A 144,179-nucleotide genomic window follows, 5' to 3' on the forward strand; every position below is an offset into this window, starting at 1 on the left:
TTATTGTTGCACCAGATCAATCTTTCAAATTCCTTTCCTTCTGAAGACTAGCACACACACGTCTAATAGATAGTATTTCTCTCCCTTTGTCATTTTTTCTGAAGAATTAACATATTTAAGCATCTGATTTTGTGGAATGTGAATGTGTATATATCTCAACACATGCCTCCACCTCCTTTTTCTTGACACATTTTTTTCTCCAGAAACACTAAGGTGTGTTCCAGCCCTGAGGATACACTTTTTTCATCTTCATATTTTTCAGGTCTCTTCAGTAATTCAATTGAAAACTGTTTTGTACTAGATGACTTATAAAAATAGCAACACTCCTCTATTATATATTATTCATTTAAGTATCACCAGTAAATTTATTTTCAATCTCTAGAGCAAATTCTAGTAATTCTTTCCATGCTGATCACACAATAGGTTCTTTGGGCATTATTTTAACCTTTCTATCCCACCAAAAAGCCCTAGTAGTGGCTTTTCATGGTATTTTATATCAAATCACAGGACTATGAACCCACAATGATAATATGTAGAATATGTTTCAGAAAATATTTTCCCAAGAGAATATAATCAGCAAATACCTGATATTATTTAGTGTCACAGGAAAAAATATTGCTGTCATGTAATTAAATGGCTATTTGACATATATAGGTATGCATTACGTATTAGTGTGTTTATATACACCTTACTTTTCCTGAATTGAATTTATGTGTACCATGACAAAATAATAAGCTTTTCTCACTTGTTTACTTTTTGCTCTGGGAAGAAAGTTTACAAAATTCTAATTATGGATTCATTTGACCAGTTTTAGATCATTGAAACATTCCATCAAAAAAACAGTAGCATTGTATACCTGAAACCTATGTAACTTCACTCCCCATTGTCACTCCAATAAACTAAAACAAATAAACAAACAAATAAACAAAAAAAACCAGTAGCAGTCTATGGGGTGTAAAAACATTTTTTTTTTCTTCCAGATTTCTAAGTTCTTATGACTGGGCTCAAATTAATCAAATTAACATGAGGCAGATTAATAGAAGAAAATGGCAAAGCTTATTACAGACATTCCATAATAATATGAGACCCAAGGATACATTAGGCCGTTGAGGTTTAGATGACATTTTGGACTAAGGAAAAGGGGTCAAGAATCTAGGATTTCAAAAGAAAAGTAGGTAATTCACAAGTAGATGAGCAAGAGCAAACGTGGTCAACAAATGCTTAGTGGACCACCCAGAAAAAAAACAGGATACACAGGGAAGCCCAACAAACAGCATTTGCTAGGTTTCTCCTTGTCTGCCACACTTAATTCATATATGCTAAGGTAAATATGCTAAGGTTTCCTTCCTGAAGAAGGTTTCTGTTTGTTTGTTTTTTTAATCTAAGTTACCTTTAGACAGGTAAAGGAGGAGAGTCAATGTTTCTTTCCGAGTCTTTTGTTTCTTAAAAATAACCAGCTTAAAATAAATATCCCAAAAGGCATATTTTGGAATGGCAAACTCTGGTCTTCCTCTAGTGCAATTCTCATTTTCTAATTTTTCTTTGGAATTCTACTTGGTACTTTAAGCTTTGTTTTAACTGGAGGTAAGAAATGTAAAGGTTAAAGGGAGACAGAAAACCTAATGCTTTAAAGTTCACTTATCATTTATCGAACGTAAGTTTTCAGGGGAAGAGAGTTCACTGAATCCTTCTCAGTCCTTCCTATTGTTTGATATCTTGACACCCAATTAACTGAGGCTTCAGGAATTTAGCTCAACTCCAAAGTGAACAAAAATAAAACTTATTATTTTTTACTGTACCTGAGACACTGTCCTATAAAGGTCTATTTTATAACATCATACTTATGCATTTTAAAATCTCAATTTTATTACTTTTGTGGAAATGATATGTCTAAATTAATGTCATCTAGTAATACTCATAGTAGCTTTAAGATAAAAGCAAAGTACAGGTTTCCCCCACTATGTGAAAGTAGAGCATTTGAAGGAGTTCAAAGTGTTGCCACAGTGAAGCTACCTTTTGGGATATTGATTTTAAGCTGGTTATTAAGAAACAAAAGACTCAGAAGGGAACTTTCACCTTACCCCCTTTCCTGTTCAAGAGATACAGATAGAAAAACCTGCTTCAGGAAGGAAATTTTAGGATGTTCACCTTAACTTAACTTGATTAAGTATGGTCAATAGGAGTGCTTCATACAGGGGCCTATTAGCTAGATACCCTCTGTGTCCCATTGTTTCTGAGTTGCCTGGTAAGAACTTGCCTGTTACGACCATTGTCCATTCTCATTTCTGAAATCTAATACCCCAACCTCCCCCTTTTGCCTTTGTCCTAAATGTCATATATACCTAATGTTGCCTCAGTGTCTAATTTTCACACATATGTGAATTCCCCAAGTGTGTGTATTAAAATTTGATTTTCTCCTGCTAATCTACTTCTGTTAACTTGGTTATTAGACTAGCAAGAAGAACTTAGAAAGTTGGAGGAAAAGTATTAATTTTTTTAGTCCCCACGTGGTCCTGTGAAACCATTTATAAGCTGAAATGGCATAAAGTGAAGAAGCAATTACCATTAACTTAATTGGAAGATTTTTTTGAGCATTCCCAGATCAAAAAAATAATCTACCGCATCATACCAGATATCGCTAATTGCATTCAAAGTTACATTAAGCGTAACACCCTTACCAGCTCTCTTAGACTTTTCTGATACCTTAGGACACATCTTGCTAATGAATGCACAGATTAAATCGAGATGAACCACAGATGCTTATAGACACCGTGTAAAACTGTGGCAGCTTGATGCTAGGATTCTGATTGTAGTTCCCAGTGAAGGAGATCAGTGGTGTCACTGCTCTGAATGCCCATTGCCTCTAGAACAGCTCGCTGCAAAACAAACGCTGAACACTGTTTTCAGTTTTTGCCCTGTTTTCATAAAGCAAAAATACTGTTCGGATTCCTTTCGGTTAGCGGAAACAGGTACTGATGTAGGTATTTCGTAAAAGAGACGTGGTGTAACACAAACTTTCAAAAAGCAAGGAATATCTGTATTTGGCATAGAGGCCACTCTAGACAGACAACTGGTATGAGAAAGTTGAATTACTAAAATTTCTAGTGCCATGAGCCTCAAGACCTATTTAATTTCTATGAGAAATAAATATTTCCTGGAAATTCAGTGTCTTGAAATAATTCATGCCTTCAAAGCCATTAAGAATGGGTAATCTCAGGTGAAGTAACAGATTCAGGGGCCACAATGTCAGTTTTTAAAGTGCAATTAAATTAAGAGTCATATATGTTGAGCAAAATTACTGGGTGATCAGTTGTAACGTTTATGTTAACAGATTTTATTTGCTTTGGATTTTCACATGTTTCCTGTGCACAGTGCCAGGATTTTTTTTTTTTTTCCTATTCTCCTATAAAATCTGCTGGCCCCATCACAGACATACCATTTTGAGTAGATTTGCAGCCATATTTTCAGTTGACATACGTGGGACATGACCCAAGGTAATAAATGGTTTATATATAGATATAGTTTTTTTTTAATTTCCAGTATTTAGTGACTTTTAATTTTTATATTTTTATTTTTTAGAACTGGAAGCTTTCTTGTGCCAGGAAATGATAGCCACTAGACTTGGATCTCTGTGCCAGTTCTATGCAGTTACTACTCCCCGAGACTAAATATATCAACACAGATTCTGCACATTACTGTGGTATTTTTAGTACCCTCTGATCCTTCCTGGGTCCCAGAAAACAAATCCAACCACAATTCTAGAACACAAACTAATTTATGTAGTGAATCCAAAGATAATTTGATCACCAGGGACAGTAGGCAATTAACAGCAACGTTTTTTTTTTTTCTCTCCAGTTGCTAAGAAACTCATACCAAATTTGAATTTGAATCATCATTACAAGAGTATTGACACATATAGTTGAAGTTTTGAATATAAAGTTTTGAGTTGGAATGTTTACTTTACAAAGAAGAACACTAGGACAAAAAATTAAACACACAGATATTTGGTGGAAGTTATATTAAATTTGTATTAAAGAAATATAGCATAGTGTTGGTCCTATTAAAAATGAAAGCATTTTAGCAGATGAAAATAGTTTCCTGATAAACTAATTTTTCTAGTAACATAGTCTGAGATCAGCAAATATAATTTTCAAAATTTTGCTGTTTTCCATAGTTTTATTTTCTATAAGCTAATTCAGAAGCTAATTACTATTTTTATAACTAAATATCTGAACACAACCTACATAGATCCTTCATTTAAAATTGAATGAAAAAAGCACTCTGATACTGAAATTAGTTATTGGTACAAAGAGTGAAAAAAATTGCTAAAACATTTTAAAAAGTTAATATTTAACTTTGATGGTTATATTTAAAAGTTGGCAAACTTACATATTAAAATAAAGACCTCAAAATTTTAATTACATTTAATCTGTAAATATTTAATTTTTTATCTGTCAGTATTCCAAGTAATAAAGATATATTTATTTATACTAAAGAAATCTAAATATAATATTTAACAAGTAAGATACTGTTCAAGAGAAAACCACAGGACCAAAATGGCTTCACTCATGCTAAAAGCCCACAATACCAAACCTAGATTTGTGGCAGTCACAAGTTTCGTGTGCTCGGTACATCAAATATTTAATATTCAATGGATTGGAGTTTAGAATAAGGAAAGTTTTATTTATCAAGGCAGTACTGTCCAGAGAAGATGGAAATTTTCTACATTTTCTCAAATCCCTGTTTAGGGCACCTTCGAGCCCAAGAGTCTTTTATCACAAGAGGAGAAAGGAAGGGTGGGGAAAGGGGCAGGAGCCAAGGGAGAACAGGAAATCTCCAAATCTCTTTGCTCACAGTTGGTCAGAACAGAAGTTCCTGTAAATCTTTGATAAACAGTCATTGCTTTACATATATTGCCCACTTCATCAGCAAAGACCCATGACTGAAAGGCTGTTATGAAGAACATTCAAGTCTCTGGCTGGACTCTTCCAGTCAATTAGCATATCTATAGCAGAAGCTGTTAGCCTAGAGGCCAAGGGAGAAATGCAGGCTAGAATTAAGGTAGAGAGGAGCATTTCACCCTGTTACAAATTTAATACCTGATCTAATTGCAGTTTTAGTCTCTCCCAGAGATGGAATATTTAATCAACCAATCTGGAATTTTCTGGTCAACACCTATAAGATAATCTATCATGTGCACCCTTTCCATCCCCAAAGAAAGAAGATGCCATCTGAATGATAAAAACCTTTGCAGTTTGTTTCTCAACAATAATTATCAAGAAAGTCCAGTTCAAGTAATGCAAGAGTCACAAATATCCATTTCAGAATTGTGCATCTCTCTTAACTCTGTCAGAAAGTGGGATTTTACTGTCTGATTCTCCGTATCTTTGAAGGCCACCTATGACTACTGTCTTGGAAATGCTGTAACACTGGGTATATAACTTCTCTTTCTTCTTTTCTACCCCTGCTCTACTATGCAGATATTTCAACCTAAGTTTGGCCTGTTGCCCCTTGGTCTTACCCCTCAACATTTATCACTTATTTGACATCGAGCATTGAAGCAGTGCAAAATTTGCTACCTCTAAATGTCTCTTTAGTTTAGGATTATTTTAGACCGATTATGTCTAAGAAATCTCAGACATAGGAAAAGCTCTAAAAATTGAATAGAAGTTACCCTGTTGTAAAAGACATTTACCTTTAAGAGTATAAGGGAAATTTCCATTTGTCAGGGTGTCTCCCTTTCTGTAACAGGAAGATAAGGGTGACTAAACCTCTAGAACTCTTATCAATGGATAAGGCATTGATTTAAAGCTGCATAACAACCTTACCGTTATCCTCATAGCCTTCCCTAACTGGCTTCCCACCCTCAAATATCTTTTTGTCTTTAGCTGAAGATGATAATTAAGGTGGTAGCTTGGGGCCATTTCAAGGAGTTATTCAGTTTTCCTGGTTATCTCTCATGTATGTAAAAGCTATACATGTTATTAAACTTTTACTTGTTTTGTCCTGTTAATCTTTTGTTATTGGGTGGGGGGTGGAGAGAAAGGTGTCTTAGCCAAGAGACTAAATAAGTAGAGGGAAAATTATTTTTCCTCCCTGAGAATATCCTTCAGGGAGGATAGTTCTCCCAACACCTTCATTGTTCAGAGTTAAAAAGAAGCTTCCTTTGTAGGACTTTGTAAACTTGATTGAGCTATTACCAAAAACACATATGTCGATTAAAATACAAACATGTGAAATCTAGGAAATACTATGAATAATAAATAATCCCACAGAATCAACCGAGTCGCATGTGTTAAATTTTACTTGCCATTCACAAAAAAAAACTGCCCATCAGTTTCTTGTTGATCCAACAAAGCCTATCTCAATAAAGAAACTGATAAAGAGAAAAAGGGAAAAATAGGATTTACCTATCTTGAACAAAATCCTACCTTTTACACAATGACAACATTATTTAGTTTTTTGAGGTACACTGAAAGAGCGCACATGCTACATATGGAAAATGTCATATTGAAAGGCAGATGCTTAGTGAAATAATCATTTTTCCTAAAGACAATTGAAAACACCTCTCGGAGGCAATTTAGCTTATATCAAAGTGCCCCCTTGAGGAGAAAAACATGATTACATGACAAAAGTATAACCCAAGTGCCTAATAGTTTAATTGAATTATCAAAAGAACATCTGAAATGGTCAGATGTGTATAGAACTATTATATACCTCTTTTTTTATAAAACAATAAATTAGTTGCGTGCCTTCTCTCCTAATTACTCTCTGCTAAAAGAAAAGCATTCTGCAAGAACAGTGACTAAATCTAAGGAACAGGAATTTTTGTCCATATCTCATTGTTTAAGAAATAACATTTGTTATCATGGAAGAAATATTACTTTCTATCACTTTGATACAGGCCAAACGAAAGGGCTTCTCATTATAGAAACTCTAAGTTTTCTTTTCCTTACTGTTTTGGATCCCTAGCCCCTGGTTGTAATCATTTTTTAAATAAGTTTCTTAATCATAAATAATAGATTGGCTTTAACCTGTATCACAGAAATCTCCTACCTCCTCCTTTAGATAATTACCCTAAAGCTTGTGACTAATGTCTGTTGACTATGGTCATTGCAGCACAGCATTCTTTCTAGGCCTAGCTCCCAGCTGAACAATATCTGAATGACCAGTTAAACCAGAAGAAAGGCCAGGCTCCACGAGGCTGAACAATTTTTCATCAAGCAGTCACCCTGTGTCAATGGCTTTGAATCCTGCTTGTTGGGCCAACACTCTTAACTCTATTAACTAAAATCTGTTTCTCCTCATCTAGGGGCTGTGGGGATATGTGATGCCCCACCAAGACTTCCACTATATCCCGACCACAGAGGTCAACATGGTCCCCCAGGTGGATCTCTAGACCCCTTCCCTGCATCTAAGATCAGATAGTGTGAGAGTCCTGTGAATCCCCGATAGGTAGGGACAACGGCCACATTCAGCAGGAAACAGATACAGAAGACATCTCCTGTCCCTCAACTTCCCATCTCCCATTGAGACTTATGAGGGTCACGTCTCTCAAGAGGGACATAAGGCAGACAGTTAGAGACAGGAATTGGGTCTCCGGCATACGTCAGGTAACATTCCTGCATGTCCAACATAGTTTACGGAAAATTACCACCCAAAAGACCTCCCCTCTCCGCCCAAACTTGTCCTTGTTTGCCATAACCATTAGCCATTATCAGTCACAGGTATTAATCAAGCAGCCCCACAATTAGAGAGGAGTAGCCCATTCTAGAGGAGAAGGAAATAAAACCTCCAAGTCCTCACCAGTCAGCACCTTTTGAGCCACTCTGCTGTTCAGGCGCACTCCTATCTCTTTGGAGTGTACTTTCGCTTCTAATAAACTGCTCTTTCACCACTATATTTCTGTGTCTCATACAATTCTTTGCTCGAGATGCCAAGAACTTGCACACCGTGCCAAGAAGGGCCTGCTCCCTGGTAACAACTTCATTTGATTTCTGACAAAAAAGACTTTCCTGTGGTTTTATTCTATTTCATGCTCTCAGGCTTTGCCAAGGCACCAGTTGGGTGTGAAAGAGGTTGGGGTCCCTTGTTCCTCAGTTCACACAGATTATTGCGGAATCTACAGATTTTCAATCCAGTGGCTCCTTCTGATCAGATGGCTCTCTTGTGGCTGCCACAAAGTTTTGGTGCATGCACATCTCAGTGGGTATTAGATAACTGACTGCTAAGATGTTCTGTGAAGCGGTGCTTCACAGTGGTTTTGTTGCTTCTACAGCACCCTGCCAAAACAGGTCTCTCTTCTTGGCCCTTTCCTGGAGTTTAAGGAAATATCTTTATTCTTCTACAAAAAAAAAAAAAAAAAATTCTACCTTTTTGTTTCTTCGCCTGAAAACTCCCTTCTCCTAAGATTTCAATCTTTAAAAATGAATACAAAGACATCTGCAAGCTCCTTTTTTTTTCCATTTTGCTAACATTTTTCTATTGTAACAATGAGCATAAAACCTTCCACTAGCATAAAGAAAAAGAAATAAAAGGGAAAATTGCAAGGAAGAAACACATGTTATTTTCTCAAAATAACATTCTGCCATTTCAAACAGAGATTAGGATCCTCAGAGTACTAATAAATATGGAGATACAACCAATTGTGATTATATAGGCAACTAGATAACTCATGTCAAACATAAATTTTCTATGAAATTCAGAGAAGTATTATATCTTTGTTTTTAAAAGATTTAAATGAACTTTACACCTTTGGAGTTTTGTTTAGATCAAAATGCAAATACGATCATTTTATTTGATTAAACAGTAATTGTCAAATTGGTTTTAATCTAATGATAGTTTAGGTTTGCAAATGTAAATTGTTAAAGAATAAGAAACTAACTATGAGGAGGTAGTGTGTTAGCAAGAACAGACTTGCGAGCTATGTGGGAAAAGAACCAACAATAAATCAAGGGAAAAAACATAATTTTAGAAAATCTTAACACCAGAACTGGAAAGAATATCATTTGAAAAGTTAAATGAAGCTTAAAGAGATTTTTGCTCTAGGGTAAGATACAGACCTAGTGACAGCTTCTAAATAGAAGAACTATAAGAGCTATTAAAAATACTGAAATTATCTTTCTGAAAGCAATAGTACTTGATTGAGGGCTAGGCTCTGTATACACAAGGGAAATCTATATGATGCTTACAAAGAATGACTAACATGGTATTGAGAACAGAACCATGATGGTAGAGGTCAAAGACTCCTAGAGTATGCAGGGTCCAGACTAGCCAGTATGAAGAGTCTGTGTTAACACTTCTTTTGAGACCCCAGCATCCAGTTAAGACAGGAATGTTCCATCCTGAAAATAAGGACCACATACTAGAGTAAGGTTTACCCTAGTCTGGCCACGTATTGATTTTTCCCTCAAACGCCATTAAGACTTTTATAACATTACTTCCCATCGAGGGGTTCTTTTCCAGTCCACCAAAGTCCTATTTTCAGACTTTCTTGCCAGTTAGTTCATTTACTATGCTCAAGAAATGATAAAAATCATACCATATTAATATTGTTATTATCTTATGTATTTGATGAACAAACAATACCAATCTTAACTCTACTTATTTAGCAGATTTATTATTTTTATTTTCAGTCAAATTATAACAATGAATGTATTGTAATACGGCTGTTTTCAGGTTGAGAGACTACCATCCTCTCTGGAGCCACTATCCTTAAAACTCAAATATTTCCATCAGCTGATAACTGAGTATAGGTCCCATTCAGCTATGGATTTAAGAAACTCCTGAAGGAAATCTACTGACTCAATGGCATAGCAATCACCTATTTGTGTCTGCAATGGATACTTTCAATGGTCCTCCTGTCATATATTCTTAAACATGTCATTTCACTTAATAAGAAAACTCTCCTGCACATATTCTTCCCAGTTGGAATGATTTTTCTGACATAAACCAAGAAGCTTGGACACTTCAGCTCTAACAATAATTTTAGGACTTTCTTAATAGAATCAGTTGCAACTAATGCCCAATAATAGACCAAAAATTGTATTTCAAAAACTGTGCTATCTTGAAGCTGTGTTAAGCATCTTTCTTCTCCAGAATAACCAAAAGCTGCTATTGGTTGGCTGTCTTGAGCTTTTCCTAAGGGCTCCCTCTAGTCAACATGAATATGATGCAGAAACACTTCCAATGCATTTGAAGGTGGCAAATCAGAAGCACCCAGAAAGTTCCATTGTGCTATAGCTTTTTAGGACTCTGAGTCTTCTGTTCCTCCGAGCTGAATGCAAATTTAGTTTTTATTTCCTAGGAAGTTTGTAAATAGGGTTAATAAACATCACCAGATGTGGTCTGTGATTTCTCCAAAAACAAAACAATTCAATTAATCTTTGAACTTCTCACTTTGCTTTTTGAACTGACAATTACTATAACTTATTTTGGGGTTTCTGAGGGACATCTCTTTATCTCTAAGTTGTGCATAAGAATTTCGCCATTTTCCTAGACCCTGTCATTAATTCGGGTTATGCCTACATCTTGTGTGATCAAATGACTGAGGCATATTTGCATTTTAAGTTTAAATTTTTCTTTAGAGTGAAATATCCATATTATATCATCAATAGAAAATAACAGTACTTTCTAAATCAATCAAATTTAAATCTGTTTTCACCAAATGTTGACAATAAACAGAATAATTTAAATATCCTTGTGGGATAATAATACAGAGTATTGAAGTCCATCCTACATGAATACAAACTGACCCAACCAGCCAAAGCTTCCTTCCAAGACAGAAATTGAAAAGACAATAGTACCCAAACTGATTAGAGAAAGCTAATGTCTTTCGTACCATGTTTCCCCGAAAATAAGACCAGGTCTTACATTAATTTTTGCTCCTAAAGACGCATTACGGCTTATGTTCAGCGGTTGTCATCCTGAAAAACCATGCTAGGGCTTATTTTCCGGTTAGGTCTTATTTTCGGGGAAACATGGTATGTCTCACAGCTTGAATTGTTAATACCATATCAGGCATGATTAGTGGTATTGAGGAGGTGCAGGCATTACTTTATTAAGACATCAATTTACAATTTGCCTCTAGGATCCATCAGGTTTTTTTTTTTTCCACAAATCATACTGAACTATACAAATGGAATTTGTGAATACAAATATACCTGCATCTTATAGATTCTTAATTAAAATCAAGATTTCCTGGTTCCCCCAGATAGCTGATGTTATAAATTGAGGATTTGATTGGACTTAGGTAATTCTAGATGTTCCCATCAAGCATGTGTGATTAAAACCAGAGTAAATTTGCACATTTTCCCCCAATGATATAAGAAGTATGGGAAGAATCCCTTACCTACACACAACATTCATTCCAATAATACATTCACATAGAAGCAACAACCATACACTGCTTTTATTATAAATTCATGCTGTGAGTCATTCTTTACTTGCAAAACTTCTACAGTTGTTTTTATCAAATCCTGCTAATTTAGCAAATTTAGATATAATCATATATCATATATCAGGATTCAACAAGCCCTCCAGCCATTTTACTTTTAAGCCACAAGAGATACACTACATGTGTCCTCTGCTCTGGGTAGTGCCGAGACGCATTGGCCCTTCCATTACGCAGACTTGTCATCCTCTCCTTTACCTCAAACTATTTGAATTGAAACTAGTTCTGAAGGGACTGCAGATTTATCTTTTGTATAATCAGAATTTTTAAGCCTCTAAGGCTGGCATAAATTAAATGACTGTAAGTTTTCTTTTACAGTTGGAGAAGTTGGTGGACATCCAGACCTCTTAACCTCTTACAGTAATCTATTAGAACTTTAGTAGCAACTCCATCTCTCTCTCTTTCCATGACATGTTTAATCAACCACCTGTATATTTCTATTTAGTTTAAATGTATTTTTACCCATTTTATCCTTTCTCTTTTTTTTTTCTGAATAATTCAATTTTTTCCCCTTATCCAGTCCCATTTAGGATAGTTTGGCATCCTTTTGTATCCTCGCCGCCACCCACCCAACACACACACCACACAAAAGCCAATTGGTATAAAGTTTCATCTATGCAAGATGAATTAATTTGGGATATCTGCTCTAGAGCATAGGGCTTATAGTCAATAGCATATTGTACCCAGTACTATATTGCATACCTTAAAAATTTGTTAAGAGGCTAGATCTCATGTTAATTGTTCTTTCTACATCACATACACATAAACACACACAAAATGATGCTTTTGGAGGTAATGCATATGTTTATTACATTGATTGTAGTGATGGTTTCATGGGTGTATGCATATGCCCTGGCCCATAAAATTGTAAATATTAAATATGGGCAGTTTTGGTCATCAAGTATACCTCAATAAAGCTATCTTAGAAAAGAAAATGTCAGAAAAGCGTTTTCTCAATGTTCTTCTATATTCTATGTTTACATACATTTTATGATATCTAAAAAGTACAATGTTTTCTTGCATTTTACTTAATATGTTCAGAATTTCAGCTGGATTATGGATTAAATAGGTGTGAGAATGTAACGATCGTTTACAATACAGTTTTTAAATGGGAAAATATGTTCTGAGTGTCGAACAATTGATCTACGAATATTTTTTGATACATAAACCTATATTGGGGGTTACTTTCACTTCTTAATTGACCTATGGAATTCTAGGTTGCAAGAGCACCTGAAAAACTGATGTCACATGATAAAGGTATAAACTTGATAAATGACAAGTGATACCAAAATAAACAACTTAATAAAGTCACATAAGGAGCTGGTGCCAATTTTATCACAGCATGGCTGTAAAAAAGACATGGATGACAAGAAATGTTAGCACTGTCATGTAACCAGTTCTATGTTGCTTGCAGTCACAGGGTTTCAGTAGCCTTGTAAAGAATATTGTTTATTGAACATCTAAGGATGGGGTTGTGCAATTTTCCATTTTAGAATATGTACTTCTACTTTTCCTATGTACTTCTAATCATACTACAGCCAAACTTGTTGAGGATGTCATAACCTAGCTATAACTTTCAAAAATCATCTGCTACTCTTCACTTTTCTTATTCATCAAGTAACCAAATTCTTGTAATTCTGTATCAGAAATTCTCTTAGTTCTCATACTCCCCTTTTTACCTCCACTGCCAGGGCTGTTTTCAGACCATGTTTTCAAGACAAGTAAACTACACTGCTGCTATCATCAACACAGCCTTATTTTGCATTTCCTATTTTTGTTTTAATCTATTTCTAGAATTCTCCTGCTAAAATACAGATTATTCTATATTACTCTCTTCTCAATCATACATGTTTGAATTTTACCTTTTTAATCCCTTTGAATTATTCTCCTTGCGCTGTACTTTCCTGCAGAAGGTCTTAAGTGTAAGCCTTTGTTTTCTTGGATGTGTTATTATTTGTATATAAATATAAATATATTTATTTAAGGGACTAATAAAAGCACTTTGTTTTCCTATCTCATTGATTTTTGGCAACAAAGTACACACAAAGCAAGAGTTTTGTATCTATAAAATGGACAGAATTTAAACATACTAAAATGTCGTGGCTTCTTAGGCTTAATTGGTATTTTAAGTCATGTAGAATAGTACAGAATATATGTGGATAGAAAACTACAGTTGTCCCCTTTATCCACAGGGTATACATTCCAAGACCCCCAGTGGATGTCTAACACCTCAAATAGTACCAAGTAGTACCAACACTTCAAATAGTATATATATATGTTTTTTTTCCTATCAATCCGTATCTATCTATCTATCTATCTATCTATCTATCTATCTATCTATCTATTTATCTATCTTTTTCACTTAAAGGAAGTGCTTTACATCTTCTCATTGGCATATGCAAATTGTCAGCTCACTACTCTTGTACTTTTGCACCATTAAGTGAAACAAGGGTTATTGAACACAAGTACTGTGATACCACGCAGTCACTCTAATAAACCAGAGGGCTACTAAGTGACTAACAGGTGGGGAGCATATGCCGAGTGGAGACATTGGACACAGAGATGATTCACTTCCTAGCTGGAATGGAGCTAGAAGGCACGATGTTTCATCATGCTATTAGAATGGCATGCAATTTAAAAGTTATAAATTGTTTATTTCTAGAACTTTCCACTTATTATTTTCAGACCATTGATTGACCATGGATAACTGAAACCATGGGAAAAGGGAGACAACAGTACAGGCAAAACTCCAGGTGAACATCAGCAGATCTTGAGCAGATATTGCCATTATGTCCATTTAGCCCTTGAACATGTAACTTCTGCTCTTTCAGAAATGCACTACTCATAAAAATAATGTGTTTGGAACCAACCATACTAAAGAATAAGATAATTTATTTTTCTGCAAAGAGAAAAGAAAATCTTAAACAATTGTTTTCATATTTATTTATTTATTTATTTTCATATTGTGGGAGGAAAAACCAGCTATATCAGAAACCCCATAATTATTTACATACATCATATACTGACTTGATGTATGTAAAGCACATGTTTATTGTAATAAAAAACAAAAACAAGCTACTGACCTTTTGGAAGAGAAATTGGTTGCCATACCATTTGTAACTTACTTTCAATTCACCCAGGTCCTGACCCTCAACAAAATATCTAAAATACTAGCACAGCTGACCTTAGAACTAGTTCCAGCTTGTGGAAGAAATTGCATGCTGATTGACATGGAGAGAATAATTCCTAACTTTGTTTTCTTTATTTTGCAATAAAAAATATAGGGAAGAAAAAGGGCATTCATCACCATATAATAACAACTGCATACAAATCGCATGGCCAAAGAATTATTTCATTAATATGTGCCCTTAAGGCATCTGTACGTTTCGAATGACAAATGTGAATTTATATAAAACTCACTGTTGCAATATTTCTGCACTTATATTAAAAATCAACCTAACTCCACTCTTCCTAAACAAGTAGTTACATGTTCCAGTTAAAAATTAACATAATGAAATTATTTCATAAAATCATACAGTTTGCATATATTTTTGATGACACATTGCAGAAAAATAGTGTTGTTGCAACATGCAAAAAAAGCAAAAACGTATCACAAATACATTTTAATTAGCCTCACAGTAGAAAGTCAACAATATACAGATAAAGTCCAGCATTTAAAAATCAGAAGTATGAGTTTAAGTCAAAGATCAATTCATTGACATGTTTTGAGTATCAGTTAGTTGACTCATTTGTAAAGCAGAGCTCAGAGTTAATAAACTATGATCAAAGGTGATGATATAAATGAAAAACTTAAGGCAGTTTCAGCACCAGACAGGTCTGCCTTCAAATCCCGGCTTCAGCATTTACTAACTTCATGACTTTAGAAAAAATTTATTTATTAAAAATCAAATCTGTTAAATAACTATTCTCAGGACATGTCCATGTTACGGAGTCATTGTAAGAATTAAAGTAGTGCATGAAAGGCATAATAAGAAGTACATAAAAGGTAATATTTATCAGTATTCCTCATCTGAGAAGCATTCATTCTCTTTCCCTTCCCGATACAAAATGCTTATAATAACAACACCGTTGCTCTAAAGTTGTGAAGACAAAATGAGACCATATGTACAGAAGTATTTTAGAAAACATACAGTAACATGCATATTTAGATTTCTTTTTTCATAATTTCTAGTTTCAAATTATTTCAGTGACCTATGGACAAAAACTCAAAAGTTTTACATAGACATAGTCCTAATTTACCTAATTCAATGTTTCAAAATATTTTCTATGTAAAAAGCACCTTTTTAGAAAATGGAAGATATACTTGCTTGAATAGGCTAATTTCTGTGCTCATATTTTAAACTTTTTATACAACTTTACCTCAAAACACAATCCTTGAACAGCTGTGTCCATGGGCTCTTGTGCAATTTCAGAAATATCTTAAAAGTTAAGTTCCAGTCTCAATAGTTTAAGACTAAATTGAATAATAAAAACATGTTTTACTTTATATTATCTTCTTTCTTTGCTACCGTAACAATTAAGAGGGCTGGGAATAGATTATATGCTGCAACAACCAAACAGGTACATTTTAGCTATTTTTGATGATGTCATTGAGGCAGCCATGGCTACCCTATACGTGAGCAAACTAAATCTACGTGCTAAATCTTAAGGACTGTTTCTTATAACTACAAAGCATAACACAGTCTTTCTTATTTGTCTTGCATGACATTATTACATAAATCACTAGAAGTACAGTAATAGGTCCACAAGAATAGCTATAATCTTTTTTCCATAGCTTCAGAGGTGCCAAAATAATTTGACATTTCCACAAAGAATCCTAATCAATATGTTCAGAGAATGGGCTTCTACATGACATAATTTTCCAGCCGATTAAGCTTAATTTTAAGAGCTTATCTTTATTTTAAAAAACGACATTTAAAGCTTTCCCAAGTATAATATGTTACCCTTATCTACCTACACATAGGGGATGAATATGTTCGTGAGTAAGTCTTATCTTACTCACATAGAGTTTCATTAAAACAATCATTATAATGGATGGCAAAAGAGCAAAGGCCTCAAGGGCAAGTAAACTCTTTGAAATATGTTGAAAATATTCATCTTTTGCCTTTCCATGAAATGACCTTTTCTGTGTGGTTTGATATTTGTAATTATTCTTTTTCATTCACAGTTAAACTATCCTTATGTAGGGGGTGAGCTTCTAAAGAGCAAGACAGTCTCCTTAATCATCATAGATCTCCCCTTCCCCACCCAAGGACATTATATTTGATCCCTCCGCCACCAGCAGTTACCTAGTTCTTCCTAATCCATTTGTCTTTTTTAATATTGATAAGCTTCTGTGAGCTGGGAAACTGTCTTATCAAACTTGCAAGAACTTTGTGCAAAATTAGACTAGGATCTAAGACAGTGTCTGAGACATTTTTCTTAGCACTTGGACCTCCTGACCTCAGTACTGACATCCACATTCCTAGAAGCCTTCTGGATAATTGAGGTTGCCACATTAATGAGTGCATTTGTGTTCAGGCAGTTTGAGTCATATGGGTTAGTTGCATAGTTTAGAAGTTACAGACAGTTTGGAAATGAAAAACACTGTACTGGCTGCCTGAGTTTTGAAATATTATCTTGGAAAGCTAGTTTAAATAAAGCAATAAATAATCCAGATAAGACTAGGATTTTTTTATTCCGATAACATTGCATATCTCCATTTATCAAATACTTCCACAACTATTTAATTTTGCCATGATCTGTAATGGAGCACAGTGCTCCTTATGACATTTTAAAACATATAACCAAAGAAGGATAGGTTTTTATAGCTTTTCATAGCTTTTCATACAGTTTAACACTACCAGGTAAAAGCTAATAGATTCATATAGAAGAATCCTTGGAAATCGATTGCCCCTGTTCCCTAATTAGACATAAGATATAATACACCATAGGAGAACATGACAGCTGCCTTTGTTTTCTCACTGTTCAGAGTAAGACACGTATAACATTATTGATCATCATATGGATTTAGACCAGTATTAATTTTCAATGCTGAAACAACCAGAATATTTCCTGCTTAGATAAAGTTTTAGCATATAACAGTTACATATTATACTAGAAGATAAAGTAGGATGCAGTATATAACATGCATGTATTTATATAGAGGGTGCCAAAAAATGTATACACATTTAAGAAAGGAAAAAACTCTGTAATAAAATTGTACTGTGTTTCTCCGAAAATACAGATCAGGTCTTATATTAAGATTTGCTCCAAAAGACACATTAGGGCTTATGTTCAGGGGATGTCATCCTGAAAAATCATGCTAGGGATTATTTTTGGGTTAGGTCTTATTTTCGGGGAAACACGGTAATACAACGAATGACGCTAGCATTCATTTGATTAATGCAGTCTTTTCAGTGAACGTCATACTACACATTGCTACCGTAATTCAATTCAACTTTGAAAAGTAATAATACATAGATAACATCTTTTAAAATGTGTACATTTTTGGCACCCCTAGTGCCAAAAAATGGATGCATATATGTGCATATATAGATCTGACTTCATAAGAAGCAATCTACATGTTTTATAAGTAACATTATTCAGTCACATGATACCCTTGAAGGTGTGTTCTTTTCTACCTGAGTCAATTTTTCAAACTTTTTTTCTATGACAATTATTCCAAGCACCTGCAGCTTCAGCATCCCTGTTAAGACTAAATTGGCATACAGGCATATTTAAAATGTATCAGCAATTTCTTTTATGCCTGCTGAGAGGATTAATTCACAAATTCTATAAGAACAAAGCACTAAATTCTGTAGTTGCTGCTAGTACCAAAGCTTTGCCACTGCTAAAGAAAAGAGATCAGAGGTGTCTGGGAATGTTTAGGTAATAGCAAGTGCAATGGCTCCCCCTGCTCTTTCTGGAAGGACAGTTCATATTCCTTCCAGAAATTCACTCAAGTGCTGATCCATATGATCCTAGGAGACTGGGGTTTTTGTTAGTTCCTAAATTATACATTGAGTTGAGGTTTACAATTTTCTTTACAAAATCAAGGGACTATGACTGCAACATCGAGAGTAACATAAGAGAGAACACTATTAGAAACACAAACTGAGAGGAAGACAGCATTATTAAGGACTTTGTCTGACTATTCTAAATCTGTTTATAGAGAAATTGGAGCACCACGGGCCTAGTGTGATAACACTTCCTTTAGTTCACCCTACTCCAGAAGGCTAAAGGTTTTCTCTATTTCTAAGAAGGAGACAGAGGCAAATATTAATTCAAGATATGCAAACAGCTAAAATATACATCTATATGAAACCCTTGCACATTTATACTAGAGAAAGATATTTTAGAATAGTTACAGTAGCACGTTCATAATAACCAAAAACTAGAAACATATCAAATATCCATCAAGAACAAAATTGATAAATTAATTTGGTAGATTTATGTAATGATAATACAGTAAAAATGAATGAAGTGCAGCTATATACAACAAGATGGATAAATCTGTAACAAAAATATGAAAGGCAAAAGGTATGTGAAGATAACTACACGCAATGACATATATATGTTTATTATTTATAAAATATATATAATGTATACGTCATATATATGGCACACAATTATGGATAGTAGTCACGTGGCTACCTCTGGCTAGGAAGCAGGGTTAAGTGACAGAAAGAATCACATAAGAAGAAATGTTATTGGTAATTTAAACACACACATACACAAATGTAAATACGAACACTCAGGCATTCATAGGTCAATTTAAATACTGTTTCACGAAACAAAATCTGATTAATCTAATTACAAACACCTGTATTTATAAGAAAATAATCTACTAACACCAACCAGTTTGTAAGTTTTTTAATCAGTTCTTCAATATTTACTAAGTCCATTTCTCTTTTCCAAAATTTTCTTAATAGTTTATTTTGACTTACAGTTAAGCAATTTGTTACTGGAGTATTTTATTTCAAACTTGAATAAAATTGATGTTTTTCTATTTTAATGAGTCAAGAAACACACCAAACGAAAACACCTGAGTTTATAGTAAGTGGTTATTTGAAGTTGCTTTTTACTTTCATTTTTTCTTTTTTCTCCCCCTTCTCTTCACCAGTAAATACACACACACACGCACACACACACACACACACACACACACACACACATACATACTAGCAGAATATAAAAGTTTCAGATGAAATGTAAAAATATGGGACATCCACCTTGCTGATTTTTTAATATTGTCTGGTGTTTTACCCTGTACATTTTTTTTAAAACTTTTATTTATTTATTTAAGTGTGTTTTTCCAGGACCCATGAGCTCCAAGGCAAGTACATAATTGTTTCAATCTAGTTGTGGAAGGTGCAGCTCACAGCGGCCCATGTGGGGATGGAAACGACAACCTTGTTGTTAAGAGCACTCTAACCAACTGAGCTATCCAGCCGCCCTTCTATTCTTTCTACTAGTTTTACTTAATTTTGATTGATAGGAGATTTAACTATAACATAGGGAGCATACATGGCATAGAACTTTGCTTAGTATCAAGTGGTTATTTTTGTTTTGCCTAGTCTCACCTTGCATTCCCACTACTATGATTGAGAATTTCCTTTACGACATCTTTACATTGAGATAAATCTCTTGCTTCTGAATTTCATTCTCCCGAGGATTAGGTCACTAATCCTTGCTGCTTCTCCTCTCCATTATCAGAACACCTTCAGCACCTCTACATTAAATTTCTCCATCCATTTATTCCAATAAATGGTTTGTGCACTGCCAATTATGTTATCCCTGATTTCATTCTTTTAAAAGTATCTCGGAATCATGTTATTTCTGGCATCTTTCTAGTGTAACAGTTTCTTTTAGGATACTTTTGCTTTTGCTCTCTTTGCTTCTGTCCCTATCTCCCGCCATAGTACCGGGACACCCATTATAGCTTCTTTTTCAGTGTGTTTGGTAGCAAAACCACCAGAAACTTACTCTGTTGTGTATGTATGTACATACGAAGTCTGACAATTAAGTTCACAAACTCATCCTAGAAAAAGTGCTACAAACCTCATTGCTGAATATCACTATGGTCACCTTCGTAGTAATCCCCTTGGGAAGCTATGTACTGAGGCCAGCACCTAGTCCACCCTTCAAAGCAATTTTGGAACTCTTTTTCTGGAATGGCCATCAGAGCTGTCATTGTATTACCCTTGATGCCCTGGATGTCATCAAAATGTCTTCCTTTCAATATTTAATTTATCTTTGGGTGAAAAATGAAGTCATTGGGGGCCAGATGAGGTGAGCAGGGAGGGTATTTCAATACAGTTATTTGTTTGCTGGATAAAAATTCCCTCATAGACAGTGAGATGGTGCATTTTCGTGATGCAAGAGGCATGAATTGTTGGCAAAAAGTCCAGGTTGTTTTTATCTAACTTTTTCATGCAGCCTTTTCAGCACTTCCAAATAGTAAACTTGGTTAACTGTTTGTCCAGTTGGCACAAATTTATGATGAATAATCCCTCTGATATCAAAAAAGGTAAGCAACAAGTTTGAGAACTTATCACACCTCATATATTATACAAAATCAATGAAAACACGATTAGTACATCATTTAAATAATGGTTTAAGGAAACAGAATAAGAAGTACAAGGAAACACATCACCACATTATTTCATTAAAAAAACTGGATCATATTTGGTATGAATCACTTAATATTACCATGCAAAAGAGTTTATTTTCTTAAATGTACCAGAAATTATTGTAAAGATAAAGAATAAATGTAAAAAAATTAAAAGAATATTGTTTTACACCAAAAAAATAATTTTAAGCCAAATTTATATTTGTTTCCAATATTGTATTCTCTTTTATATTCTCTTAAATATTTAAATAAATTCTACAGATAAATATAAAATTTACATAAATACAAGTATATACAAGTATAACTAACAAAAGGGAAAATGGTCATTGTTATTCATCACAAAAGTATTATTTTTTTATATTCTCCTATCCTCATAAAACCTCACTGCATTTTCTATGTGTCATTTACAAAACTATATAGTCAACCTTTAAATCATTAAACCCTATTCAAATTAAGTATTTAAATGGTATTTGTATTGCTATAATTTAATTACCTAGTTTAATTTTTTTGAAGTCTAAAAGAAAGTGTAATTTCCATTAATACTTTTAATCTTATTCTGTTATAAGGACCTGTAATATTTCATTATTATATCATAGCTTACTTTTATGTCATGCTGTATTGATTGTTCTGACTATGTCTTTTCTTAAATTTAGTGACTTTTGAAAGCAATTGGTAAAGTCTGTCATTTCTATAATCCATTTGCCATTTTTAATCTTTTATTTTGAGGCTAATATGCTGATATTCTCCCTGAGTAAACTACTGGGTGATGAGAAGCATAAGAATTCATTTGTAATTATGGCAGTTTGTCTTCTACATTGCTGAAATAGTTACATAAGAAAGTGTTTTATGATCAAGAAGAATTTACAGTAAAGATAAAACTAAAGGAAAAGTAATGTTTTTATTAACTGTTTTGGGTTCTGTAAAAATAACTATAAAGGGAAATATTAGAAAATAAAGGTAAATGAAATCATCCATAATATTAATATATTTGTAATTAAATAAGAATATTAATACTGTGCTATTTTACATAAGAAAATGAAGAAGGAATACATTCTTTATGTATGCCTCTATTTAGGGTGACTAGGTACAGGAATGCAGATGTAATAGCCAAAATTGTTGAAATAAATAAATATAATTTTGAGAGCCTTTCCAAGTTATTTCCTCCATGCCTTTAATATTGGATCATCACCCATCTCTCCATCTTTTCCCTTCCTTTTGACTTCCCGACATCTCTAGGATATTATACTACATTTTAAATTACTAATGTGGAGATAACAGGCAATGGGAAGACATAACATTTCCTAAAAAACACTTTAAATCTTAGTAAGGTTAACTGGATCAGACCTTCTCACCACCCAATGAAAAATACAACATCACATTTTTTTTCTATCAAAATTGTCCAGCAGTACAATGTAAAACACAATGACTAGAGTTAACATTACTGTATGTTATATAAGAAAAACGTTAAGAAAGTATATATCCTTCTGGACTGCAAAGTTACATTTGAGAAATCAGACGATAGTCTTATGGGAGCTCTCTTGTAAGTAATTGACTACCTTTCTCTTTCTGCTGTTAAGATTCTCTCTTTGTCTTTAACCCTTGGCATTTTAATTACGATGTGTCTTGGTGTGGTCCCCTTTGAGTTCATCTTGTTTGGACTCTCTGCACATCCTGGGCTTGTATGTCTATTTCCTTTGCCAGGATAGGGAAGTTTTTAGTCATTATTTCTTCAGATAATATTTTCAATCCCTTGTTCTCTCTGTTTTCCTTCTGGCACCCCATAATGTGAATGTTGGTATGACTGATGTTGTCCCAGAGGACCCTTAAAATATCCTCATTTTGTTTTATTCTTTTTTTCTTTTTTTTCTTTTTGCTATTCTGACTGTGTGTTTTCTGCTACCTTGTCTTCCAAATCATTGATTTGATCCTCTGCTTAATCTAATTTGCTGTTGATCCATTTAATGTATTCTTCATTTTAGTTATTGTATTCTTCATTTCTGATTGGTTCCTTTTTATGTTTTTTATCTCTATTTTTTATGTTTAGTATATCTTTGTTGAAATTCTCACTGAGATCACCTATTATTTTATTAAGTTTGTTGAGCATCCTTACAATCAGTGTTTTGAACTCAGCATCTGGTAGATTGCTTGCCTCCATTTTGTTTAGTTCTTTTTCTGATTTTTTGTCCTGTTCTTTCATTTGCAACATATTTCTTTGTCTCCTTTTTGTGGCTCCCTGTGTTTGTTTCTATGTATTAGGGAGGGCTGCTATGTCTCCCAATCTTTGCAGTATGGCCTTTTGTAGAATGTGTCTATGGGGCTCAGTAGCACAATCTTCCTGTTTACCTGAGTTGGGAGCTCCAGCTATATCCCTTATGTGGGTTGTATGTGATCTCCTGTTGTAGTTGAGGCTTGATTGCTGTTGGCAGTGGGATTCACTCTCAGGCTGACTGGCTGTGAAGAGCTGTGACTACAAAAGACAAGCTGACCTCATGAAGCAGGATTCATTTAGCAGGGCTCTAGTGCCTGCCAAATCCATCGTTTGGGTGTGTCATTTATGGCAGTAATTGGGTAGTGCTCTGGTATTGTCTAAAGCTGCTTACCAGGTAAGTTGGTTCCGGGGCCTCTTGGGACGGGCTTTGGTGCAGGACAAGGTCAGTTACTGCCTATGTCTAGCCAGGTGCCACCTGGTAGGAGCTACAAGTGATGTGCAATTGGTAGCTGCCTGTGCTGGGCTTGGAGGGACCTGGGAGTGGTTGGCATGAAATATTCAAAGTGATAAAAAGCAAGGGCCTACAATGAAGATTTCTCTACCCAGTAAAGCTGTCATTTAGAATGGAAAAATAGATAAACATTCAAGACAAAAAAAAAAAAAAAAGGTGAAGGAGTTCATCCCCACATAACCAGTACTACAAGAGATGTGGAAGAACAAAAACTTATTTAAGAAGAAAAACAATAAAAAATATGATTAAGATAATATCACAAAGAAAAAAATTCTCATGGACAAAGACAAACACATAACAAAAGCAGTGAAACAAACAAACCTAAAGCTAATACAAAGGTTACAAGGCAAAAGTAGGAAGATCTTTTATAATTACTCAGTAAATTAAGGGATACATACAAATACACACACACACAAACACACACGCAAACACACACACACACACAAAGAAAAAATAATGATAAAAACATAAACGTGAAGGCAGTGAATAAATGTGATAGTGATTACAGAAAGTGTTCTAACTTAAGTGGTCATCAACTTAAAACAGACTGCTATAAACATAGCTTGGTATATATGAAGCACATGATAATCACAAACTAAAAATGTACAACAGATATACAAGAAATAAAGAGAAAGGAATCCAAATACAACTCTACGGAAAATCAACAACATATAAAAGAAGAAAGCAAGAGTATAAGAAAGGAACGGAAAAGTACTACAAAAACAATCTGGAACAATTAATAAAATGGCAATAACTGCATACTTAGCAACAATTATTTTAAATGTAAATGGATTAAATTCACCAATCAAAAGATGAATGGCTAAAGATGCTATACATGTATACAATGGAATATTACTTGGCCATAAGAAAGAATGAAGTCTTATCATTTGTGACAACACAAATGAACCTAGAGGGTATTGTGCTGAGAGAGTTAGGTAGGGCAAAAAAAGACAAATACCATATGATTTCTCTTATAGGAGGAATTTATAAAACAAAATAAATGAAGAAGCAAGACAGAAACATTCCCGTATACATAGCGAACAAACTGATGGTTGCCAGATAGGAGGGGCCTTGTGAGGCTGTGTGAAAAAGGTGAAGGCATTAAGAGGTATGCGTTGGCATTTACAATATAGTAATGGGGATGTAAAGTACAATTTAGGAAATAAAGTCAATAACATTGTATTAACTATACATGGTGTCAGGTGGGGGCCAGACTTAGTGGGGATCACTTTGTAATTCATATAAATGTCTAACTATTATACTTTATACCTGAAACTAATATAATATCAAATGTCAAATGTAATTGAAAAATTAAAAAAAATAATTTAAAAATAATTTAAAAAGAGAGAGTAGATCCTAAGCATTCTTATCACAAGGAAATTTTTTTTTCTTTTCCTTTTTCCTGTAGCTATATGAGATGATGGGTGTTAATTAAACTTATGTAATAATTTCATGATAATTGAAAGTCAAATCATTATGCTGTACACCCTAAATTTATACAGTGTCGATTGTATCTCTATAAAACTTATAAAATTATACAAAATTAAAAAAATTGCACCTCCCAAAAGAAATTATCTAGAGAAATCTTACTTCGTGTTAGTAAACACAGGAATTTGTGTAGGTTTCAATCAGTGAGGAAATTGCTTTTTTTTGGATTTTTTCCCAAAATTTTATTAAGGTTTTCTTTGATGTTAGTAAATATAGATGCATGGTATTTATATTATTTAAAAAGTTAAGCACATAAGTAAAACATGATGCTGTGCATTAGCTATGAAATGAGTGTATTTAAGTTTATAAGGTGAATATACTAAATATCATTAAATTTTCAGTGCTTTCCCTTTGTCTTAATTAGTTCAAATACAACTTATATAATTATTACAGAGTTTAGAGAAGACTGAGTAATAACAGATATAGACTATTCTAGATGTACAAACACTCGATATTGTAGAGATATTAGTTCTCTTCATATCAATCAATGTGTAGAGAGGTAAATGGACTTCCTTTTATAGAGTTGACTTATCAATAATAATGAATTTATTGCCTACATGTAAAAAAGGTAGTTACTGGATATAATTTGTTACTCATGAGAGAGTGATAAGAAGAAAGCTGGAAAAACACACACATACTTTTTTCTCTTTCATCCTCAGCTTGCTGTATGAAACGTTTAAGAGCTGCTCATAAAACCTCAGGAATAAGTAAGCATGTGTTTGGGCTTCTTTCTAATCATATTTACATTCCATTGCAATATGCCGCAGTGAATCTTACCTTAAACTACTGTTGCACAGCTTAAAAGAACTTTATACATGGAAGAGGATACTGCATATTTAGTTGGTAGGAAGCCAGGTGTTCAGTCAGAAACAATAAAACTGAACGAAACACATTATTTGCCTAGAGGACAGGCTTGCTTTTCAGTCTCTTAAGAATTAACCCACAGAAATATCTCTGGCTTCTTGGATAGAAGGTATCGGGCCAAATATTTGTAACATCAGATCATACTTTACAACGGTTAACTTTAAAAAAATGAATAAATTGATTTAATTTGCTCCAAACCTATGAAACACTTTTGAAACCAAGAAATCAATCCAGACCATTTTCTAGGTGAAAACTGATCACATTCATTAATTCAGCCATTATATGCATTAAGTGTCCAACACTGTTCTATGTACTAGAATATAGTAGTCAATTAAAGAGTTAAAATAATGTCTATTGTCCTAAAGCTTATATTCTAGACAGTGGAGTCAAGAAAACAAAAACAACAAAAGAGTAACACAAATGATATATTAAATTATGATAAGCTCTGTGAAGGTAGATAAAGCAAAGGATAATGGACATCAGGGGTAGAAAGAGGGTGCTATAGCTAGATTGCTAGAGAAAATCCATGTTTAAGTACTATCACAGAAGGAGAAGAGAAAAGAAACCAGGGGTTGCTCAGGGACAGTTTAGGCAAATGAACTAGTAAATACAAGTGATGGAAGCATCCATAGTGTATTCAAAGAAGTAAAGGGAGGCCAGAATGTTGGGGAAAACTAACTGACATAGAGAATTAACAGACGATGTGTGGGAGGTAATGTGGGAGGCAGGATGCGTACGGCTCTGGAGGCCACTGCAAACGTTTTAGCCTTTCCACTCACTGAGTGATATGCAGTCACTGGATGTTTTAAGAGGTAAAGCAACATGATTAAACTTCTGTTTTGAAAGGATTACTCTGGATGATTTATTGAGATAAAATTATGGAGGAGAGAACACATAGGAACGGATAAAAACAGGGAGAGACCAGTTAGGAATCTGTTGCAAGTGGTTAAGACCAAGGTGGAAGCTGTGGATATATTGTGAGGTCATCAGATTCGAGTTATGTTTAGAGTTGCCAGTGAGTGTGGGGTGTGATAAAAGAGAGGAGTGAAGGTTTGGGAATTATGTAACATGAAGATGTGAATTACCAGCAACTGAAATGGCAAATACAGGGAGGGGCAGATGTGAGAGAAGAAGCTGAGTTTAGTTTTGAACATGTGCATTGTGAAATGCCTATTAGAAGTTCAAGTGGGAAATGTAGATTAGACAATTTGATATGTGAGTCTGGGTTTTCAGAAAGACCCCAGAACAGAGATGTAAGCTTGGATAGAATAAGTTTACAAATAGTATTTAAAACATGTCAGCGTTATTCTCTTAAGTACAAATAAATAGATGCCGCAGATAAACAAACATCAAATTTTAGAAACTCAGTATATCACAGTCACCTCTAAAGGTATGTGTTGATCTCCTTATAGGATAATGTCCAAAATTTACCAGTTATTAAATGTTTAGCACACAACTGTGTTTTTTTGTGTGCCTTCTTTAATCATTGTGCCAAAATTTGAACCAGGAGGAATCACAATAACTAGAAGTAATAGGAAATTTGGACAATTTTGGGGGAGCTATTAATGTGTCCTAAGTATCAAAAGGTTTTCATAAAATAAAAACATGATCTTATCTCTGAATACAACATATTCACTTCAGCAGCAATTTTTATAAAGCTATTAACATATGCGTATAAATAGCTCATTCATTGCTATATATTCTACTTGGTCAATGTTGAATTTTTAATATTGATTATATTGTCTACAAGGTTGACTATAGATAAATGAACAAAATGTTTTGAAATAGGTGGGATGTTACTCTTCAACGTTATTAGAATAAGAGTACTGGGTGTATAATAAATGCTGAACAATTACTAACTGATCAATTGGTAATGAAATGTAAAATAATTATCTAACACAGAACAACATTCAAGTGTCAGATTATGAGAATTCCAGATGAATTAAGATGTATTTAATAAAGATATGGAATGTAAACTGATCAGATTTGTAACTAGAAGTACTGATTACACTGATTGAATAACACAAAAACATGTGGACATTGATATGGGAAATTACGAACACATTATTTGCAGTTTGAATACCTAAAGTCTTGAATTCATCAACAAGGTTTCTAACATATAAGTAATGGAAAAGTGAACAGTGAAGAGTGGATTGAGTTTTAGTATAGACAATTATTCATTCACATATATACTTAATATGCTGTATATTTCAGTGCATTTAAAAATTAGATTATCAATTACTTGTCTTTTGTAGCTGAGAAATAAAATGTCTCAATATTCTTATTAAATATCAAATATAATATGCTATTTCCAGTAATATTTAACACCATTTTAGATAATTTATTTATATTTACCTCATAAAGCCAGTATTGCCTCTTAAATGTTGAGACTTGATGTGCATTGTAAATCTCATATTGTCAAAATAGAAAATTTTAAATAATATTTTATAAATTTAAAGATCTATAAATCGTAACGGTGAAATTTCTATTTGTTGACACTAGGTGGTGGTAGAACACTTTATAAAAGATTGAGCACAGTAAATCAACAAGAACCTCATGGATGAATACAAATAAAATAGGAACAAAATGCCTAGTGAGTAAATGTCTATTAATTTTGAATTCAGTATTATGTTTTTGGAGGCAGTTCTTGCTGAACTGATTACTAATTTCTAGAAGGATAACTCCTTAGGTTTAAAATAAATTTCAATACTAATCGTAGCTCATGAACATTAAATCCCTTTTTTCTCCTCCTACCAGAGTCACTTACTAGAATGTTTTATCAAGTTTTATTTTAAATGCAAGATTTTGAAACATCTGATAATAATAAATTTATATTTTTGTGATATTATATCACAAAAGAAACATTAATTAGGGTGATCTACAGATTCACAATGCAGAAAGATATATCTTTATGCTGTGATAAGAGCATAACTTTTTTTACAAGATACATCATAATAAAATAAAAAAAAATACTGAATCAGTACGAAGTATTTGACCACACAGTAACATGCCCGGAAAATAATAGCCATCTTATTTTTAAAATGTGATCAACAAAATATTTTAATAAACATTTTGAACTGTAGGTATCTAAGGAAAAAAAAAAATCTCCTACAACTTTCTTATTATGTCCACCTATAGAGATTAAACACCTAGTCGAATATTGCCGAATTAGAGGTCTTGTCAAGTGTTCTTTCAAATACACTATTTCTGATGTATTTTCAGTTCACTTGTCTTCATTCTATGAGCTATCTTTTGATATCCAGCCATTTTAATTGTTCAGGGAAATAAACAAAATAGCCAACATATGATATCACTGGATATGTGTATTGCCATTCACATTAGAATATTATAAGTACACATCTAACACAAATGCTACAATTGTCTCCAAGGTACAGCCACTGTTCTGTAATCTTCATGTCTATGGGTCTGAGATATACCACTCACTGACAAAAACCACATGGCAGTACAGGGTACTTGATGCTAATTAGTGCCTCTTTATTTTAAATACAAGCATATATTGTGAAAATTAGTGGTGCAATATTGTGGTCAGAAAAAGAAAACTAATATTGAATAATTAAATTAACATATCCAAAGTATAAGTAGGAATGTATACTTGGTACCTCAGATTGATTCACTGCAAAGTCAGGAATAAATTTCTAATGAGTATTTTATTTGATTATCACTGTTAGTACTACTTTACATTAATCATATCACATAGACTTTCCTGCAATGCTCCTTCTTTTTCTAGAATCAATCGTTTTTCTAAATGCAATACCTGGAACACTGGAGCTGAGAAATTTTCCATTGATATGAGTTTTGTTGCCAAAGCTATGAAAACTCTTCATACTATACCCTCTCATGTTCTTACCACACGATTTTTTTGACTCACAATATATATCAGGAAATCAAAGGGTACCTTTAAGAAACCTGTCGATTTTTAAAATTTTTTATTTAATTTTTTTTTCAGTTCATAATACAAGATCTGACAATTACTTTGGCAAACTCATTCTAGAAAAAGTGCTACATACCTTGTTGCTGAATATCACTATGGTCACCTTCAAAGTACTCCCCTTGGGAAGCTATGCACTGACTCCAGCACCTAATCCACCCTTCAGAGCAATTTTGGAACTCTTTTTCTGGAATGATCATCAGAGCTGGAATGTCATCAAAATGTCTTCCTTTCAATATTTCCTTTATCTTTGGGTAAAGAAAGAAGTCACTGGGGGCCAGATCAGGTGAGTAGGGAGGGTGTTCCAATATAGTTAATTGCTTACTAGCTAAAAATTCCCTCACAGACAGTGCCGTGTGAGCTGGTGCATTGTCATGGTGCAAGAGCCATGAATTGTTGTCAAAAAGTTCAAATTGTCTACTTTTTCACGTAGGCTTTTCAGCACTTTCAAATAGTAAACTTACTAACTTGTTTGTCCAATTGGTAGAAAGTCATAATGAAAAATCCCTCTGATATCAAAACTGGTTAGCAACAAATTCACGAATGTAATTGTCAGCCCTCGCACAATTACTTTTCATAGTTCACATTTATGTAAATAATACTCTAATTTTTGTCTCAACACTCAGCCTGTTAAGTTTTCCTCAATCTAATTTGTAGCATCTCTACATTCCCAGCACTAATTTATGAACATTTAACTCCTTAATTACCTGCTGAGTTTTTCTTTAATTTAGTCACTATCAAAATGTTCTTGGTAGATGAGGGTAAAGGGGATCAAATATATGGTGATGGAAAGAGAACTGACTCTGGGTGGTGAACACACAATGCGAGATATAGATGATGTATTACAGAATTGTACACCTGAAATTTATATAACTTTACTAACAATTGCCACCCCAATAAACTTTAATTTTAAAAAAATGTTTTTGGTGTCCCATTTTTTCCACATTTCTTCACTATCTCAAGATACGAATTTCAATTGTATACATGAAAACAAAATCTTAATCATGAGTATAGTCCATATCTAAAATGATTTTGATGTTATGTGATTTAAATATAGCAAAGAGAACTTAACATAAGCATATGAATAGGTGGAATTGCCTAAGGTCAGGAAATATTTATCCCTCAAAAATTCAGCCCTCTAACAAAGCACAGCATAAAATACGTTTTCTTTAGCAATAGATTTTTCCTCATACTTTAATCTTGGTTCTGCCAATAAAACTCCCTCAATATGTGCACATATAATACCCACGCAGTCACTTCATACACTTTAAACAACAAATCAGGACGATAGAAGGAATTATAATCTGAAATCAATTGTCATAGCAAATTCATCATGGCCTTATTATTTATATCATATTTACTTCCAGAAATCAGTTTAGGCAAATTCCAACACAATTCACATATTCAATGCAACTGTTAAAAGATAAAGAACTGTAAAGATAGAGTTAATTACCTAAGCTTAACATAGATAAGTAGTTACTAATTTAATTTAGTACTTTATTTTTTAAAAAAGAGTGGAGACAAAAATTTATTTTGTTTCATCTTTTATGTATGTGGAGTGAGGTTTTGAAGAGAATTTATAACATAAGTCTTCATTTTCTAGGTCTAAAGCGTCTTAATTGGCAATACATTTAACAATATTCTTATACCAAGTAGGAAAACTCTCCTTAGCATGTAGAAAATTTCATTCTAACTATACACAAAACCTTTCTAAAAGTTTTTCAGATCACTAAGGATCAAATTCCTTCAGCATTCAGCACCTCTGCAGGAGTTAATGGGAATGTTATTTTAAGACTCTCCTAAGAGTTACAGTATCTCTTTATGCCAAACTCAAATTATTCTTTGGCAGTTTAATTCTGCTACAAATCTTTTATTTTTCTCATCTACTTTTTTCCTAGTTAGCATCATGTGCCAGTAACCACACCCAAAGCTCTTTTTTTAGTTACAGATTTAAGATATGATTTATTTTGTTGCTTATTTTGCCCCATGGCTTTCCCTCAACTAAATCTGGCCCACTGGAACCTACCTGGAGCAAATGGGTTGTGTGTGAAGGCAACATCCTTCATCTGATGTTTACTTTGAGACCAAGTCACATACTTCAATTTAGGAATCTCACTGGAGCTTTCCTATTTTTACCCCTATTTATTTTTTTGGGGGGTTGAGAAAAGCAGTTGGCATTTAAAACTCTGAAAAGTTTAAAATTTAAGAACTTTCTTTATTCGTTTTTACTTCTGCTCATAAATGGACCAATTATTTTCTGATCTCATGTTCTGGTACTAAATTGTCAAAGGAAGTCTCCAGGAGCCAATGACTAGGGACACAGGCTAAATAAGTTTATGTTGTAATTTCCAAGTTTTTGCAGGTATCAATTTTACCAGGATTTTGTGATTACATAAATGGATCACCACGTTCCCAGCATCTATAATAAGTTTCTTTACCACTCATAGTGCCCACTGAAAGCTTTTGTTTTCTAATTGTTAAATAAAAAAATTCAACATAATGAAAGCTATTTCTTAGTCAAATAATATTCCAATACAAGTAAACATAGGAGAAGAAACTGTTTTCCAGAGAGTTACTCAGAAATTTGGGCTTTACTCATGTAATATTTCTGCCAATAAAGTTTTTCACTGTGTTGATCATATATACACATATATGTATATATACATATGTACATATATGGATATGCATATATGTATATATACATATGTACATATATGTATATCCATATATGTACATATATATACACACATATTTATAAAATGATTATAAATTGACCCTTTGACCCAGAAAAATCACTTCTAGAAATCTGTCCTCAAAAATAAACTGGCACACAGATTTCTGGTCAAGATGGCACAGTAGGTAAATGCTGTGTATACTTTCTCTGATGACCGCATCAAAATTTCAACTGAACTACCAAACAACCATCATAGAGAATTGCTTAAAAATTTTGCTGAACTGAAGTGCTATAACTAAGGACACGCAGAAGAAGCCACTTTGAGACTGGTAGAGGAGCAGAGATGTGGAACAGGCTGGTGCCACACCTGCATGTGACCATTAAAAATTGGGAGGGATACCTCGGATGCAGAGGTCCTCCCCAGAGAAGAGAGGAGTCCCAGTCCAGGGTTCCAGTGCTGGGGAGAGAGGTGCCCATAATTTCTGGCTGTGAAAACCAGAGAGATTGTGGCTGAGTGAGACGGAGGGTGGCTGGAGTCCCTGGCAGTCCTCTTAAAAGGACTGTTCATGGACTTACCAACAGAATCCCTGGCTCTGAGTTCCAGCGCTGCAGCAGCAGCTGGAGAGGCAGCATGGACATATGGTGGGGGAACTGAGTGGCCTGGATTCAGGATAGGGGCTAAAGGGGCAGATTTCTCCTGGACGGAAAAGCTGGCAGAAGCCAGCATTTCTTTGTTGAGCTTCCCCCTTGTCTGCATGCAGATGCAGGTGGCTGCCATATTTGGGTCTCTATCAAGCTGGTTAAAGCCACTCATTAGACACATGGCTTTGTCTAACTTTTGGGCATACCCAAGCCACTTCTAGTGGCTTTTTTGTATAAACTACCTGTTTTGGCTCATGCTGCAGACTTGCCTAGGGTCTCTCAAAGGTTCATGGAACCCAGACAAATAGCATCTGGCTTGAGCATATCACGTAACTGTGGCTGAGCAGCCCTAAGCCTGGCACCAGCAGCAGCTGGCCTTGGTTCGAGGCTCGTCTTCTCAAGGCACTTCCAAGCACAGCATGCTCAGTGGCTACCTGTGGATCTCTTTTTGGCTCCTGCCAAGTGGCCTTGGGTGGGGATGGGCTGCAGCTGAACTTGACCTGCAGCGGGTCCCTTCCCAGGTGGTCTTGGGGCTGGTGGCCTCAGTGACCAACTTCAAAATAAACTGGAGCATCACACAGCCACCACCAAGGATGAAACACCCAAAGGACAGATTGGGCAGGCACCAGAGTCCTGCTGAGGCAGATACTGCACCATGGGATCAGCCACCACCACAATTCCTCCACTGTAGTCATGACCAGTCCTCACAATCAGTGGCCTGGGGGCCAATTCCTCTTATTGATGTGCAAACAGCAACCAAGGCACAACTATAAGAGGAGGGTACACACAACCCATACAACAGACACACCTGGAATGCATGGCTCAAGTGACCAGAAAGAATGTGCCACCGAGACCCGTAGCACACCTACTATATAAGGCCACTCTACTGAGACTGGGAAGCATAGCAGCCCTATCTAGTATATAAAAACAAACAGGGAGGCAGCCAAAGTGGGAAGACAAAGAAACATGTCCCAATAAAAGAACGGAACAAAGCTACAAAAAAAAAAACAAAAGAAAAAAAGAAACTAAACAAAATGGAGACAAGCAATCTACCAAAGGCAGAGTTCAAAACACTGGTTATAAGGCTGCTCACTGATCTCAGGGAGAACTTCAACAAAGAGATAAGAAACATAATAATGGAGAAAAAAAAAAAAAAAGTCAGAAATAAAGAGTACAATAAGAGAAATGAAGAATACATTACAAGGAATCAACAGATTAGATAAAGCAGAGGATCAAGTCAGTCATTTAGAAGATAAGGTAGCAGAAAACATGCAACCAGAACAGCAAAAAGAAAAAAGAATCCAAAAAGTTGAGGAGAGTTTAAGGATCCTCTGGGACAACATCAAGCTTACTAACGTTTGCATCATAGGGGTAACAGAAGGAGAAACGAGAGAACAAGGAACTGAAAACCTATTTGAAGAAATAATGATAGAAAACTTTCCTAACCTAGGGAAGGAAATAGACATACAAGTTCAGGAAGTGCAGAGTCCAAACCAAGTAGAACCCAAAGAGGCCAACACCAAGACACATCATAATTAAAATGCCAAAAGTTAAAGACAAATCTTAACAACAGTGGGAGAAAAGCAGTTATTTACCTACCAGGGATTTCCCATAGACTGGTAGCTGATTTCTCAACAGAAACTTCACAGGCCAGAAGGGATTAGCACAAAATATTCAACCTGATGAAAAGCAAGGAGCTACAAACAAGATTACCCAGCAAGGCTATCATTTAGAATCAAAGGACAGATAAAGAGCTTCCCAGACAAGAAAAAGCTAAAGGAAGTCATCACCACCAAACCAGTATTACAAGGAATCTTAGAGGCACTTCTTGAAGATGAAAAAAATATGTATAAATATATGAATAATTAAATGGCAATAACTACATACCTATCAACAATTACTTTCCATGTAAATGGATTAAATGCTCCAATCAAAAGGTATGGGAGCTGAATGGATAAGAAAACAAGACCCTTACATATGCTGCCTACAAAAGACTCGCTTCAGATCAAAAGATACACACAGACTGCAAGTTATCATTAATCTGAAAATATGACATATATTTTTGAAAATCAGAAAAGAATTAAGTATGGTAATATTATTAGGAAACTATTTTTATCCTAAAAGAGGTATGAATGTGAAGCAAATAGGTTAACATGAAAGTAAAGGGAGGGTAATATGAAAATAAATATGTTAATATGAAAGTAAAAGGATGGTAAAAAATATTTCATGAAAATGGAAACAAACAAAAAGCTGGAGCTGGAGTAGCAATGCTTATACCAGACAAAAAAGTCTTTAAAACAAAGGCTATAACAAGAAACAAAGGATTTAGTAATCCCATTCCTGGGCATTTATCCGAATGTACCCAAAATGCTACTTCAAGGGTACATACTCATCCATATGTACATTGCAGTATTATTTATAATAGCCAAGATATGAAGGCAACCTTGGTGTCCTTGAATGGATGAATAGATAAAGACATATATACAAAGGATGAATAGATAAAGACATATATACAAAGGAATATTACTCAGCCACAAAAAACAATGAAATTTTGTGATCTGTGACAACATGGATAAACTTAGAGGGTATTATACTGAGTGTAGTAAGTCATACATGGAAAGACAAATGTCATATAATTTCACTTATTAGTAAATCTAAAGAACAAAATAAACAAACAAACGAATCAGAAACAAACTCATTGATACAGAGAACATTTTGATGGTTGCCAGATGAGAGCGGTGTTAGGGGGGTGGGTGAAAAGGGGAACGGATTAAGAAGTTCAAATTGGTTGTTACACAGTTGTCATGGGGATGTAGGGTATAGCATAAGGAATATAGTCAGTAATATTGTAAAGACTACATATGGTGTTAGACGGGTACTAGGTCTATTGGGGTGATAGATGGGAGGTGGGTTGGGGGCAGGGTGAAAAAGGTGATGGGATTGAGAAATACAAATTGATAGTTATAAAATAGTCATGGGGTTGTAAAATTAGGGAATATGATCAATAATATGGTTGTAACTATGTATCGTGCCAGGTGGGCACTAGTCAGGGGGATCACTTCCTAAATTATGTGTGTGTGTGTGTATATATATATATATATATATATATATATATATATATATATATATATACATGTGTGTATGTATATATATATATATATATATATATACACACCTGTCTAACCACTATGCTATGTGTTATATGTTAATATGTTAAATATGTTAATTAGAATTCCAATGTACAGTATCTGGGAAAGTACTTATCCCCCTGATTGAAACAATTAAAAAACAGAAGAAAATATATGGAACAATGATTTTCATACATGACACAGAAGATACTATAAAAATAGTAGAAAATGATATTAAAACTGTTCAATATGTTCAAGAAGGTAGAGAGAATACATAGTAAGAAATTATCCAAAATCAAACACAAGGAGAAAAAAATGAAAATACATGTATAGAGCATTAATAATTTGTGGGCACAACTTCAGGCAGCATAACATACATAAAAGTAGGTACCCTGAAAGAAAGGGGTAAGCCTCAGAAAAAAATTAAAAATTAATAGATGAAAAGTTTTCAAATTTGATATAAAATATAGATGCAGACATCCAAGAAGATTGATTGCCCAAGCAAATGCCTGCGTGCACACACACACACACACAAACATAAAGAAAACTGTACTAAGGCACATCATAATCAAAATTCTTTAATATACACTATAAAGAAAATCGTAAGAATGGCCAAAGAACAAAGACATTTTCATGCAGAGAAACAAAGATAAAGACAATGACAGTTGGTCTTTTGTCAGAAATGATGTAATATACACATACTTGAATAACATCTTTAAAGTGTTAAAATAATAATGCTATCTTAGAATTCTATACAAAACAAAAATAACTTACAAAAATTAATATAAAATTTATACTATATCAGATGTATATAAATAAACATTTATTTTTCACCAGAATGCCTGAATAACAAAACATATCATAGGAAATCTATCATAGGAAATCCTTCAGATAAAAGGAAATCTGGATTTACACAAGGGAATAAAAAGTACCAAAAATGATAACTATGTTAGTAAATATAGCAGATTGTTTTATTTATGAACTCTAAAACTTAGATGACTTGTTTAAAGTAAAAATAGTAAAATGGATTGTAATTTGAAACTTATGTATGCAGAAGCAAATATGTGATAACAATAGCATAAATGTCAGGAGAGAAATCAAAGTATAATGTAGTAAGAGTCTTTCACTAAATATGAAGTGATATAAGATTCCTTGTTGGTAGACTGTGGAAGTTAAGTATATATATATATAGTATAAATCTTTTTTTTTTAAATTTATTGGGGTGACAATTGTTAGTAAAATTACATAGATTTCAGGTGTACAATTCTGCATTACATCATCTATAAATCCCATTGTATGTTTTTACTATAAATCTTATGGCAAGCTCTCAAAAAGCAAAATACAGAGGTAAATCAGTTAGAGTCACTAAAGCAAATAAAATGGAATCTTAAAAAATACTTAATTCGTGCCATAAAAAGATATTTTAAAAAAAAAACACTAAATGGAATAAATATTATCAGTTCAAAAACAGAAATTTTCAGATTGGATAACAAAGCAAGACCCAGTTATATGCTGCCTACAAGAAACTTTCATTAAATAGTAAACCCAAAGTAAGGAGGAAGAGAAAGGAATAAAGAATAAAGGTCAGAGCAAAATATCAATAAAATTGAAGCTAGTTAAATTAGAAAAAATAAAGATATTGAAGTTTCTTTTTGAGAAGATCAATACAATTGATAAACTAACCAGAGAGATCATGTTAAAAAAGAGAGAACACAAAACATGAGAAAGGCGAGAGTTGACATCACTGGTGGTTCTATGCATGTTAATGATACTAAAGTGATGTCTTCAAGATTTCTCCTATTTTAAACTTATTATTTTCCTTTTTCCGTATTCTATTTGTTTGAAGAAAGTCACTAAGTTTGGTAACTTTTTAAAATTGAACCATTGTTTGCAAATATTTTCATACATCACCAAAGTATTGGCTTTGTGTACCAGAGGCTTCAGGCATAAATTGTTTATGTTACTCAGAAATGAAGAGCAGATACTGATGTTTTAAAGTGGCTGGGGATTATGAAGAGGCCAACTTTCTTTTTTTTTTAATGCTGGCAAATATACTACACTATATTTACATTATCTCCCTTTAGGATTATTAATGCATCTTGAAATTACAAATAGCTTCTTTTAAGTTTAATGAGAATGCCTCAAGAAAATGTGGAGCTTATCACATTTAATATACCATTTAGCCTGCCCTAAATATGATACCTTCAGCTGAAAACTTTTATGTGTCTGAATGGGTTTGATGAATTAAAATCTTCCAATTTAAAGATTAAAAAAGGCTTATTGAATAAGGGCACCTTTGTTATCAAGCAGGTTTTTAAAAACCTACCCTTTTGATGGTTTTATAAATGGATTTAATTTCTTTGGCTAGATGCCAAACTCAGAAATTGGTGGGGGGAAATTAGTGACAAAATGTGCCTCAGCTTTTGTAAAACACAACATTTAATCACACAGTTTGTAATAGCCAGCTAAAATCATATTTCGTTGTCTTCATTTTTATTTATCCTGCTTTGAGGATTATCTTTCACTTCTACAACTAAATTAAAATTCTCTGTTTGATGTGGTGATCCCAAGTGAGCAAAACCTTTTGGGGAGAATTCCGTGGATTTACATTCTTTCCTGATTCCTCATCTCATTTGTTCTCCCTATTAGAAATCAATAAAAAAGATGTCTTCCCACAAAATACTTGAATGAGATGTGAGAATATAACAATGTCAGAGGAGGTTTCAGACGGCTCTAGAATTAAAATTATACAACAGCCGCATAAGGCTGTTTATGTCAGCTTTCTGTCTCTGGGACAATTTCTGTAACTTTTGTAAACATGAGGACTTATCCCAGTAATAATTGACTACAGCATCTTGCAGTATAGCTAACATGACAAAGAACTTCCGAGTTAATATAACTTGCTGCTGGACTATCCTTTAAGTCAAAAGATAGTAAATCCGAGATGTTTTCTTAACAAGCAAGTTAAAGTTTACTATTTCTACCCCAGGTCCCCAGTGCTAACCAGCAATGCAGATCCTGGTGAGAAAGATGAGAGCAGTTATAGAAAATACAGAAGCCCCATTTTTCCTGTGTATTGTAAAGTAAAGGTAGGTTGATGACTTTCAATCCTCTATGAAGGTTATTTCTGAAATATAGGAAAACCATGTTGTTGTATACATTTGCCTCATTTCTGGACACTTCACAATTTTTCTTTTTCAATTCTTTGAATTTTGAATAAAATTTTGACAAAATGATCATGAAATTAATACAATTTCAATGTAAAAAAAAACCCCAAAACAGAAAATTAACAGCAGGGTACCTGTGTGACAAAAAAATTAAAAAGTCTTTCAGACAAAAGAAAGGAACGTAACACTAGATGGAAATCTAGATGTATGCTACAGAATAACAAGTACCAGGAATGATAACTATGTCAGTAAATATAGCAGATTGTTTTATTAACTTCATTCTAGTTTTTATATTCATATGATTATATTTCTGCAACTGAATTAATTTTTTTTCCAAAAATTATACCTAATAATGTCATGCCTTATCTGACTGTATTGTCTAGAATTTCTAAAACAGTGTTAAATACTAACGTTGCTATTGGAATTCTGGTTTCAATGAGATGTTTCTAGTATTTCAAAAAATACTATACTGTTGTTTGCTATTCAGTGACTGGTATCTTTCACCAAATTTAGTGTTTGTACAGTGTTTTCAGGATTGTTAAAATTTTTGTTGCTTGGTTGGTTGGTTGTTTTGTTTTACAAACAAATGTTCAATTATTGTTCTTTACAGAAATATTGATACATATTTAAAAAATATCGAGGCTATCATGATATATTTTAATAAGATATTTAATAATAATTGCATTTTTAGGATAACACTTATTTGGTTACAAATAATTCCTTTTATTTGTTACTTACTTTGAGATTTAGTAATTTATTTAGAAATTTGCATCTATGTCTTATTTTAAACTGAGCTTTAATTTCTTTTTTGTGCTATATATTTCAGATATTGGTACCAGGCTTATTGTATTTTCACAAAATTAATAGGGAATCAGTGCATCCTTTTTAATGTTTTGGGAAAGCTTAAATATCAAAATTCTGTTACTGAAAACTAGAAAGAACCATGCTTGATTTCTTCCTGTTCAAAGCTAGCCCAACCCTCTCGAACTGAAGCAAGTGTACAAAGAACAGGTACTGACATCACACCAAGCTGAGGCCCATTTGTTCAAGGCATTAGGGAAGAGATAATTATCTTTTTCTCAGTTCTTTCTATCTTCCATGCAGGAATATCAGTCAGTAGAGTAAGTGAAGGAAAGTGAATTATATTTACATGATTTACTAACTATTCTTCCTTGACCAGAGTCAGTGAGAGCAACAACAGATTTGCAGTGCCCCATACATTCTCAAACACACATGCTGAGATGTACACATTTATACAGAAGCTTATATTACCCTTTCTCATTCTTCTTTTGACACCAAGTGTATTTTACATCCAGTATTTCTTGTCATTGGTCTATGGTATACACAAGGTTGGCCCACAAGAATGCCTACATCTCGGCCCAAATTGGGATCAGATATCCATGTCTTCCTTTAACGTGTTTAATATATGAACACTTTGGTGGCTCCAAGTTACCTCATTTAATAATTCCAAAGTTTTCGTTTGATGATGATCCTAAAGTTAATCTCATATTAAGGTTCCATGATTAAATTATATGAAGAATCAGATGTTTACCTTCCATTACTTGCAATAAACCAGTTAGCATTAAATTGATCTAATTTTTTATTATTGTTCTAGTTTTTATGTTTTGTTTTTTGTTTTTGTTTTTTCAGTTTTCATTTCTTTTTCTTCCTTTCTTGGAGGCTGGGGGGGCACAAGACTGGTTTCCTCAGATTGCTAAATCTACTCTTTGCTAATATACAATTTAATCTTGAACACATATATTTTATAGTCAGTTTTAATTCTACAGATTCATCTATAAATTCATCTGACATTAGGAACATTTTAGTTATTTAGCCCTGGGTCATTTGCTAATCCTAACTTCTCCCACTTTCTAATCCCACATATGTTAGGTTTTACTGAAGGAAACTGAATACTCTCCAGTATTGTTTTGTCTCTTCTCTTTATTTTTAGTTCCCTTTTCTCACCATCAAGTTCCCTACTCCCTGTCTCCCACTTTTTCTTCTTCCTTTTCCTCCTCTTCCTTCTATGTTTGCTTATTTTGTGTCTTTTGGTCTTTTATTTTTTTTCTTGCCTTTCCAAAGAAAAGCTTGACAACAAGTAATGTTTCTTCTCTTTGATCAGTTGACAAGTAGAACATGAATACACTGAGTCTTTTATCCTTCTCTGCTTTCTTTGCTTCTTACTCTTTAAAGGCAGACACTTTGTGGCCTTTTTTTCTCCTACCCTTTCTTCCTCCACCATCTTCATATTTGGGGCCTTTCAGTTACTTGAAGCATTTGGAAGACTAGACTCCAGATATATGAATTAGTCACATTTACTTTAATATCATCCTGGTGATTAAGGTGTCAAATGGAAAAATACAAAATGACATTTTTATACTTAAACTAATATTAATATGTCCCCTAGTTAAATACACTTTTTATTTACTCTCAATATTTCAGAACTGACCTAAGACTGTTTCATATTTTATACGCATTTCTGATTACACTTTAATTTTTCTACTTAGTTTTCATTTTTGTATGGCTTCAAAGCGAACATAATCATTGATACAATGTTAAATATATGTATACATAAACTACATCATTAAGAAATGGCTTAGTAAAGTGATTTTTATGTTACTGCTTTTTCTCATCAGAAATGTTAACAGACAGACCTAATTTATTGCAGTAGATTGCTTTATTTTGACATTTAGAAGGAATAACGTCAAATGCTTTTGAGCCAGAAAAAGTCAGTGTTTAATAAATGGTCTCAGTGAGATGTTTTCCTGGGGTGGTTTTTCATTTCTAATTATTTATTGCCAACAATTTAAAATACTTAAATCCAGAATGATTCAGGACCTTACATTCATTGTCTTCATTTACAGGAGTACTATATCTAAGATTACACAAGATAAAAGTTCTAATGTCCATTTAAACAAGTCATAGTTTTTAAAATGATTATATATTTGAAAAGCCATTTGGATCTCATTAAAAATGAAATTCAAGCTATGAAAATTGAAAAAAATATCCATCAGGCAACTGTTCTCTTAAGTGCATTTTAACCCCACCCAGTTTAGACAAAACTGTATGTCCAAAACTTCTAGGATATTTGAGGCATAAAAGACTGAATTTACTTACAGAATGAATAAAAGTTCAACATCTATTTTATGATTGTATTTCTTCCCATCACATATCTTCAGTTATATTTAGCATTTGCTAATAAAAATGTGTAATTCTTTAAAAAGGAAGGGCAATAACCAAGTGGCTGAACCAAAAAAAAAAAAAAAAAAAAAAAAGCGTTCACTTCTTTCCTGGATTCTTTGAATACAAATAGATTTTCCAAATAACACAAAGTGCCTCATTAGTTACTAACTAGTATCATCTCATTTACCAGGGATATCATGGGAAAACTACTCAAGATCTCCTTCCCCCATGAAGACCAAAAAAAAAGTGTGATTTTAATTTGCCATTACAAGAAATAAAAAACTTATCTTCTTAATTTAAATGACATGTATAGTCATGCACTGCACTATGATGTTTTGGTCAAAAAAGGACCATATATATATATATATATATATATATATATATATATACACACACACACATATATATATATTATATGGTCTATATATATATAAATATACATATGGTCTATCTGTATATATATATGGTCTATATATATATATATATATATATATATGTTCTATATAGATATATAGAAATAGATAGATAGATAGATAGATAGATAGATAGATAGATAGATAGATAGATATGGGTGGTCCCATAAGATTGTAATGGAGCTGTATTTCCTGTAAGAAATAGAAGGATAAGTGATTCAGGAATTTTTTTTTTTTCCTGATGGGAGCAGTATCTGTGGGGCTTGGCAAGATTCCCTCTAACTCACAGCCCCTCAATTTGGAGTGCACATATTATGTCCCAATCAGCCAGCCACTGGACCTGTTTCAGCGCAGAGGAGCCTGGCCCAGCAGTGCTACATATTCAGAGGGCACTATAGTTCTCCCAGATCTAGCTTAATGATCTTCAGAGTCCATTGCTGTAAATTCTTTGTTAAGGATCTAAGAACCTGTACAAGGACAGAGGTCCATAGGAGCTACCATAACAAGTACTCAGTGCCACTGACAGTTTAGTAAAAGTTTTTTTGTGGTAGTGTGGAGCCAGGCTATCTCTGTACTTTGAAAATATTTTTAGGTGGCAATGATGTAAAACATAGATGAGTTTATTTCTTCCATAAATTCAATGCCAGAGAGAACACTTTGTGTCAGATAGGGTCAATGGGACCAAAACCAAATTTACAAAGTCAAAATATTGAGTCTTCAGTTCTCACCCTCTTCATGTTAAGCATCCTCTTTTTTAATAAGTACCACAGCATTTCTTAATCTAACCACTGCTCCAACATGCGATAGCCAAAACCACATTGCCATGACAATCTCCTACATTCTTTTATCTTGCCATCCTGATTTCTTATTCCTACTGATCCTTAGGCCACATTTCATTCCCTTCTGACAGTCACTGTTATGGTGAGCTATGCCTTTATTCAGTTAATTTCTCCTCGATATTTCCAATCAATCTAGCCCACATCCCCGTTCATGGAACAGCATTGACAGCATCAACGTTCTATTATATTTATAACCCAGTCAGGAGGAAATAGGGGGAGGGCTTTGGGGACAGTGTTTATAAAGTCCACCGCAGTGGACAGTTATGTCCGAGGCCTTCATACTCACTCACCACTCACTCATTGACTCACCCAGAGCAACTTCCAGTCTTGCAAGCCCCATGCATAGTAACAGCCCTATACAGATGTGCCATTTTTTATACCTTATTTTTACTGTACCTTTTCTATATTTAGATATGTTTATATACACAAATACTTACTGTTATGTTATAATTGCCTACAGTATTCAGTACAGTAATATGCTGTACAGGTTTGTAGCCTAGGAGCAAGAGGCTATACCATACAGCCTCGGTGTGTAGGAGGCTATTATACTACGTAGGTTTGTGTAAATGTGCTCTATGATGTTCACACAATGATGATCACTTAAAGACTCATTTCTCAAAATGTATAGGTGCCGTTAAGGGACACATGACTGTGATTTATTACTGACTTGGTTGTTAAATGTTTTGAAGTTAATAATGAATTGTGACACAGTACATATCACTATTTTTTTTGTTGGAGTAACTAACGTGGGTGCAGAGACAACTATTTGTTTTCATTGTTTGGCTATTTTTTTTCTTTCCACAGAATAATAGGATACAAGAGTTAGAGGGAGTCTTAGAATGCAGCTACCTCAACCTGCTCCCTTTTGTGGCTGCCTCCTTTATGGTAACTCCAGTGCCATCACCTCAAATGTCCCTGTGAAATAAAGCATACTACTTCCCAGGGAAGCTCATTTCAATATTAAATTCTGCGACTTTCATGTAACTATTTCTATATTGATCTGAAACGTTTGAAATATTCATTTTTTGTAAATATTTACTTTGAGTTAAATAGAATAAGTCAAACCCCTCTCATTGGTATATGAGTATTCATTATATTTGTTGAAAGTAAATATTTATCCTCATTAAGTTCCCCAGATATTTACATGTAACATTGCCATCTCCTTCAAAAGTTCCGCATATAACATAACAAACAGAACTGTTGTCATGTGAATCCTCAACTGAACATAATATTGCAGATTATCCACTTAAATATAAAACATGTATAAAATATAAAAATGTACTATTGTCTCCATAATGATGTATACCATTAATAAAATATGATTGCGTATAATTACCGTATTTATGTGTGTTCTTTAAATGAATAAATTTATTGTATGTATATTATGTATCAATAAAGTTAATAAATATGCACATAAATATATTTACAAATCTCTATATCTGTGGTTATAGCCCCTTTACCATTCTCTCTTTTATTGTATATTTGTTTTCTTTCTTTGTTTTCATAAGCTACCTAGAGGATAGCCTAAAACAAAACTGAAATTCTGATAATTTCATGAGTGTACAGTGGTATACAGAGCAGGAGAACAGGAAGACTAGAATTATAAAATAGATAAGGTTGAAAAAATCAATACCCTAAAAGGTAGGAACAATATTTATTTTAAAGTATCTGTAGAATGGTTACAAATTTTATACATATGAGTTAGTATAGAAGGAAAGCGTCAATAAATTTTAAAGGAGAACAAAGTAATAAAAATGAAGATGATTTTTTAAAATTAAAAAACAAATCACTTTCAAATAAATAAGAATATTTTTAAACTCCTCTGAGTACTGGGTAAAACAAAACTAAAAACTAAAATTTTGAATATTTTAGAATTCTACGTATCAAAAAATATGAGATGCATATTAAGCTGTCATCAGAAGAAACTTTAAATGATTTATCATTTAGTCATAAACAGTTTATCATTAATCAAACATAATAAAATAAGTTAAGTATTAGTAAAATAATATAAAAATTAAAAATAGGAAAGCAGGTTGGCAGGAAAAAATGAAACAAAAAGCAGAAGACAAAAAGCAAATTCTAGAATATAAAAATAATCAAATTGTTAAATCAGTTTCAGATTTGGTTTTATTTTAAGGGGGGTACTATAAAATAGAATTAACCTTCTTGTGCAGTTACTACTTGAACAGTTCTGTGCCTAATACTGTATACATATCACGCACAGCAATATTATAATTTTAATTTATCTTTATTTTCTCCAACTCAATATAATTTCTGACATTGAACACTTATCTACCTGATTCAGAAAATCATCTTGTCTTTTCACGATATAGTTAGATTTTGCTCGAGTTTAAACTTCAATAGGTCCAGGGTTTTCATTTTGTATCAGTGCGTGGCTCAGAATAGATGTTGAATACATAATCATCGAATGGAGTAAGTTGAAAATCCAGAAAAATTCCCAGTCCCCTCCTCACTGCCAAAAAGATGTTCTTCCTGTCTCAGTGTTGACCTGCCTCAGTTTTATGCTGGCATAGCTAACACAATGTAATTTACCTCAGCTATTTCTCTGGTTTTCCAGCCCAATTTAGTGACCTAATATGCAAGCATATTGTTGTCTCATTTTGGCAGGTGCTTCACCCTGTACTCTCTGCTGTCAATGTGCTTTACATCAACTTAAGACTCCTTGCAGAGTTGTTGGGATTTTTCTCATTCAGCTAGTATGTATTCTCTTCCTGGGATAAGGTCACATATTCAGTTTCTCCAAACCTTGCTTGATACACAGGGATTCATGGGGTTTCACTCAGGCCCATCTCCTAGAGAAGCAGCACAGTGGTGAAGACCAGAGACATCTAATGTTACTTCTTGGTTAAAAACACCCAGACTAGATGAAGCCAAAGCTACTCTTCTGCTTCAAAATTTGAGGAATCTATGGAAGTTAATGACACTTATTCCTATTCCATGGTATGTCCTGATATTTTAAAAAATCACTGCACTGTTTTGTTTTGTTTGTTTTGTTTTTTTCCTTTCGATAATTTTTGGCTAGTAGTATTTGGTTACTTTATCTACCATCTGTATAACTGGAAATATTGAGAGGAATGGAGTAAGACAAATGGGACGAGATCATTTTAAATAATTCCTTACTGTACTAATTGTAGGATTACAAAGAAAAATTTTGATATGAAACAAATGTATAGTTATACTTTAAGGAGAATTTAGGAACTACTATATTTCACATCTAGAGGTCTAAAAAATGGCCTAAGAAAATTAGACATTATGAGGTGAGCCTGATAGGATATACCACCGGGAAAGGGCGTTCTCACCATTCTCATAACTGCACATTGAATGTGGCCCAGTTTGTCAAATGTGTTGTAACCGGGATCAACTTTTACCTTAAAAAACCCTGATACTCTGGTGAATTCATTCCTGAGATAGGTCATAAGGAAAATGCGGGCATTCTTGTAAGAGTTTATGTTGTGAACATATAACACTTGGTGAAATAAAGCATTTCAAGGTCATATTGGCTTTTGGAAGAAATGGAGACATTGGAGACTACACTTCCTAACTATGATTATTTCAAACCCTTTTTGGAAAGTGACAGGGTTTAAATTATAGCATCATTTTGTATGTGTTCATACCTTAATATACTCTATGTGAAGTCTGTAACACACCTTTTATTTTTCATTAACATAGTAATTATCCTTCTAACAGCAAACCAGAATCCTGCTGAGATATCTCGTTTACCCTAGCTTTCTAACATTTGCTATACTATCATGATATATTCCATTGCAGTCATTCTTCAGGCAGCACACAACTCATTTTCCACAATCAAAGCCTTCTTAAAACAAATGTGAATGTTCTGTCTCTCTCTGTCTTTTCTTTTTCTTCTTCCTCTTCCTCTTCCTCTCCTCCTCCTCCTCCTCCTCCTCCTCCTCCTCTCTCTCTCTCTCTCTCTCCCTCTCCCCTCCTCCCCCTTCTCCCTCTCTTTCTCCTTCCCTCCTCTGCAATGCTGCTGGTGCAAAAATAATTGCGGTTTAAAAGGTTAAAAAAAAAATTGCAAAAACTGTAATTACTTTTGCACCAACTTATTTTATTGCAAAATATGTGTCTGCATAATAATGACCTTTAGTCAGTGAAAAAAAGAAAAATGTCTATATTCCTGGGATATGTTAAAGTGAAAGAAAGAAAGAAAGAAAGAAAGAAAGAAAGAAAGAAAGAAAGAAAGAAAGAAAGAAAGAAAGAAAGAAAGAAAATATACATATATAGAAAGAGAGAGAATATTCCCCAAATTAGCTATCTACAATAGACAACTAAAATTAATTGAGTTAATAATATTTTCGTACAGTGTAAACTTTTAAAAACACTCATTTTGTATCAGCAATGATAGTATAGCTTTACAATTAAAGACAGGATTTTTTTACTCAAGAAAAATATTTTAAATGTTTAGTTGCACACTAAACATTTTAACATTTTGTCCTGAGTTACTCTTGGCATGATATTTCTATGTTGATTTGGTCCATTACATTTTTGTGGGCTGATGAATACTGTGCAATTATACGTGAATTCCCCTAGAGGATAGGCATTTTGCACTGGAAGCACACCAGATCCAAATATACGTCCTCTGGCTTTTATGACTTGTGAGTAATATATAACTCAACTGGATTCCAGTATACAAACATAGAAAACAAAGAATGGAAAATACTAATATCAGTTTTGAGTGAAGAAATACCTGGGCACACGTGAGCTCGTAGCTTACTTCTACCCATTTGCAGAACACATTACTTAGTCCATTTGTAAAAAACAATACATCAAAAAGACTTTGCTTATTTTACTTAAATAATTTAATTTTTTTGACAGTATGCGATGAATTTTAACTGAACTCTTTAGTAGCACGTTTATTTGGCAAGTATTCAAATAACTGTAGAAATTGGCAATTTAGAAGTCAACCAATAGAAATCTTCAACAAGTGATCCCATTCTTTTCTATAGTCAGAAAATGACAGTTGACTACTGTTAAATTAGACTAAAATTATGCAGAAATGTATTTTTTAAATGACATATTTATATAGAACACTAATCATTTAGTAACATGCATTGCCTCTTGATAAAATTTTCTTGTCTAAATTGAAAGGACATAAGGTACAAAATATTGTAACTTTTTCTAGGACAATTCATGAATAATGGCAATGAGCATTTATATATCATTGATGTGTTTATTTCCATGTCTGAAGAAAATAAGAGAATAATATTTGTTAACCTTTAATTTCTGTCCTCTCCATGAAAGGTAGGCAAAGATTATTTGTTGTTTTTCTGTTTTGTTTAAATATTAAGTAATCATTTTAACAAGATTTTCAAATGCTTAAAGTTTTAGGAATTGTATTCAGTAATATAAAGCCTCCCAGAACTGGCCATCATTTCCCAATCATTTAGGGAATTGGACCCTTATGCAGTCCTCGCCAGTCAACAAGAAAGATGCTAAATGTGAAGTAGAGACATTGAGGTCAAAAGGTAGATGACAGAAAAAATAAGTAAGGCTACAAAAGAGTCTCTGTCAAGGAGAAAGTGTTCAGATCTTCACCTGTTAAAAACCAGAGCTTGATCTGATTTCATCTTTCATTCAGGAATGGCATGCAGGAAATCTTACTAATCTCAACAAATACCCAACTATAGGTCCACATTTTATGACATTCTGGCATCGGTTAGTGTATGGGATAGCTTAGTAATGCTCTCTAGTTATTTTCTCCTTTTAGTCTAAATGTATAAACTGTCCTTTGTTTCCACACAGTCTTTCCACTGTTTGGAACTTCTGGTAACACTAAATTTCATTCCCTTGTGGTAATTGATACATCAGTCACACTAGCCATTTTCTACCTTATATACTTCAAGTATCACTGTAGATCAAACATATAGTAAGTAAAAGGATAAATGTGACTGGGGTTTGGAAATATAAAATTTATTCTCTCTTAACCACCCACTTTCCAATTTCCTCTCAAGACAGACTTTGAAGGACCATTTTGAGACCGCTTTTTCTTTTTAATTCCTCTCAGAAGAACTTCATTTGTTTTCCTGATTCAAAGGAAGAAATGGCTTTTACAGATTTTTTTCTCATAGAAAAAGAAAATGTAAGATAGAATAGAAAAAAAAAAATTCTCCAACAGCAGCAAGTTGGAAAATAGCTGTTTAGCAGCACATTACTAATGAAACAAATACTAATAAAATTTTTATTTTTCAGTAGAAATACTGGTATGCGTAACAGCATTTTCATGTACTACCCTGTTGAATATATACTAAAGATCTTGGAATTTCCACTCCTGGCTTTTCTCAGGTTAGCTATACGATCACCTTCACCAAAGCACATACTCGTAGGCTTCTCTCTCCTTCCTTATCTATGTTACACAGGTAATAATGGTCACTCTTTTTACCATTCGAGATCACTGTAAGAAGGAAATGAGAAGATGGTGCACAGAGTTTTAGAACCTTCATGTCATTTAAACATATATTGTCTTCCATACTGTTGATTTTTCCTAATTTTGTCATCTAAATTAGATATGTTAATATAGCCGTCATTCATTCATAAATTATTCAATGAACATTAATTGCCTGATGCATGAAAAGTTTAAATGTTTCCACTAATATAGTGTTGTCAAAATAAAGGTGTAAAAATTGAACTATTATTTTATGTTCATTTTTTAAAGGTTCCGAGAGGACAAGGAGGAGGAGAAGGAAAGACACATAATACACCTTTAGGGTGTTCAAATGGGAAATTCAAGTAGTAGGTAACTTTCAGTGAATTCATTTTGAAACTGGAATATAACAAAAACAAATAGGGAAAGATAATATGCAGTGTGGGAATCACGTAGGAGTGGAATAGATAATAAGATTTAAATGATCTGGTACTTTGGTGGAATTTACTAACTTTTAACAATATGTGCATAATACTGTTCTATTACCTCTTTTTGTCCTTAAAGTACCCATTTAATATTTACTAATTTTCCCAAACATAAGTTATAGTCAAGAAGCAATATATGAGGTGGTTTAGAAAACAAGCTACAGTGGAAGATTATTAATACTTAAATCTTGGTTCTGCTACTTATAGCTTTGTGACCTTAAAAAAGTTACTTAAATTCTCTTGCTTCCATTTCTTCATCTGTAAAATTGGGGTGATAATAGTACCTATCTTGTAGGGTTCTGAGGATGAAATAAATTCATATGTGAGAAGTACTTCGAAGAGTGGCTGGTACATTATAAGTACCATATATATGTTAAATATTATCTCCACATGTTTTCTTTAGAGTCTCCAAATGAAAAACACCGCACATTAGTTGACAGTAAGAAGATTATTTGTATGCAGGACCATCACAGAAAATTTAAGGTAGAAGTAATAATTACCATATACAGAGAGAGATTAGCATTTCCTGGCACTGTCCTAAGTGTGTACTACATTTAATTATCATCTCAACCCTGGGTAGTTACTATAATGATCCCCATTTTTTATATAAGAAAACTGAAGCATCCTAAGATAAATTAATTTACCCAAGTTTACACAGGTAGAAAAATGTTCAGCTGTGGTTTGAAGCAGACACACTGTCTCCAGAGCTTGCACTGTTAACCTGTAGTGCCTCTACAAGTACCATACAGATGTAAATACTTACATATCTGTGGTAATTCAAAGGTTCATCCAGTTTCTTTACTATTCTGGATAAACAAAATTTTATTACACATTTTTAATGCAACATTGAATTTTCTAATAAACTTCAAATCTTGAGATGCCTTAATAACCCTGCACAATAAATTGTATTAATCGACTTGCCACAAGATGGCAAACTTCACTAAGAAGTGCTCAAACTTGTCAGGTGCAAAGATACATCATTAGGTAACTTTACAATAGAGCCAGAAAAAAAAGAAAAAGAAAAAAAAAAGAAAGATGAACAGCCTCCTGTGAATATTTTACATAAACAAAGATATTTAACCTTTATTTAGCCATGCTCATTCTTAGCAGAAAACATACAATAATATTATTTAGCTCATATGTTCTAAGTTACCCCTTTTGTTTCTTTTTATTAAAAAAATTGTATCTTATTTTATATATTTCATATTCTGCTCTCAAGATCAAAGCTCTTGGTTTGACTTTGTGATGCTGTCTAATGAAATATTTTGATTATATAAAGATTACATATATCTCCTGGGGAAAAGGCTCTTACAATGTATCTATCCATATGGGTGCTTTGGATGGAAGTAAACATTTGCATTTGAACTGTTCTGTGGCCTGTCAACATCACTATGGCCCATCAACACTGTCAGGGCATTAGCAGGAGACTAAACATTGGGACAAAAGCCTTGATAAGTTAGACAGGCTAACACTGAACCTATGAAAATGGTCCTTTATGAACAGATTCTGAGGGCTAATCCCATGCAGAAAATAACTAAAAGTTTGACCTGTTTGACATTTCTAGGTACAACACTATTAAAAAGTGGAATGAGAATCTGAGACACTTTACAAGACACACCTTCATTTTATCAAAATATAGCCTGTTTTTCAAATTACAGTTCTCGTATAATTCCATGGCATCTATCACTTACACTTGAAAAAGTTGGGCATGGTTAAGGAAGATTTTCATGTTTAAGTAACAACTTCCTGTGAGCGATAGGATCAGCTCTGAAGCTGTCAGTTCGCTTTAAAACGTGTAGCACAATTCCCAGACAGCTATAGGACAGTCCCTCTGTGAGTGCTGGGGTCAATGAAAAGTCATGTGTGGTTCAAACTTTCTATCCCAGAATCTTAGAGAATCTGTAGAAATCACAGCTCTGGCCAGCTCTGGAGTGGAAAATGGATTTGAGAGATTAAACCTAAATCTCTTGTGTATGAAGGAAAGGAACTAAATTCAGGACTACTGTGTTGGCTGAGTAAAGATGGACCGCTCAAACCACACCCTGCACGCCATCATCTAGGGATGAGGTCTAAACCCAGGGAACCCCTCCCTCATTTTATTTACCCCTTAGGAAGGAAAGGAAGTTTTAAGATGCAAAGCTTTTTTATATAAACTTTTTAAAACACATCTGTTTACTTATACATATAAGAGGATAGCAGTTGGGCTTTTTTCATTAAGTCCTTCTATTTCCGTGGTCCAATCAAGCCTCACTTACACTCAGTTCCATTAAAAATTAATGCACCGAAAAGTTTGCCAGAATTCATAGACTGGCACTATGAAGGGGTCACTCTATGGTGTATCTGTATACAAATCATTGCCTTAGGCTATGCAGGGGCCACCCAGAATAAGTCTTTAGAGATCTACCATTGTGATAGTTGTTAAAATAAGAGGAAGTCAAGATTTCAAAGATCAGAGTTCTTACACGACTTGTGAAGTAGTACATTAAATGGAGCTTTTGGAAATTTCTAATAATAATACTATTAAAAGTGTGCCTAGATGAAGATTCTAGTCAGCTGAGGTGCCCCTCCCGTGATCCCTGTAGTAAAAACTTCCCTAATAGTCAATGACATGCATCTGCTTCTTACCATTTTAAGACATTCCAGGATTAATGGAAAAAGCAGAAGGAAAAGAGTATCTAGGGCATTTCCACTAAAAATGACTTGTGAGTCATATCCACTCAATAAAAGAAGAATCTGAATAGACCCCATTTGTCTCAGAATTTATATCCGATATTCATTGCTTCTTTTGCAGTTATTTTTATGAGATATTTTACTAATATAAAGGTGTAGTGACTGAGACTTATATTCAAAAATTAGAAAGTCCAAGTTTAAGACTGGTGGTATCGGTAATAGATCCTTCTCTCTGTAAGTCAAAAAGGGATATTTCGTCCATGATCTCTTTTCTGTATCCCTGGTGAGCACTATTGTGCCCAGTGCTACAGAACTACTGTTGCTAAGTATATTGGATTTCTGTCTGCTGTTACAAATTCCCACAAACTTGGCAATTTGAGACAACACAAATCTGTTATCTCACAGTTCTGCTAGTCAGAATTCCAGTGGAACTGGCTGGTTTGTCTGTTCTGAGTATCCCAAAGCTAAAATCAAAATGCAAACAGGCTGAGCTGCATTCCTTTCTGGAGGGAAGCTCTAGGGGAGAATCCATTTCCAGGGACGTGCAGGTTGTTGGCTGATTCACTTCCATATGGTGGTCGGACTGCGATCCCTGCTTCATTGCTGGCTGTCAGCTGATTGCCCTTAGGGCCTAGAAGCCTTTCTCCACTCTCACATAGTCCCTACAGCCCACAACCATCAAGGAAAAGTCAAATCCTTCTCAAGCCCCATCTTTCTTGACCTCTCATCTGCCTGCCTCTTCCACTGTTAAGGGCCCATGACATTACATTGGGTCACTCAGATAATCTCTCAACTTTAAGGTCCGCTGATTAGCAAGCAACCTTATATCCATCTGCAAAGTCCCTCATGCCATGTCGCATAGTCTCACGTTCCAGGGATTAGGGTATGGATATCTATGGGAGACTCTTATTATGGATATTATGGATATCTATGGGGGACTCCTACCACAATAAATTAAGTGCTATAGATTATACCTTCTAAGAGTATTATTCCAAGCTCACACAAGATGTTTTCATTGCTAGATCTTTATTTTACTTTGTTTTAATGCATGTTGCTATTGTTCTCACATATACTTATTTAAAAATGCTAATTTAGAAACAACATTTTGGAATCGTTTGCATTTATCTAAGAATTTGCCAAGCATATTTCCTTCAATCATCTTATTTTTAGGTAACCCTGTGGGAGATTAAGAGACTTTCTCAAGATAACTAGCAAAAAATTGGCGCTTTTTTTCCTAAAGAAAGTGAAGTTTTGATGCAATAAAAGTGCAATCAGAACACGATAAAATGGCTCCTGGCAACTGCCATTACCATCAGCTCTATACAACCAGCACCCTCATACCTACAACAGGCAGCGCCAGTGGCACTTGGAAACCGATAGCCTCACATTTCTCTGAAGGAGGAATAGAATTTACAACAAAATTCATTTTAGCATTTGGTAAAAAGTATAACTCAGGAAGCTTTGGTGAATAATTCAGAATCAGGAAGAAGTGGGTTTTATGCAGGAAATAGGAAGTTCAGGTTAAGCAAAAACGAGCTGAATCACCAATAATAACATGATGGTAACAAACTAATAATAGCAGTAGTTGTAGCAAGTAATTGCTGGAGAGTACAAACTTATCAAACAGGAGGCAAAATGCTCAGTCAAGAAGATAATTGAGTGGATGGGATATTAGGTTGGAGATGGGAGAAGAGCAGGCTGAAGGGGGTGAGGTAAGCTTTCTTAGCCAAAAGTCAATTGGCCAAATAGCCTCCTATTTTAGTGACATGGGAGAAGACCAAAATCAATGAGAATACTGGAATATAAGCTTTTTGAAAATAATAAGTACATTTCCCCCCCTCAAAATGTTAGATTTTGGAATACAGTTACATTCGTCATCATCTGCATTTCATCATACATCCTGGTTGATTCTTAATTTTAATTTAGTAATATTCACTCTTTACGGTGTACTGTTCTATGGGTTTTAGCAAATTAATGTAATCACATAACTATAACCATATTATTTTTATTAGTTTCAGGTATACAAAACAACATAGTGATTAGACATTTATATACCTCACAAAGTGTTAACCCCCATAAGTCTGTTACCCATCTGACACTACACATAGTAACTATAATATTATTAACTTCAATCATTCAATATTCCCTGTGCTATACTTTACATCCCCATGACTATTTTTTTATAGTTTACATTCAATACTATTTTATATTAGTTTCAGGTATACAGCATATTGGTTAGACATTTATAAATTTATCAGGAAGTGATCCTACCGATAAGTCTAGTACCCATTTGACACTATACAAAGTTTTTACAATATTAATAACTATATTCCCCATTCTCTACTTTACATCTCCATGACTATTTTGCAGTTACCAATTTGCAATTCTTAATCCTTGACCTTTCTCACCTAGCCTCCATTCTAGTAACCAATAGTTTGTTCTCTGTATCTATGAGTTTGCATCTGTTTTGTTTGTTTATTTTGTTCTTTAGGTCCCACATATAAGTGAGATTATGTGGTATTTGTCTTTCTCAATCTGACTTATTCCCCTTAGTATAATACCCTCTAGGTCCATCATGTCTCAAATGGTAAGATTCCATTTTTTTTATGGCCAAATAATATTCCATTGTATATATGTACCACAATTTCTTTATCCAATTGTCTACTGATGGGCATTTCAATTGCTTTCATATCTTGGCTATTATAAATAGAGTTGCAGTAAATGTAGGGATGCATATATCTTTTTGAATTTGTGTTTTGGTTTTCTTTAAATAAATACACAGAAGTGTAATTGCTGAATCAAAAGGTAGTTCTATTTATACTCTTTTGAGGAAACTCCGTGCTGTTTTCCACACTGGCTGCCTCGATTTGCAATCCCCTCAACAGTTGTACAAGGGTTCCCTTTTCTCCACATCCTCACCAATACTTGTTTTTTGATTTATTGGTGATGGTCATTCTGACAGGTGTGAAGTGATAGCTCATTGTGGTTTTTATTTGCATGTCTCTGATGGTGGTGATATTGAACATAATGTCATATGTCTATTAGCCATGTGCATGCCCTCTTTGGAGAAATGTCTATTTAGGTTTGTTATCTTGTTATTTGGGTTGTTTCTTTTTTTTGGTGTTGAGTTGTATAAGTTTTTTAAATAAATTTTGGATATTAACTCCTTATCAGATGTATTGTTGGAGAATATCTTCTCCCATTCAGAAGGATGTCTTTTCGTTTTGTTGATGGTTTCCTTTACTGTGCAAAAACTTTTTAATTTGAGTTAGTCCCATTTGTTTATTATTATTTTTTGGGTTTCCCTTGCCCGAGGAGATATATCAGCAAAAATATTACTACCACTACATTAATACATAGAACAGTTCTATCAGTCCCCAACATTTCCTCATGATGCCTTATGCTTCTCCTACTTTCAATGTCTGGCAATCTGTGACCTCTTTTCTGTTTTTAGATTTTGCTTGTCTAAATTGTCATATGAATGGTATTATACAATATGCGGTCTTTTGGATCAATTTACTTGGTTTAAATTACTGGATGATTATTGTATCATAGTTTTATTTTATAAAGAAACTATCAAACTGTTTTCCACAATACTGCATGTCTACCAGCAGTATATGAGACTTCCAGTTGTTCCATATCTTCAGCAGCATTCAGTATCATTAGGTTTTTTTGTTTGTTTGTTTTTATCAAATTTTGTCTCTCCTGACAGGTATCTAGTGGTATCTCATAATGATTTAATATGCAATTTGTTAATGACTGTCTATATTGATTATTATTTCATATGCATATTTGCCAACTGTATATCTGAGCTGAAGTGCTTACTTAGATCACTTACCCATTTTCTATTGGATTGTTTTCTTATGGTTGAACGTTAAAAGTTTATATATATTCTGGATAAGTGTCATTTTCATATGTTATATGCGAACATTTTCTTTTATTTTGTTGCTTGTCTTTTCAATCATTTAAGAGGATATATTATAAAGCAAACAAAAAGACATTTATAAAGTCAAATTTGTCAATTTTTTAAATTATTTTTTTCGAATAGTTTAAGGTTCACAGCAAAATTAAGGGAAAGGTACCGAGGTTTCCATGTATCATCTGCTCCCACATATGCACAGCCTCCACCATCCCCAAATGAAGTGGTACATTTGTTGCAATTGATGAATCTACATTAATTCATCATATTCACCTAGAGTCCACAGTTTACATCAGGGTTCACTTTTGGTGCTGTACATTCTGTGGGTTTGGACAAATGCATAATAACATGTATCATTATGGTGTCATATGGGTATTTTCACTGCAGTAAAGAATCTCTAGGCTCTGCCTATTGATCCATTCACCTCTCAAATCCACAGCACATGCTGATCGTTTTACTGTCTCTATAGTTTTGCCTTTCCCAGAATGTTATATGGTTGGAATCGTACCGTATGTAGCCTTTCAAATTGGCTTCTTTCATTTAGAAACATGCGGTTAAGGTCCCTCCATGTCTTATTCTGGTTTGATAGCTCATTTTTTTGTAGATCTGAATAATATTCTATTGTCTAGATGCACCATGGTTTGTTTATTCATTCACCTGCTGAAACATCTTGGTTCTTCCAAGTTTTGGCAGTTATAAATAAAGATGCTATAAATACCTGTGTGCAGTTTTGTATGATTCTTGGGTCTGTGGTTTAGTTTCATTAATTTTGGAAAATTCATGCGTATTGTTTCTTAATATGTTTCATCTGCCTCATTTTGTCTTCTTCTTCATTTCAATTATGCATATACAGAACTGATATTTTCTCACAGTTTCTAGGTACTCCCTTCTGTTTTCTAAGTACTCCCTTCTGTTTCATTTTTCTGTTTTGTTTCTTTCCTTTATGCTCTGTTTTTGATTTGTATTTTATTTTGTGTGTCTTTAGTGACTCTTTCCTTAGCTACATCAAGTCTACACATGAACCTATTGAAGGAATTATTTTTCTCCATTATTGTTTTTTTATGTCACTATGCTTTTAATTTCTAGTATTTCCATTTAAATATTTTCTTATAGTTTCCATCACCCTGATGAAATTATCTTTCTGATCTTAAATTTGTCTATCTTTTCCATTAGCCTCATTAATGTATGATTCATTTTTTTAATCCTATCTTACAATTATATATCTAAGTCTGGTCTGATAATTACTTTGTCTTTTTTTGTGTATGTGTGTGTGTTTTCTTGCCTTTTCTTTTGACTTATTTGTTGAAAACTGACACTTTCTCAAGTAGAGTAGTTACTGAGGCAAATATGTTCTATTTTTGAAGAAACCGCTGTTAGGCCTTCAATGTGTGGCTTTATGTGATTCTAGTAGAGTTGTGACGGATTTGTAGATTTCTTGGTATGGTCCCACTTATTCACACATATACAATTGTCACACATAGGTTTTAAAGTCTTCTAGTGGTACCTGACTTTAATCAAGTAGCCTGTCAGAGCATTTTTGTCAATGACCGTTACCCCACGTTGGCTTTGGGTCTTTCCTCTACATTGTGTTGAGGAATAATATCTCTTGCAGACCTCCCAGCTGTTAACAGGGTTCCACTGTTATTTCTCTGATACTTGTTATTTTGCAGGTGAGGAGGAAAGCTGTTCTCTCATATTCTGATTAAGTCACAGTCTGAGAATGCTGCCATGTCCTTGGGTTTCAACAGCGTAGTCTTTACAACCCTTGCTTTTCCTTCAACTCTAGAGTTAGGAATATGTTTTTCCCTGGTCATCCTTTGAGGTAATGATTTGTTTTCCCTGCCGTCTCCCCGCGATGGAATGGTTTTCTACCAATGCCCTAGGTGACACTTGTTATTGTTGTTCTCTTGCTGGTGAAGGCTTTTATTCTGGAGGGGATATGGAAATGGATCGGAGTTTTGACAATGATGTCTATAAACCACTTCTGGACCCTGCAATGGCCAAGAAAGCACCTTAATAAAAATTTTCTCAGCATTCTCCCTGATATTTCTTATGAGTGTTTGGTGGCATTTGTGGAGGCAAAAGCTGAAAGAGATTGTGAACACCTTTGGACCGTCCCCCGGAGGCTTCACATTCTTATTAACCTGCACTCAATCTTTAGCAAGTAATTAAAAATGTTTACCTGTATCTTTTTATAGGCTTATATGGAGTTTGGTGGTGTTTGGTTCAAGTAAGCAAACATTCAGGTTCTATTTCTCCCTGCCAGTATTTGTCTCTCCCCAGATTTGTGGTTACTTGGTTGTTCTGTGACTTCAGCTCTCTGGTGGCTTCAACAAATTAAGTAATTAATTTTCAGATTGTCTAACTTTTTCCTTTTTGTAAAGATTGGAGTAATACTATTTCTCTCCTAAAACAGAGGTTCCCTGTCCCTACTTTTGTGACCTTGTTCATTTACTTAAACCCTCCAGGCTATGAATTCATGTCATTTTCTTAATATGAGACCTGCCAGTTGACCTCAAGGGGACCATCCAACACTGACATTTTGAATATAGGGTATTCCCACCAAGTTACTTTAGGTTTTATGAGGAGCCCTTTACTCCTATGTCCCTTTTATACAAGCAGAAAAGAGTCCTGACCTACTTAATTGTTTGTTGTTAATAATCAGTCACCTTGAAACGCGGTCTGCATCTGCGGCTGTGGAAACGCCACCGGCACCTGTGGAAACACACCCGCATCTGCGTTGGTGGCAACGCAGCCGGCATCCGCAGCTGCAGAGATGCAGGGGATCCCAGGACAGAACAGAGAACACAAAAGCCAGGAACTGGGCTCTTTCCCTGCATCCCACAGCTGATCTCTCCCACCGAGGGGGCAGCATATCCAGCATTTGAGGCAATAATCTCAGTGAGACCTCCAGTTGGGCCCTGGGCCGGACAAAGGACACAAACTCCATACCTGGGCCCCTCACCCCACTCTTCCAATCCTACCTCTGCCCTTCCAGAGACTTAAACTGGCCCCTGAACTGAGGAGTAGTGCCAGATTACAGAGGAGCCTTAGTGCTCAGGATCTGGGAAGACTGGCGTGCAGCTCTGACCCAGGGAAGAGGCTGGGAAGAGTGTGATTTTTGCTGGGCTAGGAGACAAGAGACTCCTCCACCCCCAGCCAACACCTTTTCTGGCCTGTGGGAAGAGTGTGACATGGCTGGGCTGGGAGAGAGAAGACCCCTCCATCCCCAGCCCCCACCCTTTGTGGCCTGCCTAGGGCAGGGCAATTACAACTGCAGAGACACTCCTAAGGATCAGCAGTAAGCAGCAGATGCAGCTCTGGTCTTTCAGCAGCTCAGAATTCTCCCACCCGCCACACAACACACACACACACACACACACACGCACGCACGCACGCACACACACACGGAAGAAGTGCCCTAAGACTCAGGAAAACTGGACACAGGGCTGGTGGTGCTACTCTCAGTGTGCATATGTGCAGGCAAGAGCAGAAACTGCACTGACTTTGTAGAAACTACCATCCAGACCCCTCAGCCCCACGCATCTAAATCTGCAGTTCCAACGTCACTCTGGACACCAGTGACCGGCTTTGCCTGCACAACATGCAGAGGACTCTTTCGTACAGCAGAGGACAACCTGGAAATTACTTGCTGGGCTTAAGCCAAGACTGGCGCTGCTTTTTGTTTTGTTTTGTTTTGTTTTGTCTTTATATCTTTGATATCTTTGCCTGTGTTGAGTGGGGGTTGTCGGTTGTTTTTACATGTGAAGGTATTTGATTTTTTCTTTGTTGTTGTTGTTGTTGTTGTGCTTGGTGATTTGCTTTGTTCTGAAATTGCTCTACCAAGGCCCAGCTTATGAGGCAGAAGATTCAACATACCCAGAAGCCAACTCCAGACCAGACAAGAGTAATACTGGGTTTGACCTACAAGTGACACACCCACAGGAAATTCTCTACAGGCACAAGAGCCCATAGAGGCCAAACCACATTTAAGTGGTCAACCCTCATGCAGCAGAACACCCTGTGGTGGGCAGAGCTAAGTCTCACAACTAGTCAGCCTAGGAGTTAACCCCACCTACTCACAAACAAAAAGCAATTAAAGATCTTCTTTAACAGGACAATATACACAACACAAGAGTTAACTTTGGAGCACATGCAGAGGAGAAGAACGAAGTAGTGTAAGTCAAATATAAAGGACACATACTACATAAGATAACCCAGCAAGAACTAAGAACTCTAGGGGATCTACCTAATACATCGAAGCAAATACAGAGAGTCAGCCAGAATGGGGAAACAAAGAAACATGTCCCAAATAAAAGAACAGAAGAAACCTCCAAAAATGGAACCAAATGAAACAGAGGTAAGCAACCTATCAGAGACAGAGTTCAGAACACTGATGATAAGAATGTTTAAGGAGCTTAGAGAAGACATAAAGAAGGATGTAGAAATCATAATGAACAACCAGTTAGAACTAAAGAACGCAATTACTGAAATAAAGAACACACTTGAAGGAATTAACAGCAGGTTAGATGAAGCAGAGGATCGAATCAGTGACTTAGAAGACAAGTTAGCAGAGATCACCCAAACAGTACAGAAAGAAAAACGAATAAAAAACAATGAAGATGGTTTAAGCGACCTCTGGGATAACATCCAGCGCAACAACATGCGCATCATAGGAATACCAGAAGGTGAAGAGAGCAAGCAAGGGATTGAGAACATATTTGAAGTAATAATGTCCGAAAACTTCCCTAACCTGATGAAGGAAACCAACATACAAGCCCAGGAAGTGCAGAGAGTTCCAACCAGGATAAACCCAAACAGGCCCACACCAAGACACATTATAGTTAAAATGTCAAAGGTTAAAGACAAACAGAAAATCCTAAAAGCAGCAAGAGAAAGACAGAGGGTTACATACAAGGGAACTCCCATAAGACTATCAAATGACTTTTCTACAGGAAAATTGAAGGCCAGGAGGGAGTGGCAGAAGATACTCAAAGTGATGGAAAACAAAGGCCTACAACCTAGATTGCTTTATCCAGCAAGGCTATCATTGAAAGTTGATGGAGAGATAAAGAGCTTCCCAGAAAAAAATAAGCTAAAGGAATTTATTACCACCAAAACAGCATTGCAAGAAATACTAAAAGGACTTCTGTAAATAGAAGAAAGATGAAACAATCTAACTACAAATTTAAAAATGGCAAAAACTATGTACCTATCAATAATCACTTTAAATGTAAATGGATTAAATGCTCCAATCAAGAGACATAGGGTGGCTGAGTGGATAAGAAAGCAAGATCCTTGTATATGCTGTATACAAGAGACTCACCTCAGATCAAAAGACACACACAGGCTGAAAGTGAAGGGTTGGAGTAAGATATTTCATGCAAATGGAAATGAGAAAAAAGCTGGAGTTGCAATACTTATATCCTACAAAATAGACTTTAAAATGAGGAACATATTAAAAGACAAAGATGCGCACTATGTAATAATAAAGGGATTGATCCGACAAGAGGACATAACCCTAGTAAACATCTATGCACCCAATATAGGAGCACCTAAATATATAAAACAGATATTGACTGACATAAACAGATATATAAAACAGATATTGACTGACATAAAAGATCAACAGTAACACTATCATAGTAGGGAACTTCAACACACCTCTGACAACAAGGGACAGGTCTTCCAGACAGAAAATCAATATGGAAACAACAGCCTTAAATGACACATTGAACCACTTGGATTTCATTCAATATTTTCAGAACATTTCATCCCAAGGCTGCAGAACACAAATTCTTCTCAAGTGCACATGGAACATTTTCCAAGATAGACCATACGTTAGGCCACAAAACAAGTATTGATAAATTTAAGAAAATTGAAATCATACCTATTGTCTTCTCTGACCACAGTGCTATGAAATTAGAAATGAACTACAGGAAAAAACCTGGAAGACACACCAATTCATGGAGGCTGAATAACATGTTACTAAATAATGAATGGGTCAACCAGGAGATCAAGGAAGAAATCAAAAGTTATCTCGAGACAAACGAAAATGAAAACACAATGACCCAAAATATATGGGATGCCGCGGAAGCAGTCCTAAGAGGGGAATTCATAGCATTGCAGGCCTACCTAAAGAAACAAGAAACATCAATAATTAACAGTTTATCTTCACACTTAAGGGATCTGGAAAAAGAACAGCAAAATAAGCCCAAAGGGAGTACAAGGAAGAAGATAATAAAGATCAGAGCGGAAATAAATGAAACAGAAACCAGAAAAACAATACAAAAGATCAATGAATCCAAGAGTTGGTTCTTAGAGAAGATAAACAAAAATTGGCAAACCTTTAGCCAGGCTCATTAAAAAAAAGAGAGAGAGGACCCAAATTAATAAGAGGAGAAGTGACAACAGACACCGCAGAAATACAAAACATTTTAAGAAATTACTATGAGAAACTATATGCCAACAAATTTGACAATCTGGAAGAAATGGACAATTTTCTAGAGGCGTACAACCTTCCAAGGTTAACTCAAGAAGAAACAAAAAACCTGAATAGACTGATTATCACCAGGGAAATTGAATCAGTAATCAACAATCTCCCAACAAACAAAAGCCCTGGACCAGATGGCTTTACAGGTGAATTTTACAAAACGTTCAAAAAAGAATTATCACCTATTCTCCTCAAGCTCTTCCAAAAAATCCAGAAGGAGGGAAGATTCCCAAACACTTTTTACGAAGCCACTATCACCCTGATCTCAAAATCAGACAAAGACACCACAAAAAAAGAAAACTACAGGCCGATATCCCTAATGAATATAGATGCAAAAATCCTCAACAAAATATTAATGAACAGAATTCAGCAATACATTAAAAAGATCATACACCATGATCAAGTGGGATTCATCCCTGGTATGCAAGGGTGGTTCAACATCCGCAAATCAATTAATGTGATACACCACATTAACAAAATGAAAAATAAAAATCACATGATCATATCAATAGATGCAGAAAAAGCATTTGATAAAATCTAGCAGCAATTTATGATAAAAACCTTTAAGAAAGTGAGAATATACGGATCATATCTCAGCATAATAAAGGCCATATATGATAAACCCACAGCTAACATCATACTCAATGGGGAAAAGCTAAAACCATTCCCCTTAAGATCAGGAACAAGGCAAGGTTGCCCACTTTCTCCACTTCTATTCAGCATAGTGCTGGAAGTTCTAGCCACAGCAATCAGACAAGAAAAAGAAATAAAAGGCATCCAAATCGGTAAGGAGGAAGTAAAATTGTCATTATATGCAGATGACATGATACTATATGTAGAGAACCCTAAAGACTTCACCAAGAAACTATTAGAGCTTATCAATGAATTTTGTAAAGTAGCAGGAAAGAAAATTAATATTCAGAAATCAGTTGCATTTGTACATACCAATAATAAAACATCAGAAGGAGAAATTAAAAAAAAAATCCCATTTACAATTGCTCCAAAGACTATAAAATACCTGGGAATAAATTTAACCAAATAAGTAAAAGATCTGTACTCAAAAAATTATAAGACATTGAAGAAAGAAATGAAAGAAGATACAAATAGATGGAAACACATAGCATGTTCATGGATAGGAAGAATTAATATAGTTAAAATGTCCATACTGCCTAAGGCAATACACATATTCAAGGCAATTCCTATCAAACTACCAACAACGTTTTTCACAGAAATAGAACATATAATCCTAAAATTTATATGGGACCATAAATGACCCCAGATAGCCTCAGCAATCTTGAAAAATAAGCACAAAGTGGGAGGTATAACAATACCTGACATCAAATTATACTACAAGGCTACAGTAATCAAAACAGCATGGTACTGGCATAAAAACAGACACATAGATCAATGGAACAGAATAGAGAGTCCAGAAATAAATGCATGGCTATATGGTCATTTAATCTACGACAATGGAAGCAAGGATGTACGATAGGGTAAAGACAGTCTATTCAATAAATGGTGCTGGGAAACCTGGACAGACACATGCAAAAAAATGAAGCTGGACCACCTCCTTAAACCATATACAAAAATAAATTCAAAATGGCTTACAGACTTAAATGTAAGATCTAAAACCATAAAATTCCTAGAAGAAAATAAAGAAAGAAACTTCACAGACATTACCTGGAGTAAGATTTTTACTGATATATCCCCTCGTGTGAGGGAAGTAAGAGAAAAAATAAACATGTGGGAATACATCAAACTAAAAAGTTTTTTCACAGCAAAGGAAACCATCAATAAAACAAAAAGGGATCCTACTGAATGGGAAAAGATATTTGCCAATGATATATCTGATAAGGGGTTAATATCACAAATTTATAAAATAGTCACTCAACTCAATTCCAGAAAAACAAACAACCCAATTAAAAAATGGACAGAGGACATAGACATTTTTCTAAAAAGGACATACAGATGGCAAACAGACATATGAAGAAATGCTCAACCTCACTAACCATCAGAGAAATGAAAATAAAAACCACAATGAGATACCACCTCACCCCAGTCAAAATGGCTATCATCAATAAATTAACAAACAACAAATGCTGGCGCGGATGTGGAGAAAAAAGAACGCTTGTGCACTGTTGGTGGGATTGCAGATTGGTGCAACCACTATGGAAAACAGTATGGAGGTATCTCAAAAATCTGAAAATGGAACTACCTTATGATCCAGCAATTCCACTCCGAGGTGTCTATCCGGAGAAATCCAAAACTCTAATTCAAAAATCTTTATGCACTCCTATGTTTATTGCAGCACTATACACAAGAGCCAAGACATGGAAACAACCAAAATGTCCATTGGTAGATGACTGGATTAAGAAACTGTGGTACATTTATACAATGGAGTATTACCCAGCCATAAAGAAGAAAGAAATCTTACCATTTGAAACAACATGGATGGACCTAGAGAACATTATATTAAGTGAAATAAGTCAGACAGAGAAAGACAAATACCACATGATCTCACTTATATGTGGAATCTCTAGAAAAGAATAAGTGAATGAACTAATCAGAAACAGTTTTGGAGACATAGAAGGAAAACTGAGGGTTGTTAGTTGGGTGGGGGGGTGGGGGTAAGGGGGAAGTTGAGGGGATTAGGAAACAGTCGGTAACCACAAGATGGCCACGGGGTTTTAAAAATTAATTTGAGGAATGTAATCAATAATGTTGTAAAGATTTTGTAGGGTATCCGATGGACACTTGTCCCATTTGGGAGACCACCTGAGGGGTGATGCAGATGCCTGATCACTGCACTGTACACCTGAGGCTGAACAATAATGAATGCCAACTATAATTATATATATATATATATACACACACACATATGTATGTATATACTTACAAGAAGCGGAGTACAGCACTAGGAATAGAGACAGTGGTAATGTAATGGCTCTGTGCGATGTCAGAGGGATAGTGGATGGGGGGTTGGGGGGTTCACACAGTGTGAGGGATATAAATGATAAACGTCTAAGTATTACTTTGCCTTGTGCACCTGAAACTAATAAAAAAAATAATAATAATCAGTCACCTTTTTTTTTCCGTTCAGCATGAGACATGAACATGTACTGTGGATGTCCATATTTCTATTTGATGCACATACATGTCTGCACACAAACATATCCATGCACGTTCATTGGAATCAGGAATTTCAATTGTGTGCCAAGATAGAACACATGCTAGGGCCATCTGTAAAATGTATACAATCATATTTACTGAATAAAAAGTATTCTTGCACACAATCATATGCATAATGCAAACAGCACATTTTTGGAAGATTAAATAAGTTGCTCTTTGTTAACTTATTTGGGATTTCCAAAAGGAATTATACTTTGTAATTTCTTAGTCATTTCTATCTGCTGCAGAAATGACCAAATAGATTACACTACTCTTACAAGTATATTAAGATTTTATGTTGCTATTAAACCGTTTAAGAAACAGAAAACATATTTATCAGGAAAATATTTCAAATATATTGGTAACTCAGTCAGCCTTCAAATACATACAGTATGTTGAATGACCTATTGTACCACTTATGTCTATAAACTTTTATAACATTTACAATCCAAATGATAAACCAACATATAAAGGAAGGTGAGAAATATATCATGAAGCTTCTAAACTTAAAAAATCATATGTTTCCCATTATTTTATTTATTAATAAAACTTTACTTTTGAAAATATTATGATGAAGAAAATTGAAGACTGGTTTGGAAATTAGAAAATATGAGTGCTATGATAATTTGAATTTTTTTTTTTTTAATTTTAAGTGTTATATTTTTTTCCCCAGAAGTTTTGTATTTTCTTTGTGGCTTCATTAGTGTTTCCTTAGAAGCTAACTAACATTAGAGTAAGTGTAAGAAATATTAAAACCTTTGATAAAACCTTAAAATATGCTTGTGATTATTTGGTTTAACTGGCTAAGTGAATTTTCTTTTTATTCTTTATAATGTGTTTTAATGGACTGATGGAAAATACCAGCTTTTAACTCTCACAGCTTCCATCAAATAATTAACTCATGCTATTATCTCTGGTCTGCAACTTAATAATAAGCACAATGTATTAATTATATGACCTTTCTCACTGTACCTGTTGTGAACCAGTTTTACAAGGGTGTAGTGACAAATTACTGCAAAATTTTCCGTGTAAGGCTCAATAGTACAGCCTCCTTTGCAAAGGAGTTGCCAAAGAAATGTAAACTTCCCCTATGCAATATCTGATGTAAGATTGTAAACAATTCCTGTTACCCAAGTCAACTCTAAAATAGTTTATATTATTTTTTAGTTTTGTTTTTGTATGTCACGTGCAAAGCCCTCATACCTCTAGTTGCTTATATTTTCTCTTCCTGAATTAGTTATGATTACCTTTGCTTCATGTGTCAGACCAAATAAAAATCTCTCTTGCTAAATCCATTTTCGATATTAGAATTTTTAAATCATACTCTGATTTGCTATTTGGAAGGAAGTAGGAGTATTCAGTATATATCAAATTTTACTTAACATATGAATATCTCAATACAAAACTGATGGTGCTACTTTAGACAAAGTGAGAGAAAAAGTTTATTTTAATCTATCAACTGGGCTTATATTTAATGGCAATTTCACATGTAGACACTTATAAATAGAAAAAAATATAGATAATGACATTTCCTTGATCATTGGGATAATATATTTTTAATAAAATAATTCAGCATATTAACCAACCACAGATTTAACATAATATTTCACAGATAATTATATCTGAGAGCATATTCTGCCTTTTATTAATAATTCCTCTCTAGAGTAAGTAAGGAACATACCATGCATATTGAGAACTTGTTTTTTCTTTTTCCTTTTTGTTTTTTTAAAGTTAAGCACAGACCACCACAAAATAAGAAATACGTATAGGCATATTTTTTTTTTCATAGATACGCCAGGCTGCTTTTTATTTAAAAAATGGTAATGTTTAACATTAAATCTCAAAAAAGCTTTTGAGAATCTATACTTGTTTCAGATGCTCTATCTCTTGTGTGAAATACAAATTACAAAAGACAAGTTTTTAGCCCTCAAAAAACTTCCAAATTATAGTGTACTACTTTCAAATAATGGTCTTTTTAACAATTGAAAACAGAAACACAGAAAACCATAGACTTAGTTCGAATCATGACTTCTGGTCAAGAAGGCAGAGTAGTTAAATGCTGTGCTCACCTACTAACACAACCATATCAGAATTACAACTAAATTATATGTGTAGAACAACTATCACTGAAAACCACCTGAAAACCAGCTGAACAGAAGTTCTATAACTAGGGATATAAAGAAGAAGCCATGATGAGACTGATAGGAAATGTACAGACATGGAATGGGCAGGTTCCAAGTGCACAGAGTGGTAATTACGAATCAGGAGGGATATCTCAACTGTGGAGGCCCCCCCTGAGGAGTGAGGCAGCCCAGGTCAACACTCAGCTCCCCAGTAAGGGGCACTAGTGAAGGGAACAGGAGTCCCCAAAATGCCTGTCTGTGAAAAACGGTGGGGATTGTATCCATGTAAAACAGAGAGCTATTGGAGGCCCAGGCATTCCTCTTGAAGGGCACATACACAAACTTACAGGCTCATAGACTCACTTGCTCTGAGTTCCAACACTGGAACAGCAGTCCGAAAAGAACAAGGGACAGATGGGAAGGAACCTCATTGACTAACTTCAGGGCAAGGCCTAGGGGAGCATGGGTCAAGGAGGCTTTCTCTAGGAGGGGGACGGACAGGCACCAATGTTCCTTTGTTGAGCCCTCTCCCTGACCCAGCCAGCCTAGTGCAGACAGGTGTGAAAACTCAGCTCTCCTTTAACTTGGGCAACATTGTTCACTCTATCTTGTTGATTTCCTAAGACTCTCCTCCACCCAATTCATGTGTCTAGCCTAAGCTGTTTCTAGCGACTTTCACAAACAAGCTGCTTGCCTCAGCTTGTGTGGCAGACTTTGCTAAAATTGCTCAAAGGTACACAAACCCCAAGAAAGAAGCAACTGGCCTTGGCATGAACTGTACCTCTTGCTCCACAAACTCTGCTCAAGCAGGGACCAGCCTAGATATGCATTGTAACTCCCATCACGTGGCCCCAAGCCTAGAATAAGCTGCATTCAGTGTCGGCTTGGAATGTAGCTTCAACTAAGGGGCCACAAACACTGCATGAGTGGCAACTGGACTCAGTTCATATTGTGGTGCCCACCAAAGGGTCTCAAGCCCAGAACTCGTAGCCTTGATACATTTAAGAAGATTGAAATTATATCAAGCATCTTCTCTGATCACAATGGTTTGAAACTATTAATCAATTACAAGAAGAAAATTGAAAACCAAATAAACATGTGGAGGTTAAACAATATTCTGCTAAACAATGAATTGGTTAACAATAAGATCAAGGGAGAAATCAAAAGATGCCCTGAGACATACAAAAATGAAAATACGATGACCCACAATCTATGGGACATAGCCAAAGCAGTACTAAGAGAGAAATTAGCAACACAGTCCTACCTCAAGGAACAAGAAAAATCTCAAATAAACGACAACCTTATACCTAAATGAACTAGAAAAATACAAATAAACAAAACCAAAAGTGAGTAGAAGGAAGGAAATAATAAATATCAGAGTAGAAAAAACAAAACAGAGTCTATAAACACAATACAAAACATCAATGAAACCAAGAGCTCGTTCTTTAAAAAGTTAAACAAAATTGATAAACCTTTAGCCAGACTTATCAATAATAAAAGAAAGCCCAAACAAATAAAGTCAGAAATGAAAGAGGAGAAGTGACGACTGACACCACAGACATACAAATGATTATAAGGAAATACTATGAATATATATGTCAACAAATTGGACAACCTGTAAGAAACAGACGAATTCCTAGAAATACACAATCTTCCAAGGCTGAACCAGAAAGCAGCAGAAAATCTTAACAGACTGATAACTGCTAATGAAATCAAATCAATAATCAAAAACCTCCCAACAAACAAAAGCCATGAACCAGGTGGCTTCACAGGTGAATTTCACCAACCATTCAAAAAATTGATAACTATCCTTTTCAATCTATTCCAAACAAATTAAAGGAGGAAAGTCTCCCAAATTCATTTTATGAGGCCAGCATTACTCGAATTCCAAAAATTCCAAAACCAGAAAAATACATTATTAAAAAAGAAAATTATAGGTCAATATCCCTGATGAACATAGATGCAAAAATCCTCAACAAAATAGCAAACCAAATTTAGCAATACATGAAACACATATATACCATGGGACTTATTCCTGAGGTGCAAGGCTGATTTAATATCTGCAAATCAATTAATGTACTATACTACGTAAACAAAATAAAGGATAAAAATCATATGATTATATCAATAGATTCAGAAAATGTATTTGACAAAATCCAATCCCCATTTATGATAAAAATCCAAAGTGGCAATAGAGGGAACACACCTTAACTTATTTAATAAAGGCCGTATATGACAAACCCACAAGTAACATCATAATGGTGAAAGCTGTAAACTTTTTCTTTAAGACCAGGATCAAGACAAGAATGTCTGCTTTCACTACATTTATTCAATATAGTATTGGAAGTCTTGGCACAGCAATCAGACACGAAAACAAAATAAAAGTCATCCAAATTGGAAAGGAAGAAGTAAAATAGTCTTTATTTACAAATGACATAATACTATATACAGAGAATCCTAAATATCCTACCAAAATATTTAGAACTAATAAATAAATGCAATAAAGTATTAGTATATAAAATTAATATTTAGAAATTGGTTGCATTTTTGTACACCAATAACAAATTATCACAAAAATTAAGAAAATATTCTCATTTATAATTATACCACACAGAATAAAATAGGAATAAATTTAACCAAGGACATTAAAGATCTATACTTGAGAAACTGTAAGACATTAAAGAAAGAAATTGGAAAATATACAAATAAATGAAAGGATATAGTGGGACATGGATAGGAAGTATTACCATCGTTAATATGTCTACACTACCCAAAGCCATCTATAGATTCAGTATAATTTCTATCAAAATACCAATGACATTTTTCACGGAACTAGAAAAAATAATCCTAAAATTTATATGGAACCACAAAAGACTGAATATCCAAAGTAATCTTGAGAAAGAACAAAATTCTAGGTATCCTGATAACTGACATCAAAACACACTACTAGACTATACTAATCAAAACTGCATAGTATTGTCATATAAACAGACATGTAGATCAATGGAACAGATTAGAGATCCAGAAATAAACCCACACCTATATAGTCATCTAATCTATAACAAAGGAGGCAAGAATACACAATGGGGTAAAGACAGTCTCTTCAATAAATGGTGCTGGGAAAACAGGACAGATACAAGCAAAAGAATAAAATTGAATCACTTTCTTAAACCATATACAAAAATAAAGTCAAAATGGATTAAAGACAAATATAAGTCCCCAAAACAATAAACCTCTTAGAAGAAAACATAGGCAGTAAACCCTTCATAAAATATTACATCACTCTAATAATATTTTTTTTGGGAGCTGTCTCCTCCGAAGAAAAATAAACAAATGGGACTACATCAAACTAAAAAAGTTTTGCACAGAGAAGGAAACCATCAACAAAATGCAAAGACAATTACTTAATGGCAGAAGATATTTTCCAATGATACATACAATAAGAGGTTAATATTCAAAATTTATTAAAGAACCCGTACAACTCAACACCCAAAAAACAAACAATCTAGTTAAAAAAAATGAGTAGAGGACCTGAAGACACATTTCCCCAAAGAGAACATACAGATGCCAACAGACATGTGAAAAAATGTCACTAATCATCAGGGAAATGCAAATTTAAATGCAAATTAAAACTACAATGAGATGTGACCTCACACCTGTCAGAATGGCTATCATCAATAAATCAACAAACAAGTATTAGTGAAGACATAGAGAAAAGTGAGCTCTTGTGCACTCTTTTTGAGATTGTAAATTGGTGCAGCCACTGTGGAAAACAGTATGGGGGCTTCCTTGGAAAATTAAAAAAAACAACTACCGTATGACCCAGCAATTCTACTCCAGAACTCTAATTTGAAAAGATATATACACACTTATGCTCACTGCAGCATTATTTATAATATCCAAGATACGGAAGCAACCTAAATGTCCATCAATAGACAAATGGATAAACAACAGGCGATAATACGAATACATACAGTGTGGAATATTACACAGCCATAAAAGAATAAAATCTTACAGATTGCAATGACATAGATACACCCAGAGGTATAATGCTAAGTGAAGTAAGTCATACAAAGAAAGACAAATACCACATGATTTCAAACACATGTGGAATCTGAAAAACAAAGTTAATGCACTTTTCTCTTCTACCTACTACCCCCCTTCTCCTCTCACCTTCCGGCAACTACTAAACTGTTGTCTGTGTCTATGAATTTCTGTTTATTTGTTTGTCTTGTTAATTTGTTGCTTTGAATTTTACATCCCACATATGAGTAAGTCATATGGTTCTTGACTTTTTCTGTTTGACTTATGTCACTTAGCATGATAATATCAAGATCCGTCCATGCTGTCACAAATGGCAGTATTTCATCTTTTCTTATGGGTGAGTAATATTCCATTGTTTATATGTATTAAATCTTCTTTACCTAATCATTTTTCGAAGGACCCTTTGGTTGTTTCCATGTCTTGGTCACCAGGAATAATGCTGAAATGAATATAGGGGCACGTATCTTTTTATGGATAAATGTGTCCAGATTTTTGTGGTATATACCCAGAAGAGGCATTGCTGGGTTGTAAGATAATTCTATTCTTAATTTTTTGAGGAAACTCCATACAGTTCTCCATAGTGGCTGTACCAATTTATATTCCCACCAGCAGTGTATGAGGGTTCCTTTTTCTGCACAACCTCTCCAACACCTGTTATGGTCTTGTTGATGATAGCCATTCTAACTGGTCTGAGGTGGTATCTCACTATGGTTTTGATTTACATTTCCCTAATATTTAGTGAAGTTCAGCATTTTTTCATATTCTGTTGGTCATTTGTTTGTATTCTCGGGAAAAAAAAATCTATTCAAGTCTTCTGCCCACTTTTTAATTAGATTGTTTGTTTTTTGTTGTTGTTGTTGAGTTGTATGAGTTATTTTTATATTTTAGATGTTAGCCCCTTATTGGAAGTGTTGTTTGCAAATATCTTCTCCCATTTGGCTGGTTGCCTCTTTGTTCTGTTGATGGTTTCTTTTGATGCGCAGAAGCTGATATAGTCCCATTCATCTATTTTTGCTTTTACTTCCCTTGCCTTTGAAGACAAATTCATAAACATTTTCTCTGAACTCAAGGCCCATAAATTTAGCACCTGTGCTTTCTTCCATGCAATTTATTGTTTCAGGTCTTATGTTTAAGTATTTGACCCATTTTGAGTTAACTTTGGTACATGGTGACAGACAGCAGTCTAGTTTTATTGTTTTGCACATGCCTTTCCAATTTTCCCAGCACCATTTACTGAACAGGCTTTCTTTTCTCCATTATATGTTTTTGCCTCCTTTGTCAAAAATTATCTGCCCATGTATATGTGGGTTTATTTCTGGGTTCTCAATTCTATTCCATTGGTCTGTGTTTCTGTTTTTCTGCCAATATCATGCTGTTTCTGGGTGGTGAACATACAATACAATATATAGATATGTATTATAAAAATGTACACTTGAAACCTATATAATTTCACTAACCAATATCACCCCGATAAATTTAATAAAATTAAATAAATAAAACAAAGTTAACGAACACAAAACAGAAATAAACTCATAGATACAGACAACAAATTAATGGTTGCTAAATGGGAAAGGTCTTGGGTGTATGTGTGAAAAAGGTGACGGGATCATGAAGTACAAATTGCCAGTTATAAAATACAGTCACTGAGGTGTAAAGTACAGCATAGGAAATATAGTCAATGATATTGTAATAACTATTTATGGTATCAGATGGGTACAAGACTTATTGGGTTGACCACTTTGTAAGTTATATAAATGTCTAATCTCTATGTTACACACCTGTAACCAATATAATACTGTATGTCAACTGTAATTGGAAAATAAAAACATGTCAAAAATAAGAAATTACACAAGACAAGATTGCAGTCCTCAAAGAGCTTCCAATTGAGTTCTACTTCCTGGTAATAGTGGTTCCAAGAAATGAAACAGAAATACAGAAAGCCACAGACTAATTTTGAATTGTAACTCTACTACCAAGAGATTAGGATCACAATACTTCGATATTTATGATATACAAAATAAATAGCAATATGGAGACTGGAACTTACTAGGTACCCCAAAACAGGTTTGGGTGTCATCAGTTCCAGGCTTGAGTTCTGACTCCACTTCTTGACAATCTGTAGAAGTAAGGACCAGGCTATTTTTCTCACTGATATAATGAAGCTGAAAAGAGTATCCACCAGTATTTTATAGAGTTAGTTTAACCGTAGGTAGTGTATTTAAAGAATTTAGTGTTGTACATAGCACTAATTAAATTTTCTATCTGTTAGCTATCTTTACTTAATCATTAACAATAATATTGTAGAACAGCAAACTGCTTGATTCTTGTAAAAAATACTTTCAAGAACACTGTCTGTTTTAACCATATACTTCTATAAGATACAAAGGAAAACTTGTCTTATCATAGTATGGAGGAGGAAATAGGAAAAGATTAAATGCACTATCCAACTCATTCTATCAGTGTCAGATGATCTAAATCTAGACGAAGGCTTCTTGATTCTTTCAACATTGCCTTCATAACATTACCTTATTGTTCTGCCAAAGTATATCTGTTCTTATCCATCTTCTTAATCTCATGAAATTCGAGGAGCCAAAATATTATGTGTTGTTTGAAGAGCTTTGGGTGACAAACTTCCCCCAACGTTTGTTATCTATTAGGATTCCCTGTCCTCATCCTGCTCGTACCCTCTCCCTCAATCCCCACATAGTTTCTATGTGGGTGCTATGATTTCTGGTACTGTGAAATTCCAGCTCATTCACTCATGGGAAACATTTTTAAAAAACAGCAACTTTTCTGCATATAATGAATAATATATTGGTATCAGATTTTAATTCAACACTATGTTCCCCATCTCTCAAAGGTGGGTAATTGAAAAAAAGAGGAAGGACAAATAAGCTGTCTACATATTTTATTAAGTAAACAAATACATGCAACTGAAAGCATATATATGTACATATATAAGTATATGTACAATGGATTCACATTTCACACGACAGACATAACTTCAGATGTCTAAACATTTATCAATTGTTTATACTATGCGTCAGTATGTCTCCTATTCACATTAGGAAAAAAATTATGTGGGAAAAAATGGTTTAACATTTGTGCTCAAAAATCAAAGATGAATCTGAAAAACTAGACTAATCTACTGAAAATGGATAACATGGCATTTATATATTTGCCTTCTTGCCTTAGTTTTGTTGTTGTTGTTGTTAAATTTTATAGAAATCTATGTGAAACCTTTGAAACTTTATAAAATATAGAGACATTTACTGCCCCAATTCTAAACCCAGCCATGTAAAAAGTATAAGGAAATGCTTTTGTTGATACATATGAGTGAAATTAACATAGATGTTGCCAACTGACTGAAATAAAAGTATTTAATTAGATTTTTTAATACAAAAAAGTTACTTGAAAGGCTGTCTAGATACATGTTCCCAACATTAATCAAGCTTCTACATGTAGGTGAATGAAGAACTACATGGAAGGTAAAGAAAAAATAAACCAAGGAGCTACCCTCAATTGTAAAAAAGGACATTAATTTCTTAAATATATATCAAATCAGAATACTTTAGGCTGGAATAATTTCAGTGATAACGTACTTCATTCTGTAATTCCGGATACTGGATCCCAGAAAAATAAGTGATTTATAGAAAGTTATAAACCAGAAATTGCATTAGTTTTCTTAAAACTGTTTTGCTAATAATTGATTTGCAAGTGTCTGGACTCACAGAACTTAAGAAAGGCTTTCTTTTTTTCCAGTTCTTTTTCCTTGCAGTTACAAAAAAGAATCACTCGGACAAATAATGCAGTTTGTTTAATCTTTCACTATAATAGAATCATTTTAAGTGTTTACATAAAGTTAATCAGGACGTTAATCGAAATGAATGGACACCACCACCACTGCCAATAACTTCTAGCAAAACTTTATGCAAACCTTGATGCAAGCTTTTATAAAACCACATAGTCTGTTTTCTTTGAAAAGAGTTTTATTCATTTCCTACTTTCTAACCTATGTTAATTAATTTAACTTTGAATCTTACATTACTTAAGAATAGCCTCAAAACAAAATAAAATCAAAGCAAAAGTAAAAGCTTTCAAATGAAAGGAAAATATTGGTAACATAGCAGGATAGTCTCAAACTCAAATAATCATGGGCTGTTCATCAGACGAGTCCTTAAAATCCCTCTTTAAATAACACTGACTGTAACCACACCTATGGGCTCAATTTTCAAAAGGAAAATATCACACAGAGCACTTCTGGAAGAAACATTACAAGTGGGTTCATCTACCTAACCTAAAAACAGATCTTGGGAAACAAAATTAGAGGGTGTGAAAAACATTTTTAAACTTTATTACTTATACTAAAATGCCAAATTGTGGCACAATGACTGGAAAAAGCACACCAACTATATTTGATGCCCTTCGTATTAAATTAAAAAAAAATTGGCATAGAAATAAAGCAATTACAGATACTTGTAACTTTCCAAACTCTGCAGTTTGACCTAAAATTTCCTCTCCCTATTCTAGACTTTCTTTCGAAAACCTGCCTAGAGGATGATGGAGATTATTCAACTAATCCTCGTAGAGCAACAAGGACTATCATTACTCAACTTTTTTCCTTAATAGGAAAAATCTACTACTTTAGCATCTGTCAGATTTAGTCTTCTATTTTTTCCTAAGCTTCTTTCATAGTTATGGAAAACAAGGTCAAGAGCACTGATTTCCCTGAGCCATCATCTTTTTTCCTGAATGAATCATTCATATAACAACTTTTTGCATCCATGTATGATACTCTAACCAGAAATTTTATATTATCATCACTTCTTCTTTGCAAATCATTAGAATTTATTTTATTTAGTCTATAAAAGTTAGGTTACAAATGTTAGACTTTATTTTGCAAGGAAATGGGGACATTAGAGAGATTTGAGGATGACAAAATCTTCCAGTTTTCAGTTTAAAAATCATTGTGACGATGTGAAGGACGGTTTGTAACAAAATGAGATTTGAGGGAGAAAAACCAGTTAGAAAGCCCTTTGGTTAGTCTAAGATGTGATCTGATGTCCACTTGAGCTAAGACAGTGGCAAAGGGAATGGAGACACAAAAGGTGGTGTAAAGCTGTGGTCCCTCAAACTATATTGGCATCAGATTCAGAGCATTTGCTGTTGAGATGGGGACTGAGAATATGCATTTCCAACAAGTGCACAAGTGATACTGATGCTGAAGGTCCAGTACCGCACTTTGAAAACAACTGCACTAAAGCCTTTCTACTCAAAGTGTGACCTTTGGACCAGTATCACTAGTATCCCCTGAAATGTATTAGAAATGAAGACCATCAGGCCTTACCCTAGTGCTACTGTTTCCAAATCTGTATTTTTTACATGTTCCTTGGGTGGTTCCTATGAATATTAAGGTTTGAGATGTGATATACTGGTCTAAAGGAAAGAATGGGTAGGATCATTAGGTTTCAAAACAGAAAAATAGTGTTTAGAATGGCTGGAGTTACTGCCTGGGAGAAGTAGGTAGTGCTGATGTTGCTTATTAAGATCCTTCTTCTCAAGGGTTGAGTGGGCACCTGCTAGTAACAAACAAAAGTTTCACGAACCTCAAAGTCAGTTCTAATATATATGTATGTATGTACACACACACACACACACACAGATGTGCTATTGTACACACAAGAGGTCTGACAATTACATACATGAACGTGCCACCGTGCGCTTACATTGGCAACACTGTGCAAACAGCTCAGTAAGGTTTCATAACCTCGGTATATCAGTGTCTCACAGTTGTGTTCATGTCAACGTGTGGCGGTGTCTTGCTGAGTGTCGTTTGTTATTGTGGCATGTTTTGTGTGTCCTTGCGAAAATTTCTGAGCTTGAATCAGAGCAACAAACAAACATTAAATTTCTTATTAAACTAGGCAAGAGTGGAAGTGAAATTGGAGACACGTTAGTGCAAGTTTATGGGGGTAATGTCATGACGAAAATGGCAGTGTACAAATGGATTAAACATTTTTCTAAGGGGAGAGAATGCATCACTGATGAAGAGAGGTCAGGACAGCCAGAAACAAGCAGAACTGACAAAAACGTTGCAAAAATTCATTGAACTGTGTGTCAAAATCGTCAGGCTGACTGTGAGAAGCATAGCAGACCAAGTAAACATCAATAGAGAAACGGTTAGGAAAATCTTAACTGAAAACCTTGGCATGAGAAAGGTGTGTGCAGAAAAGGTCCCAAAGGAGCTCACCAATGAACAAAAGCAAAGGGAGTTTTTAGCAAGTAAACAAATAACTATATTGGAACATTCTCCCTACTCACCTGATCTGGCCCCCAATGACTTCTTTCTTTACTGAAGATAATGGAAATACTGAAAGGAAGACATTTTGATGACATTCAGGATATCAAAGGTAATACAATGACACCTCTGATGGCCATTCCAGAAAAAGAGTTCCAAAATTGCTTTGAAGGGTGGTCTAGGCGCTGGCGTCTGTGCATAGCTTCTCAAGGGGAGTACTTTGAAGGTGACCACAGTGATATTCAGCAATGAGATATGTAGCACTTCTTCTAAGATGAATTCATGAACTGAGTTGTCATATTTTACGTATAATCATGCTTATATAAGACAAGACAAGCCGATGTATAAGGGTAGCCCAAGGAGTATACACAAGTCATGAGGCTCCCCTTTTGAAAATGAAGAGTGAGAACAATGCTTTCTCTATGAAGTCCTTGCTCTACAGATCAGAAAAGATTTCAATCCCTGGCTCTATTTCTGGATTTATGTCTAAATATGCTGTTTCCATCAATTTTGGTAGGGGATCAAGTTTTAAGCCAGATAGCTAAACTATTTCCTTCCTTATAACAGGTATGCCAATCTCTTGTTTGTGTTAACAAAAATAGAAAGTAACTGCACCTATTTTTTAAAATGAGAAAATAGCTTATTAAATCAAACAAAGAGGATAAAACACAATAGTGAATCAGGGCTGTCCCTTGGTCAATAACTATGTTGCTCTTCATAACTTTCTTGGGAAAAGATCAGATTTCTGCCAGCTTCTCTGTCTTTGAGAACAGGGCTCAGTAAATAATGTCAGAAATCAAGAACTATAGTCAGAACCATTTTTCAAAGATGAGTGACCAAAGATATGCTCCACTGACTGGTGGAATATGACAGGCATGGTGCAAAGAGCCCACATCCCAATCCAGGCCCCTGCTAGTTGGACTCTGGGACCTTTGGGAATTGACTTCAGATTTCTAAATCTAAGGGCTTTCATATTGATCTTAACACATGGCTTGTGTGAGGATTAAATGAGATAATATATAAGAAAGCACAGTACCTGAAAGTTAATAATTCGTCAGTAGTTTGAAGTATTTCCTGTCATATCTTACCCATTGTTCACAACAATGCATAAATATGCCATATTTCCTTGGCTATTACAGAAAATCTAGACTGCTTCAGAAACAACAGGCCAAACGTGGAAGCATTAAGGGGAGATGAGTTTTCAACCACTGGGCTGAATACTGATATGCCATGCGCTCTTTCACAGATGTGCTACTCCACTGCAATCGATATTAAGTGCTTTATTGCATTATATCAAACTGCCCCATTCATATTCAAGAAAGCACTGTTAAGAAACAGAAGAAATGGTCTCCTCAAACAGTGGCGTACCACAGAAGTTGACCCAACAAATATTTTGATATTCAGTGTATTCATACAAACTATCAAGCAGTTATACAGTAATGGTGCTAGTATGTTCATTTTTGCAGACTTTTTAGATGTTATGAATCTTTTAATTTTTTAACAGACAAATCAAGTATCTGAATGCTTTCTTTTAAAGAAAAAATAGAGGAGAGAGAGAGAGAGAGAAAGAGAGAAATTATGACCTTTGTTGAAATGTCCCTTTCTTGAAGAAGAAACAGCAGAAATGAGAGGAACAGATATCAGAATTGCAGAGGGGCCAGTTACAGACTAACTGACTTGTGGGAACAGAGATAGATCTCTGTTTTCCTTGTGCACCCCCAGAATCTGTCCTCCCCTTGACTAACTTTAACAGGAGGTTTGATTTTGTCTGTAACATTAAGGGGCCTCTTGCCTCAACAAGGTTGAGGAGGGCAGAGAATATTAGAGAGTCCAGATTATGCCGACATAAGTATTCACAGAGAAAACATGCTCTATTTGACTCACAGAGGGAGTTAGGTGAAGTAGCTAGAAAGGTACCATTAAATGGTTTGGTGGCAAAAGAATACAGTGTTCTTCCTTTGCCATTACATTTCTGGAAAAAATTTGCCTTGAAATATTCCCTGAAGTATTGTTCTCTTACTATGTCAGAGGAAAATATAGGTACGGGGAGTGTACGTTAGAATATAAATGCCTATTAGAGCCAAAAGCTGCAACATTACCTCAGGTTTCTGGTTGCCCCCTAAGGTACTTACATTTTTTTCCCTCCCAATAAAAATAAATTACCTCCCTGGACTGCTGAGCTAGACTTTGCAATTCTCTTTCTTGACCTATCAAATTAAAACTATTAGACAAAATGCAGAGAAGCGCATGGACTGAAAGTATGACAAATTGTCTTGTACGCCTGGGTTCTGGTGGGAACCTATTCATGTGCTCCTGAATCTTATGTCCACCTTCACAACTAGGGTTAGAAAGTCCCCTGCATTTGTCACAGGCTTGAGTATTAGTAACCTCAATCAGAGTATGGGAGTTCAAGAAATTTCAGCACATGAAAACTAAAACATGGGTTTAACAGAGAATTAACTTAAGAAAGTTAAGAAAGTCAACTTATGAGAATAAGAAAAACTGCAGATTACCATTTCTCATCTGGGGAGCGAAAATACTCTAGAAAGTTACATAATAAAAAAGCAAAAAGTTTTAGGAGCTTGTCCTTATAATGCCTAAGCATAAAAAGATCAAAACATCTCAAACCATTTAAGTTGTAAGTTTCTTTTTTTTTTTTTTCAATCCTAATTTCTGGGCATCACTCATTTTTTTCCACACTATAATAGAAAAGGAGGGTATGTATAATTTTAGATAAAACATCTGTGAAGTCCACGCTTGAATCCCAAAATACATATATATTTTAAAGGAGTCTTTAATTTGTCAAAATCTTTCATTTTCCTTCTCCCACTATGAGAAGAGCAAAGCCGAGTAAATTCTCTTTCCTCTCCTCTGCAGTGAATTTCCACCAGCCAACCACAAGTGGGAAAGGATTACATATGTTTGTAGCTCTTTATAACCACACATTTTTTTTTTTTTTGCGCCAGTGACAGAATAAAAGCAGAATGTACGTTCATTGGTTTGAGATGGTGATTCCTCGGGATTCAGTGCATACTGTCATACGCTCCATCCCTTTATAGACTGTGGTTTCCCATTAGATAAGTGGGAAAATTGCTTAAGGAAAGTTGCTTAAGTACATTTGGTTTCATTGCTTAGGCATATGTCCTCTATGTACACTTAAAAAATGTGGGACTATTTTGGTCAATAAAATGCAATTTTAATTTGCACTCTGATTTTTAAATTCCCTTTAAGCACCTTTCTGCAAATGTTTGGTTTCTATGGATGCTCACACTCAGTGTTAGCACGGACTTTTGTTGCCAAAGATGAATGAATCAGAAATTCACTGAGTATATTGGACAAATGGAATGGTGCTTTTTATCCTTATTATTGACAGTGCCAGGACACATTTATTTGCACAACCCCAAAACATAGAACCAAGCCTCACAACAAAGTAAGCTGTAGCAAATTCAAGACTGTCTGGTAGTATGGAAAAAAAAAGACTTCAGTACCAAATTTTCTTTAAAATATAGTTGTGTGGAAAATAGATTCATAAAACCACCACAGGATGTGAAGGAGTCTGTTGAAGTTATTGAAAAGCAGAAGATGAATCCTTGGCAATCAGGAAACTGTAAAGTGTTTCTGCTTGAACAGAACAGAGGGTAAAACCAAGGAACGGGAGAAATAGTAAAACTATAGAGAAAATTTAAAGTTCACGTGTTTTGCATTAAGCACTTCTACCGTCAATTATAGAATTTGTTTAATATTTAATAAAAGACTGAAAAGGAATATGTAAACTAGTATAGGAAGTTTAGAGAATAACTAAGAAATGATTTAACAATCTGTGGAGTGTAGATATATGACAAAGATAAGAAAATTGAAGATGAATTTTTTTTTTTGGCTTAGTAAGTGAATGAAGGTGGCCAAGAAGGAAGATAAGGTATAGATAAAATGACTCTCCGCTGAGTTTCATGGTCCCAGGAAAGAAAAATGTAATCATAGCAGAGAAGAAGGAAATATAAATTATGGGATAAAAGTAAAGGAAGTTTTCTATCTAAAACATCAATAATGCTGTCTTCTTTTATAAGATAACTTCGAGATCCTTAATATCAGTCTGTACCTAAAACACATACCGCTAGCCATATTCACCACAGGTCTTGTTTTTATAAAGGTATGAAAGTTCAAGGTAGAAGAATGTAAAAACAACATTGATTCACAATAAATTATTTAATTCTTATAAAACTAAAGTGTATGTGTTGTAAAAAATGACTAAGATTTATTGAGCAGTTATTATTACTAGGCATGTGTTTAAGCTTCAAAGCAATTACGTATGGCAGGTACAATTATAACAACAGTTTACGAAAAGAACTGAGGCTAGAATTGCTTAAGTAAACTGTCCAAGTTACAGACTGAATAATGTCAGAGCTGACGGGCTCTTCTTGAAACCACCATGTTATGCCACCCCTGCCTTTAACCGCTTGCTGTGCTATGTAGGATTAAGTCACTATTTTCTTAAGAAAATCTCACCTTTCTACATAGGTCTTAAAATATTTAAATTCGAGTGGCATGAAAATAGACCAAAAGAAAAATTAATGCAAGTATTTCGCTTTGAACAACTTGAATTTTTTTTTCTTTTTCTTGGCATCATTGATGAATTGAAAATAATTTGATCATTATTGAATTTTTATAGTACTTTAATATATGTTTATTGTGGTATTTTAATGTCAGATCTGTTATTTTTTTTCCCTAGAATTTCCTCTATAGAAGGTTATTCTTTCTCAATTTGATGTAAAATGACAACAGAACTTTATATACTTTCATTAATTACCTCTACTCAAGTAAAGTGATTGAGAGATAAGAAACTGATTTATATAAAAAAAGGAAGTAACGAAATAAAAAAATGAACAGATATCAGGGACAATTGGGAAGTCAACAGTCTCTGAAGTCAAATGGCTGTAGAAATATGAGGGTCAATGGGAAGCTGATGATGAACTTGGCTTCTCTAGCTTAGGTGCTGGGTATGAGAAAAAAATGGCATTAATCGACATGGGAGCACATGAGTTATCCATAATTTGGATTTTATTCTCACTCCTAAATAGCCTAAATAATAATCTCATGCTCATTTACCTTATGTAGCTTCTCTGCAGAACGTGATGCTGTTGGAAATTTCACCTTTCAAAGCTTTCCCTTTTCAGCCTGCCTGGCAACATTTCCTCTTGATTTTTCTCCTCTCTGATTCTGCTCCATGTCCTGTTGTTCTTTCTCTGCCATACTCCACAAATGTTGGTTTCCCCCAGAATTCCAGCAATGTGTGTATATATATATATATATATATATATATATATATATTCCAGCAATATATATATATATATATATTCCAGCAATATATATATATATATATATTCCAGCAATATATATATATATATATATATATATATATATATATATTCCAGCAATATATAAATATATATGGAAAAGCATAGATTTTTGAAGTCAAACCAATACACAGCTACATTTCCACTCCTCCACTGACTACCTTTGCAAGCATATGCAGTCTCTTTAAAGCCTCGTGGTCCTTCTTAAACTGGCTTTATAATGCCCTCCAAGGTCTGGGTCTGTCTCTGGCTTATTGATCCAACCTCATCCATTAAAACTTCCCTCTTCCTCTCCCTGTACTTTAATCATTCTGTTTTTGTTTTGTTTTGTTCTGTGATTCAATTATCCAAAGTAGTACTCTCCCTTTTTTTGAGTATTGACATACAGTTTTGCTTCTGTGTGTCACACAACTCTATTCTCTTTTCTTTTGAATGAATCTGAATCATAACAGCTCTGTTTTTCAGCTGTAGTTCATCAGGATTGGCAAATATGTTCAGAGTAAAAGCAACCTCTTCAGATTGCTTCTTTGGTCTTTAAGTTCTTGCTATCTTAAGAGCTATTTCTAGCTTATAAAAAAATGTTTCATTTTTGCCTATGTTTACACAACATTTTAAGTTATTTTTGGTGTCAGTGTTGGTCTGAAAATGTAGTCTGCTTTCAGTGTTAGCAGAAATAATGGCCCTGTATTTAAAATAAGACCAGTAAGTATGGTGGTGTGATTTCAGACATGTTTAGCTACATAGAGACACCATAAACTAAATAGAGAAATGCATTCAACAAGGGTCAAGGTTATTCCAAGGACATACAACTAGGACATACAACTAGATTGGTCAAGAGAGCTGAGATCATATATAAGGACCCTGAGAACTAACATATAGAAAAGAGTAAATTGCTGATATAAAAAAAAAGTGAGGGATAATAAAATTTGATTAATCAATAAATTTTAGATGGAATTGGAATTGAGAAAAAGGAAGACTGAAATTGTACTTTTAGAGAAAGCAATATTTATTAGCAATACCAAAGTCTAAGTTTTGAACTTGGAAGTGGTGGCTGTGGTATGGTAGAGAATTAGATCATTGGAGAATTAGGTATGAAAAGACAAAATAAACACACAGAAGGTAGACTTCTTTTTGTAATGGAAAATTATTAAAGTAGATCTGACTCCTATTGCTAAGAAGTAATATTATCTTTATTTCAATAGTTTTTTTGTCATTTAAATAGATATATCAAGGGAACTATAATTTTAAATTAAAAGTTACTGCTTCTCTGTGAAATAATCATATCTGTTCTATTTCAGAATAGTACAATGGTCTAGAAAATAACTTCCTTCATAAAATTAGCGGAAATTAGAGTTTTCCTTGAACTATGTACAAGCAGTGCACAAATGCAACAGTATTTAACTTCCATAGGATTAAGAATCCTAATATTTGATATCAAGCTCATCTCTGAAGAAAGAAGACACACAAACTATGACAAACCCCTTAAGCTTTCCAAGTGTCCCTTTTCTCATTTATAAATGAAGAGCATATTTCTTTATTGCCTCTCTCAAAGGGTAATGTACTAAATAAGAACAGTGTGTGTGTGTGCGTGTGTGTGTGTTTGTGTGTGTATGTGTGTATGTACTAAAAACTATTATGGAGAATAGAGTTGTGTGACACACAGAAGCAACACTGTATGTCAATACTCAAAAAAAGGGAGAGTACTACTTTGGATAATTGAATCACAGAACAAAACAATACAAAAACAGAATGATTAAAGCCCAGAGTACAGGGAGAGGAAGAGGAAAGTTTTAAAGGATGAGGTTGGATCAATAAGCCAGAGACAGACCCAGACCTTGGAGGGCATTATAAAGCCAGTTTAAGAAGGACCACGAGGCTTTAAAGAGACTACATATGCTTGCAAAGGTAGTCAGTGGAAGAGTGGAAATGTAACTGTATATTGGTTTGAGTTCAAAACTTATGCTCTTCCATATATATATATATATATATACACACACACACACACACACACACACATACGTTGCTGGAATTCTGCGGAAACCAACATTTGTGGAATATGGCATAAAAAGAACCACAGGACATGGAGAAGAATCAGAGAGAAGAAAAATCAGGAGGAAATGGTGCCAGGCAGGCTGAAAGGGGGAAAGGTTTGAAAGGTGAAATTTTCAACAGCATCACGTACTGCAGAGAAGCTACATAAGGTAAATGAGCATGAGATTATTGTTTAGGCTATTTAGGAGTGAGAATAAAATCCAAATTATGGATAACTCATGTGCTCCCATGTCTATGAATGCCGTTTTTTTTCTCACATCCATCATCTAAGCTAGAGAAAGAAAGTTCATCATCAGCTTTCCATGAAAGGTTCTCTTTGTCTATTATCAGCTGTTCACAACTCTGCCAACTCAATGGGTTGTACGAAAAGCAGTTTTGCAATGACACTGAGAATGATTCTTAAATTTGCAGCACTCATGAGCATGAAATATTAGAGTTTACCATATACAGTATACTCCACTGTGCGAGATACATGAAAGGTGAAAATCTGAGCACTGTTAATATCCATTGCAGGGCTAAGAAATAATAGAATTTAAAGATTTAAAATCTTCTGGGAGTTTAATGACAAATCTACCTGAATCATTTTCCATTCTCAACAGGAAGTCCTAAAGGAAAGAGCACTCAAATATTTTCCTCACGTGAGAGGAATAGGTACCGTGGTACCACTAAAAGAAATGTTTCTATGGTGGCAAAGGAATTATATTCATAATTATTTACAAAAAATAATGACCTTTATTATAATCATTTTCCTGTTTCGGCAATTTTCTTTTCAACATTTCATTTAGCTACAACATTAATGTCTGAGGCTGGTTTCACTAAAACTCCCTAAGGAAGAATTTGACAGATCCAGTATGCTGTTTCTTTCTTAGCTAAAGCATTCTGACCTTTCTTTTTAAGCAATTGTTCATTGACCTGAGAATAGATGACATGTGGAGACTGCTTCATATCACTGCTAATGATTTTTTTGAAATTTCAATGTCTTTTATTTTTTATGAGTGGCTTAATAAAATGGGATGCTGTATCTATATAGAAAGAGGAATTTTTACGACTATAGATTATTTTAAATCTAATTAGCATTAGTCCCATTTCATTAGAAAGTCATCCTACTAAAAATATTTAAATAATTATATAAACTCTGAGGGATTAAAAAGGATTGCCCAGGTTTTATTTAATTGGTTGCTATACTTCCCACAAATAGTATATGGAAACCACACACCTAAAGATATCAGTAACTCTGAGACCTTTTCTTTGGATGGTACTTTATGGTCGAAAAGCTCTTTCCTTAACTGCACTCATTTATTTAATTACAATGCTAAAACTGTGGCTAATAATTTTGGGGAGATGGCTTAACACAGTGTAAGTGGAAGTCAAAAATTACACCTCCTTGCATTAAGATTATTTGCTAAAGTTTATATATTTGAGTTAGGTATATGTAAAAACAACTAATATTTTAAACTAGTGTTCTCAAAACTCTACATTTATTTTCCTTTATCCGTGAAATTGTCCAATTGTGTATTCTGAAAAATAGTTTGCCATCAATTGTCAATTTATAGGATATTTACAAATGTGTGATTACAGGGAGGTTCTACATGTGCTTAGTGTCTAAGGGTCAGGGGAATTTAATGCTCAAGTTTACAACGCGTAGGAGAGCCCACGCCAAGAAGAACTAACTGTCCCACCTAAAAGTCCAAAGATATCTTGTGAGAAATAGCACTAGAATTTTAGTTCATTTGATTGAGAACATTGTTTTTCCCAGGTATATGTATATTATTCTCACAGGTCGATGTGCATTTAAGATCAAAATGAATCTTAATAAGATTCATTATTATTAATAAGATAATAAGAAAGTATTAGGTTGGTGCAAAAGTAATTGCGGTTTAAAAGGTTAAAAATAACTGCAAAAACCACAATTACTTTTGCACTAACCTAATACGTCTTCACTCTGTATAGTTGACTAATTAGCCCACTTAAGAGGAAATTTTTTCTGTGATACAATGTGAGAATTTATTGCGCTTCTCCCCAAAATTTTGTTATACAACTTTCACCATGAAATGGAATGAATAATTCATAATCCACTAATTATAATTTTACATTGTTAGATATTAGCTTTGTTTGTAATGGAAACTCTTTGTGATACTTATGTTTTCCCTTTATCTGTCTACTTTTATGTAAGTATCACACTATCCTAATTTTTATTACATTCTAATGTTTAGTAGCAAGAGCCATAAATTATTGTTCTTTTAAAGAAATTATTCTACCTATCCTTGCCAATGACATTTTCAAAACATACATACCACTCTCCATTTTCCACACATTTAGTAGTGGAAAATGTAGTTTTACATTTAGTAGTTTTACATTTAGTAGTAAAGTTTTGAATGTTATTTTAAATTAATACAATTCTGGTTAGGACTGCTAATTTATATTGTTCCTACCTATATAAAATGTATACACATTTTAAGAAAGGAAAACTGTATTAAAATTGTAATACTCAATATATAATAATAACAAAAGATGAATACAATTCATGTGAGACTTCTGCAATTATAAGAGGTGCTCAAAGTGGTTACCATCAGTGTCTAGACACTTCTGATTATGGGGAAATACTGCTTGAGCAAAATTGATGAAAGTGTCCACTTGTACACTTTTTTTGGCACGCTCAATATATTTTACTTATTTGTTTATTTATTTAATATAACAAATAAATAAATATTTCTCTTCTCTCAATTCAGTTACTCACTCACTGAATGGTCCTCCTACAGGAATCTGTGTAACTAAGACTTTTCTCCATCTGAATATGCCTCTAAGCAGGAGACAGGCCAGGCAAGAAGTCTCTGTGGTTAAGGTTGTCCAGATTATTTGCTTTTTATTCTTCTCTCTGTCTCTCTTTTATCAACTGGGGAGTTACAGAAGACTGTCAAGCAATCAATGACATGATGATGAATACTTATTTTCTTTCCTCCTATATCTTATCCATAGAGAAATGGTAGCGGGCCATGTTCTGGAAACATAGGCACTTGATATTAGTATCTAAATGTGCGTTAGTCTTCACAGCAGCACACTTTTCGATATATTGGCATCTGTTAACTAATGTCGCCTTTGTGCTAAAATAATTATTTGCACTCTTAGAAAATAACACTAGAAAGCCTGTTTAATTCAACCCTTCATTTAAGTTATAGACAGAATGTTTGAGGTAGATGCATAGTCTTTCAACAGTGATGATTAAATAGTCCAGAACCCAGCAGAAAATGTAGCTTTAAATATATAAACACACTGGAAGCTTATTGGTTTCATCCGATTTATAATCCCCCATGGGATTTCATAAGAGTTGAAGGCTTTGGCAAGACTTAAATGCTTTATTGAAATGTGAATAATCCAGAAAGTATAAGCACTTCAATATCGTAATGCATTTAAATAATGAGGACTGAAATTAGATACGTATGTAATTACTTCATTTATAGTTGTAGTAATAAAGCTTTGGCACAATAAGAATAATGTTATAATTGATTATTACTTTTCTTGGGTTGTTAGTGGAAGAGACCTGTTTTGTATATATAGTTTTGGGGTGAGTAGAATAATTATTTGGCATATGATATTCATAAGGAACAGGAAATGGTACATGTCTTCGGGTGAACTCATATGTATGAACACACTTTATTATGTAGTTTTTATGCAATATACCTTAAGGGAAAGACATGTATAATTCAGTGAATTAGAGAAAAAGAAATCCTTAAGAAATTTTTAAATGCCTTTGTTTTAGGAAAAAAGTCATTATAACAATGTATTTTTTACACAAACCACACAGAAACTAAGCATTTGAAAGGATAAAAAAAAATCAGGTAATACACAATTGTGACTTTTCCAGTGGTAGCCTTTCCTTCTATTAAAAGTTAAAATTTTGATAGAAAGTTTTTATTTTAAAAAAGAAAGGCAAGACTTGTCAGTTACTAAGAAAATTCCTATATGAATATACTTATCATATTCTGAGCCAATAAATCAATTTCAAAATCAAGATTTCCCCATATTGTCTTCAAAGTAACTGAGTATTCACATTTTAAAACAAATACAAAAATAACACTTAAAAAATAAAATTTATATTTCTTATTGAGGTTTTTTTTTTTTTCCTCTCTCTCTCATCTCTCTTAAAAACAAGTGAAAACGAAGAGATCTTCTTTGGCCTCACATTCTTCTCCAGAAATAGATTGAAGTGCATGTCTTCATTTTTTTTCTTTCATTTTTCTCTTGAACTGTCTCTCATTATGTCTCTGCCCTACCAATTCACCAAAATTGATACAAGATCACCAACCCACTCTTTCCTACTAAATCCAAAGGTCACTTTTCAGTTGACTTACTTGACCTTAGCTTGAGCATTTTAATATTTTCATCTTATCTCCCTTGAAATACCTCTCTGCTTCCAGGACATGGCCATCTCCTGGATCTCTTGCACTTTGCTTGTCACTTAATCCAGTCTCTGGTTGTTTCCTTCTCTTCTACCTAACTTCTGAATGGGGAGAACTTTGTAAATATCTTCTTCTATGTTACATTCATATCTCCTTTCTTTTAGACTGAGAATCCAAGTTCTCAGGGGGCACACAAGATAATAAATTTTTCATATTCCATAAGTATTATTTTAATTTATTCTTATTTATACACACAGGATTCCCAGAAAAAAAAATTATATTAATATTTTCATCACATATGTAGTTACAGAGAACAGTTCAACTTTTCACATGTGCTTTCCTAGTTTTGCCCTAGCTTCCCCCAACTATTAAAAAACAGTTGTATCATATCTACAGTGGGAGGGCATATAATCATTACATGCTATTCTCCTTCATATTTAAGCCTTCTTCAATTTTAGTTCTATAAGTAATTATGTTTTTACTGCTCACCACCCTCCTCATGTCCATGCCTTCATAGCCATTTGTTGTCTGAAGATTGCTTCTAGTACATTACTTCTGGAAGGTTCAAGGGAACAAAATTCCCCGAGTTCTTCCATGTTGACAGAACTTTGTTCATTCCTGTATAGCGGAAAGTCAGTTTTGCCGAAATTTATATTAACTCACTTTTATTTTTTAACAAAAAGCATGCCTGTTGTAAGTTTAATGATCATCTAATTTTCTATTTCATGTAAGTTTTGTCTTGATTCCCAAATCAACTTTTGTGTCTAAAAATGTTTTTCTTTAAAGTTCAATAATTTTAATAGAATATGTCATGGGGTTGGTCATTCTGGATCAAAATTCTTAAACAGTTTGATATTTTCAGTATGAACTTCCTTTTTTTTTAACATCGTGAAAATTGTCTTAAGTTATAGTTTGTTTTTGTATTTGTTCTTATTCCACATCTTTGTTTCTTCCTCAGAAAGTCATGTATAATTTTAATTTTTTTTGCCTATCTTCAATAAACATCACTTTTTTATTTTTTGTTTTAATTTTTTTATGAGTTCTTTAAAATTTCTTTAAACATAAATGTTTACTATATAGGAATAGGATATATTCTTAGGAATAAATGCAAGAAAAATTTAAGATAAGTAAATTAGTTAAGGGTTTTTAAACTTCATAATATTGTTGTAATTCCTCCACGTCACCTTTATTAGATCTAACTTATTTTATTCAATGACTGGCCTTTATTGTATAGTTTATCTATACAATCTATACATGTTGCCTCCCCAAATTCATTAGTTGTAAAACCTAGTATTTAGTTAGGCGTATTATCACCAACCTAAATACTACATGCCCCAGTCGCACTTGAATGTTGGTGTGCTTCTGTGACCACTTACCAAGAGGCTGCAGATGTGCTGCATTTGTTGCAACTCACGCCTGAGAATTTACTGTAAAATGGGAAGGAAGGTGTCCTTCTTCCCTTCATCCATATTGCTACCCATAAAGCTATCATGAAGGATAAAACGTTAGCATTTCATGCTGAAGCATGATAGTACGTAATAGGGTGATGAGTTGGAAGAAGAATGGGTGCATAATAACTCAACAGAGCTACTTTTTAGTGTCTACCTCTGGACTCCTATAATGTGAGAGACAAATGAACTTTTATTTTGTTTCAGCCCCTGTTATTTGAGCTGTTTCTGCCCTAAACAACTACACATAGTCCAAATTAGTGCCTGTTCCCAGTTTTTTGCTTCTATAAAATACATATGTACCTACATATATATGTATAGAGCTATAACATTCATCCTTGTACATATATCCTCACATTCTGGCACTTTTATTTTAATAAAACTGAAACCTAAAAGTAGGATTTTTGACTTGAGAGGTCTGTCAATTTTTCATGTGAAGGTATTTTGTCAAATAACTTTCCAAAGGCTTTCAAAGGTTTTCAAAAATCATACATTCTCCTTCATTACTGCCAACTTGACAAGTTAAAATGGATATCTCATTTTTATATTTCCATAAATCCTAATAAGGATGACTATCTTTTCTTTTTTAAATTTATTTATTTATTAAATTTATTGGGGGTGACATTGGTTAGTAAAATTATATAGGCTTCAAGCGTACAGCTCTATAATATATTATCTATGTATTGCATTGTGTGTTCACCACCCAGAGTCATTTCTCCTTCCATCACCATATATTTGATCCCTTTAATTACTTTTTTGAATCCTTTTATCTATTGTTTTATGATTTAAAAATTTTTCTTTTAGTTTTTTAAATTAAAAAAGGCACTATCTACTGTATTTACTTACTATGATTCCAATTACACTGTCATGAAGTGATTTTTTTTCTTTGATTTCTATTTCATGACTTGTATTACCTCTCTTCTGTTTTATTCTCTCATGTTGGTCTTTCATGTCATCATATTCAAATGGCTTATAAATTATCAATTTTTTAAACTTTTCTGCAGGGATGTTATTCTGCACCTTATTTTGTTCTTATAGTACATATGTGTGAAGTTTGTTCTTGATAATTATCTGTTGCTTATTTTTATGCAAAATAGTTTTTCTGAAGTTTTAAAGGGAGCCATGGTTCAGAGACTTTACTAACTTAATCTTTTATTTCCTGTTATTTCCTAAGAGTATAAAAAAATTACTAGCATGCTTTCTGATATTTTTTGGGTCTCTTAACCCCACCCTACTTGTATATAGATGTTTTATTTCTTTCCTGTATGGACACATCTTGCTTAATTTTTATTCCACCTAGTAGTTTCCCTCAGTGTATAGCTGTGTCCTGGCAGGCAGTTTGGCAGTTGGTTCTTAAAGGGTAGAATCATCTAGTCCTTTAGTGCTTACTATAGAACCTATGTACCAACTGATTATTTCATTGGACATACATCCTCAGATGTCAGCTACTGTTCTCAGTTTGGCCCATAGCAATTTCTACTGCTTTCATGTGTGTATTGTGCCTTGTGGCTTCTCTTTGCTTTCGTCTTCATGTGTATGGATGCCACGCAGGTTTTGTAGGGTTTTTGTTTTGTTTTGTTTTTAATTCAGCCTACTTGTATTTTGGAATCCGAGGAGATAACTTGCCACCTAGTTTTCTTATAAATGTTGTCCATGAGTTTTTGCTTTTGATAAATAATTTTACTGTCTTTTCATGTGGGACTTAAAAAAAGGTGGAACCATTGTCATCACTACCGTTTGTTAAGAATACTCCATAATTTATATTTCCTCAAATACTTTAATATATTCTTTATTGGGAAAGTTTCTCTGGATATCCAGTCTGTCCTACTGCTAAATATAAAACTCCTTTTATAGAAATTTAAATTTTCTGAGACTATTCAAGGATTTTTCTGTCATTTTTGAAAAACTTTTTTTAATATCTAATTTTTGGCTTTTTATATGTTTTATACAAACTTGTCTTGTGATCTATTTGATTGAAATTTTAAATTTTTATCGACTAATGTAAAATTATAATTCTCATTTTCTTTTTTAGAATTAACCTTAAGGATCTACTGATTTCTTTTCTTTTCCTTTTTTTCCTGTAATGTCTCTGTGATTGCATGGCTGAACTGCTGGGGGAAAAAGGAACAGCCTAAAAAGCCCAGACAATTAATAAACTACAAACCCACTGCTCCCATATTGCCACACATATATACATACAAAGTTTATATAATTTTGGTAATTTGGGTTTGTGTTGTTTATTTATTTATTGGTTTTTAAATTTGTAAGTCGCCAAATAGACATTTGTATAAGTTAATCTAAGGAAACTGTTAAATAAAGAATGTCCAAAGTCATAATCCTAAAACATGACAGAACACTCATGAAAAATTCAAAGTGAATATTCCAGGTTCTCTGACACCTCCCTCCATCCTCAAAAGGTTTCTGAGATTGCCCTGGTCATCACCTTCAAGAAGGCAGATGGGAGAAGAGGGTGTGTGTTTGGAAAAATCCCAACTTCTTCTAAATCATCTTGGGTCACATTTTATTTGTGAGAATGAGTCACATGGCTAGAGTTAGATATAAAGGAAAATATGGTCCCTGTCTACTGAGCCACTTTCTAGTACACTACACTATAGAAGGGTATAGTCTTAAATCTCTATCAGGTGTTGTGGATGACTATCAAAACACTCATGGACATTTTAATAAGTGTGATTAAAGTGGTCATTACTAAGGATGAAAACATATTAAGTCAAAATACTGTTCATTTATTTTCACTCTAATCAGTAGCTCAAGGTCTCTTAAGATCATTTTTCTTTTTTATCTGAAAAAGCTTTACTCAAAGACACATATGTATTTGTCAAAAGAGCTAAATGACTCTAGCTTTGTTAGACTGTCATTGATACTACTTCAGCAAAATGCCTGGCTTCACCCTTTGTTAACTTTGTTTTCTTGGACAAGTTACTTAATCTCTCTTTGCTTCATTTTCTTTAGCTCTAAAATAGATATATGAATAGTACCTATTCACAGAGTAATAGTGAGGAGTAAATAAATTATTTGTGTAGCACAAAGAAGAGAAACTGGCACAAAGAAAGTGCATTAGTTATTCTTGTTTATTATTTGTATTATTGTTGAACATGCTCTAATTACATACAAAATTGTATGTTAGGAGTTACACGAGATGGAATTTACAAAATATTTTGAAAATAATAAACTCCCATGCAAATAGAAGGTGTTCTTATAACAAAACAATGCTATTTACTTTGCCAAACAGACCCTCAATTTTCTATTCAATCATTCTTTTAACCCTGATTCTCTTAAATTGGTAGCTCGTGGGTGCTCCTGTCCTCATAAATTAATTTCAGACAAGGCTCTATCCCCTATAGGTATAAAATAGTGTAAATCTGTTTCTTCTTACAGATCTCACTAAACACATGGATCCACTTAAGTTCTAGGGTAAAACATTGAGGGAAAACACTGATATAAAACCCTCTTCTGTGGACAATATATTGCAAAAATGATATCAGCCATCCTTTGAAATATTCCATGTGGTGCATAATAACCCTATTGTATCTCAGAATAGGATTTCTTTAGTCATTTACATGATGGTTTTGAAGACTATATATCTTGCAAAGCCAAAGCACAATTTTAAGTCTTCAAAGATAACCATTACTTAGGGGAAGGCATAGCTAATAGAATTTAACCAAAATGATGACACAACTCTGAAGGAATAGATCCACACAAACTGTCATAATTTACACCCAATCTCAACAAACTACTTAAAAAAAATCAAAGAAGATATAATGAAATAGCTGCCAAATGTAATAGTCTGTGTGCTTCATCCATAGTGGTGTGGTAAATGGTTTACAGATTGAATATCTGTGAAAAACAAAGAATCGTTTTATATTCTCCCCAGGAAATTTAGGCAGTCAGATGTTCTATTATTGTCTCCAAATATATTATGAATTTTTTTCAGGAACTGGAGATGCTGGATGCATGAATTTCCATATATCATAAGAAATCACGTAAACTTCTAAAATATAGTTCTCAGTAAAAAAATACTACCTCAGAATGCCATTAACATCAGAGCTTATTTTCAATGCCTTCTCAATGTAAGTGTTCCCTAGAGTTGGCTACGTTTAAGTGTATGTTCTCCCAATTGCCTAATTCTTATCAGAGAATTTAGAACTTAGTAGACAGCACACTTCTGGACTAGACCAAGTCCTTTTCACTCACTATACTGATTAAGAATCTGAGGTTGAGAGAGGTTAATCACCAAATGTCAAAAATATTGCTTTAACGTACTGTGCTCAAAAGCTATCTTGTGTTAAATGCATGCATGAATTTATGTCACTCAATCAATGAAAAAACAGACACAGGACGTGTTTTTGCCCTTGATACCTACTCTCTTGGTTAAAGACTTAATGCTCAGGCTCCAGCCTTTGTCATGATGTAACATGTTTTAAATAGAGGTGTAAAGCTATTCTAAGTGCACAATACTTTGCATATCTTGGTTTCTTCTGTCAGCATGAATTGTGGAGATGGAGTTTTAGTGCTATGAGTTTTTAAATATTTTTTGTTTCCCCATATGGTAAGTAATGTCATTTACATTTGCCATTTTATTTGAACTTTGAAAGAACTTTGTGAGAGGTAGACAGAACAGCTATTATTATGAGAAAACTGAGAATCTGTGGTGTTACAAAAGCTGTTAGGAATTTGGGGATATATTTTCATATAGTCCCGAACAGTTCATTTTTCTCTTTTGTGCTTCAGAAAGTCAGAGTAATAATTTCATGCATAAATATAATACACTTGCATGTGTATGCATACGGTAGAAACAGTGTGGATGTGTGACTCCCTCTTTTATCATAATCTATTTGCCATTAAGATTCCACATGGCTAGACATGTGCATAGGCCTCTTTCAGGAGTATATTTATGGACAGTCTACAAAGCATATCAGGATATATCATGATCCAAGAGAACCACTGTTGATAATGAAAATATTATAAAAGAAGACTCACTAAGATAAAAGCATGAAGACAAAATAGATTTGCCCTGCTAATCTCCAGTGACTTGTGTCTCAGTGCTTTGGAGAAAATTTACTGGAAAAAATTATTTAAAATAACTATTTTTCTTGACAGCAAACAAAAGCCCAGGACCAGATAGCTTCACTGGTGAATTCTGCCAAACATTAAAAACGGAATTAATACCATAGCCTCTCTCTTCCAAAATATAGAAGAGGAAGGGATACGCTGAAAGTCATTTTATGAAGCCAGCATTACCCTGATACCCAAACTAGACAAGGATGGCACGAGAATAGAAAATTACTGGTCAATCTCCCTGATGAATATAGGTACAAAAATCCTCAACAAAACATTAGCAAACCTAATTCAAAAACACAATATAAGGATTATGAATCATCATCAAGTGGGATTTACCCTAGGGATACAAGGATGGTTCAACATCCACAAATCAAGAAAGTGATATACCACATTAACAAAATGAAGGATAAAAATCATATGATCATCTTAATAAATGCAGTAAAAGTATTTGAAAAATTCAACATTCATTTATGAGAAAACCTCTCAACCTTTGCTGGTATATGTGGGAAGAGAGGGAATGTACTTCAACATAATAAAGGCCATATATGACAATATATGACAAGACAACAATTAACCTCAAACTAATGGTGAAAGCTGAAAGTTTTTCCTCTAAGATCAGCATTAAGATAAGGGTGCACACTCTCGCAACATTTATTTAATTTAGTAGCAGAAGTCTTAGCCAGCACCATTAGGCAAGAAAAAGAAATATAGGCAACCAAATCAGAATGAAAGTAGTAAAAATGTCACTATTTGCAAATGACATGATATGAGGTATAGTAAACCCTGAGGGCTCTATAAGATAAAACAAAACAAACTGTTAGAACTAATAAATAAAATCATTAAAGTTTCAGGATGCAAAATAAATATACAAAAATCAGTTGCATTTCTATACACTAATAAACTCATAAAAATAAATTATGAAAATAATCCCATTTACAATTGCACCAAAAAGAATAAAATACCTAGGATTAAATTTAACCATGGAAGAAAAAAGTCTATACTCTGAAATGTATAAGACAAAGATAAAATAAATTGAATGACACAGATAAATTGGAAAAAATTAATATTGTAAAATGTCCATACTGCCCATAACAATTTACAGATTAAAAGCAATCCTCATCAAAATTCCAATGTTATTTTGCATATAAATACTATAACAAAAAATACTAAAATTTGAATGGAACTACAGAAAACCCCACATAGCCAAGCCAATCTTGAGAATCTTGGCAATAATTTTTTGAATTTGACTTTATAATCACAAACATCAAAATAAAAAATAAGTGGAACTATATCAAACTAAAAAACTCTGTACAACAAAGGAAGCCATCATAAAATGAAAAGGCAACCTACTAAATGGAAAAATATTTGCACATTATATATCTGAAAAGGAGCTTATATCCAAAATATATAAAGAACTCATTCAACTCAATAGTAAAATAATAATAATAATAATAATAATAATAATGAGTAAAGTCTAAAAAATGGGGAGGGGATGAGTAGATATTTTTCAAAGAAGATATGCAGATGCCTTACAAATACATGAAAAAGTGCTCAACATCATTAGGGAAACACAAATCAAACCCACAATGAAATCGTCTCAAACCTGTCAGAATGGCTATAATAAAAAAGACGACAAATAATAATTGTTGGTGAGGGTGAGGATGTGGAGAAAAAGCAACCCTTGTACACTGTTGGTAGGAATATAAGTTAGTGCAGCCACTATGGAAAAGAGTATGGATGTTCCTCAAAAAACTAAAAATAGAATAACCATATGATCCAGCAATTCCATTTCTGGATATTTATCCAATGGAAATCAAAACACTAATTTGAAATGATATCTTCACTGCCGTAATCATTGCAGCATTATTTACAATAGCCAAGAAATAAAAAATAAAATAACATAAAAACCTTAAATGTCTATTGATGAATGAATGGATAAAGAAAATGTGGCATATATATGTAATGGAATATTACTCAACCATAAAAAAGAAGAAAATCCTTCCATTTGCATCAACGTGGATGTACTTTGAGAGCATTATGGTAGATGAAATAAGTCAGTGGAGAAAGACAAATACCTTATGATCTCACTAATATGTGCAATCTGAAAAAGAAAACCAACAACCCTAAACCTTCAGTTATAAAGTAAGTCCTGGGCATGTAATATGCAGCATGGTGAATATAGTTAGCAATACTGTATTGCATAATTAAAAGTTGTTAAGAGAGTAGATCTTAAAAGTTCACATCACAAGGAAAATATGTGTAACTGTGCAGTGATGGATGTTAACTATACATATTGTGCAATATTTACATATATTGAATCATTATGGTATAACATTGTATTTGTTTCAGTTGTGTATGTCAAGTGTATGTCAAGAAAAAAGAAAAAATTATTATCGAAGCAACCAAAAATAGTAACACAAAATAACTATTTTGCCATCCAAAAGTAATTTGAAATTTTGTGAGAAAAAAATATTCTCTCCTTTTCAGCACTATCAACTATGGTAGCAGCAGGGGACCTGATGGCAGCAGAATCTATGTCAGCAATGGCTGAAAGCATACAGGGATTATTGGTAAACTAATTGGCAATACTAGGGTAGCATAACAGCAGGCTGGTGGTGTCTTGACAGAAAACGGAGGTGCTTTCCTTGGCTTTGGGATCAGGGTAGGGCTTGCAGATCAATGGAACCCGTCGAAGTCAGAGAGTTTGAGAAAACTTATCCATAGGGGATAGGGAACACTTATAAGTAAGAACAATTTTGAAGAGAGATTTAGGTCTTACTCTAGAATGTAGAAGATAGAACCAGAAAGTGCTAAATTGATGTAAATTCAGCACTGTTTTTGTTTCCTCATACAATACCTACAGAATTGAGCTCAGTCAAGAATAGCTATGGGAAAAAAAAGTTCTTTTCCATGTTTTCCTTTATTTAATCCTATAGATAAATACAATATTCAGGGAAATTACCTTAATAACTTTTAACAGAAAAAGAAATAGCGTCAGAGAGCATAATTGAGGTAATTGACAGTAATACTTTATTCTGAGTCTGCATGATGCTTTGTTCTTTTTCAAGATTACTTTGGCTATTCTGGGTAATAGCCAAAGTAATACCATACAAACTTCAGGATTCTTTTTTTCTAGTTCTGTGAAATAGGACATTGGCATTTTAATAGGGATTACATTGAATCTGTTTATTGCTTTGAGCAGTATGGACATTTTAACAATATTAATTCTTCCGATACATCAAAGACATAATTAGGAGAGTGAAAAGTCAAGACATAAGGTGAAGAAAAATATTTGCAATGTGTATAACCAAAGAGGACTCGGATAAAGAGTATATTTTAAAACTGACAAATCTTAGAAGAAAGAAAAAGAAAAATCACCTTGAATTATCAAAATTGCCATCTTAATGGTCAATAAATGCAAGGAAAAGATGTCCACCCTTATTAGTTATCATATAAATTTAAGTTAAAACAACAGTTATACTGTGGTGGTCTGGCCTATGTACCAAGCCCAGGGCAGTGCAATGGGCTCTCAGCTCTCAGCAGGCACGTCGGATGGGTTGGGGCTCTCGTGGCTGCATTTTCCACAATTCCACCTACTCCCTGTGGTGACCTCCTGCGCTTCCCTGACCTCACTTGGCCTCTTTCAGCTGCCTGCTTAACTACCACCTCACCTTCACCTTCTCCGCAACCCACGGAGCCCCGCCCATACTGCCTGAAGATATCTTTCTTTGGTGACATGGTCCACATCTGTGAAGGGCACCCTTATTGTCAGGGACCGGTCCCCAGGCCCTCCTGCTCCACCTACTATAGTCATCCATCCCACAAGCAATTCAAGTGGTCTCCTTCCCAGGAAAAATTAAAATGAAACAAAATTAAAAAAAATAAATAAATATGTAAAAACTAAAAAAGAAAGAGAAGCACATTTCACTCATAGCATCAGAATGGCTAAAAGAATGAAGATACCAAGTGTTGGCAAGGATATGGAGAAACTGAAACTCTCCCATAGTGCTGGTAACAGTGTAAGTTTTACAGCTTTGTTGAGAGACTGGCAATGTCTACTAAGGCTGAATATATATAATCACCATGACCCAAATTTCCATTCCTAATATAGACTCAAGAGAAATGTATACATTTGATTAACACTAGTTGTTTATAGAAAATCCATGGCAGAATTGTTTGTACTAATCTTGACTGAAAATAACCCAATATCCATCAACAGTAGAGTTGCATATGAGAACTGTGGAATAGTCATAAAAGAGAATAGCACCCAGTAATAAAATTAAACTGTTGCTAAATACAACAATATAGATGAATCTTACCCACAGAATGTACCACGACAGAAGTCTTGCACTGCCCTGGACTTGGTACATAGACCAGTCAACCACAGTATAAATAAATAAATAAATAAATAAATAAATAAATAAATAAATAAATAAATAAGTGTGTGTGTATATATTTGCGCTTATGTATCTTATAATAATTCCATTTATATAAAATTCCAAACTTATAGAACTAATTTATAGCGCTGGAAATCTGGATAGTATTGGGGAGGAGGTGGTATGAGTGATGGAAGGAGGCAGGAGAGGCACTTCTGGGTGTTGGTGATACTCTACTTCTTGACCTGTGCGTTTATGTGTATATGTTACAGCTAAGTCACTAGAAAGCAGGCAAGTGAGTCTAAGTATCTCCATTAAGGAGAATGTTCGATTGGCAACTTTGATATGTTTCCTTAGCCAAACTCCATGATATCTTTTAGCGAAGCTTGAAAATACACGGAAGTTATGTACAATCCCTTTCAAAACAAACAAACAAACAAAAACAGTCAATAAAAAGTAATTATTGCTGTGACTATGCCAAAAATGAGTTTTTAAAGCTCTAAGATATTTTCAGCCTTAAAAGTATTTTAATAGCTTTAAATATTCTGGAAGATCACTTGTATTGACTGGTGAATGCAGTCAATACAAGCATTGTATTAACTTTCTTTTCCAAAAAGTGAATCTAAAATCAACATTATTGATCTGCCAAGTCAGATGTGGAGCTGAAACCATTTTTATACTGAAAGGGAAAAAAAAGCATTTAAGTTTCCTACATCCCTATAACTTCTGCATAAGTGGAATCAAATAACTGTGTCCTTCCAGAAGTAATCACTGTTTGAAGGTGTCATAGCTCACAATTTCATTATGTAACTCACTCAGGGAAAACTATCCCGACTTTACATTTTGTCACACAAAATGACAATTAAACTATTTCTATATAGGCTTCTCTCCTGCACAGTTAGCATCATTTTTATTCCTGTTCTTAATTCCCTAATAATATGAAATGTGGTCTCATTGACCTTTCTTATTTTTCCTTTCCCTGCTGTTTTCCTTATCTGATTCTTTCCTTGGATGGCTCCTATTGAAATTCTCAGGCTCCTCACCTTCATAATACTGGAAAGTGTATACATTTAAGTGAATGGGAGTGATTTGGAACTAGAAATAAGTACTGGTATATGTATATACTCACAAACCCACACGTATGTGGTATTTCAGCATAATTCTTAGTTTTTTAGGTGTGGCGGGCTGGCAGAATGATGAATTTGTCATTTTTGTGACTCTAGTCCTGTCTGGAATAGTCCTGTCACCTGGACATGTGGGAGAAATGTGAGCTAAAGACTCAGGTGATTTAATTTGTTTCAGTTCTCCTTTTTTCACTCATCATTGTAATATGAACAACATACTAGGAGACAGGAGAACTTCCTTTGGAGACAGAGGTGTCATAAATTATAAGAATGCCTCCGTCCCTTCCTTCAAGAGTCTTTTCCCCATCATAGAGAACAAAGTACCTTGTCCATTTTGCAAATCCAATAAATATGTACATCCAGAACAGCCATAAAGAACTGACCCTTAAAGCTCTCAGACTCATTTTGAAACTGCTCACGCAGGATGTTTAAAAGTAGGAACCACAGCCCAACCTGTGTCTCACCTATTTCCTATAAAAACACAAGCTGCAGTGCCTATTTCAAAGCTGGGCAACTGTAGCTGACCTTGGAGTGCATGGTACTTTTTAGTACAATGAGGTGGTTTCTTTTTACATCCAAGACTGGTGGAAAGAGCATTTGTTACAGCCAGATAAGAAGTAATCCTTTGGCTGTAATTCAGATGGATTTGAAATGTACAATTTTCTTGGAAGAAAAATGAATCCTTTAACTGTTTTCTCCTGCCACTACCACAGCACTAACAGTAATTACCAGCAGCATGTTGCCTAATTTCCCATCTGCATATTATTTGGAAAGGGTAAAACTTATGGTAATGTAACATGCAAATGAGTGAAAACAGAATTGTTTGATTTCTGTCCTGCCTACACACAGTCAGAGTTTTCCTTTGTGTAATGTATAGAATCTGTTTCCTTGGTGTATAAACTGTGTTTCAAGGTGAGTTCCAGTGTGCATTTCAGAATCAGGCTGCTAAGGAAACTTTCAGGAATACATTATAGGTAAAACACCAGGAGACACCATTAGGGAGATAAAGTGAATGGCAGCATATTAGCTATTCTGTCAGAACAGTCAACCGCTCTTACTTTTTAGGCAAGTGAAGGGGAAAAATTCCTCTGCTTCTGTCAGTTTAGGTTACAGAAAGAAAAGAAGATAATTATCCATGTTAGTAGTTTTTATCCCCTCAAGAACTTGGAGGGGATGGAAGTAGAGCAAAAAGGGTGGGATTCTTGTTCCAATATCTAACTCTTCAACCAGATCCCTTCCTCTCTTCTCTCTTTTATATATTGAAAATATAGCTTTTATGTTCAGAAATGGTTCTCTTTCTTGTAAATGTGTGAAAAAATTACTGAAATTGCACTAAAATCACCATGGAAACAAAAAGGTGGTATCAACGAGTATTAGGTTTCTTAAAGAAATACTGACCTCAAAATGTGAGCACAAACTCTGTATGCTATGCACCCCCCCCCCTTAATTAAGTTAATGCCATCAATGGAAGGGAAATACCCATCAACATAATACAATACCCAAGCTTAGTTGGAGATAATTATGATTCATTTGAAATTCAGTTTTAAAAGTGGTAATTTACCTGACGTGACAAATAATGCTTGAAGAAGAGAAAAGAAGTTGAATTCTAGTCATGGCTTGGTATCTTACTGTTTATGACAAAAGTAAAATAATTGCCAGCTTGGACAACAATAAGTGATATATATTTTATAAATTATTTTCTTAAACTCTCTTATAAGCTATTATTCTCTTCGCTGTCTACTAGTAAGATTACTAAATCATATAGAAAAGAGGTAGATTGAATATTACATGTTTGGAAAGTAGAATTCCGTTGAGTAAGAAGATACTGGTAACCTCACTGGCTGTATTCCCTTAATCAGCATCACATTTCAGGATTATTTTTATTTTAGTTCTGGATACAGCCCATTATAATCAGACAATTCACATGCCAAGTGTTCTGCTGTCTGTTTGAAGACTTCACTTATGATAGAACCCTTCTGGCTCACTGGATATGGATCATAGAATTTCAATATTTCTGCAAAGTCTTTAGTAACTGATGTGCATTGTTGAGTTGGTTTGCTGTGTATACGGCCTAAATTAGTATGCAGTACAATGGAAATATTTATTGGCACAAACTCACATTTATTGTCCCTAATTTGAGGAAAGGTGATTTTGACTTGAGAAGTAACTAGAGTTTAGAAACCATTGGCATTAACTGTATTTTAGCAGAAAAGTTGGCAGTTTCTTCACTCTTAATTTACTCAGATACTGCTGATTTTCTTTATTTTCTTTTTTTCCAAAGAAGGAGTCCAGTAGATTTGTGTGTGTGTGTGGATCCAGTTAGTCCTGCAGCTCTGTGAAAGCGATCTGAACTTATTGGCTACATTATAAAAACAGAAGAGCATAACGCTTCCTTGTCCCAGCTTTCTAGTCCAGTCTTTTATCCTTTCAAGGATATGCCAAATCACTGGGGATATTTGGTGGCCTCTAAGGAAGCATTCTAGAGCCAGGGGTACGTCAGGGAATGTAATCAACTGTTGGGAAGATGTAGGGATACATGAGTCCTGGCTTGTCTGTTTGATACATCGATGTGTGAGGGTTATTTCTTGCTCTTGGAATTATTTCATATTCTTTAAAGCCAAGTAAATTCTCCTTTTTAGATCTGTATGTTTAACATTAAAAAAGCTGACATTATACCCAGAGAATAATGCCCTATCAGTGATCTTACAATTTAACACCTTAAAAACATCACATCCTATGTGTTTTGAGCATTTTTATAAAGAAATTATAATTAGGTATTAACTTGGTCAATGAGTTAAACTTGAACTTGGCTGAAGCAAAATTTTATATTATGCATCCAAATATCTCATGAGATAGTCTTTTATGCAGAGATTCTAAGCCTGAGGTACAAAGATATAACACAGTGAGTTCACCAATTTTGTAAAATTAAAACAACAACAACAGCAAATAGAACATTAGGCACATAGTGTATATATTTTGAGGTATTTTTTTTCCTAAAGAAATCATGTCTGTTATCAAAATTTTACCCCAAAATGCTTAAGAACTTCTGATTTTGTTAATTATGAGTACCAATAATAGTAGCACTAAACTAGCATTTTGTTGATGACTCAAAACTGAAATCTATAAAACAAATTAACGAAGAAATAATTACAGGCATTTTTGATTTTTTGATTACCTATTATAAAAAGACTGTCAACATATTATCTCCTATTGACATATATCAAGATGAGAGCATGGATTCCAAAATACTCAAAAAGTCAATCAAAAGCTTTCCCTTAGGCTTTGTGTTCTCTCTCTCTCTCTTTCTCTCTCTTTCTCTCTCTCTCTCTCTCTCTAAATAGGTAATGAGCAGGTGAGACATGTCTATTAGAAAACAGAAAACATAATTTCCCAAAGATGTGAATATTAACTTTAAGAATCAATTATATAGTGATGACTAGCTTCCTGACACTATTCTGAATGTCTTTCACATTTATCAAATTTGATCCCCAAAACAACCTTGTGGATTAGGTATTATTGTTTTCATTCCAGTTTTACAGATGATAAAACCAACACAGAGAAAGTTGCACACTATCTCCACAGTCAAAACGTAAGTAAGTTGCCTTGTCTTACAGTTTGTAAATTAACCACCATAGCTATCTATGCTGCCTTGAGAACCCAAGATAACATTGTACAAAGAAGAGTATGCAATTCAAGGTTCATATCTTAGATTGGAGTAACAGCAGGACCCTTTTAACATTTCCCTGTCGGCAATCCCAAATCCTCCCAACTTCTACTTCCTTAGCCTTCAATCCCTCAGTTACATAAACAACTTTAGTGATCTGGAGTAACTTTTGTTGTCTCTACTTATCTTTTGTTTTCCTCAACTTTCTCCCCAGAAAAAGGATTTTATAGTCAGTGTTATAAATTAGGATGGTAAATGGGTGTACCCCTATTCCTCCATCTTTGGATCCCTTATGCTGTGGCACAAAAGGGTACAGTACTCAGGAGTTCATAGTTTAAGTCAACACAAACATGCCTATAAAATGCATCTTTGGGGAAACTTTGGAAAGACACTCCAGCTTTGGTAAGTATAGTTCATTCATTAATGGCCAGAAAATACCATATTTGGGGTATCATGATCTCCGTTTATGTTTAGTAAGGAATAGAAATTCAGTTTGACCACATCAAATAGTAACTATTCTCGCTAAAGAGAATGAAAGTTTTTGCTCTCCTTAGTTGCAATATGTCTAAGAATACAGATTAAGCACAAAGCAGTCAAATGAGAGATGAGCTAACACATACTTCTCTGATTAACAAGTAAAGTAGACATCCAGGAACTGACAGGTCATACTGAAACAAATGAAAGGCTCTAGAAAACTCGCACATAGAGGCTTTCCTTTGTATTAATATGTCTTTCCAGTTCCTGGATAAGTGTATGTATATATGCATACTTATAGCAGTTGCTTTATCAGAGCTTGAGGACTACATAAAAATATAAAAAAGACCCTTGGGACAGAAGTGATAATTTCCAGCACGCTGGCATAGAGGAAACATACATCATACATAGAAGTGAAGCGGAATGTAGAATTGGCTTAAAAACATCTTACTCTATCTTCAGTGTGTTTTATATATTTAAGTTTTGTTACGTATTTTGTGGAACACAAAATATAATGCATGGTCATTTAGTCAAAGTCAAAATAATTGATTTGCACACAACCTTAAGAAAATATCTTCTGTAAAAATGTGCTCTTCTAATTATAAATTCAGAAATGTGTTGGTAGTTAAAGTAAATATTTGTTATATTGAAAATGGTTTAACTATCTGCTTCTGATCATCCAGTGGTTCAGTTTATTTCAATCGAGAAAATGATCTATAATACTATTTACAGTGGTTGGTATATAAAACATATTTCTCTCAATGTGATTCCTTGTTATTATGAAGATATGCTTTAAGATACTGACAATGTATGTCATCAGTACAACAGTAACTAAAAGTTTTCCCACAAAATCTTACATGCATAGTAATTAAATATATGAATCATTTACGAATAGCTTTACTTGGTTTGCAAATTTAGTTCCTCACAAAAGGCCTATACAATATGAGCCAGAATTTCAATAATACTTTTGGAAATTCTGAAGAAATGTGGAGGAAGTTTACCACATAAATTACACTTGAAGGAAATAAGTAAAGGAGTAAGGGGTGTGCCAATTATTGATTTTTGCTTGTAAATAATGCCTCATTGTTTTATACTAACAAACATAACTTTTACAATTTTTGAGTTACAGTGAAATCTTGAGCTCTGGAAAAACTGCTACAGTTTTGCTGTGTATTTGACCTAACATTACAGTGATGCTTAAAGAAAGCAGGATTCTCTCTGACCACATATTTAAAATGATACCTAATATTCAATTCTTATTTTCAAAACCATTTAATAGAAATCATAATATAAGCTACCACATTTCAACACTGGTAATCCTATAAAATCCAGTAGTTTACTGTACATAGATCTGTAACCACATTCTATATCATACAACTTTATTTCATGGCTACAATGACTTTAGAATAGTATTACATTCCATGTGTGTGATTAGATTATCATAATATGAAAGAATGTAAAAAATGATATGTATATGTGTATATTATATACTTAAGTCTGATGTAATATATTGTTCATCCAATCATTTAGTCATTTTGAAAAACAGTCAAAAATTTAGGAAACTATGAGTCATTTTATCCCCACATTCCAGCCAAATATTTTGACACAGACCCATCTGGATAGAATCTTGTGCAACTTGTTTCTGATGTCCTATAAATTTGATGTTTGGACAGCAATTTTACTACAGTTACACTAATCCTTAGGTTGGCACACTGAGATTTCAATTAGAGATGGACGGGCCTACTTTTATAGATGCTGGTCTCAGTGCTTATATGTAGAATCAGTTCAATAGTGTATGAAAACAAGCCAGTGGAAAGATGGACTAAAGGGAATAAATAATTATAAGGCTTTAAAACAAGTTAAAAAGATCAAGTGACCAAAAGAAGCACTCTAGTGGAAAATAAACAAGAACTGGATCTAGAATATAAAATGTCAGCTAATAACAAAAAATACTATTTAGAAACAGATGCAAGACTCCATATTGGAATAAGTATGAACAATTATATCGCTATTTACCAAGCATATATACTTGATTGACACCAGAACTAATGTTTATCATAACATGAAATCAATTTATACACACACACACACACACACACACACACACACACACACACACCGTGTTTCCCCGAAAATAAGACCTAACTGGAAAATAAGCCCTAGCATGATTTTTCAGGATGATATCCCCTGAACATCAGCCCTAATGCATCTTTTGGAGCCAAAATTAACATAAGACCCGGTCTTATTTTTGGGAAAACACGGTATATATATCAAATGTAAAACATGATATGTATATGTGTATATTATATACTTAAGTCTGATGTGATATATTGTACATCCAATACATATATATATGTAATTTGGACCCTTTTATCCGACATTTCATTAATAAAATATATTGTCCTTTAAAAAAATCACAAAGCTATTGGGAATGTAATTATAACTCCTAAAAGTGGAGTAAACAATCTCAATCAAACATGAGCATCACATTCGCTAAGTACGTAATGTATAACACACACACACACACACACACACACACACACACCCCTACCTTACAATTCAGCAAGTCACTGACCAAATTTATCTCTATATAAGTTCTCTTAAGTTGCAGTCTTAATTTAAATGTAACCCCATTAGTCTCTAAAACACATTCCTATTTTGTTAGATTCTGAATTACAGATTTTCCTGTATAAAGTACAAGCATATGTAACACATTTCAAAGGAACAGATGTGACTTTTAAGGAGAAACCAAAATCCTAAATGCTGTGTCACTGTATAGCTTAAATTGCTTAAAATTCAGAAAGCATGCTAAAATCCCATAAGTAAAACCCAAACCCTAGATTATGCTATCAAGGAAGAACTGGATGGTCGAAACAATCCTAAAAATCCACACCATATGAATATGTACTTGATGTTCAGAGAAGATAACACAAGAAGATGAAATGATGTGAGTCATAATTTAAAACACTCCAACAATCATCTAAAAAATGTTTGTGGTAATGCGAGAGGGAGGTCTTGTTTGCAGACCTATCCTAATTCAGGCTTCGCATTTGGCTTTGCCTTAGACACCAAAGTCTGTTCTAGGTTATTATAGCACACTGTATGCTCCCAGTTGTAGCAGTGATAGAAACCAGCTTCCATATTAGTGTTAATGGACTATTAGGTTGTGACGTAGCCCAGATCCCACAAAAAATGATCTTACATGGGGGAGTATTAGATTTGCATCATCAAAGACTTTTCTTTCATTTGCTGATCTCATAAGTGCGAACACACACGCACACAAACATGGCAGGCAGCTCTAACAATGCCCTTAATTAAAACAAGTCACTTTTATCATTTGATCTACAAATTGTTCCTTTTATAAATGATGTCGCAGAGATTTATATTAAATATCAAAGTGGATTTTCTTTTTTGAGTTTAGGAAGTATTTCTACATTGCATTTTGTCGTGACAGATAGTGTGGAATATGTGTGCCTGATCTTTTATCTTAGAAGCTGTGGCTAATTATAGTCATCAGCATTGTTGGCACAGCAGACGTTAGTAAAAATAGAGCGGAAATAATGACTTTGGGACTAAGTTAATTTGTTTTTTCATTAATTCTTTGTAAATGTTGTCTAAATTTTCATGCCTAATTCAGTTTTGAACTTAAATCTATTGAAATTTTGAGTTGAATTTCTTTAGATAATATGTTATAATGTGGTGGTGTGTATTATTTCATATGTAACAAATCTCTAAAATGTGTCACTTCCGCTCCAAGTCATATTCCTACCGGAACTTCCTTTTCATACATAATTTGTCTATTAAATGATAACAGCTTTCTAAAATAATTCAGATTCAAATCGTGTTATTATGCTCTGTTATGGCACAAGTGCTCTCTAGTAAGTCTGCAGTGAGTACTAAATCATCATTATAGCATTGTCTCGAAGTTGATTCTGATGGCAAGTACTTCTATATGCTATCCCCAAAGAGGTCAAAATGTATTTTAAAAAATATTATTATTACATGAAGGACAAAGATTACAGTCTGTTATTTGTAATTAATTCCCATACTTGACAACTGATAACCAAAAAATACCTATTTTCAATTAAGTATTCCAAGCAGATTCTAGAACCTAAATTAAGAAACATTTGCTGATCAAACTATAAAAACTCAGGAGCATGACCTTTGAAGATATGATCTAAGGAAGTATTTCTCAAATTTAGTTCTGCTTTGATTTTGCTCATATATATAAGTTACCTTTGAACAGGACACTTTTCACTGTTTTCAGAGACGCTTTGAAAGTGTGCAGTATGATAGTTTTCCTTTAAATGGGCAGAAAGATATCAAAACAAAAGTCACTGATCTTTCCCAGTAGGATATGATATAAATTATTAGGGTGCTATTATTTACCCTACCTTGAGAATAACCTATTCATCAGGATTTTCAAAGTTGCGTATAAATATATCCAGTATGATTACAAAAACTATGTTGTCTAAACTATATTAGATTATCCAATTATCAATTTATATTTTAATATTAATATTATTTATATTTAATAACAAATATTATCAGTCGTGTTCTGGTTCTGGGTACGATGGAGTAAGCATACTCCACCCCATCAGTACATTCAATGAAGCTAAAAATCCTAGACAGAACACAGGGCAGACATGTGAATTCCAAAAAGTAAATAGTTAACAGGATGTTTTGGGGAAAAGACAGGAATCGAAGATAACATTGAATCAATGATGAGGTGAACTATATATTTTTTCCTCCAGGATCCCTTGACCTGGTTTTAATGGATCCCTACTATTAATGGAAGTGGGCATTGGTACATACAGAGAGCACTCCAGGAGATGCTCTCTAGTTCAAGCCTATGGATAGAGAAAGAGGTTTCTTGGCAGCAACATCAAAGCAGCAGGGGCCCACAGCCATCCACAACTCTGAAGGAAGTAAACCTTCCTCTCTGATTGGAGGAATTATAGACCCAAGTGTGTGGAGCAAATCTCTGTTGATCTTTTCTCTCTCTGTCCACCTGACATTTGGCCCTGGATACAGGCACAGTGACAGAGAACGTGTAGTGGTACAGGGTACATAAAGTGTCAGCATTCCAGCTGGAGGAATAAAAAAAGGTACTTTCAGGGAACTGGAAGGTACCCTGGAGATCACAGAAAGGGAAGAACTTGTGAAAGAAAACCTATAAATCTGTTTACCAGTTCTTGAGATCATCAAACGACCCCTTCACCACGACACACACCCCAAGGTATACATACATGGATTTGTCCTGAAAAGCAGACAAACGACCTTGGGAATTAAACTAAGAGACACAACTACCCAGTTCCCAGACTATTCCAGTGTGCACCACACTCTGAAAATAGAAAACAAAAATAATACGGAAAACAAAATCCAGAGATAGCTGGGTGGAACCTATGGCTTAAAGCCAAGGATACTGCCTGCTCAAATAAAATATAAACATTATCTACAGATTTTAGAAAAATAAGAGCCCCATAAAATAAAATTCAAGATGTCCAAGAAGCACTTAAAAAGTACTCCACACACAAAAACAAGGACAATATCAACAGGGATACAACAATCAATGTATGCCAATGACATGACACAGACGTTGGAGTTATTCGACAAAGACTGTAAAGTAGCTATTAAAAAATGTTACAATAAGTAAAAGTGATTACTCTTGAAATGAATGGAAAGCTAGAAAAATCAGAAAATAAACAGGATACATAAAGAAAGTCAAATAGAAATTGTATAACTTAAAAATAATAACTCCTCAAATAAAACTTCACTGGGTGAGCTTTATATCATAATGTATATGACAGAGAAAAGAGTAAGTAAAATTGAAGATGGACTAATAGAAATTATCTAAACAACAGATACAAAACGCATTAGGAAAAAATGCACAGAACCTAAGGAATATATTGGACAATACCAAATATCTAGTGAAAATACCCTTTAAGAATGAAGGGGAAATAAACATGCTTTTAGATGAAATGAAACTAAGAGAAGTTATTGCCAGCAGACCTGCACTAAAAGAATCACTAAGAGAAGATTTTCAAGCCAGGAGGATACCAGAAGTAACTTGGATTATTAGAAATGAAGGCAGAGCAACAGCAGAAATGTAACTACCTGGATAAATATCATAGACTATTAATCTGTACGGGAATTCTTTAAAACATATTTTGATTGTTGAATGAAAATTGTAACATTATCTAATGGAATTTCAATGTATGTAGGGTAATATTTCACAAGTATCGTGTAAAGGAATATATATTGTGCTAAGGTTTCTATCTTCACTGGAAGTAGTAAAATATTGGTTTTAAGTAGAATGTGAAAAGACAAGTATATAATTATAATCCCTTTGAACAATCACTAAAATAACTATGTAAAGAAAAAGTAATTTTAAAATTGAAAAAAGATATAAAGAAAAAAGAAGAGATACATTTAAATAAAATAATTAATATTTAAATAACTCAGAAGGAAAGAAAAAGGGGAAACAGAGTAGTACATGAGACAAACAAAAATAAATGCTAAGCCTAAATATAAAGATATCAATAATTGTACTGAATTTAAATGTCGAAACAGATTAATAAAAAGACAGAGATTCAGGATAAGTTTTTAAAACATGAAACAACTATATCATGTCTAGCAGAAGTCACATGGAAGTCAGGGAATCTGACTTCCAGAATGGCCGTGTGTGGAGCTCTATGGTGTCTCTCCTCAGTAAAACTATCATAAGAGGTGAAAATGACCATTTAAAGTCTCTGAAAGAGCCCTAAGAAGGAACGGAGAGGGAGATATTAAAAACAAACAAACAAACAAACTACTAAATCTTGGTGTGAACAGTGAGATCGCAGACATTTGAGTCACAATCTCTTCCTTTCTTTTCCCACCCCAGTTCAGGAAGCCCTATGCTATTTTCCTTCTGCTGGAATTTAATTAATTTAATTAATACTCTTCATATATAGCAGCAGATCTTTAACTTGGCAGTGCTCATATACTTACTCTTTAAGAATGTGGAGGTGTGTCAGGAAGAAGGGCTGCTGAGTTACTAGGGTTGCAGTCATTTTTAAGGAAGAAGACAAACATCCACATTCTGACAAGGTGCCAGAGCTGTGTTTCATCTTCCTTTGGGACATGTGGTGTGTACATGAATATTTCTCACACATGAAAGGCTATCTTGAGATATAAATAATTAAGTATGTCTTTATAACAGCATCAATTTCTGTTTTGTTTGCTAATGATTTAAAGAACTTTCACAAGTTAGCTCAGTTTACCTTCAAAATAATACAATGTGATGAATTGCACTATTCAATATATGCCTGTGGAGGAAATATCGTTAAGGTGGAGGAGAGCGCTTTCAGGACTGTGACATGAAACAAATAATCATGTCATCCAAAAATAGTGGTTGTGTATGTATGCGTATACTAAAATTAAAATGATGAGTTTCCTATTGACAGAAGCTCTAGGTTAGTGGTTCCCCATAAACTAATTTGTGCAGAGATTTTCACCTGGCAGCAACAATATGGGGGTGGAGTCAGGAAGGGGGGGATAAAGATCTGTCTTTTATATGCAATGCTTTCTATATTGCTCTTTTTTTGGAAGGGGAGGGTAAGGGTTTAAATATCCTTCCAATTAAAATAATATTTATTGCAGCATTTATTTTTTTTGTAATAGCAAAAAAATAAAAATAAAAAACTTGGTGGAAAAGGTAATCTCTCAGTAGAAATGTGGGTAAATTATAGCATATTCACACAATGGACTGCCATTTAAAATAAGCACATAAGAGGTTCAAAAACATAGATGAATCTCAAAAATGAAATTTTAGATGAAAAAAACAAGGCATAGTAAAACAGAGAGATAAAAACATTTAATAAAATTCAAAAATCAAATCATATTACTTTCATGCAGTAAATTTTTTTTTTAAACAAATGCTAAAAACAAAATTTGCAATAGTATCACCCTTGGGGACAAAAGAAAGGAAAACAATAGGGAGGTGAAACAAGGACATTATGATATTGGTAATATACTGATCTTAAAAGGGAGTTAAACACAAGTATTTATTTATTATTCTTTCTAACAAATATACATATATACATATATACTAGTTATATAATTTATAAATCACACATTTTTATGTAAAATATGTTTATATACACTTAAAAATCCAAAATTAAAAAAAAGATGATCGTCAATGGTCACATTGCTTAGCCCTTGAATTTCTCTTTGAAGGGCTTGATATCAAAAGGCCAATCATGTTCTAAGTGCAGATATTATATTGATGATGAGAAAGTGAAAATAATTAAACAATAGAGCCTTTTTATGCCTTTCAATTACTTATTCGCTCAAAGAACAATGTGAGTTCTGAGGCTGTAGAATTATTGGAAGAGAACAAAGCCATTTCTATTATGAAATTATGATGATTGTTAAGTATAGTTTTTCCCTCCAATCTTTCTTTAGAGAAATGTTGAATTTGTGAGTTCTAAATTTCTTTTGTAACATTTCATTTTTCCTTAATCTTGACATTTGGGAATCTCTGCTCTCTTTATCTTTCTAGAGAAATCAGACAGCTTCTTGATCCATTTTCTTTTTCAACAAAATTGTGGTTCTGAAAGAACAGTTTTATTGAATAATTCAAATGAATAGTGTTTGAATAAAATTATTATTTGATTGGACTAGTGAATTGATTTAAAATAAATTAATTGAAAACCTGATTCAGTGCCCAGACACCTTCCCTGACTGACTTGAGTTTATGCCCTGAAATTAGTAGATTTAAATAAAGGTATTAATATTTATCAGTGATAGTAAAACCCAGCAATACAAAGTAACATTGCCATCTTCACTTATCTCCTCATTGAAATAAAATTCTAGCGTTTAATGAATGAAAAGGCTGTTTTCAGATCTGGCAATATCATGAAACTGACCATAAGTCTTAGTCTCATTCTCTCCAGCATATCAATTTACTGTTCTTTATCATTTGTATTTTAGTTAATTATAATAATTATGAAATGAGAATAAAGCAGTTGACTTAGCTAGGATATATTCCTTTGCATCGAATGGAAAATAAGAAGAGCATTATTAGCTTAAAGTCATCTTTTCAAAGTGTTTTTCAAGTTTTAGTAGATTAAAATTTTATTGACATTAAAGTTTTGTTTTATTTTACAAGTATATAGTATATGTTACAGTATATATAAATACATCTAATACTTCTAAGTGTTGAAGCAATTGCATTCTGTAGATCTATTTTTGTTTTCTTAGGAAAAACAAATACCCTGAGCCTCTCTCTGAGCCAACTTGGATAGGAGAACCTTGTAGACAAGGCTTGAGGCAAGAATATGTCTTTTGGCAAAGCCCTCTTTTTTAGCACAGGAAACCCTTGACAAGCTAAATGCATAAAAAATAGAATATATACATTTTAAAAGATCATGGGTAGAGTAAACTATAGTAAAAGCTCCATTGGGATTTTGTCATCCAAGCAAGAACATTATTTACCTTGGGAAGGAAACGTAATATAGTTTTCATTATTAATGCTATATGGGAGGGAGCCAGCCCCAAGTCCTTAAGTGCCAGGTAGTAAAAGAAAAGCTATCAACTAACTGTTCAAGTCTGATTGAAATCATTGAGAAAGAGGCCTGTTATCCTTCCATAATAAATATGTTTATAATTGATTCTTTTAAAAATGTATGTTTCTGAAATGTGCTTCTTTTTAAAAAACGATTTTGTATTTATTTTATTTTATTATGAACTTTGCATGCAGTAATATTTTATCTACATGTAATAATAAAATGTTAGTCTATGTTTTGTAAACTATAGTAAAGCCTTGACTGCATGGATTGTGAAAAGCTATGGATTGCTTTGAGTGAAATGGACACGCCTCAGCATTTGATCATCCTGACGTATAACCTGTATTGTTCACAGGAAGCCACTGTCAAGACAGAATATGGAGAGACAGAATGGTTTCCTGTGGGTAACGGTGTCAGACAAGTGTGCATTTTATTTCCCTATTTGTGTAATCTGTATGCAGAACATCTTATATGAAAAAAAGTGGACTAGAACTATAAAAATAAGGAGTGAAAATTGGTGAAAGATCAATAAGTTAAGATATGCAGAATGACACTATCTTACTGGAAGAAAGTCACAATGATTTGAAATGATTTCTGATGAAAGTGAAAGAAGTGCTAAAGCAGGGCTATATTTGAACAAGAAGACCAAAATCATGACTACAGATGAAATACATAACTTGAACATAGATAATAAATATATCAAAATTGTTAAAATATTTTGCTTACCTTTGTTCAGTCACAAAATCAAAAGAAATCTGCAGCCAAGAAATCAAGGGACTGCTGAGAAGAGCAGCAAGGTAATAATTAGGAAAGATAACTAAGAGCAAGGATGTGTTATTAGAGACCGAGGCTAAGATCATCCACACTCTCATATTCCCAGTTACTATCTACGGATGTGAAAGTTGGACAGTGAAGAAAGCTAAGAAGAAAAAAAATGATTTATTTAAATTACAGTATTGGAGGAGAGCTCTATGGATACCCTGGACCACCAGAAAGACAAACTAGTGGGTTTTACAGCAAATTAAGCCTGAAATATCGCTAGAGGCAAAAATGACAAATCTGAAGTTGTCGTACTTTGGGCACATCATGAGAAGGTAGGGTCTTTGGAAAAGACTATAATATTGGGAAAAATATAAGATAGCAGGAAGAAGAAGAACAAATATAAGATGGTTTGACTCCTTAAAAAAGCCATGAGTCTACAGGAGCTGACCAGGTTTGATGAGGACGAGACATTGTGGACATCACTTATTCATATGGTCACCAGGAGTTGGAGCCAACTCAATGGCAACTAACACGCACAATAATAAAAGAGTTCATATAACTTAATTATTTGAATTCTTGCAATAAAGAGAAGTCTTTGATAAATGCAAGTTATTCTAGTTTGAATTGAGATTAATCTCTGTGGACATACAGATATTTCTGTACTCTTTGAATGGGGGTATTTAATCAGGCTTAGAGAATCAAAAGGCTTCTTAGGCCTGCAGGATTAAAAAAAGCATTCAAACACTACATCCAGTCTCTTTCCAAACTGGACAAATTTAACATAATAGTCTTAGTTTAGAGAGTTCCAGAAACATACCTTAATATTTTGGACCAGCACTGTACACATTGGTCATTGAAATTAGTTTTACCCCGACACACATTTCAAATATAGCATCTGCTTTCAGTCTTCTACTCTACGTTCATTCTTACTGCCTTATTTTTTTAATAAATTTATTGGGGTGACATTGGTTAGTAAAATTACATAGGCTTCAAGTGTACATTTCTATAATACATCATCTATCCATTGCATTGCATGTTCACCACCCAGAATTAGTTCTCCTTCCATTACCATATATATGACCTCCTTTTCCCTCTTCTACCACCTCCCTGCCCTCCTTATCCCCTGGTAATCATTAAACTGTTGTCTGTTTTTATGAGTTTTCTTTGTTTGTTTGTCTTGTTTGTTTGTTGCTTTCAGTTTTATATCCCACACGAGTGAAATCATTTGGTTCTTGACTTTTTCTGCCTGACTTATTTTGCTTAGCATAATAATCTCAAGATCCATCCATGTTGTTGCAAATGGCTGTATTTTACCTTTTCTTATAATATTCCATTGTATGTAGCACATCTTCTTTATCCAATCATCTATCGAAGGACACTTTGGTTGTTTCTATGCCTTGGCCCCTGTGAAAATACTGCAATGAACATAGGAGTGCATATCTCTTTATGGATAAATGTTTCCAGATTTTTAGGGTATTTACCCAGAAGAGGGATTGCTGGGTCATATGGTAATATTATTCTTAATTTTTTGAGGAACCTCCATAGTGTTTTCCACAGTGACTGTGACTTCTCATTTTTACTTCTTGACTATGCCTTTGTTAACTACCATCCTAAACTCTTGGAAATTCTCACTCATTCATATTACTGCAGGCCTCCTTTATTCTGATCTCAATCCCAACTTTATGTCCTGTATCCACCTTTTTCTAAGCCTAGTTTTACTGCAATGATATACTTGGCTCTCCCTTCACCTCCTGTTTTCACCATCTTAATGCTCGGCATTATGTAAGGTAAAAACTTTTAAGATCTTGAAGGGATGTCTGGAATTATGTGATCCAATTTCATTAGATACGCATTTTCCAGAGAGTATGGAAAACAGGCTCAAGATCATAGAGTTAACTAATTAGGAAAAAAGAGAACGAGGTCGTTGTATTATTATGACTCCCGCCCAGAGCTGTTTCTGAAGTATATAGTGATCACTGGAAAAAAAAAGTTAAATTAAAATGCTATGAAATTTTGATGTTCCTTTTTAGAGCTACTCTTTCTAGTTTTTAAGGTTCTTTTGTAATCTTTTATGATTACTTTAGGACCTACCCACATTCTGGTAAAAATAATGTGGAGTCACTAATATTATATTCCCCTAAACTCATCACTGATTTGATTACTTTCAAAATATACACTGGTGATAACTTTTTTCTAGCACTTCATCTAATGACTCTTAATTTTGTCAATATAGTTTATGTGCTAATCTTAATTTATTAGTACTTTAAAATAACTGATAAATGGGAAAAACAAGCCTCTGTTTCTTCCTTCTCTCCTTCATTAAAATTCCAAGGAAATTTAATTGGAAAAAAACAATCCTCAAAGAATGTTGTGTTCTACCTTTGATTTCTCCTCTCACCCTGTTTTTAGAAACTTTTTTCTTAATTCCCGAGCAAATGTTAACTTGAAGAGGCTTTCAGTTCTTCCACAACAATAGTTTCTTCTTGATGGCCCTGATCAACGTCTGCCTCTTTTTCTCATACAGGGTAAATATATAAAATGACACAGACCTACACTTGTATTTAAAACAACGAGGAAAATTATTATAATATCAAATATTATAATTACTGGTAATGCAAAAGTATGTTTCAAAAAGGAATAATCTCCACAGTTATTTGTTTTTTCAGTTTCAAAGGAGCTTATTATATGGCTAGATGTGCCCTTTCGCATTATTCCCCAGATTTGAGGACACAACCTTTCAGATAAAAGTACATTATTTATAGAAAGTTTGATTTCAGCAATACTTCCAGAAAGTGAGTATTAGAACCATTCAGTAATCAGCCTGACCCCAGAAATGAATCCTTACTCTCATGAAATTCTAATTATGTCCACACAATCAACAGTATTTGCTTTTAGAGTTTCCTGGCAATATTCTGTCTTTGTGGCTCATGTGTATTTCATATGGCTATAGGATTTATTCCAGTTTTTTCTACTTACCCAATAAGGAATTTTAACTGAGATCACAGTGCTCCAGAACTTCTAATTCAACCCCAGAACTTCCAAACCCAATTTAAAATTAAGACATAAACAGTAGATGCCCTAAAGGAGCCTCTAATTAAATCCTACATCTTAACACAGTTCTCTTTGAAACTTTATTCATTTGGATGGTTAGCATTTTAGGTTAAACATAGAAAATCATGTGAAAATAGGTTTCATGTGATTGATATGATTTTGACTTCAATTTTTTTTATATCTTTCTTCCACAGGACATTAACAATATTATATAAATAATATCTATTATATATCAACTGAAATTTAGTTAGCATGTAGGACTTTTTCATCGTGATAGAACTATTGGTTGGACAAAAATAAAACTTGCTCAAGTGGTTACCTCTTTCTTTCCTCACTGTTATTAAATAAACTTGGAGTTTGACTTGCGTCATATTGGTTTGTGGGAATTGGCTTCACAGAATAAAAGTTTAGAAGATTAATCCTTGAAAGGACATTGTCAATATTTTTAAACCATGGGTTTGAATAGTTTATTATTCTCCTGCGTACTGTGTGATTCTTTTTTAACTTTCAAAAATATTATTCCAACTATCATAAAAACTGTTTTTACTTCCTTCTTCCAGAGTACTCTTACTCCAGTTTAATCTTACAGTAAAAAGTTGAGCACAAAATTTAGTAATAGAATTATGTATCAATATGTAATTAACTCCATTTTGACAAATAGTGAAATTTGCCTCTTTCTGTAATTTCCCAAGTAATTTCAGGGTCAATATTACCATTACTGGATCTAACGGTTACACTATAAGATTGTGTCCTAAAATTTCAGCAAGAAAGAAAAGTCATTGTGAAGTCCCTCTTCTTATTCTTTACTAAGTTTGAGAATCATTGGCAAATATAAATTAAACTAACAAGGATCACAAAAGGACATATAAACCTTCCATATCAATGTATCAATATATTAATTGACCTGATAATAAAACATCACTATTGATTTTAAATATTTTTGATGGATATTCTGGATTGTTTTTCTTATTCTGCTCTCCTAATTAGAGAGATTGGGAATTACATTATATTGCCAAGACTATTGAGCCATTAGGGTTCTGGATGCAGACTTATTTCTGTCAATTTTGTGAATGTGTATGACATTTGAAAGAAAAAAATAAGACAAGAGTCACTTCCTGCAGTGGTAAAAAAGCTCATAGAACTGTGATGCGGAATTGTTTTGCATCATTTCAGTATCTATATTCCAAAACTGGGTATCAAGATTCAGTCGCACCAGCAATAACAGAGGGGATGGTAGAGATTCTTGATTGGAGTTTCCAGATTTATGAAATGCAGATATTGATGTGCTAGTTTGATCTCAAATCTCCATGGTGGTATTAGAGGTAGTTGCTCTACCAGTACATCAATTCTGTATTGGTCTGAGGACGTTTACGGAGCCATGCCTTTAGCATTCCATTGATTTTTGTACAGCCCTAATATCTGTTACCAATAATTTGTGAGAGGACACACCTAGATTGATTTCTGTTTCCAGCATTGGAATTTGAATGACACCTTTATTTTGGGACTCTGTTAGTTTTCCTTAATCTGTTTCTCTCACAATATAGCTCTTCTTATTTTTAATTATACTTCGCACAAATCATTCTCACTTTGTCTTACTCATGGAATAATTTTATTTTATCCTCAACAGAAGAAACCAGTGACTCACTTTTTTATTTAAGAAATTACTTCTGGAGACTTTTTAAATATCGATTCTAAATAATGCTTTCAAAAGATATTCATTTATTTTTAAATAATGGATTTTCTCTAGACTCTTTAGATGAGTATCTCCTGAAACAGAAAATGCAAAGCTTTCTATGCCATTTTTTTCAACTAATTTATCCATAAATGATTTATTAATGGCTTCTCTGGATTGAATTTAGAGTCTATAGCAATTCTTTCTCATTTTATGTATGTATTTAAAATTTTTATTCAGAACAAGAGAATATTAAGCAGTTGTTAATAGTAATATTTATCGAGCAGCTTGATAGAAAATAATATGCCCAAGGCTGTGTTAGAGGGTATGCCATTTAGATCTCAAGATATATTTGAAAGCGGTTCATTTTCACTTTAGAGATAAATAATGGGTGCGAGGCAAGAGTCACACAAAGATTTCTTCAATTTAAAAATTGAATACCTTTAATTTTATGCTTAGCTTAACCAATTACTGTTGACCTTGGATAAATTGTAATATCTGTGTCTAAATTTCCTAAGCTGTGCAATGGGGCTAGTATCAGATGCCTGACGTGGGTAGCAAATACTAGCCCCTACTATATTGGCACCCTAGGTAATGGCACCTTATTCCATTTCCATGATATTACCTTATTATTATGAAGACGTTCTTTGATATTTATGATAAAAGTTATTTCCTTGAAGGTTATTCATATCCATACCAGAGAATTTCAAATATATCTTTAGAACCATAGTTAATAAAAGTTTTTTTTTTAAATATTAAGCATCTATATTACATTCTTATATAGTAACCACTTTATAAAATTTGGAAAGATTATATATTTATAGGTATACAATATATAACCACTGACTCAAATTCTACACATAAGAATTTGTACTTTTAGAAATTTTCTGAAATGTACAGGATTCTACTAAGCAACAAAAAGTGACTTTAGAGTCAAAGGTCATTCTTAGAACTGATTGTTCTTTTTATTCCTAGGAAAGGAAGGAGTAGGGAGCCATGAGGACAGATTTGTATCTGATGTTTTACTTTTGGAGTCATGCTTGGACATAAATTAACCCAAAAACGTCTGGCTCTAATGAGGGGTACACAGGAGAATGAGAGGTTGGAAGTTACATGCTCCTGAATCCGTTCTCTATGATTCTAATCTAAGAGGATCTAGAGAGGAGGATGAGCACTTTAATTTTAAGAGACACACAGATAAATCTGATGCGTATCCTTGTTTGAAAACCATTGACCTACATTACTAAGTATGGTAAAATTTTATAAGATCAAAATTATCCTAAATTTAAACATCAGGTTTTGGGCAGAAACAGCCAAATGAATTTAATATGATATCAGAATCTGATTACTTAAAAGTCATTAAATGTAGCAAAATCAATTTAGATCACTTTCAGATAAGTCAACAGAATTGGCTACGTGCCAAAATTATTTTCCGTATTAAATGTACGACATACGTGTGCACCAGTGCTTATGTCTAACTCCAAATCAGATGTTAGGAATGAAAAGAATATATGAAAAGAATATTCTTAAAGACTAGTCCTCTTTCTTCCCTCAGAGCAATAACTACAAAGAAAACACCTTAGATTAACATATTTCTCATACCCTGAATTTTAATATGAATAGAAGTTACACTTAATTTTCCGTGGTAGTTCATGAAAAATCGGTTAATAGGAAATAGCGGCAATTTTATTGAAACTTCTTTTTCTACCACAATATCCACTAATATATAGCATGGAGTAAATAGTTGGAAGCAATCTGAAAGTTGGTCCGATGGAGATTAAATTAACTTTTTTTTACCTCTTTTTCTAAGTTTTTCTGAAAATACTCATTTAAATTTTTAATGGGGCATCATCAGTAATCGAGTAATTTCTTGGGACATGTGGCAGAAACTGTAGCCTAGTGATATCCATTTTCTCATTCTTCCTTATTAATAAAACATGCTTTTTGTCTTGGAGAGAAGTGAATTCAACTAAATATTTTTTCCCCCTCCTCTGCTATTAAAGCTAGGCATATGACCTATTTCTAATCATTGGAGCCTAACTGCAAATCTATGAAGTACTTCTGAAAAAGCCTTTGATTTTCTGGTAAATAAAATAAGACTCAGTTGGTACTACTCTTCTTCTTGCCTTCATTCGGACATGGAATCAGAGCTGCAATTATCTTAATGTGCAGAAACAAAATTTCCCTTATCTGGAGGGAAATGTCCTTGATATAAAAAATGTAGATTCCTTTCCTTGGCCAGGTTATAGATGTTTATTGAACTGAATCAAAAGCTTTAAAATTTAGAGAGCATGACTACGCTTAATCTAGATTAAAATCTACATAAGTACCTTAGCACACTTATTTCCAGTGCTCAGAAACATGCCTTTCTCCCAATCGTTTAGCAAATGGGACAGGGGCAGAAATCATCAAGGGCTGAGGATTTTTTCACACATCCACACATGTATGTGGACAGTTAAAAAAAAAAAGAAAAAAGGAAGTAAAAACAGCTGTTTAACAGATGTGCATGGTTTTATCAGAAGTCTAATAAAAATGACAATAAAGATTGGGAAAAAAACATGCAATATTTAATCATCATAATGCATTTTCAATAATTCTATAATTTCAAAAGATATTATTTCTTGCCCATGACTATGACCTTTACTTTCCATTCTTTTGAGGGGCTCTGCTTCATATTTACACACAATCTATATACATATTCAAACATGTCAAAGATGCATACTGCTACTACAAGTAACTGGGTTCACAGTTTACACATTCCTTTTCTCATCTAGTAGTGTTTCATTTAATCTCTTCAACATTCCAGGTAGATAAAAACAAAACATCCAACAAGTTCAAAAATAAGGAGCAAAATTGTATGTAATTATAAATAAGAATTCTATTTGGACTTTATAAAAATTTCAGAAGAGAGTTGGCAATTAAAAATACAATCAGTAAACTTGTAAGCCTATTAAAGAACCAACAACTGAATAAGCTACACTGACGTTCCCGAGTGCCAGATAATCTAGATAAAAGTTTTTGGCTGACATGCAGTTTGATTGAGCAAAGAACTGAGTGAGACCCTTTCCAGTATAAGGAACAATGCCAATATCTTTTGTGGAATATCAGATTTTTTTTTTTATTCTGTTGCAGAGTGTCTGAAACACAAAAGTTGTCTGAAGAGTCAACAAGTTGATGTGTCATTGGAAAACACAGGAAGAAAAGACGAGAGAAAACTAAGAATTGATCCGACATGTGTTTTTTCTTTTTTTTCCTAATGGAAATTATGCTAGGACATGTGTGCTCTGATGAGCCAAACTGGAGTTATTTATTACATACTGCTTATTGTAAAAGTTGGGTAATCTATTGACACTGTCTGGGAATCATTCCAGTAAGAACTTTACTGAAGTAAACAGCAATAAGAAAACTCCTCCTGATTCAATCACTAACATCAAAACACTGGCTTCCAAAAATTAGAACTTAAAGCAATACCATCTTAAAGTACTTAATTATATTCCTTAATCATCCTACAAATCAGGATTCATTTGGTTTGTTTTTCCAAAGGAAAAAATACATATATTTCTACAAACTCACTTTAACTATGCAACACAAATGAAGATCATACTACATATCTCTGAATGGCTTTTGTTTATATATGAAGGGTGAAAAAGAAAAATCTTTAGAATGGTAAAGGGTGGCTAAAACATGGTTTCTCCCACAATACTTTGGTAATCACTAACTCAAGAAAGAAAAGACTGAATTTGTAGTAAAACCCCTTTTGCTTTCCTTCTTAGAGAGCATTTGCATGCATGTAAGAATAAACTGGATTCTCTGTTCCAGAACTATGTATATAACAAAATATTGGTATTAACATGTTTATTACATATCAGTTTCCATGCAAGGCATTCCACATATGTTACGCAGTTTAATTGTACAAGAACAGAGAGGCATTATATATTCAATTAGCGGAAGAAGAAACTGAAGTCAGAGGGATCATGCCTATCATATATCATGGAGAACTTTGCAAAGCACAGTTTGTCTTTACATGAAAACCCCATGATGCCCCAGTCCCCATACTCCAATAATCTAGGACTGCAAAAACCGTAACCCCAGTTGTTTGAAATTACCCTGCTCAGGCAGTGTCAGAACACTCCCCAAAGCCCTCTTCCTTTTACAACACAAATGCAATTAAAACCTATTCACTGTACATCTACCAAGCAAAGGATACACTTTATAAAAACTACTAAATACTCCAGTGGGAAAGAGAACCTTTGGGATACTTCACCAATGGGTCATTTTCTGTAAATAAGATTTTCAAATTTTAAAGCTAGAAAGGTTTCCACCTCTATTAGTTTCTTATTATTAATTGCTGTAACACACTGCCACAAACAAAGTAGCTTAAAACAACAAAAATGTATCAACTTACAGTTCTGGAGGTCAGGAGTCCAAAATATGTCTCACGAATCTAAAATCAAGGTGGCATCAGTGTTGAGTTCCTTTCTGGAGGCTGCCAACATTTCTTGGATCGATCATGGCTTCCTTTCTCTAACGCCACCGTCAGTAAGGCAAGCTGTACTCGCACATCTCTTCACTCTGACACTGACTTTTCTACTTCCGGCTTCCATGTTTAAGTACCCTTGTGATTACAGTGGGCGCACCTGGATAATCTGGGATACTCTCTCTGATTGAAGGGTAAGTAATTTGCACTCTTACTTCCACCTGAAACCTAATTCCCTTTTTGCCATATAACACAATATAGTCACAAGTTCCAGGGATTAGGGTGTAGAAACCACTTAGGAACCATTGCTATGCCTACCACATCACCACTTTAAATCAACAATGAAAAATTAAAAGTACGGAAAAAAGGTCAAATGTAGTCAAAAACCTCAAATTGCTTATCTCCAATTCCTAAGCCCTGCAAATCGGTGAATGACTGTGGCAGGAGCATTAGGACAAACACAGAAATCTTTATAAGACTTCTCAGAATTTCAGAAGCATCAAGGAAAGATAGTTCCAATTCTGGCGCCTGAAAATTGTGGATCCTAAGCAAGTCTGTGAACTTTTATTTCTGGACCTCAGACCTATCCTCTTCAAAATGATAGGGTCTGACTAGACAATCCCTCACATCATTTCTTGTAGGTAGACTATGATTTTCTGAAAGGGAGGGTTTGGATGAAGTTACAAAATTCTGAGAATCATGGGTACTAGTGACCTGTAATAGCATATCACCTACTAAAAAAACAAGGCAGTCAAAATATTACTACTTTAAAAAAGTGCAAATCTGATACCGATAGCAATCGTACAATTAAGAGGAGGCCACTTTATTTTTTCTTATAATTTGCAGATGATGAAGAATAGTCTTAGAAGCATTTTGTTCAAAGCAAAATGCTTCTAAGGCTACTCATTTTGTGAGGAGTATCATATAGAAATAATTTTTACCTAACTTCGTTATTCATTGTAATCATTGTCATAGAAAATGAAAATTAATTGAAATAGAAACAGAAATATAAAAACCTCTTGTTTTAGAGTTAAAATACATTGCATTGAAACATGATGAATGGGCTAGTGAAAGCGGTGGTCTTAATACAAAAATGTATAAATGGCATGGGAAAATAATCTCATTTATGACATTTCAGATCACATTAAGATTTATGATTTTATATTATGTGTCATATTTTAAAACCAGAATAAAATATCTAATTCCAATTACTTAAAATAGAAGTATGTAAACCATAAACATGGATAAAGCAAAAATTACTTTCTAATATAAAATACTGTTAATATTTTTAAAATCTATTTTAAAAATTGTTCTCTAAATATGTGCACCCCTTTCTTTTCATATTAAGTATAATTACATACATGTGATTCAAACAGAATTTGTGGGTAGTGATTTTATAAGCCAAAAGTTGTTGAAATGCTAAAAAAGACATCCTGTGGCTAGGACTAAAAAAAAAAAAAAAAGAAAAATCAATTTCAAGGAAAAGCAGATGGGGATAGCAGAAATATAAAACCAGTGAGAAAAAGGCATTACAAAATATGTAAACTTGGACACTTTGTAATCCATTTGGTCCTTATTTGTAACATATATAATGTTTTTCCTAGCTATCAAATCTGTGATTCTATTAAAAAAAAAAAAAATGAAGGGATAGGATCCTGGAGATTCAAGTAATGACTGAAAAAAAATGCTCAATATTAAAATGAGCAAGAGTATTCTAGACAAAGGTTTAAGAACTGAGACTCACAGAAAGTGACTGAGCTGACAATGGGAGGGATCGTGGGGGAGAGAGTTGGGGACGGTTATAGGTAAAAAGATGTTTTGTGCTTAGGATCTTAGGCCAAGATAAATTAGGAAACAAATTAAGTAGATAATTAGAGGGTGGTTGAGGCCTGGCATCATTTGGGGAAATATAGAAAGACTGTTTTCCTAAAGAGCCTCAAGCAACAGTGAGGTTTAAACAGGGCTAAAATTGAGGTAAGAGAAGAGCTTGGAAAGGAAATTGGGAGATAGGAAAATTGTCATTTGTGGCTAGAACTTAGTGTGACAATTAATACATAGTTGAAGGGGGTTGAATATATGGTGATGGAAGGAGAACTGACTCTGGGTGGTGAATATACAATGCGATAGATAGATGATTTATTACAGAATTGTACATTGCCATCATCGAAACCTATATAATTTTATAAACCAATGTCACCCCAATACACTTAATAAAAACTAATAAAAAATAATATGTTGTCTACCTTTATTTTGTACACATACATACCATTCATACAACCAGATTGTTCATTCATTCTATCTTCTAGCTATGTTATTTCTTCTTAGGAAAGTTACAGAGGTAGCTAAAAATGACGCAGATCTAATAAGAAGAAATTCACACGGAAAAATATTTATTGGATTTCTGCCTTTTTAATGGTAATATACTAGATACTGGAGGAAGGAGAGAACACCATAATAGAGTAGCAAGAATCTTTTTATATATATATATATAAAGTTTTACGTAGCTCACTCTCCCATGATAAACAATTCATAAATGTTAGTGATGACTATGATGATTACTGGATAATGAATCAGAAGGCTTATTTGTTAATTTTAGATCTGCTACTCACCAGTTATTTTATCTTCTACAAATCATTTAACCTCTTCTTAAGCTCAGTTCCCACATTTATTAAGTGGGGAAGAAAAATAACTATTACATCCCTACTGGTCAGGATTGTTGTGAATAGAGACAGGAAACAATATCTATCTATGTATGTATCTATCTATGTATCTATCTATGTATCTATCTATCTATCTATCTATCTATCTATCTATCTATCTATCTAACTATCTATCTACCTGTTTATCTATCTAGCAATGCTTTTTGTAAATTCTAAAAAATAGTAAAAATCCATATTACTAAGGCAAAGTCTGTCTTTATAGAAGTTATAAGCTAAAAAGAGATATAATGCATGTACAAGTGTAAGAATGCATACAAAATGCTGATGATATAATGGCAGAATACAACAAATGTTGTAAAAAAAGTTCAAGTCTTTAATTAATATATCAACAAAGGATTATAATATAATATTAACATCGATGACTCAGTAGACTTGATGGAATGGCTCAGAGTGGCTAAAAGGAAACGTTTTCTAAAGGCTGAACTAAAGAAAGAATGTGTAAATGCTGTCTTTGTTACACAGAGTATATCGCAGTTGCTGTACCCCCACCCTCCACACCTGACCTTTCATATAGACTCAGTTTAAAAAGCATATCAAAGTCTTAAAAACTAACCATATATTTCAGCCTAACAGAGCCCATTGATGACTAAAAGAATTATTTGAAAAGATATGTTTATAATTATGTTGCAAAGAAAATGTCAAAAACTCTTACTGATCCTTATCCTAACAATATAATATTAGGTATCATGTGGAAGAGTGACTTACAGTGGTATAAGGAAAATAACAATAATAAAAATGTATATTTGGTTGAATATAAAGGAAAACACAGAGAAATTAAAGTTAAATTTTAAGGAAACCACAAAACGATCAGATTATAGAATTCTGTCATTGGGGATATAAAAGAAACCTTGTGACTACTAACACTACATCAGGGGAAATGAAAGAGGGTGGAGACAATAAAGGAATTCTAAACCAAAAGGAGAGGGGATAGCTGACCTTTTATTTTTTTCTATAGCATTCTTGGACACCAAACTGCTTGGAGACAGCAACATTTTTCTGAATTAACTGTAAATAAATCAGAAACATATGTATTAAAATTTTATATTCTGAAAATGACCCAGGTCATCTCTAATGGGATGGGGAAAGTTAGTCATTAAATTCCAGATATTTTCAATTTACAAAACCACGTACAAAAGGCGAGTTAATAAATATAAGAGTAGCCAATTCATATAATATCAAGACTAAAAGCAAGAAATGTACGCCAATAGGTCTTTGAAGCATCTCTCCACTACCTCCTTACCCGTGCTTTAACCAGTCATCCCCTTTGGACAAAATAGATTCCAGGATGACAGAAACTAATTTTGACACAAAATGCTCTGCACTGATTTCTGGGATTCTGTTGTGGCCTCTCCACAGAAGATTCCTGGTGGACTGAACAGGAAAACCACTTTGATACATAATTCAATAGAAAGCCCAATATAACTTTTTAAATTTACTACTGACAACTGAGAAGATGAAGAATGACATCCCATCTTTCTTCCTGAATTTCAAGCAGAGTGAATAAAAAACTTTTCTGCCCAAAGGGCATATTTTGCACGAGAAGTCACATCACTGGGGAGAAACACACCAAAAATGATCCAAGTTTTTAAATAATAAAGGAAGAGACCAATGGGTATACCCACTGTGGACTTTTTGTCACATTCCTTCTCACCAAGAAAAAATATTCCTTCTAGATGCTAAAATTAAGCCCTTTTGAGCCGTAAAAGGCAGTAAAATTACGTTCCTTACAGGAGTTCTTAGGGTCTTAATCCGATGTGGTCTGAATTGCTACTTTAACTTGACATAAAAACAAAACAAAACAAAACCCAGAAAATAACCCTGATCAGTATTAATGCTTTTCAATTACATTTCATGACACATAATTAAAAAATTCTCCTAAAATTATCACATTTTCCCTTCACAAAAGAATTCAGATGAATACCATATGTTAAGTAAAATGAACAAATGCCTTATTTTAAAGACAACACTTTTGAAAATTTCAGAGATGTAGTCATAAAATTTCAAAATGCTCAACTACAACAAATGCCATATTGTCTTTTATCATCTTATGATGTTATGTTCTTCAATATACACATATATAAATAATATATTTAAACTTGCATTATACAGAAATGTATAAAAATCTTTGTGTTATCTTTAGGGACTATTGATAACATTGTTGTTATGATTTGTGACCAAGATAAGATGAAATTTGAGTGAATTCTGTTGATTGTATCTTAAATTTGCTTGAGAAACTTCCAATCCTAAATAAGTTATTTCAGAATTATGACTTTTGTCAGAAACTCACTTATTTAATTTTTTGAAAGTCAAATGTTTGTTTATATGCAAAAGTCATTTTTAAAACATAAGAAGTGTTATTTGCTAAAAATCCCTATAGCTTAATTTGCTATTTTATATGGACATATATACTAATAATATATATTATCTGTGTTTGTGTAGTATAATATATAACATATTATATAATATATACATATTATATAATGTGTTATATGCATGTATATGCATATATAATACTAATGTACTGTACATATATAATAGATACTATATATAACACAGAAATACATATGTATACAATATTCCTACCCTACAAAACAATTTTTTTTCCACGAATAATTATAAATTATTAGGGATAATTCAAAAGCCAAGTAAAATTTTTAACAACTTTTAAGATTGAGCCAAAAATTCAATGGATTTTGATAATTGATTACCTTTAGTTGTCGAAAATGCAATAAATTACAGGTTGGAGCTGATGTCACATATTTCAACATGTTTAATCTTTCTTCATTTGATTGGTTGTTAACTGTAGTTTTGAAAACATGAAATCAGATACACATACATGAATTTCCCTTTACCACATTTTCAAATATACACAGAAAAAATAATCCAACTCAAGTCACAGTTTGTGAAAATGCCTTTAAAAAATATTAGGTTGGTGCAAATGTTATTGCGGTTTTTGCAATTATTTTTAAGGTGTCAAACCGCAATAACTTGTGCACCAACTTAATAAAAGAGAAAATGAAGGTTTATAATATTTGGAACATTTTTAGAAGTTTTGTTTCCAGTATTTTATTTTACTTATTGACCTTGGTCCAACTCAAACTAACTAGAGGCAGGATACATCTAATGATTTTCCACCAAATGAATTCCAAGCTTGCAAAAAAAAAAAAAAGAAAAAAGAAAAAATGAACTGATGATAAAGACATTATTTTGATATCTACTCCTCCTGTTTAGGTCCATAAAGAGGAAAACTGTAAAAATAAATATTGGTCCACCCAAAAGGCAGAAGCACAAACATGACAGGCCTTGTGCTACTTACTTGCTGAATGGCTTGTATGATTTTTTTGGAGAGTGTTTTTATAGGCTAATTACAGAATCATAGAATCATGGAATTTTTAGAACTAGAAGAAATTTTAGCAGTCACTTAGGTGCTGTTTAGTAGATTTTCCCTTGGATGTTCAAAATAATACCCAAAACAGCTAGTATAACTTCCTAAGAATATGCTGTCTGCAAAGATCGCTTCCTATTTGTGCTGGGTACATGGCACTGTACAGCTTCACTACACTGTGACCAAGAATAAGGGTGGCTTCTCTATGTGTCCATCCAAGGATGTTTAGTGATGAATGTCAAAGGGGTTCCTTGGTATAAGCGGTCTGACAATTAAATTCAAGAACTTGTTACAATGATGCTGCTAACCTTTGTTTCTACCAGACGGATTATTCTTTATGAATTTGAACCTGCTTGACCAACAGTTAGCCAAGTTTCCTATTTGGAAGTGCTGAAAAGGCTGCGTGAAACAGTTAAATGACATGAACTTTTCGCCAACCATTTATGGCTCTTGCATCACGTCAATGCACCAGCTCACACAGCACTGTCTGTGAGGGAGTTTTTAGCTAGTAAATAAATAACTGATTGGAACATCCTCCCTACTCACCTGACTTGGCCCCCAATGACTTCTTTCTTTTACCTGAGGACAAAGGAAATATTGAAAGGAAGACATTTTGATGACATTCAGAACATCAAGGGTAATATGACGACAGCTCTGATGGCCATTCCAGAAAACGACTTCCAAAATTGCTTTGAAGGGTGGATGAGGCACTGGCATTGATGCTTAGCTTCCCAAGGGAGTACTTCAAAGGTGACCATAGCAATGTTCAGCAATGAGGTATGTAGCACTTTTTCTAGGATGAGTTCACTAACTTAATTGTCTGACCTTATACATATTTATCTAACCATTTCCCATACAAAAATCCAGATAATATTACCAGGATAAGTTTCCAGTATATAAGAATGCATGCCACTAACTAAAATCTGCAGTATGTAGCAGCAACTTTATCATCTTCTAAAGTTATATTATGTCATAACAGATTACAATAGTTTTAGGGTAGAGTTTATGGTTACATTTCTGTAATTCATATAAAACGTAGCATTGCATACAGTAGAAACTAGATATTTACTTGTATTTTATGTTTTGTGTTTTAATACTTTTGGTCTCATCTGTTTCAAAAGTAAAAATAAAACAAAACAAACCTTTAGAGTATCACATGGGCATCCAAATTTAGCTGTTTATTTTAGTTGAATTATTAGGAGAAATTTAACCTTGCTTAAAGAAGATTACCTCATTTCAGCCTCACAAAAATCTAGTTTATAAGTGAGGAGACCTTCTAAAGAAGGGTAACATTTGACACAATTTGCACATCTGTTAAGTAAGGCACAGAACTGAACTTCAAACCTAAATATGTCTGTTAAATCTCCACTGAGAGGAATAATAGAAATCCAGAAGGTTTTGCACATTAGATCATTCATTTTCAAAGAAAGGATATAGTTCTTTAAAAAGTTATTCCAAATATATATATATGTGTGTGTGTGTGTGTGTGTGTGTGTGTGTGTGTGTATAAAACAATTCTAATTAGTGTATAAAAAGGAAAATTTTAAACCGATTTAAAATTGGAAATCATTTAAACATGTAATCTAATCAACAAATAAAACAAAACAAAATCATTTTTTCTTAGAAATCTCCCTTTCACTCTTTCCTCATATTAAAAAAGAAACACAAAATTCCTTGAAATAAAAACAATACCTGAAAAACATGCTCCTGAGGATGTGATGGACTTTTCCTCTGAGGTCTACATTCCTCTCAGTTTAGCCCTTAAGTTTGAGTACATGTCGTCAGAATGGCCTTCGGTGGAGAGGCATATGCTTAGATAGTCTCTGGTCTCATCTGCTTTCATATATGCATGGTAGTGGTACAGCTTTGTACTTTTTCCTCAACTCTTCCAATCATGCACAGATTTGATAAACTATTTCAGTCTTTTTTCAATTTATACTCTTTTGTTTTATTATTATTTTTTAAATTAAAGTTTATTGGGGTGACAATCGTTAGTAAAGTTTCACAGGTTTGAGGTATACAAATCTGTAATACATCAATCTATATAGCACATTGTGTGTACCACCCAGAATCAGTTCTCCTTCCATCACCATATATTTGATCCCTGTTCTTAACATGATGAGCTTTGTCTCTCAAGCAATCTGTAAAAGAGGTACACTTATTTTCGGAATTCCATTCTCTTTCCACTAAGAACTGAAGATACAAATTTGTTCTTATAGATTAGCATGATTTTAAATAGACTCCACTAATAGTTGATACTAAAGGTCTGTTTTCTTTATTTTCTCTTTCACTAGACATTTCCCCCCCCCCATACTTGTGGGGAGTTCCTAAGATCACTGGATACCTTTATTTTTTATTTAGATATCGTGGGTCTTTCATTAGGAAAAGAAGGAATCTTTCCACTTAAAATAAATCAAAATACTGAGTGAACTTGTGAAGTTCCAAAATTATTTCTAAGAATATTTTGCTGCCAAAATTGATATAACTAATCGGCTTGCATTTCTAGCACAAGGAAATTTCCGATTATTTGAATCAACTTTTTAAAGTAAATGAAGATATGGCTTCTGTGTACATTTAGCAATTTTTAAAATGTTGTGTTTCTTGGGCTATTTTTCAGCCTGGTTGGATAAAATTGCAATTAGCATGTTTGATGATTAAAGCAAAATTAATAAACTATTGTGAGAACTGATTCCATCTGAACTTAGTGCTTTTATAATATGTTTCATTCAGTGCCATCAGTTTAATGTAGAACTCATGAACAGTAATGAACAACAGTACTAAAAATTTTAATAGGTAGTAGTTCTATCTCAATAACAAGGTATTTAACTATATTTTATTATGCCAATGCAAAATCATTCTTAATCTACCTTCATTAAATCTAATCAATCATGATTCTCGTAAAGGGCTCTATTATAGTGATTGTTATGGTATCTAAGAGGAAAAAAAGTTATTCAAATTTCATTTTACAGGAAGCAAGAAGTACCTATAATTTTATAAGAAATTTTGCTTGTTATTTAAATGAACCATCATTTCAACTCAAAAATTATCAGATTTTATATATTTACTAAAGTATTCAATTTTATATTAGGTAAGCTTCACCTCTGCTTTCTAAACATAACCCATACAGAGCCCATGTCTTAGCAGAACCATTTCTCTGTGCTGCCTACAGAATTACTCACTCCTTTTTGTTGTATCGGACACAGTACATTTTTCAATTGTAAGTCATACCCTATTATTTTGGAATTATTATTTATGTTTTCTTTTTTTAAAAAAAAATAATGGGCTCCTAAATGGAGGGTCATTTTGTTTCATCTTTTCATAATCTCTACTTGATACTTTATCTAGCATGTAGAAGACAAAAAATTGAATTTCTATCTACCAGCCAATACATTTCATGAGGACAGACCTTTTGCTGTTTGTTCGTTGATGTATCATCATCACCTAGAAAGTGCCTGAAACATAGGAAATATTCAATAAAGAAATATTCATTGAACTCATAAAGTTGTATTGAATTTTATTAGTTTATGTAATTAGTTTATTTAATTTGTCATTTATTTAATTTGAATTATTCTAAAGTGTTTAATCATGAAAATTATTATTTGCCTTTTTATTGGTTGCTATGAATTGTATTAGTGTCTAAAATATTTTCTGACTTGATACCTCAAAACACATTTATTCATCAAAATACAGAATCAGCTTTGCAACATCAAATTGTAACCTATTCCTGCCCTCCTGACACGATCAACATCTAACCCATGTGCATTATATCTCCCAAATCTGGAACTCTCATCGGAGCTTTAACCAAACTACGCTTGAATCTTAACACTAAAAATGGGGTGGAAACTTCGCTGTACAGTCTCACTCATGATATTTCTGGCATTATTTAGGTAATTTCATGCCAAATAATTGCAAAAGGCCACATTAGATTTCAGAAGTACTATCTCTTGCCAGAAGTAGAAAGATAAGTGAACATGATGAAACTCTCACCGGTTAACAATAGTTACAACAACATATTTTTCAGCCTTCTCTTTAGCAATCTCCTGTTCCCAATCTATAATTTTAATTGCTCCATTTATATTGAATTAAATGTGAACTAGTAAAATTTAACTTGTTTGTTTAAAAGAGCACTGGATTTTGAAAATTAAGAGACCCAGATTCATGTACCAATTCAATCATTAACACGCTGTGTGTCTTTGGCAAGTCACCTCTGCTCTCTGAGGAACCCAACTGTGAAAACTGGAGATTGAACAGTATGAAGTTTAAATTCCCTTCAAGTTCTAAATTTCACATTACCATCTTCCAATTTTTACCCATATCATGACATTTCACTCTCTTTTCCTTAGCTTAGAAGACCGTCCCAACTTTCCTTGACTTTTCAATACTTGATGACTTTTCATGACCCAACTTACTTCAAATTTCCAACAAGAAGCCCTCACATATTCTCACTGAGTTTTCTTCCTTCTTGTCTTACATCATCCTGCGTGGACATTTTCAAAGCCATAGTAATATACTATTTTGTTGGATGTGTTAGTGTTTCATATTCAACAACAGTACTGTGTATACATTAGTCTTATATCCTCAAGCAGATTACTATGCTTTCATAGAAGAGATCATAACTATGCTGCTTTTGTATACCTTGTGACATTTAGTAGTATTCTGGGTATTCATTAGGTTTTTGTTGTTGTTGTTGTTTTAAGTTGCTTAACTGATTGACTAGTTGCTTAACTGATTTCAGAAGGAAACCTGTAATATTTGTGCAATGAAAAAAAACTCCACAATAAAAACTCCACAGTTTTACTTTTTTATATACAATCTTAAGCAACATGTGACTAAATTTCCCATTTTATTGGTAATGCTGGTATTTGAAGTGTTTTTCATTATCTGATTCATATACCTTGCTGTTTCTGAGAATCAGTTTTGTCTATGGAAGAGAAAAAAAGCTTTTTGGTGAGACCTCTGTGTGTGTTCCAGTAGTGGGAAATTATACTATTCCAGATGATTCATTTTCACTAAAAAAATGTCTTCATATGGTCTAAGGAATAAGAAAAGGATCATGACTCAATAAAACCAGATTTTAGTGCCACATTGTCAGGAAATCCCTGGATAACAAAACTAATAAATTATTATGTCTGTATTCAGTGTTCCAATTACATGTTTCATTCAGTGTTATTCTTTTGACTTACTTTACAGATTAAAGATAAAATGAGAATATTTTTTTTAAATCATTTGAAATATACAAGCAATATAAAAATGCTGGAATATCATTACTTTCAGTTTGCTTTTTCTATCCTCATTCAATGGTGTCTTCCTTATCAACCACACTTATTGGGATTTTGTTTAAATTTGGTAGAAAAAAAATCCAACAGAAAAATTGATACATGAAGCTGGGACTTTACTTTGTGCTGAAAATAGAAACAATCAGAGCAATGGATATGAAACCCATCTAAACTGTCACTGTGAAAATAACTTAGATTTTAAAAATTATTCTATTTTCTGAGCAAGAGATATTCTCCATAATGTATCTCTAACATACTTTTTAAATTTATGGAACATACAACATATGACTTTTCTACAATAGGTAAATTTGCTGAAGGATGTGCCTAGAGCACATGAGTCAGTGGTTGAGTCTGTAGCAAAGCCTATTTCTTAGTGAGGTCCTCAGTATCATTAACTGTTATAATATGTGCGAGTGTGTGTTGCATTAATGATATAGTTCTTTATTGGGATAAATTAATTTATAAACTCTAAAACTTATAGGACACTACAATGACACAGTTTTCTGCTAAATATTAAATAAAAATTTCAACAGATAACAAGTGAATTAATTGTCTTGGGCTGCCTCTTGAGAAAGCATGTGTAATTTTCCATTAGCTTTCTATTAATTACATCTCTTCTACTTCCTTCAGTTTTAATACAGCTACTTTTATTTTCTTGAATAATCATTCCTTCTAATCTTTTCTAGCTTCTTTCTTTTGGCTTATTAATTGTATTTATTAAGGGCTAATTTTAATTTAATAAAGTTCACTAACTATATTATTTAATTTTCACAATAAACCAATAAGATTAGTAACATAATTATCTTTATTTAGCTGAAGACAAAATTAATTTTCAGGAAGATTAAGTTACTTACCACAGTCCACATAGCAAGCAAATGTCCAAGTCTGTAACAAAATCCAACAAAATGTATGTGGACCAGATATTTCTCTTGATCAATAACAGGAAGTGATAGATGATAGATAGATAGAGATAGATAGATAGATAGATAGATAGATAGATAGATAATACAATAAATAGAGTGGATATAATTTTTTTCTTACATATGATACTAAAATACTTCTATTAAAGTAGTGATATTTGCTTTATTCTAGACACTAATAGCATCTAATTAGCAAGAGAATAGTCATATTTTAATGTCATATTTTAATAGTCAATTGGTAGTAGGCAGTATAGATAATAATTATCTATCAAAACATAATTCTACATAATCTTGCAGGTTCACTTGTAAAAATATTCACTTTTTTAAAGAAATAATAATTTATACCTGGAGTTATTTTAGGCTTCTTTATAATGCCATCTAACATCTTTCAATAGGATATCTTTATCTTATCATGCTCCTCAAATATTCAATTACATTAACTACATTTGACAGAGTTATGAAAACTAATGTAGTAATTGCTTCGATAAAAGGTTTATATTAATATTCATAAACAGTATACTTGAGAGAATAATTATAAATCAATTATGGGATCTGCTTTTGTAACTAATCATTTATAAATCCATTAACAGAGGATCTGTGAACAGATGAAATACTGTGCATGTCACTGTATGTTTGGGTACAATAAATATAGGATTGGAAAGGCATTATGAACATTCAATGACATTTTAACCAACACCCTGAAGTCCATTTTCTATCAGTAAAATGCTTAGGAGTTTACACATGTAGTTTCAAGAAATCCAGATGGACCACATTACCATTTGGCTTCTTTGAGCAGTATGAAAACATGACCTTGATCTTACAAAGTTATACAGTTTTATGTTAGTGTTAAGTGCTGTAATATCTCTAAACTTTTAACTTAATTCAACCTGTTCAAAACAGAATATTCTGTTTTGTTGTCATATGACAATTATTTTGACTAGCGATAATACTGGCTAATTTGCCAATAAGTAATGGGACCTAACATAAATATACAATCAATAGCAACACGATGCCATGTTAGGTATGAAGTTGACTTTTTTGACAAGCCATCAGAAGTATATGGACTTGCATTCGTTTGCTTGGCAGGGTAATAAATTTAACTCAATCCATCCAGTTTTTTTCCCAGTCCTTCCTATGACCTGTGTGTTTCCATGTGCATTTTAATTGTTGGGGTCTCAGATACAGTAAATCCAGCTATATTGAAGTAATAAAGTTTGTTTGTAGTTCACAAGCCCCTACTTTCTATACATTTTCTCTCTCTTACTCGCTAAGCCTTTAGATATTCTCTCAAGAAATGTTCTCAGGATAGGAGCTGATGATTGCGTTTACATTACAGCATAACAAACAAAAAACATGTCAACTTCCCCAGTGGTGGTTTCTTTTTTGGCAGCTGAAAAATCTACTCAAGAAAAGGATACAAAACTGTACCTCTATAACTATTGGCTTATACAAAAAGTCTATTGTGAGTTCTGCCTGGAAGGAATAATGGATCTTTTATGTAGAGGTACTTAGGTTATGCCCATGTTTGCTGAGAATAAATTCAGTGCACACCTGTTATCCGGGTATAATTAGGAATAGAATCCCATTTCATTCTCAAAAATGTTCCAATTTGGATATTAAACTACATAGTTAGCAATATGGAAGGCCTTACCCACAAAATGACCCAAAGTTTTCCCACAATTGGACACAGTGAGGAATATATGCATAAATAGACAAATACATTGATATGCATATTTTTGAGTTCTTCTTTTCAAATTATTAATGATCCTACTACAATCATTAATATTGAGTTACAATAAATTCTTTTGTTTATTTTAAGCCTTTTCTTATCTTTTATTGCTGTAAATGAAAGGAAGGGTAGATTCAGTGTCACACATAAGAAAAGGCAAAGTCAGCATACACTTTCTGGTAAAAATTCCAATATCTGATATCTGTTGCAAACTTTTGTAGGTGAGATGAGTATAGAGATGATAGCAAAAAGGCTATGTTTGGCTCAAGATCCAAGCCCCAGTATAAAACTAAAAAATTGTTTTAACAAGACTGAGAAGTTTTATCTGTTCCAAAGAAATTGATTGATATTACATTTGTCATTATTTAAAATAATGTATTTTTACAAAGGGCAGTCAGAAACATATAGATGCGATTAATAAAATCCTTGGAGGAGTGGAATGGTTCAGAAATTCTGTAACGTAATATGCTTTCAAAACATGTGTTTTTTGGTAACTGGTTCTAATTATATTCACAACACAAGTTATGTTTTTGCTGAAAAATCCATGACAAAGCAGCTGATAATCTCCAAAGGCAGTTCAGATATCAGAATGAGCAGAAAGATTATCTTGTTACACACTTTAGTTAGTTAAGTCGAATATTTCACAATAGTTTAGAGTGAAATAGCTGTGGTGTTTTTTCACTGATTTTTTTCTCAGTTTTCAGATATTATTCTTTATATGAGTACAACTAATTATATGATTTGATATATATTTGTAATTGAGAAAAATTGAGAAAGGCTGAGAAAGTTTAGTTATTTTTTGTTTAAACGTCAGTCAAGGCAAGCCCCTAATGTACCGTTGAATTTGGTTTGCTAGTATTTTGTTGAGAATTTTGGCATCTAAATTCATCAGGGAAATTGACCTGTAATTCTCTCTCTTTAATGACAGTCTCTTCAACAAGTGGTGTTGGGTAACTGGACAGAAAAATGAAAAAAGGAAAGGATAAAAGTGGACCACTCTTTTACACCAAATACAAAAATACATTCAAAATGTGTTAAAGACTTAAATTTAAGGCCAAAACCATAAAACTCCTAGAAGAAAACATAGGAAGTATACTATATGATATTAGTCTAAGTAATATCTTTTAGGACACATCCCCTCAAGCAAGGGAAACAAAAGCAAAAATAAACACAGGGGGCTACATCAAACTAAAAATCTTCTGTACAGAGAAGAAAACTTTCAAAAAAACAAAAAGGCAACCTACTAAATGGGAGAAGATATTTGCAAATAATTTATCCAATAAGATATTGAAATCCAAAATATATAAGAAACATATACAATTCAATAAAAAAAAAATTAAACAATCCAATCAAAAAATGGGCAAAGGACTTGAAACGACATTTCTCCAAAAATGACATAGACATGGCCAACTGACATATGAAAAGACGCTCAACATCAATAGTCATCAGAGAAATGCAAATCAAAACCAAAATGAGATACCACTTCATACCAGTCAGCATGGTTGTTATAAAAAAGTCAACAAATAACAAGTGTTGGCAAGCATGTGGAAAAAAGGGAGCCCTCGTGCACTGTTGGTGGGATTTTAAAATGGTGCAGCCACTGTGGAAAACAATATGGAGATTCCTCAAAAAAACTAAAAATGGGTATACTATATGACCCAGCAATTCCACTTCTGGGTATTTATCCAAAGAAAATAAAAACACTAATTCAAAAAGATATTTGTATCCCTATGTTCATTACAAAATTATTTACAACAGCTAAGACATGGAAGCAACTTAGGTGTCCATCGATAGGCAATGGGCAAAGAAGATGTGAGATATACATATATATAACATGGAGATATGGAGGGAGAGTGGGGGAGAAAGAGAGAGAGAGAGAGAGAGAGAGAGAGAGAGAGAGAGAGAGAGATTATGCAGCAATAAAAAAGAATGAAATCTTGCCATGTGCAACAACATGAATGGATCTTTGATGTATATTATGTTAAGTAGTATAAGTCAGGCAGACAAAGACAAATACTGTATGGTTTCACTTATATGTGGAATCTAAAGACAAAATAAAACAAAACAAAAAGAGACCAAAGGAATGGTTTCCAAAAGGGAGGGGTAGAGGGAGGGGTGAAAATGGGAAGGGAGCTATAACCCATAATATAGTGATACGTTTACATAGTGACAGATGATTACTAGAATTAGTGGGGTGATCGCATTGTAAGGTATAAAAATGAATCATTATAAAAGGTGTGCTCACAAAATACAGTGAATGTTTACATTAAAAAAATATTACAGTAAAACGCATATTGCCATTAATCCCCCTCAAAATGCTCCCCCTCGCTGAACACACTTAACCCATCATTCTCGCCACTTTCTGAAGCAGTTCTGGAAGTCCTCTCTTGTGTCTTTAGTTGCACTGTCCTGGCTCCCTTGATGCACTGAATGGATTCAAAACGTTTACTTTTCATGGTCTTTTTGACTTTGGGGAAGATCCAGAAGTCACATGGTGCCAAATCTGGTGAATAAGGTGGATGAGGACACACTGTAATGTTTTCATTTCACAGAAATTGCCGTATACCAGAAGTGATGTGTGACATGGAACATTGTCATGATGGAGGATGAAGTAAAGACACTCATGAAGGAGGACTTCCAGAACTGCTTGAAAAAGTGGCAAGAATGATGGGATAAGTGTGTTTGAAGTGAGAGGGAGTGTTCTTAGGGGGATTAATGACAATGTGTCTTTTACTGTAATAAATTTATTTAAACATTCACTGTATCTTTTGATCACATCTCGTATTGTTACCTGAAATTAATTTAACCAATATAAGATTATATACTAACTCTACTTATAAACTTAAATCTTTTTAAAATGTAAATTTAAAAAAAGAAAGAGAGTGAGAGAGACAGTTGCAGTAGCCTAGATGTTGGCA

Source organism: Rhinolophus ferrumequinum, chromosome 20 (assembly GCF_004115265.2).
Source record: "Rhinolophus ferrumequinum isolate MPI-CBG mRhiFer1 chromosome 20, mRhiFer1_v1.p, whole genome shotgun sequence".
In the NCBI taxonomy this organism is placed as follows: domain Eukaryota; kingdom Metazoa; phylum Chordata; class Mammalia; order Chiroptera; family Rhinolophidae; genus Rhinolophus; species Rhinolophus ferrumequinum.